The sequence below is a fragment of the Leptopilina heterotoma genome, unplaced genomic scaffold (assembly GCF_015476425.1).
Source record: "Leptopilina heterotoma isolate Lh14 unplaced genomic scaffold, ASM1547642v1 Lhet_264, whole genome shotgun sequence".
Lineage (NCBI taxonomy): Eukaryota > Metazoa > Arthropoda > Insecta > Hymenoptera > Figitidae > Leptopilina > Leptopilina heterotoma.
Window position 1 is genome coordinate 188,297 of NW_025110974.1, and position 113,970 is coordinate 302,266.

Here is a 113,970-nt window from a genome sequence, read left to right on the forward strand (position 1 = left end):
TTTCCACTAATTTATTTTTTTTTTCTTTTTCCAGTGAATGAAAATGTTGACAAAAAAAAATAAAAATTTATAATTTATGCAATTGTTTTTAATCAATTTATTAATGATTGAATTATATATATAAAATAATAACTATTATTAATTTAATTAATTAGGGTAGTGAAATTTTCCAAGTTTTAAAAATAAAATACAAATTTTTTTTTTTTTTTTAATTTTATTTTATTTAATTTTTATAAATAAAGTAAACACGTTTATTATTCGGAGCATTTCGGAGACTAATATTTTTGTTTTTTGTAATTAACTGAATTATAATTTAATTTATAAATTTAATTTATAATTAAATAATAATTAATTAATATTTAAATAATTCTTATGATTTAAATAATTATTAATTTAATTAATTTGATGAACATTTAATAAATTCCTTAAAAATTGCATATTTTTCGTAGCTATACTACAAATCATCCTATAAATTTTGTTCGACCAATGGAAATTTTACGCGGGAATATTTGAAATTAAATAAATGTTCATTTAAAATAGAAACTTTTTTTTTAATAAATAAATGTTAATTTAATTAGTTAATTTAACATTTAATAATTTCCTTAAAAATTGCATTGTTTTTTCGCAGCTATTAAAAATTTTATTCGACCAATGAAAATTTTACGCTGGAATATTTGAAATTAACTGAAAGTTCATTTTTTTATAAAATTTTTACTAAAGAAATAGAGGGGGAAATAAATTTCAATTTTTTAAACATAAATTTTTTTATTTTTATTACATAAAATACATTTTTAAACTACTCGTATTTTTCCCTAAAACAAAAATCTATACAATCATAATGATGTGAAAATTTTTTTTTGTACACTAATAAAATCCCTGAATAAAAATTATTATATATTCAATTCTAAAATTTTAACATTTTCAATTCCGCAAATTTAACGTATACGTAGGTATTTTATTTTCTTTTTGTAAACATATTTTTTTTCGTTTAATTTGTATTTAAAAAAAATTCTATTTTCGTTTTTTATTGTTCTTTTGTCAATTTTTTCATTTTTGTTTTTATTTTTTATATACCGGGTGTTGAAAAAAAGAAAATTATTTTAACACTTATTTTTTTCTTCAAAAATCCTAATATTTATTTCGCTTTTTAAAATACTTTTTATAACATCCGGTATATTGAAAATAAAAATTGTGAAAATTTGATTTCGGTATAAAAATTGTATTTTTTATTGTAAATGTAAAATTTTATTGAACAATAATTAAAAAATTATTTTTAAATTCATCAGAAGTTTGAGTGTGCGTAATGCGCGTTGTTTTTCATTCGACCAGTGAAAATTAAGCGCGGGAAAATTAAATTTGTTTTGATTTTGAAAATTGAGTAATTAAATTTTTATTAATTTCATAAATAAATAAATTCATAAATTATTATTATTAAAAAAATAATTATAATATAATGTCAATAATACCTAATAGTAATAATAACAGAATGTTAATAATAATATAATAAACAGGATTACGCACACTCAACAATTACGTATTAATTGTAACATTAAAAATATTAATTTTTCTATATCACCTTTAAAAAAAAAAAATTCTTAAAATTTTTATATTTTAATTTTTTAAGTAAATAAAATTTTAGTAATCGAACAATCTGAATCACGGTATGAATTATATTTGTAAAACATTCGATGTCATTGTGAATACAACAGTCTTAATTTATCCAATATTATATATAATATTATATAAGAAAAAAAAGAAATATAAAAAAATTTTGTTTAATGAGAAAATTTCTTTTTTTTTAATAAACACTCACACATATAATAAAGAAAAAAAATTCCACTTGTGTCAATTATTATAAGTACTTTTTAATAAATGCTACAGTGTGTAAAAAATTAGTTCTTTTTTCTTGTTTTTTCTCAATAAATATTTTAATTAAAATGTATGTATATATTTATAATATATTTTTTTTGTTCTCTTTGTTTTTTAAAAAAAAAGAAAAATATTTACTTATCGAGTTTAATCACAAATGCTTCTCCAGGTGGGATACTGAGTTGTTTGAAATAAACATTTTCACCAAATTTGTGCTTTGGACCAATAACCATATGTCCACCATAATAGAGATTCGATAAATCTTTCATTTGTGATATTTTACCCAAGTTTGCTACAAAAACGTATGAATTTCGTCGTCGATATCTTCTTTCAATCACGATTAATTCGTCTTTTGTGTATCTGGAGAATTTTTTTTTTCAATTAATATTATGAATATCGTTAAAATAAATTTTTAATGTAATTTAAATTTGTTATTACATAGAAAAAAAAATTTTTAATGATGATTAGTCATTAGTTTAGTTTTAGGGGGTATTAGAAAAGTACTGCGCAAGTTTAGAGTCTAATGGACACTACTGCGCAGCTCTAGAGTGTATTTAAAGTTAGTGCGCATGTTTAGAGTTCACCAGAAACTACTGCGCAGGTCTAGAGTTGATTCAAAGCTACTGCGCAGGTTTAGAGTTCAATGCAAGTTATTGCGCAGATTTAAGGTTTAGTGAGAACTACTGCGCAGGTTCAGAGTTCATCAGTAGCTACTGCGCACGTATAGACTTCAATAGAAGCCTCTACGTAGTTTTTGGAGTCAATTAGAAGCTTCTGCGCAGGTTTAGAGTCTATCATAATTTACTGCGCACGTGTAAAGTTCAATAGGGTCTAGAACGCATGTTTAGAGTCAAATAATAGCTTCTGCGCAGATTTAGAGACTATTAGGAGCTACTGCGCAAGCCTAGAGTAAATTAAAAGTTACTGCGCAGGTTTAGAGAACAGAAGAAACCACTACGTCAGTTTTAGAATCCAAAAAATTCTACTGCGCAGGTCCAGAACTTAATAGAAGGTAGTGCGCATCAATAAAAGCAATTTTTGACATTATTTCTCAGATTTAGCTTGCAATGCGCAGTAGCTGAGATCGCTCTAAACTTCTGCGCAGTGAGTGCAGATATATTCATAAACTAATTACAGATAATTTCCCCACAAGAATTATCACCCAGCCTGATAAACAATATCGAACAATTCCAAAAAAGTAGAAAACACTTACCGAACATCACAATTCGCCTTTGGTTTATTATTATTGATCACAGACTTAACGTAAATAGTCGGCGTTTCTTTTCTGATACTGGTCATATTTGAAATCGCATCCCGTAGATTCGTTTCAATTGGATCGTTACTTTTCGACAACCATGGAATTTGATAAGAGGAAAATTTCTCATTAGCTCCACTATTAATGGCATCACTTTTATCCCAGTGCATTGGTGTTAAATTATGAACGTGCTCCAAGTCTGCATGTTCAGGACAATCACACTCGAGGATTCCTTTCTGCAAAAAGAAAAAAAAATGTACCTTTCAATTTCCCCGGAGCATTTTAAAGCCGATTCACACCCGTGCGCAGAAATATTTTCACCCTTCAACTTCTGCGCAGGTGCTGCGCAGTAAGTTTCCAGTGGATAAATTTCTGCGCACTCATTACCTCGTCACCGTAAAAGATACTGGGAGTGCCTGGCAGCATCATCGTCATGAGAACAACAGCGACACTCGCATTATTCACATTTAATGTCGATGTCACACGTTTTGTGTCAACATTACCAATGCTCCAATGTACCCAAGGATAGCCGGATTTTTCAAATAAAATTCCATCAAGAATATTATTAATTTGATCACGAATATTATTTGTTCCATTCGCCACGCTAATGTGAACGTCAATTAAATCAATTCTATTCAAAATTGCATTCTTCGCCAAAACACTTGTTGCATCTGTCAGTGTTTTAATGCTACAAATTAAAATTCTCCCCATTCCGAGAATTGACTTCCAATAGCGTAATTTGTTGGGAAAACTCTTTTCATTCACAAAATTCTCAAGACCCTTTAAATAAAAGCCGTCGACGCCTTTTTTGCTCCAAAATCTAATAGCAGAGGAGATATCATCATTTTCTTCAATTTCCGTTTCAAAATTAGTCGTCGTTGGTAAAATACCGCCCACCATCTAAAAAAAATTATTTATAGTTAAGAAAAAAGGTGATATGTGAGAAGTTTTCAAAAGCAAAGTTGACATAACCTCTAAAGATGATGGTGTCATTGTAGGTAGAAGCTCACTTAGAATTTCTCTTCGTTGTTTAAGAATTTGGCTAGTATCGTTATTAATGTTTGCTAAGTCAAGATTTTTAACGAACGGATAGAGTGGAATATCGAGAATAAGTGTCATATTTCGTTTGTGAATTTCTTGAATTAGTTCGTCAAAGTCATTCATTTGTCCAAGAATTGGATTCACGTCCATTAGACTAGTGACATTGTAGTAATATTCCGGATAATGATCGGCGGGGAATATTGAATTTAATCTCACGCCTTTAACTCCAAGTTTTTGTAGATAATCGAGTCGTTTTGTGATTCCCGGTAGATCACCAATACCATCGTTGATTGCCATTCCGTCCTGATAGGAACCGGGAAATATTTCGTAAAACAAACTTCCTTGCCACCATTCCACCTCAGGATCGCATCTAAAATTATTGAAATTAGGTTAATTTTGATTGAATTTGACGGGAAAAATGTGTCTGCGCATGTTTACGGTTCATCAGAAGCTACTGCGCATGTTTAGAGTTTAATAGGAGCTACTGCGCATGTTTAGAGTTCATCAGAAGCTAGTGAGCATGTTTAGAGTTTGGTACGAACTACTGCGCATGTTTAGAGTTCACAAGAAGCTACTGCGCATGTTTAGGGTTTAATAGGAGCTACTGCGCATGTTTAGAGTTCACCAGAAGCTACTGCGCATGTTTAGGGTTCATCAGAAGCTACTGCGCATGTTTAGAGTTTAATAGGAACTACTGTGCATGTTTAGAGTTCACCAGAAGCTACTGCGCATGTTTAGAGTTCACCAGAAGCTACTGCGCATGTTTAGGGTTCATCAGAAGCTACTGCGCATGTTTAGAGTTCATCAGAAGCTACTGCGCATGTTTAGAGTTAATTAGCAGCTACTGCGCATGTTTAGAGTCCATCAGAACCTACTGCGCATTTTAGCGTCTAATAGAAACTTCTTTTACAATCATACAATTCAATAGAAACTATAGCAAGACAGTATATTCACTTCATTGCAGTTTTAGAGTCGAAAAGCAATTGTCTAGAGTGGAATTAAAAATACTGCACACTTTTAGAGTGCAATTGACGCTATTACACCGTTTTGTAGTGTCACAAATGCTACCACTCTGCTGCAGAGTCCACTAAAAACTACAAAACGACTTTAAAAATACTTTTCAACACACTATACAAATTTTAGAGTGGGTTTAAAGTAACTCCGCATTTAGACAGTATATTAGAATTTACTGCGCAGTTTTAGCGTCTTGAAGAAACTACTGCGCAGTTTCTTTTACCCCTGCGCAGTAGTTCTGTACACATTATATCGATGCGCAGTAAGTGCAAATCAATTCTACACCTGTAGAATAATATTTTTCGTAGTTACTGGGCAGATGGAGAGTTTATTAAAATTTACTGCGCAGTTTTAGCTTCTTGTAGAAACTACTGCGCAGGCAAAATTTATTAAAAAGTATTTCCTAGTTGCGTAATTCAGAAAAAAGTGTTTAGAATTAATAGAAAAGTATACGAAGTAATAAATAGACCATTTTCCGAATGATGCGCAGTAGTATTCCATTTAGAAAATGTCTGCGCAGTTTCTTTTATCCCTGCGCAGTAGGTCTGTGCACATTCTATCGCTGCGCAGTAAGTGCAAATCGATTCTACAAGTATGGAACAATATTTTTCAGTTACTGGGCAGATGGAGAGTTTATTAAAATTTACTGCGCAGTTTTAGTGTTCTGTGTGAATTTCTGCGCAGATTTAGCGTCTTTTAGAAACTACTGCGCAGGCAAAATTTAGTAAAAAGTATTTCTCATTTGTGTAATTGAGAAAAAAATGTTTAGAATTAAAAAAAAGTATACGATGTCAAAAATAGACCATTTTCCAAACGATGCGCAGTAGTATTTCGTTTAATTAGCGTCTGCGCAGTTTATTTTACCCCTGCGCAATAGGTCTGCGCACATTCTATCGCTGCGCAGTAAGTGTAAATCGATTTTACAACTGTGGAATAATATTTTTCACAGTTACTGGGCAGATGGAGAGTTTATTAGAATTGACTGCGCAGATTTAGAGACTTTTAGAAACTACTGCGCAGGTAGAATTTAGTAAAAAGTATTTTCCAGTTGCGTAATTCAGAAAAAAGTGTTTAGAATTAATAGAAAAGTATATGAAGTAAAGAATAGACCATTTTCCGAACGACGCGCAGCAGTATTCCATTTAGAAAGCGTCCGCGCAGTTTGTTTTACCCCTGCGCAGTAGGTCTGTGCGTATTCTATCGCTGCGCAGTAAGTGCAAATTGATTTTACAAGTGTGGAATAATATTTTTCACTAATTGAATATTTTTTCAAAAATTAATATTTGCTAAAAAAAACAATAAATTCTTTTTATTATTACCTTCTTGGCATTGTTATGATAACGCCAATGACGAGTGCTACACAACCAATGAATATTGATATCATTGACCAGAAACATGTTTTTCTTATTAAGGGCCAATTCCATTTGGTGAAAATATAATTTTTTGGTGGCTTAGGAACGACCAATTGTATTCCAACTAATGGCGGTTTTCCTCCGTTCTCCTGATTGTAAAACTAAAGAGTTATAGTGTGAGTCGAAAAAATTGTTACAAAGCAACATGGTAGTAGTCGATTAGTGTTATTAATTACAGCGTCCACAAATTAAGAACAGCATCCGATTATTGATGGGTAAATATTTTAATCAGTATTTACATAACAGAATGAGAATTATTTTTTTTTTTGTGAAAAATTACAATATTATGTGACATTTTACTAGAATTTTGATATGCAATTTTTATCAAGTATTGCAACAATTTTATAACAAAATTTTCATTGACGAAAATAATAAAAAATATTAGTGTAATGTTGCTGTAACAATCAAAATTAGTTTTGTTACAATGTTGTAACAATCAAAATTTGTTTTGTTATAATTTTATAACAATCAGAATTATTTTTGTTATATTTTTGTAACAATTTAGTAAAAATCAAAAATGGTTTTGTTACAATTTTGTAACAATTTAGTAACAGTTAATATTATGTCAAAAATTTTGAAACAATTTTTTAACCAATCAAAATTAGTTTTGTTACTGTTTTGTAACAATTTTGTAAAAATCAAATTTTTGTTTTGTTACAAACTTGAAACAATTTTTAAACTTCAAACTTAGTTTTGTTACAGTTATATAACTAAAAAAAAATTACTTTTGTTGCAGTTTTTTAACAATTGTGTAACTATCAATTATTTGTTTTGTTGAATATAAAAAATGAAAATTAGTTTTGTTACAATTTTATAACAATTTTTGTAACAATCAAAATTATTTTCGTTACAGTTTTGTAACAATTTAGTAAAAATAAAATGTTAGTTTTGCTACAATTTTGAAACAAGTTTTTAACCAAAAAAATTAGTTTTGTTACAATTTTGTAACCATTTTTTAAAAATTAAATTTTTGCTTTGTTACAAACAATCAAATTTCTATTTTTTTACACTTTTGTAACAATCAAAATTAGTTTTATTACAGTTTTGTAATAATTTTGTAATAATTTTGTAAAATTTTTGTAAGAATATAATAATTGTTTAATGCAAATTTGCAACAATCAGATATTAATTTTGTTACAATAACAACATCACATTTTAGTAAAAATTTTGTTATAATTAAATGTTTGTTTCGTAAAAATGTTGTAACAATAAAATATTATTTTTGTTTTAATTATGTAACAATCAAATACTACTTTTGTTACAATAAAAGTGTCACATAATTTTTTTTAATGATTTTTTTTTTAATAATCTTATCACAAACAATATAACAATTATTATTTAACAATTAAAACTGTGAATATAATTATAAAACACGTATAAATAATTAAAAAAATGCTATCACTGTAGTAACAATAAATTATTACATTTTTTTGAACGTAAGGACTTGATTGGATTGTAATATTATTCTCATTATGTAATTGATTAATTTCAAAAAAGTGCGTGTCCCTCATGAATGAAACACTGAAGCACGTGATTGTAAACGAAGAACAAAAAAAAACAGTCAACACGCGAATTTATCAAAATCACTTATAAAGCGAGTCAAAGTTATAATTGTTAACGAGTTTATTTTATTTGTTGTTGAGTTGCCATGAAATATTTCACTCCGTGCCAAGGTAATTTGTTCATCAATAATAAAATTCAATGACAACTGTCAAAAGTAATTTTTTTTAAAACAATTTTTCTAAAATTTAAAATTATTTTATTAATTAAAAAATTACTTTTAGGTGAAAAAAATTAATTAATGGAATTAATTAATTAATTAATTAAATAAAATTTAAAAAATGAAAATCAATAAACAGATTAGTTGTTTAAATAATTAAATAATTAATTAAACAAGTAATTAACTTTTTGTTCATTAAAATTTAATATTATAAACAAATTATAATTAGCTTTGTAATTAATAAAATTAATTCCTAAAAAAAGTAATTTGTTTATTTATTTTTATTTTTTCAATTTTATTCATTAATTTTTTTAATTAATACTAAATTAATTAATAAACTTAAATTAAGTAATTAACAAACTTATTTACTGATTTTCATTTTTTAAATAATTTATTTAATTAACTAATATTAACATATATTACAAATAAAATTCGAAATTAATTTAACAACTTAGTTAATTGTTGCAATATTTTTTTTTAGTTTATCAACAATTAATTAGAAAATGTATTTTACGAAAAAAATTAATTATTAAATCAATAAGTTAATTAAAAACACTTTTAAAAACAATTTCTTTATTAATAAACAATTAGTATTTTTTAATAAAAAAAATTATTTTTTTCTTAGTAAAAATATGATTATTAGTAAATTTTTTTTTATTTCTTTAGTTATTTTTTTGTCACTTTTAACAATTGTATTAGTATTAATTCTTACAATTAACACTTGACTCTGTCAAAGTTTCAAAAAAAGCAAAATGAAACCGTAACCGACAAATATGAATACAAATATTATTTTTAAAAATGAATGGCTTTTTTACATACGTTTAAAATTAAATTTTGCTAAATGTAAAAAAAAGAAATATTTGTAATTTAAAGAAAAAAAATTATTTTTTAAAAATATTTTGTTAATAAAAAATTTTTACCAGTGCCTGTGCGTCTGGTGCCAAATGTTGATAAGCTTCATTTAATTGTGTGAGCAATTGTGTACAAACTGGTTCATTTTTGATACTGCTATTGCTACTGCTACTCGTTGATTCCACCATTGGATCACGAGAACTCGGTTCTGTAAATTTCGTAAATTTTTTTGTTTATTAATATATTCAAGACAACAACAATAACAACAATAGTAAATAATAATAAAAATTATAATAAAAAATAATAATAAAAGTAACAATAAAATGAAACAACAATAACAACAATACAAATGTCAATAATTATAATAACAACAATAAAAACAATAATTTTTTTGTTTATTAATATAATTAAAACAACAACAATAGTAAATAATAATAAAAATTATATTAAAAAATAATAAAAGTAAAAATAAAATAAAATAGCAACAACAACAATACAAATGTCATTAATTATAATAACAACAACAATAATAATACAATTAACAAAACAGAAAAAACAACATAAAAATCAACAAGAAAAATTGAAATAATAAAAAGAATTACAAGAATAAGAAACAAAAACAATAAAAATAACTGTAACAATAGCAATAATAATATGCCAAAGACAATATAAAATAAGGAAAAATTTTAAAAATGTTAATAACAACAAAAATGCAGAAACAATTATAGCAACTGGTACAATAGCAATAGCAAAAACAATTTTTAAAATAACAGGAAAAATTATAACAATGTCAATAACAAAAGCAATATCAAAATACAGAAACAATAATAATAACTTTATCAATAGCAACAGTTTTTGTATTTTTTCTGATGTATGCTGTTATTATTGTTGTTTATTGCTTTTTTTGTTGTTGCTGTTTTTAGTTTTTCTTAGTTTTAAGTTTAGTTATTGTTTCTATTGATTTTTTGCTTTTTTGTTTGTGTTCGTTGCTATTCTTACTTATGTTATTGTTCTTGTTCTTTTGTCTGTTCTTGCGCAGCATTTATTTTTGCTATTGTTTATTGCTTTTGTAATTTTGTAATTAAATTTGTTTCTGTTTAATATGTCATTCTTTATTCTTTTTATATAAAAATTGCTATTATTGTTCTTGTTTTTGATATCGATAATGTTATAATTTTCTTATATATTGTTATTGTTTTTGTTGCTGCATAGTTTGTGTTTTGCCTTCGTCTTTGCTATTTTAGCGCCATTTTCTCTGCTGACCGTAACAAATAGCTTGACCCCCCCTCCCCCCTAAAGCGTTACGTATTTTTTGAACGGCCCCTTTCTGTTGTTATTAACAATTTTTTAATTTTTCCTGTTTTTATATTTTCTTTGATATTTTATTATTGCCATTGTCACAGTTATTTTTATTGTTTTTGTTCTTTATTCTCATAATCTTTTATTATTATAATTTTTCTTGTTGATTTTTATATTGTTTTTGCAGTTTTGTTGTTTGTATTGTTATTGTTATTGTTATTGTTATTGTTATTGTTATTGTTATTGTTATTGTTATTGTTATTGTTATTGTTATTGTTATTGTTATTGTTATTGTTATTGTTATTGTTATTGTTATTGTTATTGTTATTGTTATTGTTATTGTTATTGTTATTGTTATTGTTATTGTTATTGTTATTGTTATTGTTATTGTTATTGTTATCGTTATTGTTATTGACATTTTTTTGTATTTTGTTATTGTAGTTGTTATTGTTATTGTTAAATTTTTTCATCTTGTTTTTTGTATTATTGTTATTCTATTAATTGCATTTCTCCCCTTTCGATATTATTATGGTTAAAAAATTTTTCTTTGTGCTTTAATTTAAATGTGATATTAAATTTAAATAAATGAATTATTGATGAATCAACGTATAGATTAGAATGTATGAAGCTTTATTCTTGTCAATATTAATATTAAGTGGAACTAATTTAAGTGAAATTTGTGAAATGAACAGTTGACGAACTTAAATTGAAAGAATTTCAATCACTGTCAAAAATGTTTATCAACTATTTTTTATTGAATTTCAGTTTGTTTATGAAAAAAATGTAATTGTTAAATTTATGTAATTAATCAAAAAGTCAAATTTTGATCCTGATTCAATTTAATTTGTATTTTAATTTAATTTCAATAACAATTTCATTTGTTTAGTAATTGATAATAAATTTAAATCAATTACAAATTAAAATTGAAAGACGTTAACAATTTTTTTTTTTTTTTTTTAATTACAAATTATAGTTATTTTATTATAAAATTTTATTAATAATTTCTTTTTTTTTTAGGTTTTTTTTCATTAATAGCAAAATAAATTAATATTATTTGTTAAATAAATAAATAAATGTGTCATTAAATAAAAAGGGGGGAGGGTGTGTGGTTTAATTAGTAGAATACTATTGTTACAATGAGCGTTTTATGTTACAATCGATAAAAAAATGTTTGCTATCGCAGAACTCAATACCTTCTTCAACAATCTTCACTGGTTCCATTTTTGAATATTTTTATATATAAATCACAATTCACATTTATTATAAAGAATCTAAAGTTTAAAAGTGAAATTTTTTTTAAAATTTTAAATAATTAATTAAAATACAATAAAAAAAATTATTTCTAAAAATCTTTTTTTTCCTCTTTCTCTTTTATTATCCTCACATTATTTTACACTAAATTAAACACACTTTTTGAACAATAGTAAAATTTTTATTTTCATTAATTTTTTATTTTTCATAAATTTTTCAATTCTGGCTTTTTTCATTTATTTGAAATTTATTAAATTACACTCAAAAACAATTTGAAAGAAATAGAAAAAAAATTTTGATTTAATTTGAAGAAAAAATTTTTCATTTAAAAAATTATTAATTAATTAATGTTTTTCAATTCTGTAAACATAATTTTTTTTTTTTAAAGAAAAGCTTGTGCATTTATTTATTTAGTTGTAAAACTGTTAGTTTTGTAAATAAAAAAAAGAAAAATTAATTAATGCAATTGTTTAATTAATTGTTAATTAAGGAAATTTTTTTATTTCACTTATGTTAATAAAACTTTTTTTTCCATTCAAAACAATGTTCACTGGTAATTTTCTGTTTTTGAAAACTGTGGACAAGAGGACAAAAAAATGACACACGTAAATTTATTTTCTATTCTTTCGCGTGGGCAAAAATGAATTGTGATGGAATTGTTAAATGCGGGGAGCACGAGCTTCGCAAAGTGATCACGTGACTCTGACGAAACACTTTTTAAGAGCAATAAAAGAATGACCATGAAGTATACGGTCCTATTTCCATTTTTTATGGTAAAGGTAAAATTATAATTTTCCCCTAATTGTGTAATTGAATTAATTTTTCTTGTAAACAATTTGTTTATTTATCTTGAGAGAAGAAATTAATGGAAATAAATTAATTAAGAAATTAATTACAAAAAAAACAAAACTTTTTTTAACTAAAGAATACTTTTTTAATCAATTAAAATTTTTTTTAACCAAAAGAATATTTTTTTGATAAAAAAAAAATTTTTTTCTAACTAAAAGATATTTTTTATTTAAAAAAATTAAATTTGTAAACTAAAGAATACTTTTTTAATCAACAAACATTTTTTAATAATTACAGAATATATTTTAATATAGAAGAAAAATTATTTTATATTCAAAGAATATTATTTTTTGTAACTAAGAAATATTTTTTTTTATAAGAAACAAAATTGTTGGTTAACTAAAGAGAATACTTTTTTAATCAACGAAAAAATTTTTTTAAATAAAGAATACATTTTAATAAAGAAGAAAAATTATTTTATGTTGGAGAACATTTTCTTAAAGAAATGAAATTTTTGATAATTACAGAATACTTTTTTTGATAAATTAAAATTTGTTGTTAACTGAAGAATACTTTTTTAATAAATAAAATTTTTTTTTGTAACTAAGTAATATTTTTTTATAAAAAACAAAAGTATTGGTTAACTGTAGAGAATACTTTTTTAATCAACAAAAGAAATTATTTTAATGAAGAATACATTTTAGTAATGAAGATAAATAATTTTAAGCTGAAGATAATTTTTTTAAAGAAACTAATTTTTTTGTAACTAAAGAATATCATTTGTTATATAAAAAACAAAATTTTTTGTTAAATAAAGAATACTTTTTCAATCAACAAAAATTTTTTTGTAACTAAAAAATATATTTCAATAAAGAAAGAAAATTATTTTAGACACTAAAGAATACTTTTTAATCAACAACAATTTTTTATAACTAAAGAATATTTTTTTGGATAAATTAAATTTGTTAACTGAAGAATACTTTTTTAATAAAAAATTTTTTTTTTGTAACTAAGAAATATTTTTTTTATAAAAAACGAATTTTTTTTTAATTAAAGAGAATATTTTTTTAGTCAAAAAATAATTTTTTTGATAATACTGAATACATATTAATAAAGAAGAAAATTATTTTATGTTGAAGAACATTTTTTTAAAGAAACAAAATTTTTGATAACTACAGAATACTTTTTTAATAAATTAAAATTTGTTGTTAACTGAAAAAAACTTTTTTTGTAACTAAGGAATATTTTTTTATAAAAAACAAAATTTTTGATTAACTAAAGAGAATAGGTATTTTTTGTCAACAAATAATTTTTTTTAAATTAAGAATACATTTTAGTAAAGAAGATAAATTATTTTATGCTGAAGAACATTTTTTTTAAAGAAAGAAAATTTTGTGCAACTAAAGAATATTGTTTGTTATAAGAAACGAAATTTGTTGTTAAATAAAGAATACTTTTTCAATCAAAAAAAATATTTTTGGAACTTATAAATATATTTTAATAAAGGAAAATTATTTTAGACACTAAAGAATGCTTTTTTAATCAACAACAATTTATTATAACTAAAGAATATTTTTTTGATAAATTAAAATTTGTTTTTAGCTGAAGAATACTTTTTAAATAAAAAAACTTTTTTTTGTAACTAAGGAATATCTTTTTACAAAAAACGAAATTGTTTTTTAATTAAAGAGAATACTTTTTTAATCAACAAACAATTTTTTAAAACTAAGGAATATATTTTAATAAAGAAGAAAAATTATTTTATACTGAAGAGTATTTTTTTTATAAAAACAAAATTTTTCTTAATTAAATAAACAAGAAACAAGAAATAATTTATCTAATACAAAAATGTGTTTTTTAACTTCAGAAAAAATTTTAAAAATTGTAATAATAAATTTTTTATATTAAAACAAAAAAATTGAATAAAAAAAAGTTTACTTTTTGTTTCAAAAAAAGTTTTTTTTTAAATTAAAAACAAATTTATTTTGAGTTATAATTTTTAAATTAGAAAATATTTTCCAAAAAAATAATTTTCAAATTGAATACATATTTTCCAAAAGAACATAATTTTGAAATTAAAAAATATTTTCTAAAAAAAAATAATTTTTTTATAAAAAAAAATATTTTGAAATTAAAAACGAAAAAAGTGTTTCCTTTTTTTTATATTTACCATCGTGAAGTGGTTTACTCGAACTGTTAACAATATTCATAAAAACATTTAGTCCATCTTCAGAATTAATATTTTCCGAACTTGGAGATGCTGGAATTTCCAAAGGACTTTCGATATGATTAAAAACTGGAATCATTTCCGGTATTTTTCTCACCACACGAATTGTGGGACTTGGTGTCAATAGAGGACAATCCGACGTTTCTTCGTCCTTAAAAAAAAATTGTTCATTTAATTCTGTTATTTTCTTTCAAAATTAATAATAATAATTGCTATTATTAATACTAATTAATTATAATAAATTAAAATATTTTTTAACAAGCTTTTCGTTATTACTAATAATAATAAAATAATTTGTTCATAATAAAAATAAATTGTTATTAGCATTAATAATTATTTGTTATTAATAATAAATTATTAATTATTATATTAATAATTATATTAATAATATATTAATAAGAATTAATAAATTTTTATTAACTAATTAATAATAACTTGTAATTAACTAATTAATTGTTATTAACAATTAACAAACTTCCTTAACAAAAAATTGTTTTTAATAATTAACTACTTCACTGTTATGAAAAACAATAAATTAATTGTTATTAATATTTTCAATAACTAATCAGTTTTTGTTATTAAAAAGTTAAATAAACAAATTTTTTTGTTATAAATAATTATCTAATTAATTGCTAACAGTTAAAATAATATTAAATTTTTAATAACTTATCATATAATTAGAATTATTAGTCATCGATTTTTTATTTAATCACAAGGGAGATTTTTTTTTATTTAATTAATTTAAAAAATAAACCTTCATACCTGTGGTTGTTGACTATTGATTAAATTTTTTGAACTTTGTGAATTTGAAAATTCCTGAGGTAGTACAACTGACATAAGACTCTCATTTTTTTGTTTATTATTCATTTTTGTAACTGAAAATATTGAAATCAATGAAAAAGAAAATATTTAGAAATCAAATAAATAAAAAAATTATTTAATAAATAAATAAACAAATGAAAATGTAATTAGAAAAAAAGTTTAATTAAAGAAATTAGGTTTTAATTATAATTTAAAAAATTGAAAATTTTAAGATGATGTAATATTTAATTATTAGCATTTTTTTTTTGTTTTTTTACTGACTTTTTTTTCATTTTTAAACTTGAATTTTACTGTTTGCTAAATTATTTTTTTTACTGTAATAATTAATAAATAAAATAAATAACTAAATAAAATAAATTAATAGATAGAATAAATAAATAAATAAATGAAAATAAATAAATAAAAAATAATAGTAAATTTAATTAATAAATAATTGTTTATTAATTGAATGTTTTACAATTTTATTTCTAATAAACTCTGAGAAAAATTGAACAAAAAAATTGCAAATTCCTAATTACATTTTTTTCATGTAAATAAATAAAAATTGCACTTACCAAAAAATAATCCAATTACTTCAATTGGTAGGAAAAATATATCAACAATTTTTCATAATTTTTCTTCTTTGATTAAAAAAATCAATTATTCCAGTAAAAGTATCAATTTTTTTTTTATCACACTGACACAATATTAATTTGTAATAATTTAAAAAATAACAACTTGTATATTTCGTTATTAATAAATAGAAAAAAAAACTTAATATTTTTTCACTCCAAAAAATTATTGTCGATCAATTTTTTAATTTTTCAAAAATTTTTTCACCATTTTCTATTTTATTAATTCGTCGTTTCGATGAAATTTTTCTTAATGCGTAAAATACTTGCAATTATAGATATATATTTACATATACATATATATGTATGTATGTATATATATATATAAAATAGAAAAAAAATCACAGAATTTTATGCCAAAAAAAAATTAGAAATTTTGTTCAAGAAAGAAAAAAAAAATTTTTTTCTATAATTTTAAATTAATGATGATGAAAAAAATTGTAAATTTTTGCACAGATGAAAAAATTTATATGAACAAAACTGGTCGTTGATGATATTTTAGAAATTTTACTGTGTGAATCAACATTTTGTGACTCTCTCTCTCGCGGTTATAATATATTTTTAGTAATACATTTCCGTGTGTATCGAAGCACAGCAGCTGACGACGTTTCATTTGCGTCGATTCTGCGCCCCAGAATTCACCCTTCGTCAGGGACGTCAATGATAGTCGAAAAACGCAGAAAAGAAAAAATTTTTTTTTCAAATTTCATTTTTATAAAAATTATTTTAAAAAAATTTTGTTAAAATAAAAATCCTCCCCCCCTACGTTTAGTTAAAAAAAATTTTTTTAGGAAAGTTTACTGTTTAAATTTACTTTTTTTAAACTTAATTTATTTTTATTTTCAATTTTTCAAATAATTTAATTTTTATAATTATCATATTATTATTATATATTTTAAAAACTTTATAATATATTATAACTATTATATTTTATTTAACATTAATTTATTATTATTAACATTATGGTTGTTATTTTTATTATTATTATTATTATTATTATTTTTAAATTTAAATTAGTAAAAATGGTAACTAATTTGAATTAGTGACTAACTTTTTCCTTTGGAATTTGTAAATTTTACTAATGAATTAGTAGAATTAGTATTTTTTTATTACTATTTTTTTTATTATTACTAATTCAAATTTAGAAAGTTATTATTATTAACAATATGGTTGTTATTTTTATCAATATTATTATTATTATTATTATTATTATTATTAAATATTGTAAGAATTTTTATTATTATTTATTTATTTACAAAAGTAAATTCTTCAGAATTAAAAGTATATTTTTACAAGAGGTTCAAGAAAAAAGAAACTATGTAATAATGAGTTCGTTCGTTGATTGGTCTAGGAAGTAAGGAAAAAGTTTAGAGATGAAAAAAAAAATATTTGCAAAAAGCATTATAAAGAAATGAAGAAAAAGAAGAAGTATAAATTGTTATTTATAATTTTTTGAAACTAGTTTTTGCCATTTCTGTTAAAACTTTAGCCATTTCTGGACCAGTTTGTTGAACCATTTCGTAGAATAGACCTGTCCCTCTGTTCAACAATTTGTAGGGGTGATCCATTTCCTTAAATTAGAATAAGAAAAAAATAAATTTGATTAGAAAAAAATTTGGTCAACAAGTATTGGAATTAAATGCAGCAAAATAATAAAAAATTAGATCAAGAAGATATTGCAGTAACAGAAATATTTGTTGTATCAAAAAAAGTAGTTGCATCAGCAAAAGTAGATGTTGCAGCAAAAGAAATAATTGCAGGAGCAGAAGAAGAAGCAGTTGCAATAAAAAAAAATTTTATAAGCAGAACGAACAGTTTTATTATCAGAAATTGTTGCACTAGTACAACAATGAGTAGTTGCAGAAGCAGAAGATGTTGCAATAAAAAAGTAATTGCAATAGTAGAAGAAACTTTTGTAATAACAAAAATATTTGCACATTTGCAGAAGAAGTAGTTACAGCAGCAAAAATTGGTGTAATAGGAGAAAAAACTGTTGCAGTAACAGAAATATTTGTTGTAGCAAAAAAGTAGAAGAAACATTTACAGTAACAAAAATATTTAAAGTAGCAGAAGAAGTAGTTACAGCAGCAAAAATTGTTGCAGCAGTAGAAGTAGCTGTAACAGCAGAGGAAATGTTTGCAGCAGAAGAAATTGTTGCTGCAATAACAGAAATATTAGACATAGTAGAAGAACTAATTGCAACAGCAGAAGATGTTGTAACATCAGAAGTTGTTGCAACACTAAAACTAGTTACAGCATCAGAAATAATTGCACCTTTAGAAAAAGTTCTTGCAACAACAGAAATACAACAATCCAAAAATACCAGCTTACCTCTAAGAATCCAGAGTCCAAAACAATAATTTTATCACAATCCATAATAGTATTCAATCGATGTGCAATAATAAGAACAGTACAATCCATAAATCGTTTCCTAATTGTCTTCTGTATTAAATCATCCGTTCTTGGATCGACATTAGCCGTTGCCTCATCCAAAATTAAAATTCTATTCTTCCTAAGAATCGCCCTCGCCAAACAAAGAAGCTGTCTTTCTCCCACACTAAAATTAGAACCACCATCCGAAACTCTCATTCCCAATCCAGCATCCATTTTCACAATCATCTCCTTCAATTCCACATCATTCAATGCACTCCACAAATCCTCATCATTAAATTCATCAAACGGATCTAAATTCATCCTTAGACTTCCAACAAAAAGAAATGGTTCCTGTGGAATAATACTCAATCTCGATCTCAAATCATCAAGTCTCAATTTACTTGTCGCCACTCTATCGATATAAATTTCACCCTCCAAGTGCGCCAATCGAAATAATGCTGTAATCAACGACGATTTTCCAGCTCCAGTTCTACCGACAATTCCCACCTTCTCACGTGATTCAATAATAAAATTAAAATCCTTCAATACCGGCTTCTTTGTTGGATTATAACGTAACGTAACATTTTTGAATTCAATTATCCCCTGTTTTGGCCATTCATTACTGACACTATTATCATAGTCACAATTCATGTTCTCTTCCTCCTCAACTTTAGTGTATTCAACGATACGTTCGACTGATGTCATTTGATTCTCCAAATTTGCTGCCTCAATAATACCCCAATGAATCATTCCAGAGAGAAATATACATTGCGATATAACGAGGCCAATTGTAGCTGTACTTTGTCCAAAATCAATGAGAAGAAATAAATAGATGACAATTGCTATGTAGATGACTGATAAAATTTCAAGATAATAGGTAAATGCGTGAGAGCACGATAATGATAGGTAGAGAGCCGTTGAATGTAAATCTTGATGATTGTCAAATTCTTTCACTAAACTTTCTTCAGCATTAAATGTACGAATTGTCGTAAGTCCTTGTAGTGTTGCAATAAGATGATTGAAAACTGGCGATGACGCTGAAATTGAATAGATAATAAGCATAATAATGTAATAATTGTACTAACTAGATAAAATGCTGATTAGATAATAATAATGTTGATCATGATAATAGTTAAGATGATGATGCTAATGATGATGAAGTTGCAAATTATAATAATGTTAATGCTGATGATAGCGATGACGACAATTATGACAATAATGGTAATGATGCTGATATTAATAATAATGCTGTTAGTATTGGTGATAATGATGATGATAGTGATATTAATGTTGACGATAATGGTAATGCTGCTGCTGATGATAATAATAATGATAATGTTAGTAATAAGAATGCTGCTTACAATTATGCTTACAATTATATGATAATGATAATAATAAGGATGCTGCTGATGATAATGATAATTACGATGATGATGATGGTAATGATGATGATGATGATGATAATGCAGAAGATAATTACTTATTCCCTCCAGACGTTTGATGTCTCGTGTTGTTTTCAGATAAACTCTTTTAAGAGCATAAAATATCCAGGCAAGTACAACAATTGGAATCAATAGCCAGGGATTTGAAATGGTGCAGATTATACTCACTGCCAATATTAATAATCCAACTTTAGTTACTTCTACTAAACTGGCTGGCAAAAATCTGTCAACTGTTCCCATATCTCTAGAGAATCTGAAAGAAGATAATTCATTAGTTTCTCCACTGTTTTTTTCGTTGATGATGATAATTTTAAAGCTAATACTCCAACGGGGGTTTTTTGTGATGGTAATAATTCAGTAGTAGCTGGAAAGGTAGCCGAGTAAGTAGATAAAATATCAATAGAAATATTTGCAACAGCAGAAGTTGTTGTAGCAATAGAAGAAGTTGTTGCAATAACAGAAATATTTGTAGTAGCTTAACAATGAGTAGTTGCAAAAGCAGAAATTGTTTCAATGACCAAAGTAATTGCAGTAGCAGATGAACCATCATCAAAAAGAGCATAAGAGTAAATATCAGCAAAAGAGTAGTATAGTAGAAGTAGCATTAGTAACAAGAGAAGAAACATCAGTCACAGGAGAAAAAGCATCAGAAACAGTAAAAGAAGCATTATAAACAGCAAGAGCATCAGCAACTGGAGAAGAAGCTGCAGCTGCATAAAAAGAAGCATCAAAAATAAATGAAGGAACATCATCTACAGTAAAAGATACATTAGCAACAGAAAAATGAACACCGACCATAGAAAATAGAGAAGCAGAAAAATATAACTCACCTATTCATAATTCTACCGGAATGGTTATTGTGAAAGAATGACATTGTCGCCCTGATAATTCTAGAAAACATAAAATCGTGCAGCCTCCTCGATGCTCTCGAAAACATTTCAAAGAATGTTATCAGTTCCATATAAATCATAATAATCGTCAATGTAATAAATGCACTATAGATCTCAATGTACCAATTTCTATCCAATTCCTCCTCATTCCTTTCAATATCCATTCCTTTAAATTCAACATCCTTCTTGAAATTCTCCTCATCATTCACCCAAATAGCTACAAAGTAATCTCCGCCACTCGATATAATTTGATTTAGAATACTAATGCTGATCATTAGACAAACAAAACTCCAACTACCAACGGCTTTAAAATAGGAGAAATAGACCTTTCCTGATACTTTGCCGATGCTACGATGTTCAGCTTCCTCTTCGGTCTCCTCGTCTTGTACTTTATCTTCATTTGATTGCGTTAATTGGGTGTCATAATTGCTCGTATCGTCGGCTAAATAGTCATCATTATCAAGTGTTGTCTTTAACATGTCTAATTGTTTGTTCTTTAGTTCTTGAAATGTTCCGGAGGCTTTGATTGCTCCATTGTCGAGGACGAATATATTTGAGAATTTTTTTAAATATTGGAAGTGATGGGTGATTAGAATTCTTGTTGTACCTTGGAGATATTCAGTGATACAATGTTGGAAAATGAGTCTCCCGACTCGTGTATCGACTGCTGATAGGGGATCATCGAGGAGGTAGATATCGGCTTCTGCGTACACAGCCCTGGCCAAGTTGATTCTTGCTCTTTGTCCTCCACTTAGAGTCATACCTTGAATGGTAAAATTATCATTGAGGTGGTGAAAAATTTTTTTTGTTGATTAGAAAAATTAATTTAGATGATGAACTTATTGGAATATGAGGGAAGATAGTGGAGAAGGAATTAGGATACGAAGAATCAAGTGAATGTTCTTCCCTGAGCGTTCGTCGAATAAACTATCCCTTCCCATATCACCTTTTCTCACTCTTTTCCTTCCTCTATTTCCTTTATCAACCTCCTCCTCCTCCTACTCATGTTCCTTTTACTCCTTTTCTCCTCTTTCTAATCCTTCCTCTCCTTCCCTATTTATTTCTTTTACTTTCCCCTTCCTACTCCCTCTTCATCACTTGTTTCGTTAATATTTTTCTCCTATTCATGTCCTTTTTACCTTTCCTTTCCTCCATCAACTTTCCTCCAACTGTCCCTTCCCACATTACCTTTTCTCACTCTTTCCCTTCCTCTATTTCCTTTATCAACCTGCTCCTCCTACTCATGTTCTTTTTACTCCTTTTCTCCTTCTTCTAATCCTTCCCCTCCTCCCCTATTTCTTCATTTACTTTCCCCTTCCTATTCCCTCTTCACCACTTGCTTCGTTAATATCCTTCTCCTATTCATGCCTTTTTTACCTTTTCTCTCCTCCTTCAACTTTTGTTCCTCCTTCTAATATTCTACTTCTTCCATCTCCTTTGTTAATTTACACTTCCTACTCTTGTCCGTTTTATATTTTCTTTCCTGCCCTCCTTCTCTTACTATTCCTCCAATTTTCTCTTTCTTTCCTCATCCCCTCCATCACTTCCTTTATTAATCACCCCATTCTACTCATGTCCTTATCCTTTTTCTCTCCTTCTTCTACTCTTCTACTTCTTTTCTTCTACCTCCTACATTTCCTTTACAAAACTTCTCCTTCTACTAATGTCCTTTTCCCTATCTCTCTCCTCCTCTTTTTCCTTCCCCTAATTTTCTACTCTTATACCTCCTCTCTTTTTCCTTCTTCATACCCAGTCACCCTTCTACTCATTCCTCTCTTAATTTTTCCCTTCTCCTTCTACTCTTATTTCTCTTAATTTTTTCCCTTCTTTACTTCCTTTCTTCTCCTTCTATTCCTCTACTTTCCTTTTCCCACTCTCCTTTCTCACTACAACTTATGCCCTTGTTACTATTTCCCGCTTCTTCCAAGTTCCTAATGTTCTCTTCCTTTTTTCTATTTTCTTTTCTCCTTGTGCTCACGAGAGTGGAGCGTAAAAGGATGAAGAAGAATAGAAGAACAAGAATATATTGTAAGAGGGAATGGAGTAGAAAAAATAACAGAAGATGACAACGAGATAAAGGAGAGAAAATGATTGGAAAAGACTAAGAAAAGGAATAATTTTATAAGGAGGTGAACCACGAGAGAAAAGAATAGAAGGGAGATGACCAGAGCGATTAGGAGAGGAATAAAACTCCAATATTCCCTAAGTAGTGGGTTCCTCCACTACTGAATATTGGAATATTAGAGTAAGTACAAGAAGAAGAAAAAAGGGTAGGAGTGGAACTAGAATTGGTGTATAAGTAAATGTAGGGGTAAGGAAAGGGATGGGAAAGAGGGGTACGAATAGAATTAGGAGTAAGGGTTAACCTGAAAGTAGAAGTGGAATAAAAGCAGGGTTAAACTTAGGGATAGGAGTGCCAGGAGAAAAGGGTAGAACTAGAGGAAAAAAAGGAATGAAAAAGAGAAGCAGGAATAGGATTAGGAGAAGGAAAGGAGTGAGAAGAGGAGTAAGAATATGATTAAGAGAGATGGAAATACAAGGAAATAAGATAGGAAGGAGTGGAATAAGAAAGGGGGTAGGAGTAGTACTTCCCCTCCCATTATTGTTTCTTTTTCCTTTCTCCGCCCTCCTCTTTTTCCTTCCCCTAATTTTCCACTCTTATACCTTTTCTACCTACTCCTTCCCCCTTCTACTCATTTCTTTCTCACTTTGTCCCTATTCCTTCTACTCTTATTTCTCTTAATTATTTCCACTCTTTACTTCTTTTCTTCTTTGACTATTCTTCTACTTCCCCTCCTTTGTGGAATAAATTCTCATGTTGATTGGAGGAAGAAAATAGGAGAGGAGGTGGAAGACTAGTAGAAGAAGAATATCCGTAGCGCGAAGAGTAAAAGAAGAAGTAGAAAAGAAGGAGGGAGACGTAAAGTGACAAAAAAAGATGGGGAAGTATAAAAAGAAAGAACGTATTGAAAGAAGAGTTAAAGGAGGAGGAGAATTTGGACAGTAGAAAGGATGAGAAAATCTAAGAAGAGTAAAAGAGGAAGAGGAGGAGATAGGTATAATATAATACAGAAGGAAATAATTGAAGTTTGAGGATTAATGGTAACACGGATGAACTTTAAGGATTGGGAGTTGGATATAAGGGGAAGAAGGAAGAGGAGAAGGAAAAAACACAAAAGTATAGAGGAGAAGATTGAAGAGTAGAAGAGCAAGATGCTTAGGGAACAAGGAAAGAAAAGTATCAGGAATAGCAGATATTGTAAAAGAGGAAGAGGTAGAAAACATTTACAGAAGATTATAAAGAGGATGAAGAAGTGGAGAAGAAGGAAGAAGAGAAGTAATAGGTGTAATTTTATAATGGGGTAACCATGAGAAATAAGAGAGGAAAGAAGAACACCATAGAGTCGTTCAGGAAGGAAGAATATAGAAGTAGAACAATAGAGTTGAAATATGGATAGGAGTGGCAGTAGTGGTGGAATAGGAGTAGGTCTAAAGAAGAGTAGTAGATGAAGTATAGTTTGGAGGAGAACAAGAAATTTTGGAAACTGCGTAAAAAGAATACCAGGAGTATCAAAAATATTGTAAGAGGGACGAAGTAGAAAGAAATTATGAAGAGCAACAAAGGAAAAGAGTATCAGGAGTAGCAGATATCGTAAGAGGGGATGGAGTAGAAAAAATAACAGAAGTAGTGGGTTCCTCTACTACTCCACTATTGGAGTAGTAAAGGGAAAAGAAAAAAGGTTGTGGAGTGGAACTAGATTTGTTGTAAGAGTAAATGTAGGGGAAGGAAAGCGATGAGAAAGAAGGGTACTAATAGGATCAGGAGTAGGGGTTAAACAAAAAGAAGAAGTGGAACAGCAGTAGAGGTAGGAGTAAAAGGAGAAAGGACGGTAAAAGTAGGGGAAGCGAAGGGATGAGAAAGGGGGGTACGAACAGGATCAGAAGTGGGGGTTAAACTAAAAGTAGAGGTAGGGAGTGAGAGGGGAAAAGAGAGTAGAAGTAGGAGTAAGGGAAGAAAATAGATAAGAAAGAGAGGCAGGAATAAGGTTAGGAGTGGGGGGAAAACTGAAACTAGAAATGGAGTAGAAATAGGGTAAATGTAACATGAGGAAAAGAAAAGTGATGAGACAGGGATACGAATAGGATTAGGATTGGAAACGTAAGAATAGGAGAGGGGGAAAGTAGGGGTAGGAGTGAGAGGGGGAAAGAGAGTTTAAGTAGGAGTAGGGGAAGGAAAGAGATAAGAAAGAGGGGCAGGAATATTATTAGGAGTGGGGGAAAACTAAAACTAGAAATGGAGTAGAAATAGGGGTAGCAGTGAGAAGAAAAAAAAGGTAAATGTAATATGAGGGAAAGAAAAGTGATGAGACAGGGATACGAATAGGATTAGGATTGGGGGAAAGACTCAGATAAAGTAGAGAAGGAGTAGAGAAAGATAGGAGTAGAAGTAGCATTCGTAGGAGTACAGTCATCCCCCGCAACCTGCACAAATTTGATAATTTTCCCCTTCTCTTAAATTCGCTACCTGACCATCGAAAAAATAGCCACCCCACCACTTCACGTCACAGTTTTCAGGGCTGTACAGGGCAATAAGAGAATGCAAGACATACAGTTTCCAGAAAAATTTGGCACAGTACACTACGTACATCACTGTTTCGCGTAGAGAGGGAAGTCAAGTAGCGAGGCACGTTGACGCCCCACTACTCGTCAGGTTACGAGGATATGCAAGTTGCGAATTATGCAGGTTGCGGGGGATGACTGTAATTGTAGAGGAAGGAGAGGAATGAGAATGAGTAGTACAAATGGGATCAGGAGTGGGGGTAAAAATAAAATTAGAAGAGAAATCAAAGTAGGAGAAGGAGTGAGAGGAAAATGGAGGGTAGAATTAGGGGAAGAAGAGGGACGAGAAAGAAAGGTAAGAATAGGATTAGGAGAGGGGGAAGGACTAAAAGTTGAAGTAGGGAAGGAGTGGGAGGAAAAAGAAGAGTAGGAAGAGAAGTAGAAATGGGGTAGGAGTAGAAGGAGGGGAAGAAAAGGAAGCAGAAATAGGGTACGAGTAAGATTAGAAGTGGTGGGCAAGAAAAAAAGGAGAAGTATGAGTGGTAAAAGTAGGGGTAGAAATGTCAGTAGAAGTCGGAAACGTAGTGCGAGGGGGAAAAAGTTAAGCATTAGAAGTAAAACTGGAGGTAGAAGTCGACCAAGAAAAGGTATAAATAAAATTAAAAAACCTTTTTCTCCAATCAGCGTCTGATCTCTATCAGGAAACATTGCAATATCATGATCCAATTGACAAACATTAATGACAGTCTCATAGCGTTTCTTTTCCATTGGTCTGCCAAATAGAATATTTTGCCTAATACTTGAGGCAAATATCCATGCGTCCTGACTCACATAAGCAATTTTTCCCGATACTTTTAATTGTCCTTCACTAAGTGGCAATTCACCAAGTATTGCATGAAAAATACTCGATTTCCCTGAACCAACTGGACCAATAATTGCAGTTAATGATTCATTTAATGCTTGAAAATTAATATTACTCAATGTATTTGTCATTGAATTTTGTGATGGCCATTTTGCTGATGCATTTTTTAATTCAATACGATAACTATTCACATTTGTTGTATTATTATCTTTATTCTCATTTAATAAATTAATAATTTTACTTTTTTCATCCGATGTATTTAAAAATTCTTCAATTCTATGTAATGTTGCCAGTGCTCTACCAATGTTTTGTACTCCTAAAAATTGAAATAATTTTATTTTTTTTATTGATAATAAAAATTATTTTTTATTAAAGAAACTGAATGGAAAAAATTTCATTAATATTCTCACCTAATTGTAATAACAAATTTACAGTATATCTCATAATATTGTAATATGCAGTTATGGCAAAAACCATTTGAGCGGACAATGCATTTCCTGACAGGGCATAACTTACAAATGTTACAAAAAGACAAACACGTGGAATATAAGTATCGTATGTACATTGTATAGCGTCAATTAATAAACTCTTTTTAATTGCTTTAATTTCATTTCTAAAAAACCAAAAATTTTTGCTCGGTAAAATTGTAGTTGTTTAAATCGAAATTTTTAATTTTAACTTATAACAATTTTTAACTCAAAAAAATATATTTAAAAAAGTTTCCTATTAGTCAAATATGGGTTAAAAAATAACTTCTAAAATAATTGTTTAAACAGAGACAATTGTTTTTGACAAGCAAAATAATTCCAAAAAATTTATTTTGTTAGAACATTATTTTTAATTTCAAATATACTCACTTTCTGGTTTGTTTAATTATAAATGAAAATGGTTTTTCCCAAGCATACATTTTAATGACTTGTATTCCCGCAAGTATTTCATTCATAAGTCGTAGTCTTTCATCAGTTTTGATGCAAGCATTTAATGTTATATTTGGAACGAACGATCCAACCGACACTAAATTTTACAAGAAAAATGGTAAAAAATGCTAATTAAACAATTTTAATGATAAATGGGTAAAAATAATAATTTTATTAAAAATTTGTCAATTAATTAATCGGTTAATTAATTAATTCGTAAATTAATTAATTAGTCAGTTAATTATGTAATTAATGAATTAGTTAGTTGCTTATGTAATTAATAAATTAAATAGTAAATTATATAATTATTGAATTTATTAAGTAATTAGACAATTAATTAAATTATTAACTAATTGTATAATTAATTAATTATTATTAACTTCAATTAAAATCATATAATTATTTATTAATTAGTTAACTAACTAATTTCTGAATTAGTTAATAAATAATTAATTAATGATTAATGAATTAATTAATAAGAAATTAATTAGTCAATTAATAATAAATTAATTTTTTAATTAATAATAAATTAGTTAGTTAATTAATAATAAAAAATGGATTAATTAATGATAAATAAACTAGTAAGTTGTTGATTAATTAATTAGTTAATTAATGACTAAATAATTACTTAATTAAAAATTTTTTTTTAATTTTCTTTTTTTATAAATAAATTTCTTACTTAGGAGTATTATGTTAAGAAAGAGAACTAATATTCCATAAATTGCTGACATTTTCACTTCACAATACATGAGGTAAACAATAATAGCTGCTTGAAGAGGAGCAATCCAAAAATTATGTAAATAAACTAATGATGTATCCAAATTATTAATGTCATTGCTCAGTATATTTACAATCTAAAAGTAAAATTCAAATTTATTACTTTATTTATTACTTTAGTCATGTCTTAATTATTTTGTTATTAATTATAGTTTATGAAAAAACAAGTTTATTCTACAGTTTAATTTGTTTATAAAATAAATTTATTAAAATTTGTTTATTAGTTTGCTTCAAGTATTTGTTTATAAAATAAATTTATTCATTTGTTTATTAGTTTGTTAACAGTATAATAAAAATAAAATATATTATAAATAAAATATACATATAGTATAATATAAATAAAATACATAACATTTTAATTAGTTAACAAATAAATTCATTTGTTCAATTATAACTTAATTTTTTTTAAATTACCTGACCGGTTGTTGTGTCCTCGTGGAATGAAGTTTTGGACATTCTTAAAATTTTTCTATACATTAAACTTCCACAAGCGATTCTCACTTTAAGGCCCAAATGATGTAATCCATAGAGACAAAGATTGTGAAGAATACTATGAGTTAATAAACAACAAATAAGAGCCCCTGCATAATAGAAACTGTCGTTGTTTAAAAACACATCTCCTGTCTCAAAGTGATGCAATAATTTCGAGAGAAAAATTGGTTGATAAATTCTGTAAAAATAATATTAATATTGAAGAAAAGCAATTATTTAGCATTATTTAATAATATATTTATTTATATTTTATTTATTTTTATTTACATTTATTTATATTAATAAATACATATATTTTTATTTCCACATATTTATTAATGAAATATTGTTTAAATAAAATAATAAAAATATATAATTAATAAATATTTAGAAAAATTTTTTTTCTTTTTTTTTTATTGAAACAAAAAAAAAATTCAATTTTTAATTTAAGCAAACAAAAATAATTATAATTTATTTTTGCCTTTTTTTCTAAACAAACCTTACGACAAGTTCTATAAAACCTTGAATGCAGCCAATAAATATAAACTGCTTCCAAAAACAACGAACTAATGCTCGTATTAAGTTTGGCTTTAATTTTCCATTTTTTTCACGTTTTTTCTCCTCATTCCAAAATGTTGACAATTTATCAGACAATTTTTTACTTGTATGCTCTTTTAATGGCGAATAAAGATCCGTTACCTCCAAGTCTTTTTTATTACCAAGGAGAAAAATTTTTAATAACCATCTACAAAGAAAGGAAATAAACATTTTTTTTTTATTTTCATAATCGAATGGTAAAAGTAGGAAAAACAAACATTATTAAAATTAACTAGTTGGCAGTTAATTTTAATTAAATTTAGTTAATTTTAATTTTTTTTTTTTTTTTTTTTTTTTTTTTTTTTTTTAATAACTAGTAATTAATAACTTATTTATGAAAATTATTAAAATTAACTAGTTGGCAGTTAGTTTTAGCTAATAATTAATTAAATAATTTACTGATTAGTAGTGAATGTTAAAGAATAATTATTTAATTAACTAATTGGTAGTTAAAAAAAACTAATTGGTAGTTAATATTACTTAATAAATTAATTAGATAACTAATTAGTAGTTAATGTTAAATTACAATTAATTAGTTAACTAGCTGGTAGTTATTGTTACATCATAATTAATTAATTAACAAAAATTTTAAAAAATAAAATAAAAAAATAAAAAAATTTTTTTTTTTAATAAAAATAAAATTTATTGCAAATTAATAAATTAGTTAATTAATTAACTAATTACCTCCTTTGTAGTTGATGTGAGTTTATAATAAATCAATAAAAAATAATTAATTAACTATTTGGCAGTTAATGATACTTAATAGTTAATTAATTAATTTTCTAATTTTAGTAGTGAATGTTAAATAATAATTAATTAATTAATAAATAATTGGTACTTAATGTCACTTAATAAATAAATAAATTAATTAATTAACTAATTATTAGTTAATGTTAAATTATAAGCAATTAATTAACTAGATGAATGATAGTTATTTTAAGTTCAATTGGTATTCAATGTAAGTTAGTAAATTATTTAACTAATTTAACTAATTGGTAGTTAATGCCAGTTAATAAATTATTTAATTAATTTACTAATTAGTAGTTGATGTTAGTTAATAATAATTTAATTAATTCAGATATAATAATAATAAGAAGCAGTAATTAAAAAAATGAAAATTTGAAAATGAAAAAATGAAAAAAAATGAAAATTTTTATTAAAATATTTGAAAATACATACGCAAAGGAAAGTACTGAGAAAATATTTGCATTTTCCCTTGGATTTTTGACTTCCCTTTTCTCATTTCTATCCATGCCTAAAAAATTTTTCGAATCATCACTTTAGTTTTTTTTTGGTTACAAGTTTCTCTTTTTCTAGCCTTGTGATGAATGTGTGTACAAGTTAAAATTTATCAAATGGTATGTTTCCAAGGGTTTGGAAATTTTCCGCTTTCCTCGTAAAAAATACAAGTTTATGAATAAACAAAACAATAAATACTTACCGGAATAATGTTTTATTATATTTTGCTTCCAGTTTTTTTTAAGCTTTGTGAACAAGTTTTAAAAAAATAAGTAATTTATGAATTTTGTGGTAAACCGGTAATTTATGTAAGAGTTAAAAAAATATGTATTTTATTATATTATCTTATTCTTTTTTGTTCATAATTTTTTTTTTTTGTCAATTAGATAAATATTTTACATTATTTATTATTATAGAACTATTTATGTCTTTATTTTTACTTGTTTTTAAATTTTTCTTTTTATTTAACACAATTTTTTAAACTAAAATTTTGTTTCACTTGTTTTCCTCTTTTAATGTAAGTAAATTATTTTTAATTATGAAATGTTTTTATTAGGAAAATTTCTTAATAAAAAGAAAAAAAACAACAAACGGAATTTAGATAAGATTATCTGTATAAATAATTATTATTATTTTGTTTCCTTTTCTATTTTCACTGCGGAGAAAGAAATAGAGAAAAATGTAGCAAAATGAATTTTTTCCTTGTCATGAAAAATATAAAAAGAGTAACTCAGCAATTATCGTTAAATAGCGATTAAATAATATACGAAGTAGTAGAATTGTTTTTATTTTGAATGAATATTTTTCTGTAAATTTATTTATTGACGTCTTTATATACTGACGTCTGTATATATTGACGTCAAAGTTATTTAAATAATATAATAAATATATAATTATATATTATATTAATAAATATAAATTAAGGCAAATTGAACGAAAACATTCGGACAATGAATAAAATATTTATTTACTCCAACGTTTCGAAATCTTAATGATTTCCTCTTCAGGGAGACTATAAAAAAAATATACAAAATTAAACAACAATAAAAATTAAATACATAATTAAAATAATAAAAAATAATTTAACAATTAATAAATAAAATAAAAATTAATGTATAATTATCTTACCAAAAAAATAATAATTAAAATATACGAAGACTTAAATTTTTATATGCCCTGACGATGGAGTAAAGTCTGGAGTCAGAAAATTATAAAGGAACTTAATATTCATAAAATAAATTTAATTTAAAAAAAAAATAATAATTGAAAAAAATTTTTTTAAAAAAATTTTCATTGATGAAAATGATGAAAAAAAATTCATTTTCTTTTTAAAACTTTTTAAGTATGTAAGTTTAATATTAATGTTATTTTTTATTATAATAATTATAATAATTCAAAAACAAACATTATTCTACTGAAAAATACACGTGGAAGTATTTTTACACGCGTAGTACTCACACGGGTAATTGTACATTTAATTATAATCATTAAGTAGATTATGTTCGCTCTTTGTAATTTTATTTTTGAGTCGCTGATTACGAATCTAGTCAGATTTTCAAAATTTTTAAAATTCAAAATGGCGGATCCAATATGGCGGACATTTTTTTTTAAATTGCTCAAATTTGCATAATTAGTATTTATTACTATTAACTAGGTATTTTTAATATTTAATTGTTTATCACTAATTTTAGTTACTAAATTATTAACTAAATGATTATTAAATTTCATCATATTGAAATAAACAATTAATTTTACTAATTTAAGTGAAATTAGTATTGCGTCTTTAATTAAAAAAAAATTTTACGTTTCACAATGTTAAAATTGAGTTAGTAGTTTAATAAAAACTTAAGTTCTAAATAGAATATTATTTAAACAATTAAATAATTAAATTTTACTAATTTTAGTAATTAGTAATTTATATCATAAAATGATAAAACAGGCAATCATAATTGACCGCAGAAAAAATACAAAATTAGGCGGAGTTTATTTTATTTAAAAAAATTTTAAAATATTTTTTATTTATTTATTTATTTTTTTTATTTTACTTTATATTTGTTTATAATAATTGTTGCTATTTTAAACAAATTATAAACAAAATCTAACAAATATTGTTTGTTCGAAAGTATGATTATTGTATATTGTAATCTATTTGTTATAAATTATTTATTAACTTATTATTAATTAATTATTTAATGTTTTTAATTAATTTATGTTAGTAATTTATTATTAAGTAATCAATTATTGTTAGTAAATAGTTATATTTATCAATTAATTAATTATTATAATTTATGAGTGATTATTTTATTAGTAATTTGTCATTTCTATTATTATATCGTTGATTATTGTATTAGTAATTAATTTGATAATAATTTGTTATTAATTAATAATTATTATTAATTTTGTTTTTGTTATTTTTGTTATTATTAAATTAATTAATCTGCAATAAATTTGCAAACAAATAAATTTTTATAAAAACTTTTATTTATACATGTGAATATGTATATTTACATTGACACAAATTTTTCCATAATATTAGAAAAAAATCTATCATTAGTTTTAACTAATTCTATAGGATGACCAAAGTCCTGGAAAAAATGTAAAATATATTTAATGCTTAATATTTTTTTATTAATAAAATTATAATTTGATTTAATTTTTTTTTTCATTTTAATTCTTTCATTGTATAAATTATAGAATTTATTATTTTATTTAATTATAATTAAAATGAAAAAAAAAATTTATAATAAAAAGTTGTAAAAAAGATAAAATAAAAAAATGAAATAATTATTAAAAAATGAGTAAAAACGTATAAAAATAACGTTTTTGTTAGATAATATAAATGTTGAGAAATAAAAAATAATTATAGTGTAAAATAAAAACATTATTTTTATACTGCAAAATAAAAAAATTTTTTTTTTATACTAACCACGGTTTCTCCATTATTGAGAACAATAATTTTATCACAATTCATCAAAGTATTTAAACTATTAACAACAATGATAATTGTACTTTTGGTAAATTTTTCAAATATCCTTTGAAATAGTGGATTAATTATTATTTCATCATTGATAATTAAAATTTTATTTCTTCTAATAAATGCCCGTGCCAATGATATCAATAGTCTTCGTTGATGATTAAAATTTCTGCCATTAATTGTCACAATTTTTGTCTCTAATCCATTAATATATAATCCAACTGTATTTAATGCCTGTAAAATATCATTGTTTGAATATTCTCCATTTGGATCGATATTATCACGTAATGTTCCTAAAATAAAATTTTCCTCCTCCAATTGAATAATACTGATTTTTGAACGTAATTTTTCTAATTTAATTTCACTTGTCGGTGAATTATCAATAAAAATTTCACCCTCAATTTCACCGAGACGAAATAATGCTGCAATCAATGAATATTTATCACTTGGACAATTACCAACTATTCCAATTTTCTCACCTGGATTAATAATAAAATTGGCATTATTCAATATAATTGGATGATTCATTGTATAGCGAAATTTAACATTTAAAAATTGTATTTTTCCCATTTGGGGAAAATTTGATTTTTCATCTTCTTTGGTGGGGATTTTCTTTATTGATTTTTCTGATATGATATTTTTACTGTAATCGATAATACGTGAAATTGATGATATTTCATTAGGAAATTGTGTTAATTGATAGAGACCCAATTTAAGAATGGCGACTATTGATAATGTTTGAGTGAGAATAAAACCAATGTCACTGATTGTTGTACTTGCTTTGGTGAGAATAAAAATGGAGATCATAATTGTAAGATAAAGGATGAAAATAATGTCGATGTAGTAGCAGTAACAGTGGGACATTTGACTTAAAAGTGTGTCAAATTTTGTTCCCTTATTCTGATGATTATGAAATAATTGTATGAGAAATTGTTCGGCTTTTAGGGATTGGATTGATGATAGTCCGTTGAGAGTGTCCTTTACTGTTTGCTGAAGAGATAATTCTGCTAGAGAATGGAAGAAAAAGAATATTTTTCATTAATTTTTGTAAATTATTTTTAATGTTTTTCAATTATTCCAATGATTTTTAATGTTTTTGAATTATTCTAATGATTTAAAATTGAAAAATTAATGTTTTTCTAATGATTCTTACACTTTGATGGTACGTAAAGAATCACTAGGATTTATTAGAAGTTGTTAGTCATTAGCATTTACTAACATTTATCAGAAGTAATTAGCAATTAGCAACATTCATCAGCAATTAAAATAAATCATTAGGTCTCATTAGCAATTACTGGAATGACTAAAAGCTGTTAGCAGTTGCAAGTATAGATTAGAAATTACCAGCAACCAATAGAAGTCGTTGGCAATTACTAGCAATCATTGAGAGCATTTAGTAATTACTAGTATTTACCAGAAGTTATTATCAATAACAAGCAAATATTATTAGGATCTTTAAGCAGTAACCAATACCGACTAAAAACCTCTTTTTGATTCCCCTGGGTTTCGAACCTTCTATCCACCTACGGAACTACCTTTTGGTTTTAGACTTCGCAGATAAATAGTCCCATTGATGATCCATGACACCTATGCTTCCAATAGCCTTAGTGACCTCACCGGTGAAAGCGTCCTTGTTGGAGTCTCCTCTGAACTTAATCAGAAGTCTCCCTTCTTTACAGCTTTTGCTGCTACTATTCTCGTATGGAAGACGTCCGGGTTGACCTCTTTGCGAAGTTTACCCAGAACGTCAGCATATGATAATCCTTGGCCGACTCGGATCAGCACAGCGGATCCTTTTGTCCCTGTTATTTCCAATCGAGGAATCTCTGGCTTCAATACTTCCGTTTCCATTGAAGAGGCGCTTTCTCCTCTTTCCTCTTACCGGTTTGAGTTCGAGTCTCTTCTGGACTGTCAAACTCTCTCCTCCGTTTCTGAGCATCTCTTATGACGCTTTTGAGATTGCATCTATATCATCGGCCGCGGTATGCTTCACTTTTGCCTCTTTCAGCAGGACTTCGATTACGTTGGGCCAATCTTTTACCGTCCTATTTACGTTCTTCTGAATGTCGCAAGACTTCATTATCTTTGCGACCTCCAACTCAATTTTGTCAAGGCAAGTCGCCTCCTCCTTTATGAGCCTTAAGCATATCTCGCGAGTCTCTTCTATCGCGTCGTCGTCTACTTCTGAGTCGATAGGGCTACGTATGGTATTTTCGCTACTACAGCTTGACACACTCAGAAGGCTCGACGCGCTTCTTTTTCTCATTCTTTCTCCTTCCACGATGTTCTGTGGATCTAACCTTTCCACGATCACCTGTGGCACTGCAAGAAATTGTGCGCCCTTATAATCCACGTGTACTTGAGAATGAGTCCTGGGACTAACAATTGTTCACAATTCATAATAAGTAAACAGAGCCGATAATCAAATTTTGTCTTCTGTTCCCTAAGAGATGTTAGTACAAAAATTGTTTGCTGGTCCCAAACTATTGTTAGAATGATTCCAATTAATATCTGCGTCATCTGAATTAATTTAATTCACAATTCATAAAAAGTAACCACAGCCGACAATCAGCAGAAGATGAAAAATTATTTTTTGAGCGAATTTTATGTTGTTTTCTAACAATTGTTAGTATAAAAATTGTTTACTGGTCCCAAACTATTGCTTCAACAATTCCAATTAATATCTGGGTTATCAAAGTTAATTTAATTTTCAATTCAAAAAAAGTAACCACAGCCGATAATCAGCAGAAGATGAAAATTTATTTTTTGAGCGAACTTTGTCTTCTGTCCATTAAGAGTTGTTAGAACAAAAATTGTTTGCTGGTCCCAAACTATTGGTAGAACAATTCCAATTATTGTCTGGGTCATCAAAGTTAATTTAATTCACAATTCACAAAAAGTAACCACAGCCGATAATCGGGAGAAGATGAAAAATTTTTTTTTGAGTTCTGCCCTTTTCCCTTGATTATAATTGGAAATCTGGGCCTCCAGTTATAACCAATGATTTTATAATGAATACAAACAGTTGCTGATGACACTTTCTGATTGCTTGTAATTTCTAATGAATATTGTGACGAAGTGTTTCGTTACTTACTCTTTCTAATTTGCCATGGGTAGAAAAAGAATTTTCAGAGTTTAGAGAGTCGTTTTTTTGTCTCTTTCTTATCACAGGTCTATCTCGTTTGTTGTCAAGTCTCTTGTATATTTATTTCGCATCAGAGTGTGAGGAGCTGTGGTTTTCGTGAAATCAGAATTTAAATGATTTTGCGCATAATTAATTGTCAGTATACGTTACATGGTCAGCGACCGTTCCCTAGTCTCTTTCAGGTGCCGTTCCGTGGGGATAAAGAAGAAGGGTTCTTTCAAAAATTGCGAAGGAAAAACAAGGAAACGATTTGATAATGAGGAAGCCTACTGGGGACAATCAGATGGTACGACACTTACTTACGGGTTTTCGAGAAGTCATGACGCGGTTTTTGACGAGTGTCATAATCGAAAATTATTTGAGTTTTATTAATTATTTTGTATAGTTTGTTAATTCGTTTTATTAATAAAAATAATAAATAGTTGTTTTCGTTAATTATGTGTTTTATTGTGTTTTTCGTTCATTGAGGGCCGGAGGAGAGTACCAGAGAGTAGAGAATATTGGTAGCGTCTCAACGGTCAAATTCGGAAAGTTTGGTTGTTCGTTGTTCAGAGGACCGTTTTGCATCACGACATCGGCTTGGCAGAATTCCCCGATAAGATTGTGTGGATTTTAAGAAAAGCAGTAGTTGCGAGTAGCAGAGTATTTCTTGGACGGGATTCGATGCGAATGATTCGGATTGAATATTTAAATATATTAATTTGTTTCATCAGTAATCATAACGTCACAATATAAGTAATTGTTAATGACTCTTAGCGATTGTTTGTAATTTCTAATAAATCCTAATGATTGATAGTAATTGCTGCTGACTACTAATGATTACTATTAAATGTAGATTACTTTTAATCATTGGTAGTGATTGGTAATGACTTATAAGTTGCTAGTCTTATGTAATGAATACAGTTCATTGATAATAATTCCTAATGCTTGCTAGTAAGTGCAAATAATGATTACTAGTGATTGCTAATGATTTCTTATCATTGCTAACAATTGTTAATGAATACTAGTAATTAGAATACTAGTGATTGAATACTAGTGATTGAATACTAGTGATTTCTAATGATTGGTGGTAATTGTTGCTAGCTATTGTTAATGAATATTTATAATCGATAATGAATGCTAGTAATTTCTAATGGTTTCTAACAACTTTTTATGATTTTTAATGATGTCTTAGATTTTTTTTGAATTAATCAATTACTTGAAGTGTTTAGTTGATGCAGTGTTGAGCTAGCTTTAATGTACATCGTTGTTAAAAAATACAGCAAAAGTCCACTAATTATGATTGGTATCATCAGCCAATAATTGACAAGCATTGTTAGACTAATCAATGACAGCAGCACAAAAAACATGAAAAAAATATCGTGCACTGTTTGTGGAAGATTTTTATCCATTATTTTCACGTCCTTGGAGAACCTAAAACAAAATGAGTACATTTTCTTATAATCCAAATCACTGCATGCTTCAAAGTTGTCGCAATATTTTTTTTTAATTATTTTTAAAAACTTTATAAAAATAACTAATTTTTTGAAGTTCTTTTTGTCTAAATTGCATTGATTTTAATTCATTTCTATTTATTAATTAGATTAGAATTTAAATTTCTTTATTTTGTTCCAAGAAACCATGAGAACAACCATAAAAATATAATAAATTCAAAGATATACATTCCTTGTACAGTTCAATTGAGAGTTCTTTAACTATAATTAAAGTTGAAATATAAAATACCTTTTTAAAATATTCTCCAATGTATTCTCATAGAAAAATTTCATTCCTCCCTTCACCATTGATCTCAACATATTGTTTTGCAATTTTTCAGAAATATTTTTCCAAATATTTGCAAATAATAAAATTTTCACCAGTGTCACAATAATTCCAATTGTCATCAATCCACTAAAAGTGGAAATATATATCCAATTATTATTCTCCATGCAAATTCTCGAATAACTCACTCTATCGTCAACAATAATTTCACTATCAAATTCATCATGACATATCCCCTCATCAGTCGACGAATAGACAATAAAATAATTTCCAGCACTTATTGCAATTTGACTCGTGAAAAATAGAATAAACAAAAATCCAATTGACCACCAATTTAATAATTTCAATATTTCCAATAATTGAAATTTTATTTTTTCCCCTGGTATCTGATTTGAAATTTTTCTTTTTGTTTTCTCACATTTTCGAATGATATTTTCCATATTTTCAATCAATGATGTTTCTTTAAAATTATCATTTACTGTTGCTGGTAAATTAATTTTCTCCAATGTATCATGTAATTGTTTATAATTACCATGATTTAGTATTTTCCCTTCAGCGAGATGATAAATTATATCGACATACTCCAAATGATTTCGATCATTAGTGATCAAAATTCTTGTTTTATTTTGCAGAAATTTCGACAAAACTTCATTGAATAGAATATGACGAATTTCTTTATTAATTATTGGAAATATATCGTCCAGAAGATAAATATCAGCGTCGAAATAAATCATTCTTGCCAGTGCTATTCTTATTTTTTGACACTCAGTCAAATTGGTGACAATATTATTGTTATTGTCATCATCATTATTATTATAATTACAATTGCCACAATTACAATTATTATAATTGTAATCACTGTCATCATTATTACTGTTGTTTTCTTTGTTGTTGTTGTTATTGTTGCTATTATTAGCATTATTGTTGTTTTTGTTGTTGTTACTATTGCTGTTGTTACTATTATTATTGTTGTTGCTATTATTATCATTATTGTTGTTGCTATTATTATCATTATTGTTGTTTTTGTTGTTGATACTATTATTACTATTGTTATTGTTGTTACTATTGTTGTTGTTGTTGTTGGTACTATTATTACTATTGTTATTGTTGTTACTGTTGTTGTTGTTGTTGTTGTTGTTGTTGTTGTTGTTGTTGTTGTTGTTGTTGTTGTTGTTGTTGTTGTTGTCATAATTAGCAATTTTGGTGTTGTCGCCATTTGGAAATCGTGCGAAATCTTTTTCCAATTGACAAGCATTGATCACTTTTTCATAACGTTCGCGAATCATTGGTCGATTGAGAATAATATTTTCTCGTAGAGTTGCGGAAAAAATTAATGGACTTTGATTATTAATGTAGACAACACTTCCGGTAGTGGAAATTTTTTCCTCATTTCCAGCCAATTGTCCAAGAATTTTTCGGAGAAAATTTGATTTATCCAATTTTTGTTCACCGACAATTCCAACAAATGATGAGGATTCTATTGTTAAATTTTTATTTTTTGTTCCTGGTAAATTTTCTATAATTATTGTACCGGATTTTTGCCCATTATCATTATTATCATTATTATTATTATTATTGTTATTAATATTAGTTTTTGTTTCAGTGAAATTTATAAATTCTTGTATACGTCTGAGTGAAAAAAATCCATTTGTCATTTTTTCGTATCCTGTAGGAAAAAAAAATTAAAAGAGGTGGGAATTTTTTTTTTTTGTAAAAGAAAAAATTTTGAACTTTTGAAGAAAAAATAATTTTTTTTTTTTTGAAGAACAAGAAAAATATTGTTTATTTGTTTTATAATTTTGCTTTGTAAGTAAAGAAAAAAATTGTTTTAAAATTTTTCTTTAAAATAATTTTTGTTTAAAAATTTTTTTGTTCAAAATTTTCTTTTTGAAAATTTAGGAAAAAAAATTTTTTTTTTTTGGAAAAAACTTACCAAGTGGTAAATAATAGTTGAGAAGATGTTGTAATTCGATGTAATAGAGTAAGAGAAGAAAAAAAGTTTCATTTTGCATGTTACGTTGAAATAAGACGAAAAATACGAGAGTTATGATGAGAGATATTTGTGAAATGTTAAAAAATAATGATGATGATATTAATCTCGTTAGATTAAATTTGTAGATATATTTTGCTTCTTTCCTGGAGAGAAATAAAATTTTTTGTTATATTCTTTTAATTATATAAAGAAAAGAATTTTTTGAATTTCATTAACAATTCTTGGAAAGATTATTTTCCTATACTAAATGGAATTTCCGATAAAATTTCATTTGAATTTCATATAAAATTTTTGGATTTCTATTAAAACTCGAGATTTGAAATTTTTTATTTAAATTAAAATTTTGATAAAATTTCCGATTATAGAAGAAATTTTGAGAAATTTTCCGATGACATTTCCGATTTCCTATAAATTTCAAGAGGATTTTGTTATTTCCGTTGGAATTTGTAGGAAATTTCTTATTAAATTAGAAATTTTGATAAAATTTTCGATTATGAGAAGAAATTTTCAGTAAATTTCCGACTAATTTCGAACTTAAGATAAAATTTCAGAATTATTAGAAATTATTCCTCAGAATTTTAAGATGTCATTAAAATTTCAGAGTTTTCCGTTTGCAATCGAAATTCGAACCGTGATTTCTCGGAATTGAATCGTGAATTCTCTGAATGTTCTAAGTAATAATAAAAATTCCAAGAAATTTCAAAGAAATTTGAGGAAAATTTCTTGAAAGTCGATCAAAAACATGATCGGAAAATATTTTTACAAGAAATTTTTTTTTTAATTTTTATGATTATTGTCCCCAGTGAAAATTATTTCGTATATTATTAATTTGAAAATATAGATCCACGTGTCTCCATAAAGAAAAATTATTACTTGCATAATAATTTGTCCTTGTGTATTGACACGTGCGATAATTTTGACTCGTGTGCTACACATTTTTATTTACATAAATAAATGTATACTTGATTATTTTCATAAAGGGTGAACCAACTTTTGAACATTTTTGACAATTTTAATGAATATTTCCTCCCAAACAAACATTTTGATAGTTTGAATAGAACGGATAATGTGTTTTATTAATTCGAGTCTCTCGTCACTTTTCAATGATGCTTTCAGCCATAAGCGTGATGTCAATTTAGCCAAAAATCCTGCAACGAAAATTTTAAAGAAAACTCTTTAGTTTAGTTCTTTTAAAAATGATTGACGATTATTTTTGGAAAAGATATTTAATGATACGTTTTTGTTAATTTAGTTTATTTACCTTGTAATGTAATAAAGAGGAAAAAGAACGAAACACCGGAAATTACAATGAGACCAACGTGAGTGTAAATAATGTAGACGATGAGGATACCTTGGAGTGGCGCCATCCAAACGTAGTGTAGATACATTACTGACGATTCTATTGTTTTTGCATCATTTGTTAGGAGATCCAGTATCTAATGTGTCTCGAAATAGAGATTATTTGATCATTTCCCGATTCTTTGAGTTTTTTTTTATTTTTTTCGAATTATAGTGATTGATTGTTAGTAATAGTAATAGTGATAGTAGTTAATGTGAAGGAGGACAGGATTTTTGATCAGATTGTGAGGAGAGTACTCCAACGGAATTGGGAGACTTTTGCAGACAAACGGAATGATGGTTTTTAGAAAAAATTCGTCTGGATAAAAGATAGTGCTAGAATTGGAGGCTTGGGCAGTTCTTTAGGAAACCTAAAAATCCTTAAAAATCATCCTGATAATTTCAAAAATACGCAAAACTGCTTTGATGATTCTGTAATAAACTGAGAAAATTTGGTGATTTCCTTAAGAACCTAGAAATCTTTGGGTTTGCCTCAGAGCATTAAAAGCCTTCGAAAGTTCTCGCTAACAACCTAGAAATCTTCAGGTTGTGCCTTAGGAGACTAAAGAACTTTCAAAAATTTGTGTAATGACATAGAAATCTTTGGGGTTTGCCTAGAAACAACTGAAAACCTTCGGAAGTTTTCGCTAACAACCCAGAAATCTTTAGGGTTTGGCTTAAAAGACTAAAAAGCTTCTGAAGTTTCGTCTAATAAACTGAAAAACTTTGGTGATTTCCTTAAGAACCTAGAAATCTTTGGGGGTTTGCCTTAGGAGACTAAAAAGCTTCTAAAGTTACCTCTAACAAACTGGAAAAATTTGGTGATTTCCATAAGAACCTAGAAATCTTTAAGGTTTGCTTAAAAACAACTGAAAATCTTTGTAAGTTTTCGCTAACAACTCAGAAATCTTCTCGTAGAAATTTTTCTACTTTCTTTGTCCCAAAAGCAAATTATGAACACAAAAAAATATTTTCAAAGTAATAAGAGTATATAAGTACCTTCTCAATAGTGAAACTTTCGTCAAGTGATATTGTGGACATTTTTAAAATCTTGTCATAAATTAAAGTGCAATAAGCAATTCTTATTTTCACTCCCAGCAATGTCATTCTATTTAGCAAGTGATGAAGAAAATGAATTTTTAACAATGAACAAATAATGTATGCCATTGCCCAGAAAAATGCATCTCTCTCTGTCATTGTGTTATTGTTAACATCGAAATATCTTAAAAATTTAATTATCAATAGCGGCTGAAATGCTCTGAAAATGAAATAAAATTAGTTTAAATATTTACTTAAATATATTTATATATTTATTATTATTTGTTATAAATTTTTTAGTAATTTCATCTTTACTCGAATTTATTATTCAATTGTATAAATGGTTTTATTAATTTTCGTTTGTAATTATTTTTGTCCATTTAAACAAAAATAGAAATTTCCAAATAAAAAATAAAATTTAATTTAAATAACAAATTTTAAATATAATTTTAGTTGAAAAATAAAATAAATTTCAATATAGAAAATTAAGTTTAAATTGTATAAAAATAATTTTAATAAAAGTCAAAAATGAACAACATTAAAAAGTACAAGTGATATTGAAAATTATAAATTAAATTTAAAATTACAAAGTAAAATTATAAACCAATTAAATTATAAATTCAAATTAAAAAAAAATTTTAATTTCATATTAAAAATTATATTCTAAAAAAATCCTAATACAAATTCCTTTTTTTATCAGTTTGTTTTATAATTAAAATCAATCATATTTAGTTGATATGAAATAAAAAATTAAAAGAAGCAACGTAAAATTAAAAAAAATGTAGAAAAAACTAAAAAAAAATGAAATTAAAAAATATATAATTTCTTCTTAATTTTCGTACCTAGTGAATGACTCAGTCAGCAACTGAATTAAACCAATAAACAAAATATCAACCCCAAAAATATTCATTATCACTTGTTTCAATGAAATTCTGGATTTTGACTTCAACTTTCCCTTAACAACTTCAGTATTCCATGATTCTTGAATTTTCTCATGCAAATAATTAGATGTCATTTTTTTCGGTACTTGACAATCATCAAATTTCAATGTATTACTTCGGAGATTTTTGAAAAATAATTTTAATATCCATCTGGAATAAAACACAATTTATTTATTTACATGAATTCATTTTGTTTCAAAAGATTTATTTGGAAAATAAAATAATAATAATGTTCCGTTTATTAATAAATAAATAAAAAATAATAATAGAAAAATAAAATAATAAGAGAAAATCATCAAATGAATTACATTTAAAAAAAATATTTTGTAAAATAAAAAAAAATGTTTTAATCAAAAAGAATTTTGCTTTTTAATAATAAGAGAAAAAAAGTTTTTTTTATTCTTACGCAAATGTGAGTTGCGATAATATATTTCCAGGAGAATACCAGCTTTTCATTTTTATTTATAAAATCTATAATCAAGCACTTTATATTCACTTCTAATTCAAATTGAAATGTAAATAAATTTTTTTTGTTTCTTTTTTATTTGCTTTGAGTAATAATAATAATGAATAATTATTCCAAACGTTTGACTGAATAAAAAGAAAGAAAAATGATAGATATTTGGTAACAAGTTTAATAGAATCAATTGTTTAGTTTTAAACATTTTTTAAATGAAAAATTATTACATAATTTAGTTAAAATATTATATATCTATGTATATAAAATAAAACACATTTATTTAAAATATTTCGCTGGTCACTTTGTTCATTATCATAAACTATGTAAGAGGTTTGTCGTTAACTGTCGATAAAGACTCAGTTTACAATCGTTTTTATGAAGAAAAAAATGTTACTATATTGCTGATGACTCTACTCATGCACGTGGAAAAATATATTCTTTTTTAGTTCTTAAAAGAGTTTTTTAAAAAAGAAAATTTTTAAAAATAATCTAATAAAACAGTAAAACATTTTTTTGTACTTCAAACTTTTTTTTAATTAGAACAAAATATAAAATTTATTTATTTAATGACGAGATAAAAATAAAAAAGAAATTAAATTTATTTTTGATTATAAAATTGATCTTGAAAAATGTGATTAATAAAATTAAATATAATTAACAATAAATTAAAATATTGATTCTAATTTTCTATTCTAGAAATGTATATATTTACTTATTTAAATTAGTAATTTTTATTTTATTATAAACTTTAAATAACAGAAAATTTAAATATAACGATTATATAAGAAATGATAAAAATTATTTTAAAATATAGTAACAATTAAAAAAAAATATTAATTCTAAAAATTATCAAGAAAAAATGTTATTAGAATATTTTTTCAATGAAAAATATTTATGAAAATAAAATTTTTAAATGAATTTAAATGTAAATAAATAATTATTTCCCAATATTTACTTACAATTTTTTCGATGTCAATAAAGTCATTTGATGAGATAAATTGTCTTTTCAGTATTTCTAACAAAACTTTTTTTTTAAAAAAAGCAGTATGGTAAACTAGGTAAACTGTTAATTTTAATATTTTTTTATTAACTTTCACTTTGTAACAATTAAAAAAATATCATTTAGCCATTATTTTTACACATTCTATTAAATAGACTTTTATATCTTACAAAAATAACTTATTTTACTAAAAGAAATTTGTTGCTTCAAATACTGTTTATATTATTTGCGTTTTGCTCTCTATCTTCTTCTTCATCTTCTTCATCATCTACTTTCCAAATAATTCTAAAAATAAATTTTTTTAAATTTAATTAATTATTTAATAATTAATTAGTTTTTAATTACTAAATTTTAATTCAATTTTTGGTTTTAATTTCTAATTTTATTCTTTCTTTGACTTACTTTTTCTGACATTCTTGTTAGTATTTGTGCCATTTCAGGTCCAGTTTGTTGAACCATTTCGTACAAGTGCCCCTCCTTTTTCTCCAGTAACCTGAAGGGATGATCAATTTCCTAAAAACAAAAAAATATTAAATTATTTTTTCAATTATTTTTCTTTTATTTTTGAAAGTTAATAATATTGCAAGAATTATGTTGAGGACATTAACCTAAAAACACTATTATTATTCCTGTTTCAGAATGCGGAAAATCGGTAAATATCAACAGTCGATAAGTAAGATTTCCAATGGTAACTTACCGACACGGGACAAGTTAGATTTTTATTGTCCCTTTAATTTTCGTTTATAATAATACTTTCTATTTAAAATTAATTTTTCCGAAAAAAGTAACTTTTAAAATGTATTTACACTTACCATAATAGAACCAGCTTCCATGACAATGAATTTATCACAATCCATAACGGTATTAAGTCGATGAGCAATAATCAAAACGGTGCAATCCTTGAAACGTCTCCTAATAGTCTTTTGAATAAGATCATCAGTCTGTGGATCAACATTGGCTGTTGCTTCGTCCAAAACTAAAATTCTCGACTTTCTCACAATCGCCCTCGCCAAGCATAAAAGCTGCCTCTGTCCAACACTAAAATTTCCACCGCCATCAGCAACTCTCGCCTGCAAACCAGCCTCCATTTTTACAATTGTCTCCTTTAGTTCCACCTCAGTCAGCGCCCTCCAAAGATCCTCGTCCCTAAACTCATCAAACGGATCCAAATTCATTCGGAGACTCCCGGCAAAAAGCAGAGGCTCCTGTGGAATAATACTCAATTTCGAGCGTAAATCGTGAAGTCCCATTTTACTTGTCGCCAGTCCATCGATATAAATTTCACCCTCCAAGTGCGCCAATCGAAACAAAGAAGTGATTAGCGATGATTTCCCCGCACCAGTTCGGCCCACAATTCCCACCTTCTCCTTTGGATGAATTAGAAAATTGAGATTCTTCAGTACCGGATCTTTTTTTGGATTGTAACGCAATGAGACGTTACGGAATTCAATTTGTCCTTCTGCTGGCCAACCGTCTTGGATTTTATTTCCTGGACCACTTTCCAAGCATTTCTCCTCTTCGATCTTCGTGTACTCGACGATTCTTTCGACTGATGTCATTTGATTTTCCATGTCTGCCGTTTGCATGATGCCCCACTGCAACATTCCGGATAGGAGGATACATTGCGAGACGACGAGTCCGATATTTCCGGTGTTCTCCCCAAGATCGACCAGAAGAAATGAGTAGACAACAATGCCGACGTAAATGGCGCAGAGGAATTCGAGATAGTAGCCAAAAATTCTTGTGCATGAGAAGAAGATGTACCAGGATGATGAATGAAGATCTTGGTGATTGTCGAATTCCTTAGTGAGGATTCTTTCTGCACCGAATGCTCTGATTGTTGTTAGGCCATTCAGCGTTGCACTCAGATGATTGACAACTGGCGAACGAGCTGGAAGATAAAAAGAATCATTTTTCTTCCTTTTAGAAAAGGAAAATTGATCAGGATACCAAGAAAGGAAAGAAGCAATATCAAAAACATTCACTTACTTATTCCTTCTAGACGTTTGACACTACGACTCGTCTTGATGAAGATCTCCTTGAATACGTAGAAGATAAAGCCCATCACAATCGTTGGAATCAACAGCCATTGATTGACACTCGTTGTGATGATGATGACAGCCACCAGGAGCAGACCAATTGTCAGAACGTCCAGCATGCTGATTGGTAGCAGCCTATCCACTGCTCCAATGTCCTTTGAGAATCTACAACGAAAGGAAACAGTTTTCATCTCGCCAAACCTCAAAACACTTCAGAAGTTTAGTGGAATAGAGTTGATTAGGTAAAGAAAGTAAGGTTTTTTAATTTCCGTTTGTAATAACTTCGAAAATCTTTTCCCAGAACTAATCATGGGAACCAAAAATAACCCTAAGACCCAGAGGAAAAATGTTTAAAACTTAAAATAATTCACCAACCTGTTTAGAATCCGTCCGGAGGGGTTAGTATGAAAAAAGTGCATCGTTCCACGAATGATTCTCGAAAACATAGAAGCGTGTAGCCTCTGCGACGCCCTCATGCACATCTCATAGAACACAAATACCTGCACATAGACCATGATAATTGTCAGCAGAATCAAAATTCCGTAAATCTCTATATACCAATACCGATCGAACTCATCACTCCTATCACCGAGAATAACCGTCCGGTTCAATTTTTCCTCAACGTTCACCCAAATAGCCACGAAGAAATCGCCACCACTGGCTACCACTTGATTAAGAATACTAACGACGAACATCATGATCACAAAACACCAACTATTCACCGCCTTGAAATAGGAGAAGTAGACTTTTCCAGCAATACGACCAAAACTACGATGTTCTCCCAATTCCTCTGCCTCTTGCTCCTGGATCTGCCCTTCTGATGATTCGATGCGGGGGAGATCAGTAGTGGTCGTTTCCTCAGCTATTTGATCGTCTAGGTCACAAGTCGCCTGACGAACGTTCATAAGGTCCAGATCTTTATTCTGAAGTTCTTGAAAATTGCCGGAAGCTTCAATAGAACCGTTATTGAGGACAGTAATATTTGAGACGTTCTTCAGATACTGGAATTGGTGGGTTACCAAGATTCTCGTTGTACCACGAAGGTACTCACTGATGCACTGCTGGAAGATGAGTCTTCCAACTTTTGTATCCACTGCCGATAGGGGATCATCAAGGAGGTAGATATCGGCTTCTGAATAAACAGCTCGAGCTAGGTTGATTCTTGCTCTCTGTCCTCCGCTAAGCGTTATCCCTTTGAAATTGTAAAGAAAGGTTATTGCAATTTCTAATGATAAGATACCACTTCTGAATATAAAGGAAGTGATTTTAAGTTCATGATTCTTGTTAATAGGAAGGAATTACCACGAGATGTCAGTTAGGCATGTTACCTAACATCAGAGGGACGCTGGACCTACCGGGGAAGCCACTTCTATTGGGCCCCTACTTGTCTAATACAGGAGTTAAAAATTAAATCAATAATAACAATCGGACCCCGAAAACATTAAATGTATGACGTAGTATCCCTTTAAAAGAGGCGCCACCGTTGACGAATTAGTCAGTCCAGGAAACGCCTTCAAGTTAGTTAGTCCAGAAGCGACCACCGAATAAACTTCGCGTCTTCTTTGTATCAGTCCAGCAACCGCGACCAAGTTAACTAGTTGCGTACTGTCATCGAATTTATTCTTTGACTCCAGTCCAGAAAATTTTTTCGAGTCCTAGTCTTTTTTTGACGTCTTAGTCAAATTCATTTAAGGAGATAATTTCTACTACGAAGCACATTTCTATTTTTCTAAGGGCTGCATTACCTCGACATCAAATCAATAATTCGGCCACTCCTAGGCTGAGGGGTTTTTTTTATCTAATTTACATCGACACTTGGACTCCGGACCTTTCAGTTTGGTTGTCCCGAAAACAATTTTAGGGAAATATACTGCATTATCTGTTTCCGCTAGGAGGTTTCGTTTGTTGGGTCTACGACTCTAAGAATAATTTTAAAAGGTTAGCAACTAATAGTTTTAAAGTCCCCATTTAAATTCTCAATCAATTCTACAAACATCTAATGTTGTTTCATTGTGCCTGAAGACATCTGAATCTACTCTTTCTTTCTGATTCTAATTGTAAAGGATTGAAATAAAAACTTTAATAATTTAATTTCAATTAAACAGTTATATAATTTAGGATATGTTGGTTTCATTCTGAGACATAACAATACGAAGCACATCTCTGGGAAGTAAAAAATTTCAATGATTTTATCCCTTGGGTATAAAGTGATAATATCATCAACGAATCTATAATAAAATATTGGTTTAAAAGAAAGTTTTACATTACAAGAAGTTTGTAAATCATATATTACTATGTCAGCAAACAATCCAGAAATGGATGAACCTTTAGGGGTTCATCATTCACCATAAATTTGTCTATAATATTTATTATTGAATTTAAAAAAGTGTCTAAAATAAATTGCCAAGATTGAAGTAAATCGATCAAGGAGATGTTTGAACTATGCCAAATTTTTGAATAACGTTTAATGAGTGAATGACTCACGTGTTCAGAACCAACATTTGTAAACATAGAAACAACATCAAAACTAATTAAAATCTGATCATCAGGAATAGAAAAATATTGAATTAAGATTTTGTTTTGTCTTCAGAATCATCAGGTAATGTAAATAATTGTTTAGATAAAAAATATGTTGGTGAGCAAATGTAGTAAAAGCGACAGGTCTTAGAGGATTGTTATTTTTCTGAATTTAAGGGCAAACCGTAAAATTAATTCCAAAAGTATTATTAACATTTGAAATTAAAATGTAGATGTAAGCTTTCATATCTGAAATTTAAATTCGAAAATTAAAAATGTAAATTGAAAATAAAAATTTTAAATGCAAAATTCATTGACAAAAAAATTTACACCTCAGGAATGAATTGATTGGTGAAAAAAAAATAATTACTGACCTTTCTCGCCAATAATAGTTTGATCCTTATCGGGAAACATGGCAAGATCATGATCCAATTGACAAACGTTAATGACAGCCTCGTAACGTTTGCGATCCATTGGCCTACCGAATAGAATATTTTGCCTGATACTTGAGGCAAAAATCCATGCCTCCTGACTTACGTAGGCAATTTTTCCCGATACTCGTAATTTTCCCTCAGTGAGTGGCAATTCACGAAGAATTGCATGAAGAAGGCTAGATTTCCCTGAACCCACTTGACCAATAATGGCCGTTATTGAACCACTTGTTACATTCAAATTAATTTTACTCAAAGTATCTCTTTTGCATGCAAGAGACCACTTTGCTGACGCTCCTTCAATTTCAATAACATTTTTCTCATTAGTTGGCGTTTCATTTATTGGATTTTCCATTTCTGAGGAATTTAAAAAATTTTCTAGTCGATTTACAGCAGCCACAGCTTTTGCTATTCTTTGCACACCTGCAAAGCGTGGAAAAATAATTACAGTTTAACTCAATTTTAGTATTATTTCATTAATTATTACCCTAATTAATTAAGTACTTATTAATCTAATTAATTAAGTACTTATTAATATAATTAATTAATTAACTAATTAATCATTAATTTAATTAATAATTACTCTAATTAATTAAGTACTTATTAATCTAATCAATTAATTAATCATTCATTAATTTAATTAATTAATTACTAACTATGAAATAGTCACTTTCAAAATATTGAATGATTACATAATTACTAAATATTAACTAATTAACTACTAATTCTTATCTTTTTATAATACTATTCACTAACTAATTAACTGCTAATTTCTAACTGATTAACTACTAATTAGTATCTCCGTATCATAGTATTCACTAACTTATTAACTGCTAATTTATAACTAATTAACAACAAAGTAACATACAATTATTAATAAATAATTAACCTACATTTACTAACTAATTAATTACTAATTAGACAGTAATTCTTTTATAATTATTAACTACTTAACTACTAAATTTTTCACTAAATAACAAGAATAATTAAGTAATCAACTACTAATTTTTAACAAATTAACTGCTAATAAGCTTAAAATCATTTACTATTTAAATTTTTATTATTAACTAATTAACTACTAATTATCAACAAATTAGCATGTATTACAATTAACTAATTAACTGCTAATTAGCAAGTATTATAATTATAATAATTAGGCACTTAATTACTAATTAGCAACTAATTAAAAACTAAATAACTTATAATTACTAAAAAATGAATTACTAATTAGCTTATAATTACTAACTAATTAAATACTAATTAGCTTATAATTACTAATTAATTATCTACTAATAAGCTAACAATCATTGACTAATTAAATACTGAATATTAACTAAGTAACTTCTAATTATCAACAAATTACCATGTATCACTATTAACTCATTAAACTAATTAGCAAGTATTATAATTATAATGACTAGGCACCTAATTAATAATTAGCAACTAATTAAAAACTAAATAACATGTAATTAGCTTATAATTACTAACTAATTAACTACTAATTACTAACTAATAAACAACTAATTACTGACTAATTAACTACTAACTACTAATTAATTAACTAATAATTACAAACTAATTAACTACTAATTATCAACAAATTAGCGGCATGTATTACTATTAACTAATTAACTGCTAATTAGCAAGTATTATAATTATAATAATTAGGCACTTAATTACTAATTAGCAACTAATTAAAAACTAAATAACTTGTAATTAGCTTATAATTACTAACTAATTAACTACTAATTACTAACTAATTAACTACTAATTACTAACTAATTAACTACTAATTACTAAATAATAAACTACTAATTACTGACTAATTAACTACTAACTACTAATTAATTAACTAATAATTACAAACTAATTAACTACTAATTATCAACAAATTAGCGGCATGTATTACTATTAACTAATTAACTGCTAATTAGCAAGTATTATAATTATAATAATTAGGCACTTAATTACTAATTAGCAACTAATTAAAAACTAAATAACTTGTAATTAGCTTATAATTACTAACTAATTAACTACTAATTACTAACTAATTAACTACTAATTACTAACTAATTAACTACTAATTACTAACTAATTAACTACTAATTACTAACTAATAAACTACTAATTACTGACTAATTAACTACTAACCTACTAATTAATTAACTACTAATTACAAACAAATAAACTACTAATTACTAATTAACTACTAATTATCAACAAATTAGCGGCATGTATTACTATTAACTAATTAACTACTGATTAGCAAGTATTATAATTATTATAATTATGATGATTAACTACTTAATTACTAATTAGCAATCAATTAAATACTCACTAACTTATAATTTCTAACTAATTTATTACTAATTAGCTTATAATTACTAAGTAATTAACTACTACTTAAAAACAAAATAGAATATTACTTTTAACAAATTAACTACTTCTTTGCAGGTATTATAATAATTATAATTAATTACTAATTAACAAATAATTTTTCATATCATTTTTAACTAATTAATAAATAATTAGCCTATATTTATTGATTAACGAATGACTAATTAAATAGCAAATTAGTTAACTTTGCTAATAATTTTTCATTAATTAATGACTAATTTTTAACTAAATATTCACTTATTTGGAATTATTTAACTAATAATTAGCAAGCTAATTAACTGCTAATTAGAAACTAATTATCTACTAATTAGAAACTAATTAACTACTAATTAGAAAATAATTAACTACTATTTAGAAAATATTTAAGTATTAATTAGCAAGCTAATTAACTACTAACTAGAAACTACTTAACAGCTAATTAGCAACAAGTTAAATACTAATTAGAACTTACTTAACTAATAATTAGCAAGCTAATTAATTATTAATAGAAACTATTTAACTGATAATTAAATAGTAATTAACTACTAATTAGCATTTAGCAGTTAATAACTATTTATTAGCAAATAATTAACTACTATTTGGTAAACTAATTAACTACTAATTACTTAACTACTAATAAGCAAGCTATTATCTACTATTAGAAACTTTTTAACTGCTAATTAGATACTAATTTAGTATTAATTAGCATACTAATTAAATACTAATTAGCAAACTGATTAACTACTAATTAGGAATTACTAAACTACTAATTAGCAAGCTAAAAACTACTTATAGAAAGTACTTGACTTCTAATTAGAAACTAATTGACTACTAATTAATAACTAATTAACTACTAATTAGAAACTAATTAACTACTAATTATAAACTAATTAACTACTGATTGTCAATTAGTAGTTAATAACTACTAATTAGCAAATAATCCACTACTAGTTGTCAAACTAATTAACTATTAATTAGACATTAATTAACTACTAATTAGCAAGCTATTTACTACTATTAGAAACTACTTAACTTCTAATTAGAAACTAATTAACTATTAATCAACTACTAATTAATAACTAATTAACTACTAAGTAGAAACTAATTAGCAAGTTAATTAACTCTTTATTAGAAACTAGTTAACTTCTAATTAGCAACTAGTTAAGTACTATATAGCAAATAATTAACTACTAATTAGCAAATAATTAACTACTAATTTTTCACAATTGACTACTAATTTTTTGCTAATTAATAGTTAAATTTAATTTAAAATTTAAAAAAACGCAATTCTTACTGAATTGTAGGCAAATATTGACAGAATATCGCATATTGTTGTAGTACGATGTTATAATATAGACAGTGTGTGCAGATAAAGGATTTCCCATCAAGGCATAAGTTATAATTGTAACAAATAGACATACACGAGGGATGTATGAGTCGAAGGACATTTGTACGGCGTCGACAAATGAACATTTTCTAATTGCACTTATTTCCTTCCTGTCGCAGATAAGAAACAAAGAAAGAGAAAAAATTCATATTATTAAAGTAAAACTACAACACTATTTCTGATGAAATAATTATTACTATTGAAACAACTATATTTTAAAAAACCAGTCAAGCTGATCATTAATAATATTCATTCAATCATTTAATAGACGATTTATTTACTTTTACGAGAAATGAGAAAAAAATTTTTTTGCTTTATTTATTTTTTTTTTGCTTTTATATACTCATGTATCGAAGATAATTAATTAAATAAACCTTAAGAATACGATTAGTGAAATTTATTCAAATTTACATACTCAAACAATTTCCTTAATAAATCATTAGAAAATGAGAACAAAAATTTATACTATTATTAAATTACAATTAAAAATTATTAGAATTGAAAAAAAATTAAGAGACAATATAATAAATAATTATTAGCGTTCAGCAAAATAAAAAGTAATTAATTAACAATTAATCTATTTGAAATTAAATAATAATTACTATGAAATTATATAATAATTACTTTGTAATTATTAATGACTTTCTAATTAATTTAATAGAAAATTATTTCTAATTATTAGTTAAAAATTCATGAGGTGTTTATTACTACATAAATTCTTAGTAATTTTTCACTAATTAATTGCTTATTAAATTAAATAGTAAATAAATAATTACAAATGTATAGCTAGATAATTTGCTAATAATTAATTACTAACTAATTTCTTAATAATTATTTATTAAATAATTTGCGAATAATTGTTTATGTACCTACTAATTAATTTGTTGATAACATTTTATTAATCAATTTGTAGATAATTATTTACTAATTAATTGGTAGGTAATTATTTACTAATTAATTTTGGAATAATTATTAACTAATTAATGAACAATAAATTAACAATTAATTTGTAGATAATTATTTACTAATTAATGAACAATTAATTATCAATTAAGTTGTAGATAATTATTTAATAATTAATGAACAATTAATTTATAGATAATTATTTACTAATTAATGAACAATTAATTTATAGATAATTATTTACTAATTAATGAACAATTAATTAACAATTTATTTGTGAATAATTAATTAAAAATTTAATTTATAAATAATTAATTACTAGTTATTTTGTAAATAATTAATTACCAATTATTTTGTAAATAATTAATATTATACAATTTATTTTGTAAATAATTAATTATACAAATTATTTTGTAAATAATTAATTATTAATAAATTTGTTTATTAATTACTAATTAATTACAAATGAAGTTGTAAATAATTGATTACTTTTTGAATTAAATTGTAAAAAATAATTACTAATAATTAATTTGTGAGTAATAACTTAGCTATTAACTAAATACTGATATTATTTAATTAACAATTAACTTTTAAGAATGTTTTGATATTTAAATATTTTTTCAGTTTATTTTAAGGGCATTTGAAACTTGATGACGTCACACATGCTTTGCACAAACTGAAACGTCATCAAGGTTCAAATGCCCTTAATGAAATCAGTTTAAAATTGTTATTTTAATAACGACGAATAATAATTTATATAAAAAGAGAGACTTACGCCCTTATTTGATCCACAAGATATGAAAAAGGTTTTTCCCAGGCATACATTTTTATTACTTGTACTCCACTAATTATTTCATTCATTAATCGAAGCCTATCGTCAGTCTTAAATGAGGATTTTATTGTTATCTTAGGAACATGTAATCCAATAAAAACTGCAAAAATAATACAAGAAAATTAATGAATTATACTAATTAATAAATTTGATATTTATTAAATATTAATAATTAATTAATTAATTCATAATTAATGAATAAATACCAATTTATTAACAAATGAAGTACTAATTAATAAATGAATATTTTTAATATTAATTAACAATTAATTAACTAGTTAATTTAGAATTACTTAGAAATATTTATTAATTTTAATTTTTTAAATAAATAATTTAGTTTGAATTTTATTTTTTTATTAATTATAAATACCTAAAAGTGGAATTAGAAGAAATAATATTAAAATTCCATAAATTGCAGCGGATTGCACTTCAATGTACATAATGTATGCAACAATAATTGCTTGAATTGGAGATATCCAAAAATAATGTAAATCATTTAAAGCATAATCCAAACTATGAACGTCATTACTTAATAAATTAATAATCTGTAATTAAAAACAAATTTTTAATTAACATTATTTTTTAATTATAACTTTTATTTTTTTATTTGTTTTTTATTATTTATATTATTATTCATAATATTATTATGATTATTATATTTTTTACTTTTATTATTTTTATTTATTTTTATTATTAATCATAATAGACATTATTTGTTTATAACTACAAAAAAAATAAGAAAAAAAAATTGTCTAAATAGAAGAATTTATTATTATTATTATTATTATTATTATTATTATAAATAGTTTTTTTATATTTGAAAAAAAGGTTTTCTACTCACTTGACCAACAGTTGTTTCCTCGTCAATGGTACATTTGGTTAATTTTAAAATTTTTCTATAAACCAATGTACAACAACCAACGCGAATTTTCATTCCCATGTGAGTCATTCCGTGTAGAGCGAGATTAAAGATAATGCAATGAATAATTAAACATAAAACAAGTCCTGCCGCCCAATAAAAAACTTCAGGATTCGTGAATGCATCGCCAGTGTGGAAAAATGTTAATAATTTCGCTAGAAATACAGGCTGACATATTCTAAAATTAATTAAACAAAAAAAATAAATTAAAAAATAAATTAAAAAATAAATTATAAAAAATAAACTAAAAAATAAAAATAATTTAATAAATAAATTGGAAAATAAATATAAATTAATAAATAGATTGAAAAATAAAAATGAATTATAATAAATAAATTTATAAATAAATTGAAAAATAAAAATAAAAAAAAATTAATAAATAAATTGAAAAATAAAAATAAATTAGTAAATAAATTAGAAAACAAATATAAATTAATAAATAAATTATAGAAAATAAACTAAAAAATAAAAATAATTTAATAAATAAATTGAAAAACAAATATAAATTAATAAATAAATTAAAAAATAAAAATAAATTAGTAAATAAATTAGAAAACAAATATAAATTAATAAATAAATTGAAAAATAAAACAAATTAATAAATAAATTAAAAAATAAAAATAAATTAGTAAATAAATAAAGAAACGAAAACAAATAAAAATTAGTTTGAAAAATAAAAATGAATTTTGGAAAATTAAAATAGAAGTTGAAAAATCAAAAGTAAAATTAAAAAGTAAACGAAAATATAAATTGAAAAAAAAGATTCCTTGCAATTATTTAAATAATTAAAATAAAATTTTTTTTTTGCAAACCTGACGACAAGTTCGGTGAAAGCTTGAAAGCAACCGATGAATAATATTCTCATTCCAAAACATCGAGCCAATACTTTAATTAAATTTGGTTTTGTTTTTCCATTTTTCTCACACTTACTCTCCTCGTCCTTCCATATTTTCAATAATTTATCACCCAATCGATGACTAGAATGCTCCTTAAGAGGTGAATAAAGATCCGTTACCTCCAATTCCTTCTTATTTCCCAGAAAAAAAATTTTGTACAACCATCTAAATAGTAAAATAGTAAAAAAAAATTATTTTTTCCATTAAAAAATCAAACGAACGTCTAGATTGAGAGAAGCGCTCCCCCACTTTTTTAAAGAATTGGGCTGGGACTTGAGGAGAAGGGGAAAGCGTTCACAGCGGTGGGGCGACGCTTCACCATGGCTCGTACTCACTAAATTGTTTACTTTTCCATTTTTGGCCTTAATTATTGTAAAAAAAATTAATAAAAATTATTTTTTACACTTTTTCTACTTTCGTATTCACTTATTCACTTTTCGATTATGGCTTTTAAATATTTGTAACCAAAGAAAATTAATTATATTTTACACTTTTTCTACTTTCGTATTCACTTATTCACTTTTCGATTATGGCTTTTAAATATTTGTAACAAAAAAAAATTAATAATTATTTTTATTACACTTTTTTTACTTCCGTAGTCGCACTTATTATTCACTTTTCCATTTCTGCTTTTAATAAAATTATTGTTAAATAAAAATTAATAACAATTATTTTTTACTTACGTAAAGCTGAGAACTGAAAAAATATTTGCATTTTCTCTTGGATGTTTAACTTCTTTTTTCTCATTTTTATCCATTTCTAGAAAAAAAAGATTCACATCACTATCACTAAATTCTGAAATAATATTTATTTCATTAATTAGACATTTTTAAAAAATACTTTCTTAGAAGTAGGTTTTATTTAAAAAATAGATTTTTTAAGAATCAAATTTTTTTAAAACATTTTTTCAAAATATATTTTTTAAAATACTTTTTTCAAAATACTTTTTCAAAAATACGTTTTTAAAAATACATTCTTTGAAATACTTTTTTAAAAACTCTTTTTTATAAAAATATAAATAGATTAGATTTAGATTTTGTGAAATAAATAAAAATACTTTTCTAAAAATACTTCTTTTAAAAATACTTCTTCAAAATCTCTTTTTTAAAAATACTTTTTGAAAAACTTTTTTTTTAAAATACTTCTTGAAAATCTCTTTTTTAAAAATACTTTTTGAAAAACTCTTTTTTAAAAATACTTTTCTAAAAATACTTTTCTAAAAATACTTTTTAAAAAAAGATTTTTTTTTTTGGTTGAAAAAACAGTTTGTTTAAAATAAAAATTTTCTTTATTGAAAAATAGAATGAAGATGAACACACTATATCAACAACTCAAGCGAAAACTAAACATTCAAGTGATCAAATTGCATCTGTGATATAAGATCAATTGAAAATTACATGAATAAATTTTTTTCATCGCATGGAATTTTATTTCTTTAAATTATTAATGAGATTCACGTTTTATAAATAATTTATCAATCGATCAATTTTCGAAAAAAAATAGGAAGGGGAATATAATTGTTTTGATTTTTTCAATTTTCTCGTTAGAAAGAAATTTTGCTTTATTGAGTTTAATTAGAAAAAAAAACAAAATACATTTGAAAAAATAAATTAAATTAAAAATGATAAAATAAATTGAAAGTAATAAAATAAATTTGAAAATATAATAAATTAAAAATGATAAAATATAAATTTGAAAAAATAAATTAAAAATAATAAAATAAATTTGAAAAAATAAATTAAAAAATAAATGCATGAAATAAATTATACTAAAAAATAATTATAAAAAACAAGAATAATTATAAACAATAATAGTAATAATAAGATAAAATAATAATAATGAAAATAATAATAAAAATTACACTAATAATAAGAAAAAAAATAAAAAAAATACTTAAAGTAACAATGACAATATTAATTTAAAAACAGTAATAATAAAAAAATATTAAATTTTATTTATTTAATAAAATATATAAAATAAATAATAATAATAATAAATAATGAAAAGAGTAAAATATAAATAGTAATAAATTTTTTTGTTTTTAATTTTTTTTTAATTTGATAAATATTATTATTATATTATAACTAAATTACAATAATAATGAAAAAATACTAAAAGTAACAATATTAATAATTATTCAAAAATAGTAATAATTTTTTCTTATTTATTTAATAAAATATACGATAAACAATATTAATAAAAAATTATTTATTTATTTACAGTTAATTACTTAAGCATTAAATTAATTTAGTTAATAAAAAAATAAAGAAGCTTTCTCCACGAGGAAACAAAAAAAAAATAAACAAATAAAGAGTTCAATATTACTATTAAAAAATAATAAAAAAATAATAAAAAAATAATAAAAATAAATAAAAAAATAGAAAAATAATAAAGAAATAATAAAAAAAATTAAAATAAAATTAATAGTTTAAATAATTATTTTATAAAAAAAACTAACGAAATGATGATGAAAATAAACAATTAATTTCGTAGACATTGCAAAAATGGTCTGATTATTTTCTAAAGTCTTACCAAGACGAAGTGTAGACAAGGAATAAAATCCACTAATTATATCATCGCGATTTGAATAAATTTATTGTATTTTTTTGCTTCCTAGGAAAAAGAAAAACCAGTTTATTGAAATGAGACGCTTTTATATTAATATTATTATTATCATCATATATGTCGCTTGTCTTGTGGAGAAGGGAAGATCCGCTAAGAATGTAGATCAAGAATTTCCCTTTCATTGTATATATTTAAATTTTAAATACATACATACATATACGTAGCTATTGGCGCAAAATCCGATTTAATTCAATAATAATAATTAATTCTTTTTTTTAAAATATTATCTTCAGTTTACCTTGAATTTAAAATTTTTCAAATATAAAATTAAAATTTTGTGTGTAATTTTAGTTTTTAGAGAAAAATATTTTTTTACAAAAATAATTATATTATTATAAACTTATAAATTTACTATTTAAATATATTTATTTATTATGTATTTGTAATTATTATAACATATGAAAATTATATTTTTTTATAATTTATAATTCGGTATATATTACAATTATTATATTTAAAATTTTGTTTCAGTTTTAAAGCAGAAAAACATTTTGATTTATACATATTTTTTTCCCTTCAATTTTCAATGTAGGGTAAATAAGAAATACTAATTATTAATAATAATAAATATTTAATTCAAATTTTAAAACATTTTACAAATATTAATTGTTAATTGACAAAATTTTAATTTACGTCACATTACAAAAATTAAAGGAAGGAAAAAATTTATAAAAAATTAATTAAATTTGTAGAAAATTAATTTTCTATAATTTTTATCAATTTTGATAATCTATCGTCTATTTTTTTATCTCTTTTCAAAGAATGAAAAATTAAAATGTTATAAATTAAAGTTCAAAAAAATGAATTAACTTTATAAACAATGAATTATGAAAAATTAATTAAGTTAAAAACAAATTTAATATCGCAACGAAAGTATTAAATTTCGTGCTTAAAAATGAAAATACATTGACTTGGAAAATTTCAAATCAAATAGAATTAATAGTACAGTTAATAATTTTAAAAACGACGATACAGAAAATGATATTGTTAGTAAATTAAAAAAATATTCAAACCACACTTCCTGAACAGTAGCATCATAACCAATTGCATCCAAATTTCTCCTCAACATTTCTTCACGTTCTCTGGCTAATCTATTGACAAAAATTGTAAAATTTTCCCCCGCTTCTTTGATTAATTTAAAATTTCTTTTCTCAAATTTTTCATTAGCAGATAAACCCAATTGTTGACGAAATCTCTCATTACCAAATTCGGATATTAATTTTATATCGTCATTAGTACGAATTAGTGCAAAGTAGACAATTTTACCACTAGGGAAATAGTGGAATTTCAGTAGATCGTCTGAATTTCGTAATTGTTGGACTTTAATAAAATCAAATGGTCTACCAGTACAATAGGTTTTGAAGAATCCTTGGGAAATTTCCACAGATTCGTTATTTAGTGTTTCAATGAATTTGTCACCGAATAATTTTTCTATTACATATTTTTCATAGTGGAAATAATTTTTTGCGATTAATTCATTTTGTTGGTGAAATAAACCGTTTAGATTTGGAAGAAATTCGGTGGTGGTTGTATTATTAGGAGATGGTGGCAATTTGTTGATTTTTCTTGTAACCAAATTGAGGAATATTCGACTAATTTTTCCGTTATTTAGAATTGGGGAAATTTTTTTTATGTTTTGGGTTCTAAGATCCATCAGCAAATTGCTAATGTTTCGGATTTTAAAGTCCAGCAGCAATTTGATGATGTTTATGTTGTTCAGGTCCAGCAGTAATTCGCTAATGTTTCCGTTGTTTAAGTTCTGCAACAATCCGCTAATGTTTCGGTTGTTAAAATCCAACAGCAAATTGCTAATGTTTCCGTTGTTAAGATCCAGCAGCAAATAGCTAATGTTTTCGTTGTTTAAGTTCTGCAACAATCCGCTAATGTTTTGGTTCTTAAACTTCAGCAGGAACTCACTAATGTTTAGGTTATTGAAATTCAACAGCAAATTGCTAATGTTTCCGTTATTAAGGTCCAGCAGCAATTTGATAATGTTTCTGTTGTTTAGGTCCAGCAATAATTCGCTAATGTTTCTGTTGTTTGAGTTCTGCAATAACCCGCTAATGCTTCGGTTGATAAAATCCAACAGCAAATTGCTAATGTTTTCGTTATTAAGATCTAACAGCAGATTGTTAATGTTTTCTGTATTTAGATTTAGCAACAATTCTATAATGTTTCCGTTGTTAAACTCCAGTAGCAGATTGATAACTTTTTCTGTATTTAGGTTCAGTAATAATCCGCTAATGTTTCCACTGCTTAGAATCAGCAGCAGTTCGCTGATGTTTCCGTTGTTTAGATCCAGAAGCAAATTGCTAATGTTTCCGTTGTTAAGATCCAGCAGCAGATTGCTAACGTTTTGTGTATTTAGATTGAGTATTAATCCGCTAATGTTTCCACTGCTTAGAATCAGCAGCAGTTCGCCAATGTTTCTTTTGTTAAGATCCAACAGCAAATTGGTAACGTTTCCGTTATTAAGGTCCAGCAGCAGATTGTTAATATTTTCTGTATTTAGGTTCAGAATTAATTCGCTAATATTTCCACTGCTTAGAATTAGCAGCAGTTCGCTAATGTTTCGATTGTTAAGATCCAGCAGTAACTCACTAATGTTCCCGTCATTAAGATCCAGCAGCAAATTGCTAATGTTTCCATTGTTAAGATCAAGCAGCAAATTGCTAACGTTTCCGTTGATAAGATCCAACAGTAATCTATTAACATTTCCATTGTCAACATCCTGCAGCATTTCGCTAACATTTCCCTTAGTAAAACCCAAAAATTCTTCACTGCCTCCATTGTACAAAAAACTCCACAATTCATAACTTCTCCAATTATCAAGACTCGCCAACAATTCACCTCTTTTTCTACCATCACAACTAAAAGTCCCAGGATTATTCTTGTACCTAGTGACCTCATCATCTATTTTTATGCCATTTGTCAGTAAACACCGTCTCCCAATTAAATTCCTAGCAATTTCTGTACGACTTTGATGAAACGCCATTCCCAATTGATGTTGATAAAGTAAATTTTTTTCCTCAACTATTATTCTTTGACTATCGGTTTCTTCGTTCAAATAGAAGAACAATTGTTCCAGTGCTTTTCTAACATGTTCTGCATTTGTGACAATATCTGCTGTCGTTTCATTTACAAGTTTCTCTCTATTATTCCAGACGTAGTAAATTAATGCTGGCAGGGTGAATATTCGAATAAATTCAATGTCAATTTTGTTTGCATTCAACAGTTGTTTCATTGCGAAAGCCAAATGTAAATATTCATGGAAAATTTTTGATGAACCAGTTGAAGTGAGGAATTTATTCATTTCCGGATGTGATGAACTCGAGAGGAGAAATATTGCTCCCGCTTGGGAGTAAAGAAATTCCATGGATGTTAAGTTTACTGATGCTTCTGGTAATGATGTTGTTGTTGCTTCCACTGACGACGTTAATTCTGCTTTTGATAATGATTCTGCTAATTTTGCTGTAAATTCTTCTGCTTCTGTTACTGATGATGGTTCGACCACTGCTGCTTCTACTGATGATGCTAATTTTGCGTTTGACAATGATTCTGCTAATGCTGCTGTAAATGCTTCTGATACTAATGATGGTTCGACAACTGCTGCTTCTACTGATGATGCTAATTCTGTTGTTGCTTCTGATAATGATTTTACTAATGTTGCTATAACTGGTTCTGATGATTCTGCTAATTCTGCTGTAAATGCTTCTGCTTCAGTTACTGATGATGATTCTGCCACTGCTGCTTCTACTGATGATGCCAATTTTGTTGTTACTCCTTTTGCTGCTTCTGTTAATGATTCTGCTAACGCTACTGCTTCTGTTACTAATAATGATTCTGCTAACGCTGCTTTTGCTTTTGCCTTTCCTCCTGCTGATGGCGATTCTAAATTTTGTACCGGTTGGGGAAACATTGGCAGAATATAGTCATTAAATACTCGTTCAAAAACCAAACCAGGTAATGTTTGATTTAATTCTTCCCTAATTTTGTCCAGTAATTTTCCAACATCTCCCACTTTTGAATTACGAATTACCTTAATGATAAATCCGTAAATATTCGTTTCGTCATTGAAAACAATGGAAATGATGATTCTTCTAAATAATTCATTGACAAATATTGCATTTGGATTTTCCTTTTCTTCATCACTGTAAATATCACTTTCTCTAATTGCTTCCTTTATTAAAATTCTCTTCCTTTCTTGAATTCCAATTGGTGGTGTATCATCCTCAATGTAACGATAAATTCCATTTGCAACCGCTAACAATTGACATTTCTCCTCTTCATCTATAAACGATTTTGAAAATAGAAAATCACTCAATGTGTTCATGTAATTAAACATTGACACTAAATGAACCGTCTCTTGAATTGTTATGCCAGCAAAAACATCCATTTTTCAATTTTAATTTCTAATTCTTGTAATGAATCCTCTTCGATACTGAAAGTTTTGAAAACAATAAGTTATTGATAAAAATAATACTGATAAAATATTAATTAAATTAAACAGTTGGAAAGTTGAGCTGTAAGCTTGCTGCAAGCTTCTTACAGATCATCGTGATAAATTAAAAAAATTTTTAAACAGTTTAAACATTTGTAAATATTTAATAAAAAATACAAAACTCACAAGTGTTTGTTGTACTTCTCCTTTTTCTTTTTATTCCAAAAAAATATTTTCATACTATGTCAAACACTGATGAATATATAATTGTTAATATATATTAACAATAATAAAATTTTGAAATTGCTATTTTTTAAATTCCTTTCTATTGTTTTCCTTTTATTTCTATTGCGTTTTCCTTTTATTTCTTTTATTTTCATTCATTTCTATAATTTTTATTAATTTTTAGAAATTTAAAAAAATTTTTATAAACAATAATTATTATTTAATGCGCAAAAAATTTTTGACCGTTATATAAAAATATTGTGCAACACGTTTTCAGTTCGACAAAGACTAAAGAAATAATTTCTCCGGACCATGAATACATAAAGGTATATTTAGATAAAAAAAGGAAAGAAATTCTAAGTTGTCTATGTAATAAAAAATTTAATAGCTGCCCTGATGATAAAATGTAACTTTTTTTATTATCACCATTTCAGAGTACACACTGGTTTCTTTTCTTCGAAATGATAGTAAATTTTCAATTCATGCAGGTTCTGTGGTTATGTATTTTTTTAAAAAAAATTTATCACTTATAAAGAATATTTTTATTTTAATTAATTAATTATTATTATTACAGTTTATAACAAAAAAAAAATATAAATTATTATTAACAGCAAAAAAATTTTTTTAATTTTAAAACATAAATTATATTAGAAATGAAAATGTTAATCTTACAATTTACTACAATATTTATTAATTAGTAATATTAGTAATATTAGTAATATTAGTAATATTTTTTTAATTTATTACAATTTTCATAGTTTATTACAATTAATTACAAATAATTTTCCAATTTATTGCAATTGGATACTTTTATTTGTTTATAGTATTTATTATAATTTTTATTATTAATGACAATTAATAGTTGAAATTATTACAATTAATAGTTTAAATTATTACAATTATAATAGTTTAAATTATTACAATTAATGGTTTCAATTTCTCTAATTTATTATAATTGATAACAATTAATTTTTTTGTTGATTACATTTAATAACAAATCATTTTCTGTTTCAATTAATTTTTTAATTTATTATAATTACTTTTATTTTTTTAATATATTAGAATTAATTAGGCACCCTTTGTTTTATAATTTTTTACATTTTTTATAATTTTTTATAATTAATTACAATTAATTACAATCAATTCTCTAAATAATTAGGTACATGAAATACAAAACTAATTTTCTAATTTATTACAATTTTTATTACTAATGGCAATTAATTGTTTAAATTATTATAATTGAGAGCAAATATTTTCTTATTTACCATGAGTAATAATAATTAATTTTTTAATATATTACATTCTTTAAATAAATTATACATAATTATTTGATTTATATTACAAAGTTTCATTTTTAGAAATAGATCACGATAAGAATCGATTAAATTTATCTTAAAAGTCTGTTCACTAAAAGTTTGCACTGATAAGAATGACGACTGGAGATTTTAAGCCAAAATTAGGAGTTACAGTTGGCTAACTATCGACCCGAATATCTGAAGTGTGAGAGTAGTTGTGGCTTCTGAGATACCTGCACATTAGTACAAAATTCATGAATGTTCGAATTCCATCAAGATCAGTTGATTTAGTAAACTTTTTAAATTTGTTGTGATAATAGCTTTCAAGGTGCTAGAGTCTGTGTTTGGAGTTTTATCTTCAGGAAGATTAAAAAAAACTATATTACACTTTCTTTCCGACCTACTGACGACGCTAATTCTGCTGTTTCTGCTTTTGATAATGATTCTGTAAATGCTCCTTTTTCTGATGATATTCCTGATAATGATTCTGCTAATGCTGCTGTAAATGCTTCTGATTTTGTTATTGATGATAGTTCGACTACTGCTGCTTCTACTGATGATGCCAATTCTGCTGTTGCTGCTACTGCTTTTGATAATACTTCTGCTAATGCTGCTATAAATGCTTCTGCTTTTGTTACTGATGATGGTTCGACCATTGCTGCTTCTACTGATGATGCCAATTCAGCTGTTGCTCCTTTTGCTGCTGCTTCTGATAATGATTCTGCTAATGCTGCTGAAATGCTTCTGCTTCTCTTACTAATGATGATGCCAATTCTGCTGTTGCTGCTTCTGATAATGATTCAGCTGATGCTGCCGTAAATACTTCTGATACTGATGATGGTTCGGCTACTGCTGCTTCTACTGATGCTGCTAATTCTGCCGTTAATCCTTTTTCTGCTTCTGATAATGATTCTGCTGATGCTTCTGTAAATACTTCTGTTTTTGTTACTGATGATGGTTCTACCACTGCTGCTTTTACTGATGATGCTAATTCTGCTGTTGCTCCTTTTGCTGCTGCTGCTTCTGATAATGATTCTGCTAATGCTGCTGTAAATGGTTCTGTTACTGATGATGGTTTGACCACTGCTGATTCTACTGATGATGTTAATCCTACTTTTAGTCCTTTTGATGCTTCTGATAATGATTCTGCTGATGCTTCTGTAAATACTTCTGTTTTCGTTACTGATGATGGTTCTACCACTGCTGCTTTTACTGATGATGCTAATTCTGCTGTTGCTCCTTTTGCTGCTGCTGCTGCTTCTGATAATGATTCTGCTAATGCTGCTGTAAATGGTTCTGTTACTGATGATGGTTTGACCACTGCTGATTCTACTGATGATGTTAATCCTACTTTTAGTCCTTTTGCTGCTTCTGATAATGATTCTGTAAATGCTTCTGTTACTGATGATGGTTTGACCACTGCTGCTTCTACTGATGATGTCAATTCTGTTGTTGCTCCTTTTGCTGCTGCTGCTTCTGATAATGATTCTGCTAATGCTGTTGTAAATACTTCTGTTTCTGTTACTGATGATGGTTCGACCACTGCTACTTCTACTGATGATGCCAATTCTACTATTGCTGCTGCTAATGATTCTGCTATAGCTGATGAAACTTCTTCTGTTACTGACAAGCGGCACATCAACTTTTATTGATTTAACAATTCAAGTCGTAAACTACTGTCAACAATGTCATCTGAAGGGTTTAATAGTTTCCTTTCTTGCTCTAAATAATATAAGTTATCCGTTATTTTCTTAAGAATTCTTGCTTTCGTTAATTTTTGATCTAATGATAATTCAACAAGTTTCACCTTTTCATCACCAAGAACATAATCAGAAACATTGTCAATTCTAAATTTTGTTCCAGGCAATAAAATAGTTTCTTCAATATTATTCTTAAAAACATTATTAATACGTGCACTTGAATAAAAATTGTTATTCATTCTAAATTGATAAAGTACTTTAACATAATTATTACCCATTATATGAACATATTCCATAGCCGATAATAAATTTGTCGTTGTTGTTATAAATTCTGGTAGCAAATATTGTTTTTCATTCCATAAAAATGTATTTTCAAAATCATTAAATTCCCTTAATTCAGTGGCAAAATAAACTTTACTAATTCCCTTAAATTCAAGATCACTTTGTCTTATAGCTAAACGATAAATTGCTTGTTTCATCAGTAATGCTTCATTTGTACTGTAACTTAATTTACGTGAACCACGATGTAAATAATTACCAATTGAATAAAAATCAATAAATGACATTGATTCATAGGCACGATATTGTAAAAATTCATTATGTATTTGATTTATTGGTTTAAATAATTCAATTGACTTTCGATCATTTTTATTATATGTTGTTGCTATCAATTGATTTGCCTCCCATTCACTTAAATAGGGATTGTCGAGATAATTCCAATATAATAGTGCATGAAATTCTTGGGGATTCCTAAGTTTTTTTGAACTCCATTTGTACAATGGTAATTTACCTTCTTTAATCCAATCGAGAATAAAATTTATCTCATTGTTTGTATTTGTGTATAAATAACTATTTAATATATCGTTGATATTATCAGGAAGGGGAAATTTTAATCTCCTGGCAGTCTTTAAAGCCTCTTTTTGTGCTTCTTCACGTTTTAATAGTGACATTAGACGTTTACAAAAGAATTCGGGTGATCTCCTTTGTCTTCTGGTTCGTAAGCAATTGGTTTTAAGTTCCTCAGGGAGTTTGAATTTTACCTCTGAATTTTCCACTCTCTCGTGTGGAAAACGATTTTGAAGATGGTATTCACTTTTTGTATGTCCGGTATAAGGATTTATTTCTTTGTAAATTTTTTCATTGTTCTTACCTTTTAGGAGAACGAGATAAATTTCCTCCTCTCGTTTAGTGACGAATCGTAATTGTCCAGAGGGATTTTCGAAAAATTTGTAACCATAACCATAAGTACTGTGATCGTTGATTGTTTTAACGTAGAGATTTTTACCGTAAATTGTATTTAGTTTCCTATATGTTCCTTTTGTCATTTGATTCAAAAAGTTGTAAATCTTTGTGAAAAGAGGAAAGTTTGTTTGTAATCTGGAACTTAGTTTGGTGGTCAATTGCCATATGGCACTTAAACTAAATTTACTGATTTTGAAAAGATGTTCCACACCAGGATCTAGAAAACGAATAACAGTTGTTGCGATACCACGAAACATTTCTTTTCTCAAACCAAATGCCACATTTTTCAAAGTTTTCTCACTAATTTCCGTTATACTTTCACGTAGCATTAGTGTTGTGAACTTTATTTCTGCTCTCGCTATTGCTAATCTTGTGGATTGCATTAAAAATTTGTCAACAACTTGTGCAATATCGGCAAAAACACTCAGAACCATTAGACCGTCTATTGTACAAGATGGTACACCGATATGTTCATCACGTTCCTGAAATGCTTTCCAGCATGTATAGAATGGTATTAAATTGAGACCAAAATCCTTCCACCATTCTTTTCGGGTTATATCGTAACCCTCGGCTTTTAAATTCTTCAGCATACTCTTTCTTCTATCATCCGCAATTCTATTGATTAGAGTTGTAAACATTTCGTTTGATTTCTTAATTATCTTGAAATCTCTGTCGTTGAATTTCTCCCAAACTGAGAGACCTAGTTGTTCACGAAATTTATCATTATCAGCTTCGGCGATTAATTCGATAGTATTGTTTTTACGTACAAGTGCATAGTAGACTATTTCACCGGAATTGTACCGGAATTTTAGTAGATCAACCTGGGGACTGAGTGCTTGACGTTCAGCCCCACCGGCAATTCCTTCACCGGCATAAAACGCCTTGTAGAGTCCTTGGGAGATTTCGACACCTTTACCATTTTGGATCTCGATGAAAGTGTCACCAAAAACTTCGGCTAGTGCGTCCTTTTCATAGTGATGGTATTTTTCCGAAATTTTCTCATTTTGTTGATTGAATAATTCATTGATGTTTGGTAATAATTCCTTACTATGTTGATAGAGATTTGTTTGGTATGTTTTCAGAACTGTTTGATACAATTGATGAGTAATGTTGTTTTCCCTATTAAGATAGGGCAGCAAATTGAGTATATTTCCGCTACCCAAAATTTGTTGTATCTGGTTTTTATTAGGATCCTCTAGATTAATGTTTCCATTCTTCCGAATTGGGAGCATTTCGTTAATGTTTCCGTTATTTAGGTCCAGGAGGAATTCGCCAATGTTTCGATTGTTTAGATCCATCAGCAGTTGTCTAATGTTTCCGTTAGTCAGAATCGGAAGTAATTCGTCAACGTTTTTGTTCATCGGAATTAGCACGAACCCATTGGTGTCTTCTTTCGTCAGTGGTAGCAAAAATCCGCTAATATTACCATTGTTTAAAATTAGGAGCATTCCTTTAGTGCTTTCATTCGTTAGGTCCAGCAGGAGATTGCTGATGTAATTTTGAGATTCTGGAAGGAATTCGTTAATATTGTTATCATGGTTTATTTTCTCCAGTACTTCGCTAATGTTTTCCTTCTTTGGTCCAAGCAGCACTTCGTTAATGTCCCTCCTTTTTGACAGTAGCAGTAGTTCGGAAATGCTCCCATTGTGCAAATCCACCAGGACATGGTAAATATTCCCATTCTCCAAAATCGGTAGCAATTCCCCAACATTTTTCGTATCTAAATTCAGCAAAAATCCGCTGGATCCGTTATTCAAAATCCGGATAATTTCACTAATTCGTTTGCTACTGCAACTAAATGTCTCGTAATTGTTCTTGTACCTAATAATTTCGTCATTGACATTTGTTCCATTGGGAAGGAAGCATTTCTCCTCGATTAGTTCCCTGGCAATTACGGTTCGATTTTTATAATCTGACATAGCTAACAAAAATTGATAACGTGTATCATTGTTCCTAGTTGATATAATTCCATCAATTGTTTCGTTCAAATAGGTGAACAATTGCTCCAAAGCATTTTGGACATGTTCCGGATTTGTGACAATGTTTGCTGTTGTTTCGTCAACAAGTTTTTCTCTATCATTCCTGACATAGTAGAGCATAGCCGGTAGGGTGAATATCCAAACAAATTCACCATCAACCTTTTCATCAAAGATTAGATTTTCGATTATGTGAGCCAAATGTAGACATTCGTGAAAATTGTCTTGTTTCTTATTTGTATGAAGGAATTCTTCAATTTCCGGATTCGATGTACCCGAAAGTAAAAACATTGCTCCAGCTTGGGCGTAAATAAATTCGACGGATGTTAAATTAATTGATGATGCTACTGATGATGATGTTAAATTTTGTTCCGGTTGGGGAAACAGCGGTAAAATATAATCATTAAATACTCGTTCAAAAACTAAACTAGGTAAAGTTCGATTCAATGTATCCCTCATTTTGTCAATCAGTATCCCAACATCGGTCGTACTCGAATTACGAACTTCATTGAGAATGAATCCATAAATATTTGTATCGTTATTAAAAACGATAGAAGTGATGATTCTTTTGAATAATTCATTGACAAATATTGGATCGGGTATTTCGTCTTTCTTACCACCGTAAATATCACTACCATTAATTACCTCCTTAATTAAAATTCTCTTCTTTTCTTGAATTCCAATTGGTGGTGTATCATCCTCTAGGTAACGATAAATTCCATTAGCGACTGGTAGCAATTGGTATTTTTCATTTTCAGCTATCAACGATTTTGAGAATAGAAAATCACTCAGTGTGTTCATGTAACTGAACATGGAGACCAGGTGGACCGTCTCCTGAATTGTGTTTATCGAAAAACCATCCATTTTCGATTCTTATCTTCAAACAATCAGTCTGCTGGCTTCAAACATTCAGTGCTGAAATAAAAATAAAATATTTTGTTAATATTTTCCTTCCTCTGCTTAAATGATGATGAAAATCAAATTATTTAGTGGGTTAATTAATTAATTAATCAAATTCCATTGATTCCGATCGTTAAGCGCTCAGAAAAGGGAAAAGTGGGAAAAAATAGCAGGAATCTGTAACGACATTTACCGACTTTCGGATTTTTGAATTAAAAACCGCCAAAATCGTTGTTAAATTATTTTTTGTAGCAAAAAAAAAAAATAGAAACTATAAAAAGAAAAACTAACAGGAATCTGTACCGACAAAATGATCAAAATCGATTTTAAATTATTTTTCTGCAATAAAAAAAAGATAGAAACGAGGGAAAACATTTTTTACAGAAATCTGTACCGACAATCACCGACATCAACAGCCAGGTCCAGACTTACGATTGGCGGGTAATTTAAAAAAAATCAATTATTTTTCAATTAACTAAGTAATATTCAGATTAGTTTATTTATTAATTAGTTAATAGTACTTAATATTTAATTAATTAATTATAATTATTTATTAATTTAATTATTAGTAGTAGTACTTCTCAAATTTTATGCAAATTTCCCCCTATATTTGTAAATACAAATACAAATAAATAAAAATAATAAAATTACAATAGTAAAAAATAATATTAATAATATTTACTGTATTAACAAATAGTAATAGTATCTATAATTAATTTCAAATTTATTTTTACTAATAAATAAATAATCAAAATAATTTCTAAATTTTACTTACCATTAAACAATTAATGACGAATAATTTGCTTCTGCTTGAAAAAATGATAATTTGTTCATTTAATATTCATTTATAATGACAATTGAAAACTATAAATGCTATTTTATCTTTCGTTCTTATCAATCTGAACTTTAGTAATGAATTAAATGTTGTTTGATTTTTTTTCTTTATATATTGAGAGATTATGGTAATTATAATGAACTTTAATATATTATTTTTTTGCCATTACTAAGTAAATAATAAATTTTTAATCTTGACACATATTAAAATTCATGTAATTCAGTTCACTCTTTGTGTACATAAATTTAAACACGTGTTTTATTTAAATTTGTTATCAAATTATTGAACTTAAATTGAGTAATATTATATTTAATTTTAATGAAACGTGCCATAGTAAAATTCAAATGTATACTTACTCTTTCAGTAAAATAAATTTTCTTTTCATTTTCGATGAAGAAGAAATTAACAAAGGAAATTTGAAATAAAAAATTTGTTTAAATATTTGGCTTTAAACAAAAAAAAAAAAAATTAAAAAAAAAATTTTACAATAATAGGGTTAAAAGCTTTTCTATTTAAACAAAATTTTTTTGCCTCTTTTCTCCAAGAAAAGGACGAATTTTACTTTAGTGAATTATTAATTATTTTTTTATTACTAGTATTTAATTATTTAATTTGAAATGTGCCTGGTCGACAACGATTAATATTAACTTGTTTATAGTTTAATATTTCTAGTCAAAAAAAGATTCAGATGAATAGAAAAATATTTTATAATTATATTTTTATAATTATACCTTTATAATTATAATTTTATAATTATATCTTTATAATTATATCTTTATATTCAAAATAACTTTGAATAATTTGGAAAGTAATTTTCACGTGGAATTATAAAACCTTCAAATATGTAAATAAAGTTCCATTTGCCTAAACATAATAATCTATATTAGACTATAAAATACATAATAGTTTTATTTGCCTTTCTTGTTAAATAGCAAACTTTAATTTTTAAGTAAAAATTTTTCCCACCAGTCTCATTTTTTGTTTGTTTATTATAATTGTCAAAAATAAATGTACTGCATTAATTATTCTTTTTTTGTAAAACAAGTTTTTTTTAGACTGAAAATTATATAAATTTAATTAATAATTTTCTATAAATCGAAAAGTAGAAATTATATTCGTAATTTTTTTTTTTAGAATAATTAATACAAGAACAAAAATTTAAGGACCTAATTAGGAAATTTTAAGGTTTAAAAAAGTGTATATATAGTAATAAAATTTATTACAAATAAAATTTAATCTAATATAGAAGAGATTCATAATATTCATATTTATATTAATTCATAATAATTTAAATTAAAATAGGAAAAGAAAATTCATTTATATGTACAAATTATATTTTTTCACGTCCAGTTTGTTGCACCATATCAAAAAATAGTCCATCTTCTTTTTCCATTAAACTTGAGGGAGAATCGAATTCCTAGAAAGAGAATATTTTTTTAATTTTGAGAAAAAAATTTTATTATCGATCGTTTTGTATGTCGGTAACATACCGACCTGCACAGTCGATAACTTATCGATTACCGACCATACTTTATAGATAAGTTACCGACTTACTCATTTGATAACTTTTAAATTAATGATTCTTTACTTTGTGGGTAATGTGCCTTACAAAGCAGTCGGTAATTTACCAACGTTTACATAAATTACAATCAGGTTTAATAATTTAAACATTCAACAATTTATAGAAGTTTTTATGGATAAGTTACCGACCTAACCTATAGGCTAGTTACCGACCTTAATTAACGTTAATTTATGAATCTAATTTGTCGGTAAGTTACCGACCTAAATGTTCGATAACATTTATCTTATATACAGGTAAGTTACCGACCTAAATTGTTTTTAATATAGCTATTTAGTCTGTAAATAAGTAATTCACTGAAATTTGTATTTAATCATTTGTAAATATATCTTATTTGTAGATAAGTTACCGACTTAAATGGTTGGTAACTCATTAATCTACTCTGTAGGTAAACTGCCTACCTAAATTTTCTGTACTTAAGCTAACGAATTTGTTGGTAAATTACCGACCCATTTGTCGGTAAGTTACCGACCTTCTTTGCCTGTAATTTTACTATCTTGTGTCGATAATTTCCTAACGTTAAACTGCTTCCTTAAATGAACTCCCCTTTAACATAATTAATTTAGAATTAAAGAAAATGAATTACCACAATTTTTCCAGCATCTAAAACCATAATCCTATCACAGTCCATAATGGTATTTAGTCGATGGGCTATAATTAGAACAGTACAATTTTCAAATCTCCTTCGTATTGTTTTTTGTATGAGAAAATCGGTTTCCGTGTCGACATTCGCCGTTGCCTCGTCGAGAATTAGTATTTTATTATTCCTAACTATTGCACGAGCCAAACAGAGTAATTGTCGTTGACCCATGCTAAAATTTGCACCACCATCCGAAACATGACTTTCCAAACCGCCACTAATAGCAGCAATTGTCGTCTTAAGTTCAACCTCTTCCAAAGCCTGCCAAAGAATATCGTCTGAAAATTCATCAAAAGGATCTAAATTTCTCCTGAGAGTGCCAGCGAATAATAGAGGCTGCTGAGGAATAATACTGATCTTCGATCTGAGATCGTGTAAACCCAGACTACTCGTTGGCACACCATCAATATAAATTTCACCCTCGAGATGCGACATTCGAAATAGAGCAGCAATTAATGATGATTTCCCCGCTCCGGTACGTCCTACGATACCAATTTTCTCCTCTGGTTTAATAGTGAAACTCATATTCCTAAGGACCTCGGTTCCATTCTCATGATAACGAAGTGAGAGATTTTGAAATTCAACACTACACTTATTGGGCCAAGTATCAGGTGGTTTTTTATCATCAGCACTCTCCAATGGTGGTTCCTGCTCGATATTACTGTACTCCAATACACGTTCCACTGATGTCATCAAAGTTTCCGTTTCGGTTGTATTAAATATCGACCATGCTATTGTATCAGCCAGGATGATTATTTGTGTGATGATTAGACCGACATTGCCTATTGTATTCTCGTGATTCATCAGGAGAAAAATAAATGCTACCGATGCAATATAGATGCCGAAAATTAATTCCACATAGAGTTGAAGACATTGGGCGCATCCGAGAAATATTGATGAACTTGATGTATTGAGATCTAAATGTTTCTCGAATTCCTTGGTGAGAAGTTCCTCGGCGCCAAAGGCACGAACTGATTCTAAACCCTGGAGTGTGTCGGATAGATGTCTGATCACTGGTGATTGTGCTGAAAACAATGATAATTGATTAGTAATCTTTAAACAAAAATGTTTCTGGATGAACCCAAAAGTCCTCGTTCTGTTTTGGTTCCGTGAGTGACGTAAGGGTCCATATGAACACAGGGAATGGGAGATCAAGACAACTCTACGTTAATCTAGATAATTGTGTCAGCTACGGGATTTTGAATAGATTTTAGACTTTGTAGGTAAAGTCTCCCTTTCATCACTAATGCAAAACTTTAATTTCGCTTTTGTTCCGTAGGTGACATAAGGGTCCAGATGAATCCAGGGAATGGGATTTTAGAATTAGTTGGTAAGCTCTCCCCTTAAATCGCTAATATAAAACTTTTATTCCGCTTTTGTTCCAAAAGGTGACATAAGTGTCCAGATAAACCCAGAGAATGGGATACATAGGGAACTCAACATTAATCTAGTTAATTATGTCAGGAGGATTTTCGAATAGATTTTAGACTTAGTGGGTAAAGTCTCTCATTCATCTCCGAGGCAAGAAGCTTTCGCAAACTTTTCAATTCCTCCTAAACTCAAACCCCCTTCTGACAGTCTTCGGATTATCATTTTTATCAGACCTAAAAAAATCCCCAAACTGATTTAGATCAAATCAACTTACTGATTCCATCCAGTCGTTTGACATTCCTGCTCGTCTTGATGTAGACATTCAGTACCAGATACATAACCAAACTGGCCACAATTGTCGGTATCACTAACCAGTAATTCAGCGCAACTGTCATTCCTGTTATTACCAATACCTGCATCCAGGATATTTTTGTAAAATAAACTCGTATTGGTAGTTCCTTATCAATGACTCCCATATCTTTGGAGAATCTACAAAACAAAATATGTCCTCATTAAACCAAATGTCATCGATTTAACAACAAGTCCTCCTAAGCGGAAAGAGATTAGGACGAATTAGAGGATGAATCTTACCGATTCAATATCCTCCCGGACGAATGATGATAGAAGAAGGACATTCTAGCTCGAACGATACTATCAAAAAGGTTGAAATGCATCTTTTGGGAGGAGCGTTTACACATTTTGGCGAAACTAAAAATGTAGGCGTAAACGATAAATATCAGTAGGAGTGTTAGTGCTCCATAGATACCGATGTAGGGAACATTATCACTGAATGTCGCTCCGCAGATGAATGTATATCGTGTCGTATCTGCTGAACAGGATTGTTGTGCTTCGGCCCAAAGGGAAATGTAGTAGTCACCAGCGGAGCTGATCACCTGACGAAATATCGCCAGGAGGAATACGGTAATTACCAAGCAGGTGGATTGACTGGCCTTAAAATACGAAATGTAGGAGATTTTCGATACTTTTCCGATTGTCCGATGTTCCGCAACTTCCTCCTCCTGCTTTTCGGACATGAGTCCAGTGAATTCTGCCTCTTTGACAGTATCAGCAGTCTGGGAATCAAAGTTCTCATCATTAGGGAATTGGAAGACTTTTCTTGATTGTAGATCCTTACTGGTACCTTCAGACTGAACGCGTCCGTTATCAAGAATGTAAACGTAATCCACCTGATTGAGATACTGCAATTGATGGGTGACCAGAATTCGGGTTTTTCCCTTCAGGAAAGTACGAATACAGTCATTGAAGATGAGTCGCCCGACCCGGGCGTCCACGGCTGATAGTGGATCATCCAAAAGGTAGATGTCCGCATCAGCATAAATTGCTCGAGCTAGAGCAACTCTTGCCCGTTGACCACCACTCAAATTTATCCCCTTCTCACCAACAATTGTCTGATCCTTGTGGGGAAATTGATCAAAATCTCTCTCTAGTTGGCAGACCTTGATCACTTGCTCGTAACGCTCCTTGTCCATTGGTTTGGCGAAGATTATATTCTGTCTGATGCTGGACGAGAAGATCCATGGATCTTGACTGACGTAGGCAATTCGTCCCGAGGTGGTGACAACTCCCTTCAGCACTGGCAATTCTTCCAGAATCACTTGCAGTAAACTTGTCTTGCCGGAACCAACTTGACCAACAATTGCAACTAGACTATCACATTTCGCGGAAAAATTAATATTGTCCAGATTGTTTTCACTGCTTTTCGACGACCACTTTGCGGAGACATTTTGCAATCTAACGCTGTCCTGGGAATTTCCATGTTGATTATGTTGATTTTTTTCATTACTCACATTGTGAGGGTGATGTGAATCTTTTTGATCGAGGAACTTTTGTATTCTCTTCATTGAAGCTAACCACATGCCTCCTCGTTGTAGACCTGTGGAATAATAAACGATTTTCAGATTATTTTCTCTGAAAAACGTTGTGAATGAGACTTAATGTTTTTTATTTCATGGTGTAAAGACTGTAAAAGCAATATGAATGAACCTTTATGTATTTTACTCTATGGATTAAAGATTTCCAAAAAAACTGTTGTGAATGATGTTACATATTTCCCAGTTCGTAACAGAGAGTCTCGCACTGTTGTGCGTGACCCTTAATATTTTTTACTCTATGGTTTAAAAATAATTAACTAAATTTACTTGACTCTAATTGTAAATGAACAATAATACATTTCACTTCATGGTGATTAATGGCCATAACCAAAAAGTATTTTCTTATAATAGAAAACTTTCGCCATAGAGTAAAAAACTGTTAAGGTACAATCACAACTTAAGTGGATTACTAATACGCTTAATACGAATGTAAAATTATTATTTATTTACATTACATCTGATTCACTGCGAAAAGCTATATTCTATAGTAAATTTTTTACTATAAAATATTAATTTTTTACTAAAAATTATTACAATAGAATAAAAAATATTAAGGTTCATTCACAATGAAAACTAGAGTACAAAATGTAAGGTTCCATTCACAGCTGTACTGTCGTAAATAAAGGATCAAGTTCCTTCAGATAAAACTCAAATTATCAATAAAGGGGTTGACCATAAATCTAAAAATATTAAGGGTGATTCACAATGAAGACTAAAAGAGTAGAAAAAATTAAGGACCATTCACAACTGAACGGTAGTAAATAAATGACAAAATTCCTTGCCATAAAACAAGGAAATTGTCAATAAAGGGTTTGACCATGAATTAAAAAATATTAAGGGTGATTCACAATGGAGACTAAAAGAGTTGAAAAATTAAGGATCATTCACAACTGAACGGGAGAGAAAATATTCTATTAAATATTATCAAATTAAATGATATCAGATATTAAATGATATCAAATTCTCAATAAACTTTTTAACCATAAAATAAAAAAATTTAAGGTTCATTCACATTCTAAACACTAGAGAGTAAAAAACGTTAAGGGTCATTCACAACTGAATTATGAGAAACAAATACAATAATCAAAGTCGAAAATGAAGTAAACTAATAAAAAAATTACGAATATAAATTTTTTAAAATAATTCACCATAGAATAATAAAATATAAAGGTTCATTCACAACATTTTTTTCTTTGTCACAACTTACCGAACGGAAACATTGCATTCATATTATGTTGAATAGTATCAAAATACATGGTGAGAATAAAAACACTTTCAGCTGATAAATTTCTATCAAATAAAACACACAATATTAAACTGACAAAAAGTGAGATTCTCGAATTGAAAATATAACACGATATTGCTGCAAACTTTGCTAACATTATTTTCGTTATTTCCGTCATTTCTTTCCTGTAAAGAGAAGAAGAAAAAAATTATTAATATTTACATTCATTTTTCCTCAAGTGCAATTATTATTTTGCAAGATGTACTTTTTATAATCTACCCTCATCAATTTAATAAATTAGAGATTGTAGAATATTCAATAAAATCTAAAATTAAAATTGTTTCATAAAAAAAATTCCTTCCTGACAAAAATTTTTTTTTTATTGTATTTAAACAAACGTTAAACATTATGATGACGATAAAAGAATGTAAACTCTTACGCTCTTACGGTGTCAACAAGACTGAGGAAAGATTTTTCCCAGGCAAACATTTTAATTACTTGTATTCCGCTAACAGTTTCATTTGTCAATGATAGTCTTTCATCTGTTTGTGCAGCTGCTTTTAGAGAGAGTCGTGGCACAATTTTTGCCAAATAGCCTAAAGTTGTTTAATTTATTAGTTATCTATTAGTTATTTACTAAATAATTATTTAAATAATTAGTTTATTTATTAATTTATAAATTAAATAAAGCATTAAGTAACTAATTTGTTTATTTATTAATATATTAAATAATTGATTTGTTTATTAATTAATTAAATAATTAACTAATTAGTTTATTTATTAATTTACTAATTAATTAAATTGCTCATTAATTAATATTCAAATGAACTAATTTGTTTATTTTTTAATGCATTAGCTAAATAAATAATTTATTTATTAAGATAGAAAATTAACTAATTTATTTATTTAATTAGTAATTAAGTCATTTGTATATTTATTAAATTATAAATTAACTGAAATGTTTAATAAACAATTTAATAACGAATTTGTTTATTTATAAATAATAACAAATAAATAATTTACGAATTAACTAATTAACTAATATTTAAATTAACTCATTTATATATTTATTAATTTATAAATTAACTAAAATTCTTAATAAATAATAAACTAATCAATTTGTTTATTTATAAATATATAAAGTAACTAATTTGTACATTTATCAATTTACAAATCAACTAAATTGTTCATTAATTAATATTTTAATAAGCTAATTTATTTTTCTGTTATTGTATTAGTTAAAGAATTAGTTTATTTATTAGAATAGTAAATTAACTAAATTTGTTATTTATTAATTTAGTAATTAATTAATTTGTTTATGAAAAAATTGATTAGTTACCTAATTAATAAATGAACTTCTTTAATATATTAATAATAAATAAACAAGAAATAATAAATAAATAAATTATTATTAATATAATTCATATTAATTTTGTTTATTTATAAATGTTTATTCATAAATATATTAATTACCTAAATAATTACAAATCTTGCAACTATTTAATTATTTAACTTGTAAATTACAAATACTTTTATTCAACTCATTAATTAACTAATGAGGTATTTAGTTATTAAGAAATTAATTAGCTAACAAATTGATAAACTAATTAGAACATTAATTAATTAGTAATTAGCTAACGAGTAAGTAAATAGGTCAATAGTTAATTAGTAACTAATTAAAAAGTTATTTGTTCAACAGTTTTAAAAAACAAATTTACTAATTTATTAATTAATTAGTTATCTAATAATTTCAACAATTAATTTACTAATTCACTAATTAATTAGTTATCTAATAGTTTTAAAAATTAATTTACTAATTAACAAATAAATTTTGTTAATTTATTAATTATTAAATTAATAAAATAATTATTTTAATTTACTAATTACATAATTAAAAATTATGTTATTAATTAATTAATTTAATTTGCTGTATTTACTTATTTTGTCCTTACCTTGTATTGGAATTGTTATGAAAAAAACGGCAATTCCTGCAACAGCAGTGAGACTGACATTTTTATAAATAAAAAATGCAATTAATAATGTTTGTAATGGAGAAATCCATATATAATTAATGCAGGCAAGAACCTCGGTTATGCATTTTGTGTCATTGTTCAAGTGATTTATAATCTGCAACATATTTAATTTAATTTGTCAATAAAAAAAAAATCATTATTATTATATATTTTTTTTCAATTAAGAAAATAATGATAATTAAGAAAATAATTTGCATTTACCTGTCCCACTGACGTTTCTGATTCGAATGCAATTTTCGAAAGTCTCAATACTTTATTATAAATTAATGTCGAACACGCGACACGTATTTTAATCTCCAAATACATCATATTTGTCCAAATTTGTGTTTCAAAGAATGCTTGCATTAAAAGATTTAAAATAAGTCCCGCTATCCAAAAATAAATGTCATTGCCGGAAACTTCAATTTTTCCATTAAAATAACTTAAAACGTTACCAAGAATAATTGGTTTGACTATTCTGAAAATATTAATTAGTTAATGATTTAAATATTATAACAAATTAATTACTAATAAGTAATAAATGATAACAAAATAAATATTGTCAATTCATTATTACAAAATGTATATAAATTTATTATAGCAAACTAATTGTTAATTAATTGTTAAAACAAATTAATTGTTAATTAACAATTGTAACAAAATAAATGTAAATTAATTATTATAACAAACTAAATGTTAATTAATTATTATAACAAGTGAATCGACAATTAATCATTATAACAAATTAATTTTCAATGGATATTATAACAAATTAATTGTTAATTAATTGTAACAAATTAATTGTTTATTAATTATAACAAATTAATTGTCCATTAATTCTAACAAATTAATTGTCAATTAATTATAACAAATTAGTTGTCAATTATTTATAACAAATTAATTGCCAATTCATTATAACAAATTAATTGTCAATTAATTATAACAAATCAATTGTCAATTAATTGTAACAAATCAATTGTCAATTAATAATATTAAAATAAATGTAAATTAATTATAGCAAATTATTTGATAATAACTCATTTAAATATCAATTAATTATAATTTAAACGAATGAATTGTCAATTATTTATAAGAATTTAATAGTCAAAGAATAATAAAAAAAAAAAATTTTCAATTAACAATAACAAATTAATTATTAATTAATAATTACAACAAATTGATTGTCAATTAACAATAACAATGTAATTGTTAATTAGTAATTACAACAAATTGATTGTCAATTAATTATTATAACAAATTAATTGTTGGTTAATAATTATAACAAACTGAAAGTTAATTCATTATTATAACAAATGAATAGACAATTAATCATTATAACAAATTAATTGTCAATTGATTGTTACAAATCCAAAGTCAATTAATCATTATAACAAATTATTTGTCAATTAATTATAATAAATTAAATGTAAATTAACTATAAGAAATTAACTGATAATAATTGCCAATTAAATATCAATTAATTATAACAAAATATTTGTTATTTGATTATTATAACAAATTAATTATCAATTAACTATAACAAAATAATTGACAATTAAGTATAAAAAGTAAATTGTTAATTAAAAATCGTAAAAAATTGATTGTCAATTAACAATTATAATAAATTATTCGCCAATTAATTATGTACATTTAATAGTCAATTACTTACAACAAAATAATTAATTATGTAAGCAATTAAAAATTTTATTTTAGTAAATAATTAATTGTATAACAAATGTAAAAAATTAATTTTTATAAATTTTAATTACTTCAGTATAAATTCCTTTAGAACTTGAATAAATGTCCAAAATAAAAATTGTGGCAAAAAACATTTTAAGAGAACGGTAAATAAAATTGGTCCACTTTTTCCTTTTTTCTTGCACTTAATTTTTTCATCATTCCAAGATTTTGTCACTTTCTTTGTAATTAAATGTGATGAATGCTCCATAAGTGGCGAGGGAAGATCTGTTTCATCCAATTCTTTATGATAACCTCTAATAAATGTTTTAAAAAGCCAACTAAAACAAAAAAAAAGTATTTGTAAAAAAAATTATTTAAAAAAAAATTTTGTTTGGAAAAATTTTCATTTGCAATTTATTTATTTATTTATTTGCTGAATAATCATTTAATCACTTATTATCATTTAATCCTCTTATTTATCATTTATTCAATGTTTCATTTGTTTATTCATTTATTTATATATTTTAATTGTTAATTTATTCCTTTTTTTATTTGTTTATTTTTTCTTTTATTTATTGTTTATTCTGTTATTTATTTGCTTATTCAATTGTTTATAAATGAACTAAAACGTTTATCAAATAATATATTAATTAACTAATTTATTCATTCATTCCTTTATTTTTATTTGTTTTATTTATTATTTATTTAATTAGTTTATTTATTAATGTAGTAAATTAATTAATCAATTTATTCATTCCTTTATTTATTTATTGTTTTATTTATAATTTATTTAGATCTTTATTTGTTTATTCATTTATTTATAAATTAACTAATTTGTTTATTTATTTTATTCTTTATTTGTTTATTCATTCATTCATTTATTAATTTATTTATTAATTATACAATTCTTTATTATTTGTTTATAAATTAACTAAAAATGTTTATTAAATAATATATTAATTAACTAATTTGTTTATTTATTAATGCCTTAGTTAACTCATTTATTTATTTTTTTAAAGTATTTGTTAACCAATCAGTTTATTTATTAATTTACAAATAAACTAAGTAGTTTATTAACTATTATTTTAATCAACTAATTTTTCTATTTATTTATTTATTTCTTCTTTGATTTATTATTTATTCAATCCTTTATTTATTTGTTTATTATTTATTCAATTGTTCATTTGTTTATTCTTTTATTTTTTTAATTAATTTTTTATTTATTTATTTTTTATATATTTATTATTTATTTATTTTTTTATTAAATTGTTATTTTGTTTATTTAAATATTTACTTAATAAAGTAATTAATTTGTAATGCATAAAATTTTTTAATTTTTACACTTACCCAAAAAAAAGTTTTGATAGTAAATTAGGATTTTTTCGTATCTTCTTAAATTCTTTTGTATTTTGTTGATCCATTTTTCAATTAATCTTTTTTTTTTATGGTTTTCAAAAATGTCACAATCGATTGAATTAATGGAAAAAATGAATTTAAAAAAAAATTAAGTAATGAGAGAATTAATTACGATTTACAAAGTAAAAGGACAAAGAACGAAAAAAAAATACTGAACTGGTACGTGGCGAATGCAATTCTTAATTGACAACTTTTTTAACATTGCCAGTGTACATTATCCTTTTATCTTTTCTCCAAAGTTAATTCCAATTAAATTTCAATTGTGATAAGATAAAGAATTTTCACATTCCTCCTTTTTAAATTAATTTACAATCTTCCTCTAAAGATGACAAGGAAAAGGGAAACAAAAATTAATTTTTACTCAACAATAATAATAAGAAAAGAGTGCATCAAATTTCGAATGGATAAGAATTTCTCCTTTTTATTTCTTTTAAAATTAATTTTCTTTATTTTCAAATTAAAAAATTTTTTTTTCTTAATACATTTTGAATTTTTAATTCTACAATCAGTTTCTTACAATTATTATTATAATTACAATTTGTTTATAAAATAAAAAAATGATTTCTAGTATATTATACATGTAGTGGCAAATTAATTGTTAAATGTGTAAAATTGTATATGTCTATGTTTCATTTATATCACAATGGTTTTCACATAAAAAGTAAGAGTATAAAAAAATGGATTTTTTTTTAATGTACATTTTTGTATTAAAATTGACTATTTTTTTTTAAATATTCCATTACCCTTACAACAGTAAGGTACATTTTGAGATTTATGAAAAAACATGCTATTTTTATCTTTAAAAGATTTAATCTCCGTTTTTGGTATATGTTTAGAGAAAATAGATATTGTTTCTTATTAAATCTACTTTTAAGAAAATAAAATTAATAGGTATATAAATCACTTTTCTTTAGAGAAAAAAAAGTTATTTAAAAAAAAAAATTAAAAATTATGACTTATTTAAGTTTTATTGTATTGTAAGAAGCTTCGGCCATTTTTGTGAGTACTGCTGCCATTTCGGGTCCGGTTTGTTGCACCATATCGTGGAGATAGCCTTTTTCTTGTTTAAGAAGTAGATAGGGATGATTAAATTCCTGAAAATTGAAAAAATCAGTCAATAATGTTTCCATTATTGCCCTAGAGCAATAATTGGCACTTTACAATGGTCAATAAAATGTCCATAATTGACTTAGGGTAATAATGGGTAAGTAATTGTCCTTGGGCAATAATGGACTTTGATTTAAATACCGAGGACAACCATTAAAAATACAGTAATTAATAAAATAAATATCGTATAAAGTTAAATAAAGCCATATACCTCTCATCAAGACAAAAAAAGACTTTGATTTACAAATTATCACAGCAACTTACATATACAGATGACATACCATTCAAGATACACTCTATATACTCTATACATCCAACGAAAATAAATATTTATACAATTTTAGTTTAAATGTTTTTGGACTTTCAATATTTGTCATAGAACGAGGAAGAGAGTTCTATAAATTTATGGCAGTTACTATGAACGAGTTTTTATATTTTTCTGTTTTACATTGTGGAGCCCTAAGAATGCAAGGAGATCTTAACTCTCTAGTGCTAATTTTCTCTCTAAAAACAAACTTTTCATACAAGTACGAAGGTTTTTTATTGTTTAAAATTACATGTGTAAGACAGCCGATGTACCAAAGTCGTCTGTTACTAACACTAAGCCAACCTAGCTGTAACCTATATGGAGTTACATGTTCATCTTTCTTTAAATCAAATATAAATCTTATATATGAATTTAGGAGTTTCTCAAGTTTATAGTTTAATTCTTCAGTTATATCATTATATACAACACAACAGTAATCAAAATGAGGGAAAACCAATGACGTAACAAGTTTCGTCTTCAATTCAACAGTAAGGGCTTTCTTATTTGCTTTGAATTGTGACAAGGTGGCATAGACGCTCTTGCACATTTTGCCAACCTGCTTATCCCAAGAAAGAGTTGGCGTAAAGACATCACCCAAATTTTTAACTAAATCAACAAAAGGGATGATATTATCATTAATTTTTATTACAGAGCAGTCACTCAAATTTATTTTGTTTAAATACCAAGTAGAGCCAATTATCATGGAGTAAGTCATATTAAAATTTATTTTAAGAATATTTACTTTCGCCCAATGAAATACAGCCTTGACATCCTCATTTATTAATCTTATATTATTCTGCAAGTCTTCCAAACTAGAGTGTATATAGATCTGCAGATCATCCACAAAATACGTATGCTTAGAATACTTGAAAACACCCCTAAAGTCATTAGTATAAAGTAGGAACAATAGAGGGCCCAGCACTGATCCCTGAGGAACTCCAGTTCCAATATGTCCCCACTCAGATAACTCTCCATCTGGTCCCACAACAGCCTGGGTTCTACCTGACAAGTACGAAGCAAACCATCTTATGACTGATCCCGACGAACCTATGGCTTTAAGTTTCGATAGCAAGATATAGTATGAGGTACCGAGTCAAAAGCTTTACTAAAATCAAAGAACAATCCATCCAGTCAATAAATAAAGTAAAAAATTACGAAAAAACAGACCTCAACAGTCAAAATCACTGTACATTACCATTCTAAAATCAATGGAGGAGGAAATTAAAAGATGGAAGAAAGGATCAAAACTAGAAAATCAAAAGATGTCTAAGTTTTTCAATGGAGGGGCAAGGAGGACAAGGATAAAAATGTATTAAGTCTAAAGAAAAAGAAATGGGGAAAGAAGACATGGGAAAAGTATAAGGTATGAAGAAAACCAAAGAAAACACCAAGCAAAAAAAATATTGAAACAAGAAGTAGTGAAATATACTCACCACCATGTGACCCGCGTCCATGACAATAAATTTATCACAGTCCATGACAGTATTAAGTCTATGAGCAATAATAAAAACGGTGCAATTCTCAAATCTCTTTCTAATCGTCTTCTGAATCAGCGCATCCGTCTGTGGATCAACATTAGCCGTCGCTTCATCGAGTACCAAAATTTTATTCTTCCTCACGATTGCCCTCGCCAAGCAGAGTAATTGCCTCTGTCCAACGCTGAAATTCGCCCCACCGTCCGATACCTTTCCATATAATCCCGATGCTGCAACAGCCTCCTTCAATTCCACCTCATCCAATGATTCCCAAAGTTCATCATCCGTATACTCCTCAAATGGATCAATATTCTCCCTCAATGTGCCGGCAAATAAAAGTGGTTCCTGCGGTATAATACTTATTTTCGATCTCAAATCGTGCAGGCCCAATTTACTTGTGCCAATTCCGTCGATATAAATTTCACCCTCCAAGAATGATAGACGAAACAGTGCACTAATTAATGACGATTTACCAGCGCCAGTACGTCCAACGATGCCAATTTTCTCCGTCGGCTTCACGACAAAACTCAAATGTTTAAGTACAAAATCACCACCTTGAGTGTAACTTAAACAAACATTACGAAATTCGACGCGTCCCTTATCGGGCCAATTAGCAGCCGGTTTATTTTCACTTGAACTCTCGAGAGGTGGTTCCCTTTGGATATTAGTGTACTCCAAGATTCTCTCGACGGCTGTCATTTGATTTTCAAGTTCGGATGCTCGAACAATACCAAATTGTATATAACCGGCGAGCATTGTTGTTTGGGTTATTATCAGACCAACATTACCAACTGAATCATTACTGGAAACTAACAGAAATGAGTAAATGACAATTATAACGTAAATGTTGCAAAATATTTCCAAATAGTAGCCGAATGCTCTTGAACATGAGAAGAAGAGATAATAGGTTGCTGAATGTACATCTTGATGATTGTCGAATTCTTTTGTTAGTAAATCTTGTGCCCTGAATGCTCGAATTGTTGATAGGCCATTTAATGTTGCGCTTAGATGACTGAAGACTGGAGATCGAGCTGAAAGAGTATTTAGAAATTAATTTAGAATTTAGAACACAATTAGAAATTAATTTTAATTTCAATTGTATTTTAATTGTAGAAATTAGTATAGTTACTTATTCCTTCTAGACGTCTAATGCTTCTGCTTGTTTTGATGTAAATAGTTTTTAAAATGTACAAAATAATTCCAACAATAAATGACGGAATTATCAGATAGTAATTGACGCTGAATGTCATAGCCAAGACTATAATCGTAAAGAATAAGTTATCCAAAACCCCATAAAGACAGTTGGGTAAGTACCTATCCACTAGACCAATGTCCTTTGAAAATCTGCAGACATGCCATCAGAATTCTTAGGTTTATCAACAAATTTCTCACATTTTTAGGGTCATTATTTCTTTTTACAAATAAGATATAAAATAAAAATATATAATATTTAATATAAAATCTTGAATCAAAATTAGAAACTTCACCTTAACCTTAACCAAATTAGCGTCTCCAGAAGCACTTTAATGTTTGCAAAACTATCTAGAGTTGTAAATTAAATTTTAGCATCGTCAAAGCAAAATGTTTATGTAGGAAAATTTATCATGATCAAGAAGAAAATCTTCTGCAGACAAATTATTCGTATTGTTAGAAGCAAAAACTTCAATGACGAAATCATAAGCATCATTAAAAGGAAATTTTTCACTAACCAAAGTATTAGCATTATCATCCCCTCTTGATATACGTTCCTTCATTAATTTTTTTACTTTCCTGTATTGTTGTTGTTGCATGAGTGTACGATCCAGAGAGAGAGAGAGAGAGAGACGATTATGAACCTGTAATTTAATTCCCAAATGAATATAAATAATTCCATCTAGGTTCAAATCCTTATTAAAAATCCTTAAAAATCCTTTAATCTTGTCAGTATCCGAATTATAATGGAATGGAATCTTGAGTTATATTAAATTCAGGAAAATTAAATAAGATCAAATTATTCTTACGTGCTTCTCGAGCAGCTTCTTCCATGCAGAGATCAACGTTACTTAGTGCTGAGTTAGATGCGGTTTGAGTGTCAATGTCAAGGTTATTACAAAAAGTTTCAACAGTATTCATACGATCTTCTATATTATCCACACGTGTTACTAAGACTGTAAATTTGTTTGTCATTCTGTCCACTTTGATTGATAGGTTTTTAACAGATTCCTTACCTTTTTAAAGTTATTCTTAATGTTAGCTTTAACTTCCTGAATAGAAGAATCTAATTAACGTCTCATAACTTGATCAAACATATTTTGAAGTTTGGTTAACAATCGTCCAACCTTTTCCACTCAATTTCAGACAAAAAGACTTAGGTTTTGTTTCCTCGAAATCTTTCAAAATTCCTTGGTATTTATCAACATCATAATAATATCCAATGTGGAATTCCAACAAGTAGGTACATTTAATATTGTCTTTTTATTAACACCGTATCTTTTTAGTGCTTTCAAGCAAGTATCTGTACGTAAAACTTTGACAGAATTACGAGAATTTAAATTTAAATATTAAGATCAATCAAATAAGTTATTTTTTAATTCTTTTAAATTTAATTGATTCGAAATAATAACAATGTTTTTAAAAAGCTTTTATTTATTCAGATTCCGATTCTATTTCATCATTCTTCTCTTCTTCTTTAGCGTTTGAAGATTGAGTAGTAAAAGCAGCTTCTTGGTCTCCTCGTAAAAGTGATGACAATTTAAACATGTTAATCCCATATTGACAGATGTTGAGGAGTAAAGCTTTTCCAATTTAATATTATATTCCCGTGTGGAAATTGAATCTGGGCGCTAGGCATGCTATGTCCGGGGAGCCCCACTACAAGCTAGCCCCTGACCAGAAACCTAACTTTGTCATGGCTAACTCGGGCTATTTCCACACGGGTTTTTCTTTTAGAAAATTTAAAATTTTATTTCAATAATAATCGAGCGCAAATTGTTAGCTGTGTGAGTACCTTGGAGTTCTTTCACAAACAATGTTTTCCGATGCAGAATTACATCACGGATAAACTGAACATTTACTCTCAAAATGATCTATTAAGTCGCAAAGCAATATCAATTTTAATGCTGGTAAGTTCAACCTGTAATTTGCTTATAAATGAATACCTTAAATTATTGAATGTAACTTTTTAAATTATAAATTATACGTTATAGTATCGATCCCTGCTTTAAATGGTGCTAACGCAACTATCGGAGCTTCTAATTCCATTCATCTTCTTTCTAATTCTATATTTCTAGTTTTTTCAAGTTTAATTTTGATTCTAGATTCTAATTTGGATTCTAGATCTTAATTTCAATTCTAGTGTCTAATTTTGATTCACAGAAAGAACAACAGATTATTATTTCAAAAATGAAATTATGAATACAAAAACTCACCTATTTATAATTCTTCCCGACGGATTAGAATGAAAGAACAACATCGAAGCACGAATAATATTATAGAACATATTTGAATGTAAATTTATCGACGATCTCAGGCACATATCATAGTAGCAAAAGTATTTTATGTAAATTATTATAGCCGCACAACAAATTAAGGCACTGTATATATAAATATACAAATTTCTCTTACTCTCTGTTAATTTCGTAATCGTATTTCCATCATCAACACCAACATTATTCTCAGCGTCAACCCATTTTGATAAAAGAACATCAGTACTACTGAGAAATCCTTGACATATAATGAGCATTAGAAAAACAAGTGCAACGTACCAATAATTTCCTACTGCCTTAAAATAAGCGGTATAAACTTTATGGGATATTTTACCAAACGAACGATGTTCGGCAACTTCGGCACGCTCCTCCTCTGATGTAACATCCTCAGCAATTGTATCATTCATAATTGACTGATCCTTATCGTCTTTCTCCTTAACCTCCTCCTCAGACGCTTGTAGAACAGACAAAAAATCCAAACCCGATTTTTTCAGCTCCTGAAATGTTCCTCTACTTTGTACACCACCATTATTTAGGACATAAATTTGATCCGCTGAATTGATAAACTGCAATTGATGTGTGACGAGAATTCTTGTTTTTCCCTTTAGATATTTGCAGATACATTTTTCGTACAACGAACGCCCAACGTGTGTATCAACAGCCGACAGTGGATCATCCAATAGATAAATATCAGCCTCGGCATAAATTGCACGCGCTAAATTTATCCTCGCTCTCTGTCCACCACTCAAATTTATACCCTTCTCGCCAATAATTGTCTGATCCTTGTGTGGAAACATCATGAAATCAGTTTCCAATTGACAAACACGAATCACCTTATCGTAACGTTGTTTATTCATTGTTGCGCCGAATAAAATATTTTGACGTATACTCGAGGCGAAAATCCATGGTTCCTGACTGACGTAGACAACTCTTCCGCTAACATGAAGATTTCCAGTTATTAATGGCAGTTCCTTTAGGATTGCGTGAAATAGACTTGTCTTTCCTGAGCCAACTTGGCCAACGACGGCTGTTAATTCGCCGCGTTTAGCTGTGAAATTAATTGACTTTAAATTATAATCCGTTGATGATTTCTCCCATTTTGCAGTGGCGTTTTGTAAAATTACAACAGATTGAAGTTCTGAATTGACAATTCCATTTTCCGTTAATAAATCATTTTTGGCGTCTGATTTATTGTCAGTTAAATTATTATCGTCTAAATTTAAAACAATGTTGTTGCTACTTGATAGATCCTCGAGAAATGATTCTTGAATTTCTTCCAAATCCATAAATTCTTCGATTCTGTTTAATGACGCTAAGGCCTTTGCCAAACGTTGAATTCAGGCTGGTTGAATTCCTGAAGAAAGAAAAATTAGTAGATACGATATATGTTTCAAATCTTATGCTTCTTAAATCTTTTTCTTTAATTATAAACCTAATGCTTAATTTTTAAATCTTATGCTACAGTTGTAAGCCTTTTTTTATAGTTACAACATTGAGGAAAATGGAGATGATCAAAAATATTCTTAAGGAATAAAGTCCCTCAAAAAAAAAGAAGAAAAAAACTTACCCACTGGAAATGCAATGCCCATGGAATATCGCAGTATATTATAAAATGCAGCAATCATAAATACTTTTTCTGCAATAATAGGATTGCCAAGTAAAGCATATGTTATAATTGTAACAAAAATACAAAGTCTTGATGCGAATGATTCAAAGGCCAATACTACTGTATCAATAATATAATTTTTTCTAATAGCACTTACTTCTTTCCTGAAAATAGAAACAACAGATAAAAAATTATCTCCAAATATTCAGAAAAACATTTTTTTAAATCAAAGTAAAAGAATTGAATTTCCTTTTTTTTTCTTTTCTTTTGTTACTTACAATCTCGCTTTGTCAACAAGTTTGGAAAATGGTTTTTCCCACGCATACATTTTTATCACTTGTACACCACCAATAATTTCATTCATTAATTGAAGTCTTTTGTCAGTACAACAGGCATTTTGCTTTGCTAATTTTGGTGAAAATTTTCCCAAAACTCCTAAAACAACAAATTAAAATAGTATTTTTTTATTTATTAAAAATTGTTTTATTTTATTTATAACAATAATAACTTTACACATATAGCAATATTACGTGTTATGTGTGTAGTAATAAAATAATAATTATTATAGAGGTAAAATAATAATAATAATAAAAATAATAATAATAATAATAGAGGTAAAATTAATAAAGAAATAAAGAAATTATTTACCTTGCAATGGAATGATAATAATGTACAATGCTATGCCAGACAAGGCTGATAATTCAGTTTGTATAAAAGTAATGTAAGCAATAAGAATTAAAATAATCGGCGACATCCAAATGTAATTGAAGAAAGGCATTGCATAATCCAGAGAATTTACATCATTCGTAAGTAAATTTAGTATCTAGAGAAAAAAACATGTAAATTAATTATTAGTTAATATGGTTAAAGTATAGAGCACTATGAGAAGAAGAAAATAAAATTTTTTTCCTTGCTTCGCCATATTTGCTCACAGTTTCAAAATATACAAAAACTAATTTTTTCTTTTCCTCAAAGTTCGACATTTTTTACCCATTCTTCCATTTTCTATAAAATTTAAAAAAGTATTCTTTTTCTTACCTTACCAGCACTTGAAGAAGCCTCAGCTGATTTGGAAGTTCTAAGTACTTTCCTGTAAATTAAAGAGCAACATGATACTCTTATTTGCATACCCAAATGAAACATGGAATGAACTGAGAGATGAAAAAATGAACTCCTAAGAACGAATAAAATGATAAAAAGTCCAGCCCAGTAATATGCCTCTGTCTTGGTCATTGAACTGGTGCCATTAAAATATTGTAAAATTTTACTTATTATTATTGGTTGTGGTAATCTAAAACAAAAAAAAAGTAGAGAATTATAAATTTATTTTTGTCAATTTTTAATTTTTGTTTTATTTTACTCTTCAATTGTTTTTTTTTACATAAGTCTTCTATTAAATGTAAAAGCCAAGAAATATTTTTTTTTCAACTTACGTTAAAATAAATTCTAATATAAATTGTACTATTCCAACTAATGCGATATTTGTTCCAAAACATTTGGCTAAAGCTTTCCATAATTTTGGTCTGCCTTTTTTCTTTTTACAATTATTCGTTTCAATTTTCCATTGTTTTTCCAATTTATCGCCAATAATTTGACTCGCATGTGAATCAAGTGGTGAAAATAAATCCGAGTGCTCCAATTCCCTCTTATAACCGGTTCGAAAAATTTTCCAAAGCCATCTGTTAAAGAATTAAACTATTTATTAATAAATTCATAGGATTTTACCTTCATTTTATAAAAAATAATAATAATATTTTTGTATAAAATTGTAATTTTCAAATTTGCAAAAATTCAGTCAATGTTTTTCTCTCACCCAAAAAAAATAACTGACAATGGATTTGCACCGTCTCGTGGATTTTTTGCTTCTCTTTTTTCATTTTTATCCATTTTTTTCAGTTTTCGTTGTTTTTTTGTTTTATGTTTCGTCTCTGGAAAATAATTATTGTAGAAATAAAATTTACATTTATTTTGCAAATTTTTTTCCACACTCAAAAAATAACAGAATTTTGCACTCACTGTTGAATAAAATACACTGAAACAACATTTATTTCATTCAAATAACAGATTAATTGACTAAATTATCAATTAAATATTTAATTGAATCAAATAATATTTATTGGAGTCTATTAAGTGGTATTTGCTTGGAATATTGAAATTACCATTTAATTCAATTAATCGGTTATTTTAATCAAATAAATATTTGATATTATAGTAATAATATATTTTCTGTGTAAAATATATATAATGAACTTTATATAACGAGAAATTTTAAGGAAAGTTTTATAAAATAAATTAGCTTAAATTTTAAAAGTTATTTTTTGTTAAAATAATAAGTTCGATTTTTTCGTCACTCTTGAATTATATTTTATTAGTAAAAACTCCATGATAATATTTGCTTTCTTATAGAGAAATTGTTTAAAAAGTATTTGTAGACTTTATGGTAAAAATTGTAAACTTGACATAAGATAGAAAAGGACAGATATTGTTTCTATCACTTCCTCTCTGATGTTAATATTATGATTAACGTTTTACGATTTTAATAAATTTGAAACTATTGAAAATTAATGATTATGATAATAATTATGAAATATAATCTCGTCGAGTTAGCGTAATATCATACTTATTCGACAAACAAGGCAAGAACGTGCTTATATTCAGAATATAAAGTAAAAGCAAACGAATTCGCAAATTAACCTTTTATAGTCAGATTTTAAATTACCAAGAATATTAAAATTTTATTTCAATAATACTTTTCATATTAGAAAAACAAAATATTAAAAAAATTATTCTCAATGAAACAAAATGACAGTTATTATTCGTGAAACAATTGTACAGTAGTGTATTTTTAATTTAAAATCTGACTAAAAAAGAAAGTTGGATTTACCACTGGAAACGCTGGCTCTTTGCCAGCGAAAGAATCTGCCGGTCGGCGTCTATTAGGAGCATCTATATTCCTATAGCAAGAGCAACGCGGTTTTGTGGTCGTCTGCTCTGTCAGCATCGTGAATTGGCGCAACGACTGGTCATATATCGCACGATCGATTAATTATCGAATTACAAATAATGCGGGAAGTAACTGAGATTGAAAATTAAGTCGATTCGTTACAACGACTAAAATTTAATGTAATAATATTTTCATATTTTACAAGCTAGTACTCTGAAAGCAGTAGTCAAATGAAAAACTATCACATTAATACATAGTTTTTTCAACATATTTATACTTAAGTAATAATTATTTAATTATTATTTAAATTAAAATTTAATTAATTAAAAATTTTAATACTTTGAGAATTAATTTTTTTCTAAAAAAATCTCGATTTTTAATTTTTATTAAACTTTTTTATAAGAGAAGTTTTAAGTTGTTAGATTCCAAAATGTAAATACGCCATTTTGAATTTTAAAATCTGACTTCATATTCGTAATCAGCGACTACGAAAACCCCCTGATATAAAGTTTCATGAGAATTGAATTATTTTCTTAATTTGATGTCTGCCATATTGAATCCGCCATTTTTAATTTTTTAAATCTGACTTCATATTTGTATTCATATTAGTAGGCCCACTGTGCCCTGCAATAAAATGCTTATTCAAAATAATTTCTATTACATATGAGAGGATATTTATTTAAAGCTTCTTATAAATATTTGTGTTTTGAATTTCAACAAAACACGTATTGTTTGCGGAGCCGATACACGGCATCCTTATGAGAGACGTGTTTGATATCTACTGGTTAACTCAACGCTATGTGATTATTAAATATATAGAATATAAAAATATATATGTAATTAAAATGTAAATAGTCATAGAATAAAAAAACAAAGAGTAAGTAACTTTACTAATACTGTATTTTGAACATATTAAGTATCTATTCCTGCCTCTTTTAGTACGGATCGGACCCAACCAGCAATCATTGTTTTCGTAGCTGACTTGACTGGACCAGAAAGGGAAATGAACAGATCATCTAATGATTCTTTGCTTTTTCTTCTGTCTTCTGACTTCTTTAGCATGGCTCTAATCATTGTGATAGGACACAGCCATTTATTTGGGTGATGAGAAAGTCTCCAGCCGGATTGGCGAAAAGAAGATCGGTCTGTTTTTGAACCGAAAACAGGCCACAAAATGATTTCATTACCAAGATTAATTAAGTAATTCGGGGAGATTTTTAAAAGAGTAAGATCGTGAATTCTTCTGCCTGAAGCTAAGAGTAATAAGGTAGCTGATCTTCTTGATAATTCGAATGGAGAGAGGTTTGAAGTGCCCTTGGAAAGCCAGTTAATTAGTAATTGAGAATCCCAAATCGGGGATTTAATCTCTTTCGGGTTTGCAATAGAAATAGATTTTAAAATTTGACGAACTAAGAAATTTGATGAAAGATTTTCATTTACAGGGTTACCAGCACAGAAGGTTGAGATTGCAGACTTGTGGAGTAGGATAGTCTTATAGGCAAATCGCCTTTGGATAGAAAAAGATCTGCAAGAAATTTAGCTAATTCGGGACCAGATGGTAATTTTGGATTAATATTTTTTTCCGTGCACCAAAAAATCCATCTTTTAATCGGAGTTTTATATGTAAGTAAGGTTGAAGATCTCCAACTATTTTGAAGTAAGTTCTTTTCTTGAGGAGACCAGTCTTTCACTAGGTCCTTCCACACCCAATCTTCCAAACTTGTAGGTTGAGTGATTCCACCTGTGTGGGGGGAAGACCAGTTGTTAAATCCACTAATACCTTGTCTAGATTCTGGATTTCTATCGGTGGTTCTAAGCTCCTGTTGGACAGGTCTGCCATCCAAAATGTTTGATTCCATTTGGGAGCAACAACTAGGAATTGACCTCTGCAATAATTTAGATGGGCCAGGACACGAGGCATTAGATTGGGCGGAGGAAAGATCCAGCCTAGGGTGCAATTCCAAGGACAGCTGAAGGCATCCGTGAACAATGCTTGGTGATCCTTCATGTCTCGGGAAACGTAACAAGGGACTACTCTTGATTTCTTTGAGGCAAAATAATCTACTTTGGGTGTTCCCAGCTTGTTGAAGATCTGTTTGGTTGCAGATGGAAGAAGGTGCCATTCCGGGAGAGGGCGTTGACGAGATAATCGATCCGCTATTCCGTTGTAACATCCAGGAAGATAGGCTGCTGTTAGAGTAATTTCCAGATCGTCTATCAGTTGGAGTAGGTTGTATGTTAAATTCAGCAGAGGTAAGGATTTGGTCCCTCCTTCCTTCCGGATGTATGCGACCAAAGTTCGGTTGTCCGTTTGAAGAAGAATGTGTAATTGTCGAAGGTAATTGTTCATTTTTTCGATTACAGCATAAACTGCAAACATCTCCTTCAGGTTTGAGTGCCAACTTTTTTGTTCTTGAGTCCAAGTTCCTGAAAGGTGATAATTGTCGAGTTGAGCACCCCATCCTACATCTGCAGCATCCGTCGTCAGGAAGTTCGAGATTCTCTTGGGATGTAGAGAAATCAAGGAATTTGTTGCTGTGAGCCACCAATTTAGTTCCTCTTTGACTCTTGGAGGGATAATACGTTTTTGTCGAAGTCTCGATTGATTGAAACAAGATAGGAACCTCTGAAGGTAACGGCAGTGTAAAGATAGATCGAGATAGACGACCAATCTTATGCCACGTGAACGAAGGATGTCAGCGATCCAATTTGAAATGGCTGCAAAATTTTGAGGTGCAGATGAAAGGCCAAAGGGCAAGCATGTCATTTGCAAAAGTTCCTTGTCATAGACGAGACGAAGGAAGGGGCGATGTGCCTGGGCTATAGGTACATGACAGTAAGCCAACGATAGATCGATTTTGGTTAGCCAGTCACCTTTCTGTAAAAATTCTGGCATTTTAAAATAAGAGAATAAATGAATTTTTTTTACCCCAATGTGTCTGTTTAGGCCGCGCAGGTCAAAAATTGGGCGAATTCCTCAATCACTTTTTGGAATTAGAAACATCTTAGATATGAAGCTTGATTTTGAATCTGTAGGCTTTTCCAAAATTTTTTGTTCCTTTAAAAGATTAATTTGTAAAGATAACTCTGGGGAAACAGTGGTGTGAAAACGAGAACATTTCCAATTTGCGATCATTGGTGGTTTTGAAATTAAAGGAATTCTACATCCAGAAATAAGTTTTAAAATTGTTGCAGGAGCTCCTAGAGATATCCATTTGTCTTTATGGGAAATAAGTTGACCTCCGAAGAATGGGATATTACATGTTGGATTTTTTACAAAAGGAATCATCAGATTTTGGTCTTGGTTGGTCCTTTTTGAATCCTCCTCTGGGCTTAAAATTTCCTCGACGTGGAGTGATTGGATATTTAAAATTTTGAGGTTTTGTTTGAAAATTCTGGTTGCTATATGATGTTGAAGGGACAGGATCTCTTTTTGTCGGAATCTTTTTTACTGCAGCATAGGAAGGGGTGTTGAGCCATACTTGAGAACCTCCTAAAGAACTCATTAGAGAAGATAAGTTTTCTTTAGCAAAAAGGTAGTCAACACTCGGGGGAATTTTTCTTAAAGCAGATTGGACGTTTTTGTTAGGGAGTTCCGCAAGTACACGATCTCTTCTATTCTCAATACAATCAGCTCTTTTCCCACAAATTAGCTGCATAATTTGATCAAAATTTTTTTGTAGTTGCGATCCGAACGCGAAGGAATTTGAAAGTTGAATGAAAAGATTATCAGGAGTTAATTCAGATGGACTTGAATAAGCCCAATTAGCAATACCCTGAGTCAGGTCACGAATAAGGTCTTTTTGAATGAGCATGGCGTTAGATAGCGCAGCAAGTACTCTTTCTGTAGAAATAAAAGGGTCTTTCCTTTTATCGAGGTGACAGAGTTCCTCATTTACTTTAAGATCTACAAAACCCGGGGTAACAGAAAAATTTTTTAAGGCATTAGAAAACCTTACCTCTTTCCAATCAGGGGAGTTAAATCTTTGTAAATTCGAGAGTGCTTTTAGATGATCTGCAGAAGCTGCACAAAAGGTTCTTTTTTCATCTACTTCAGTGTGCAAATCCGAGAAGTTAAGAGTTCGGAAGTCTGTATTGGTCTGCAAAAGATTTGGAATGTCTGGATCTGATGGACGAGGGATGTAGGGAATATTTGTCACCATTTCCGTTAGTATATTAATTTGGTTTTGAAGAAATTGCAATTGATTCTCTTGATTGTCATTACACATCCTCTTAGAGTTAGGAATTATTGCAGGATCAGGAATATGAGAACCATTCTCTTCATCAGTAGGATTTGGAATGTGAGAACCATTTTCTTCATCGGTAGGACTTGGAATATGAGAACCATTCTCGTTATCGATGTGAGAAGCATCTTCGTCATCGTTGGTATCTTAAATAAGAGAATTATCCACATTATCGTTATTATGCAAAATATCGGAATCATCTCTCATACGTTTATTGGATCCTTTTCCAGTCAAAGCTTCGATTTGCGACATAATTAACTTTTAAAATAGAAAACTACTGAATTAAATCGCGAAATTTGAAAGAAATTTGGACAGATTTTTCAAATGCGACTTGACCAAGGCGCAGTTCTCAACGCTATGACAAAAGACGTACCAACTGTCTAACTGTTTAATCACTATAGCAACTAAGAAAGAGATAAAAGACAAAAGAAAGAAAGAGATAGAAAATCCTAAAGGCGCATTCTAATCGCTTCTCTCATAAGGATGCCGTGTATCGGCCTTAGCATACAACAATAGATATCCACTGAAATTATTAGATAAATAAGTTCTGTCAATGGCAATTGTTTTGGACACAATTTTGAATAAGACTTTTATTGCACGGAAAATCTACTAAGAATTATCTTTTGCACCAAAAACTGAATAAGAATGATCTTGCATTTGTTTTTCTATAAGCATTATATGAACAGAAGGCGTAGAAATGATCTCTTTTCTTTCTTTTAAAATTAATTCTTTTTATTTTCAAATTAAAAAAATGTTCTTCTCAATACATTTTGAATTTTAAATTTTACAATCATTTATTACAATTATTATATAATACAATTTGTTTATAAAATAAAAAAACCGATTTCTAATATATTATACATGTAGTGGCAAATTAATTGTTAAATGTGTAAAATTGTATAATTCTATGTTTCATTTATATCACAATGGTTTTCATATGAAAAGTAAGAGTATAGAAAAAAATGGATTTTTTTTAATGTACATTTTTATATTAAAATTGACTTTTTTTTTTAATATTCCATTACCCTTACAACAGTAAGGCACATTTTGAGACTTATGAAAAAACATGCTATTTTCGTCTTTAAAAGATTTAATCTCAGTTTTTGGTATATTTGGAGGAAATAGAAATTGTTTCTTATCAAATCTACTTTAAAAAAAAATAAAATTAATGTATAAAGTACTTTTCTTTAGAGAAAAAAAATTATTTTAAAAAATAATTAAAAATTTTAATTTATCTAAGTTTTATTGTATTGTAAGAAGCTTCGGCCATTTTTGTGAGTACTACTGCCATTTCAGGTCCGGTTTGTTGCACCATATCGTAGAGATAGCCTTGTTCTTGTTGAAGAAGTAGATAGGGATGATTAAATTCCTGAAAATTGAAAAAAATCAGTCAATAATGTTTCCATTATTGCCCTAGGGCAATAATTGGCACTTTATAATGGTCAATAAAGTGTCCATTATTGACCTAGGGTAATAATGGGTAATTAATTGTCCTTGGGCTATAATGGACTTTGTTTTAAATAAAAAATTAGTGGAGAAGAATCAACCGAGTAAATTGTCAGTAAAGAGTAATGAAGAGAAGAGAAAATTGATGAAGTGAAGAACAGTAAAGAAAATGGATAAAGAAGTAGTAATCAATGGAGAAAGAAAAAAATTGCCATTCTAAAATCAATGGAGGAGGAAATTAAAGGGTGGAAGAAAGGAACAAAACTAGAAAATCAAAAGATGTCTAAGTTTTTCAATAGAGGGGGAAGGAGGACAAGGATAAAAATGTATTAAGTCTAAAGAAAACGAAATGGGGAAAGAAGACATGGGAAAAGTATAAGGTATGAAGAAAACCAAAGAAAACACCAAGCAAAAAAAATATTGAAACAAGAAGTAGTGAAATATACTCACCACCATGTGACCGGCGTCCATGACAATAAATTTATCACAGTCCATGACAGTATTAAGTCTATGAGCAATAATAAAAACTGTGCAATTCTCAAATCTCTTTCTAATCGTCTTCTGAATCAGTGCATCAGTCTGTGGATCAACATTAGCCGTCGCTTCATCAAGCACCAAAATTTTATTCTTCCTCACGATTGCCCTCGCCAAGCAGAGTAATTGCCTCTGTCCAACGCTGAAATTCGCCCCACCGTCCGATACCTTTCCATATAATCCCGATGCTGCAACAGCCTCCTTCAATTCCACCTCATCCAATGATTCCCAAAGTTCATCGTCCGTATACTCCTCAAATGGATCAATATTCTCCCTCAATGTGCCGGCAAATAAAAGTGGTTCCTGCGGTATAATACTTATTTTCGATCTCAAATCGTGCAGGCCCAATTTACTTGTGCCAGTTCCATCGATATAAATTTCACCCTCCAAAAATGATAGACGAAATAGTGCACTAATTAATGACGATTTACCGGCGCCAGTGCGTCCAACGATGCCAATTTTCTCCGTTGGCTTCACGACAAAACTCAAATGTTTAAGTACAAAATCACCACCTTGAGTATAACTTAAACAAACATTACGAAATTCGACGCGTCCCTTATCGGGCCAATTAGCAGCCGGTTTATTTTCACTTGAACTCTCGAGAGGTGGTTCCTTTTGGATATTAGTGTACTCCATGATTCTCTCGACGGCTGTCATTTGATTCTCAAGTTCGGATGCTTGAACAATTCCCCATTGAAGATAACCAGCGAGCATTGTTGTTTGGGTTATGATCAGACCAACATTACCAACTGAATCACTACTGGAGACTAACAGAAATGAGTAGATGACAATTCCAACGTAAATGTTGCAAAATAATTCCAAATAGTAGCCGAATGCTCTTGAGCATGAGAAGAAGAGATACCAGGTTGCTGAATGTACATCTTGATGATTGTCGAATTCCTTTGTAAGTAAGACTTGTGCCCTGAATGCTCGAATTGTTGATAGGCCATTTAATGTTGCGCTTAGATGACTGAAGACTGGAGATCGAGCTGGAAAAGAATTAAGCAATTAATTTACAATCTAGAACATAATTTAGAAATTAATTTTCTGATTTCAATTGTATTTTAATTGTAGAATTTAGTATAGTTACTTATTCCTTCTAGACGTTTAATGCTTCTGCTTGTTTTGATGTAGACAGTTTTCAAAGTGTATAAAATAATTCCAACAATAAATGACGGAATTATCAGATAGTAATTGACGCTGAATGTCATAGCCAAGACTATAATCATAAAGAATAAGTTATCCAAAACATCATAAAGACTGAAGGGTAAGTACTTATCCACTTGGCCAATGTCCTTTGAAAATCTGCAGAAATTACATCAGAATTGTTATGTTTATCGACCTCGTATAAATCCGTACAAAGGATTATCATTTCAAAAATCAAGAGACTTAAACTAAATCGAATACAATAACTCACCTGTTTATAATTCTTCCCGATGGATTAGTATGAAAGAACAACATCGAAGCACGAATAATGTTATAGAACATATTCGAATGTAAATTTCTCGACGATCTCAGGCACATATCATAGTAGCAAATGGATTTTAAATAAACCATTATAACCGCACCACAAATTAAGGCACTGTATATATAAATATACAAATTTCTCTCACCCTCTGGCAATTTGGTAATCGTTGTATTTCCATAATCATCAACAACAACATTATTCTCAGCGTCGACCCATTTTGATAGATGAAAATCAGAACCGCAGAGAAGTAATTGACACATCATGAGCATTAGAAAAACAAGTGCAACGTACCAATAATTCCCCACTGCCTTGAAATAAGCGGTATAAACTTTATGGGATATTTTACCAAACGAACGATGTTCGGCAACTTCGGCACGCTCCTCCTCTGATGTAACATCCTCAGCAATTGTATCATTCATAATTGACTGATCCTTATCGTCTTTCTCCTTAACCTCCTCCTCAGTCGCTTGTAGAACAGACAAAAAATCCAAACCCGATTTTTTCAGCTCCTGAAATGTTCCACTACTTTGTACACCACCATTATTTAGGACATAAATTTGATCCGCTGAATTGATAAACTGCAATTGATGTGTGACGAGAATTCTTGTTTTTCCCTTTAGATATTTGCAGATACATTTTTCGTACAACGAACGTCCTACGTGTGTATCAACAGCCGACAATGGATCATCCAAAAGATAAATATCAGCCTCGGCATAAATTGCACGCGCTAAATTTATCCTCGCTCTCTGTCCACCACTCAAATTTATACCCTTCTCGCCAATAATTGTCTGATCCTTGTGTGGAAACATCATGAAATCAGTTTCCAATTGACAAACACGGATCACCTTATCGTAACGTTGTTTATTCATTGTTGCGCCGAATAAAATATTTTGACGTATACTCGAGGCGAAAATCCATGGTTCCTGACTGACGTAGACAACTTTTCCGCTAACATGAAGATTTCCAGTTATTAATGGCAGTTCCTTTAGGATTGCGTGAAATAGACTTGTTTTTCCTGAGCCAACTTGGCCAACGACGGCTGTTAATTCGCCGCGTTTAGCTGTGAAATTAATTGACTTTAAATTATAATCCGTTGATGATTTCTCCCATTTGGCGGTGGCATTTTGTAAAATTACAACAGATTGTTGCTGTGAATTGACAATTCCATTTTTTATTGATAAACTATTGTTTTTATTTGCTTCTGATTTATTGTCGGTTAAATTATTAACGTCTAAATTTAAAACAATGTCCTTATTATTAACTAGATGACCATTATTATTGTTGCTATTTGATAGATCCTCGAGAAGTGATTCTTGAATTTCTTCCAGGTCCATGAATTCTTCGATTCGCTTTATTGACGCTAAGGCCTTTGCCAAACGTTGAATTCCTGAAGAAAGAAAAATTAGTGCATGTTGAAAAATGACTGGATACAAACATTCAATTCTTTTTAAACATTTTAATAAAATTTTTTGCAGCAGTTTAATTATTTTCATAAATAATAAAATTCTTCACAGCAATTCAATTATTTACAAAGTATTGGAATAATTTTTCACAGAAATGCAATTATTTTAAAATATTTTATTAAAATTGTTAAAAAAAATCAATTATTTTAAATATTATAAAAATCTAAAAGAATAATTGAATTATTTCAAAAAAATTTAATTAAAACTGTATACACTTTTAATTAAATTCTTTTTTAAATTAAATAATTAAATAATTAAATTCAATTATTCTTTTAGATTTTTATAAAATTCTTCCCAGGAATTCAAATAATTAGTTGAATAATTCTTCGAGAGAATTCAATTATTTCGATAAATAACAAAATTATTCCCGAAAATTCAATTATTTTAAAAACTATTCTAATAAAATCCTTTTCAAGAATTCAATTATTTTCATAAATAGTAAAATGCTTTTTAAAAATTCATTTATTTTTGAGGCTTTTAATAAAATTTTTTGCAAAATTAAATTATTTTTATAAAAAAACAATATTCATTATAAGAATTGAATTAACTTTAAAAGTAATAATTTATTTCTTGGAAATTCAATTATTTTAAAAAATTCTAATAAAATTCAATTATTCTTAAAAATATTAATAGAATTATTTGTAAAATTTAATTATTTTTAAAAACTTTTCGCAATTCAATGATTTTCAGTGTCTACTATTTTAATAACATTTTTCAAAAGAATTCAATTATTTAAAACAATGTTTTTAAGATTCTTATGAAGAATTCAATTATTTTCATAAATAATAAAATTCTTCTCAGTAATTTAATTTTATTATTTTTGAAAATTATAATAAAATTCTTTGCAACTATTCAATTATTTTCATAAATAATAAAATTCATTGCAGGATTTCAATTATATTTAATACAATTTTACAGGAATTGCTAAAAAAATAGTTTTTTAAATTCTTTTGATGAATTCAACTATTTATAAAAATATTAGAATTTTTCACAGGAATTAAATTATTTTCAAATATTTTAATAAAACTGTTCGAAAGAAATCAATTATTTTAAATACAATTTTAATTAATTTTTTTTGAAATAATTCAATTATTGTTTTAGATTTTAATAAAATTCTTCCTAAAAATTCAATTATTTACATAAATAATTTTTCGAAAGAATTCAATTATGTCAATAATTAACAAAATTATTCACGAAAATTCAATCATTTGGAGGCATTTTCATAAAATTCTTTGCAAAATTCAATTATTATCATAAATAACAATATTAGTTATAAAAATTCAGTTATTTTTGAAAGTAATAAATTTTTGCTTGGAAATTCAATTATTTTTAAAAATTCGAATAAAATCGATTAGTAAGAATTATTTTCATTATAAATTATTTTCATAAATAATAAAATGTTTTTTAGGAATTCAATTATTTTCAAAAAAATTTAATAAAATGATACACAGACATTCAATTATTCTCAAATATTTTAATAGAATTCTTTGTAAAATTTAATTATTTTTAAAAACTTTTCGCAATTCAATGATTTTGAATATTTACTATTTTCATAAAATTTCCAAAGAGAATTCAATTATTTAAAAAAAAATTTGTATAAATCTTCTTAAGAATACAATTCTTTTCATGAATAATAAAATTTTTTCCTGAATTCAATTATTTAAATTAGAATTTGCATAAAATTGGTCGAAAGAAATCAATTATTTAAAATTTTTTATAAAATTCTTCTCAAGAATTGAATAATTTTTATAAATATTTAAATAGAATGGAATTTTTGTCACTTTTGTCAAGTATCTAAAACGAGTTTTTTTTTTGGTCGTCATGTTTAATTTTTCGATAGCTACTTTTTTACTACTTTTTTTTATTTTTAAAGCTACTTTTTCCTACTTTTTTAAAATTAATTATCGAGTGGGAAATCTGCTAATTTTTAAATCCTATATGCTACAATTGTAAGCCTTTTTTCTAATTACACGACATGAGGATAATGAAGATGATCAAAAATATTTTTGAGGAATAAAATCCCTCAAAAAAAAAGTAAAAAAAAAACTCACCCAATGGAAATGCAATGCCCATGGAATATCGCATTTCATTATAAAATGCAGCAATCATAAATACTTTTTCTGCAATAATAGGATTGCCAAGCAAAGCATATGTTATAATTGTCACAAAAATACAAAGTCTCGATGCGTATGCTTCAAAGGCCATTGCTGCTGCATCAATAAAATAATTTTTTCTAATAGCACTCACTTCTTTCCTGAAAATAGAAACAATAAATAAAAAATTATCTCCAAATGTTTAGAAAAACGAATATTTTTTTTTTTTTTGAATGAACGTAAAATAGTTGTATTCCTTTTACTTTTTTTTTTTCTTTTTTTACTTACAATCTCGCTTTGTCAACAAGTTTGGAAAATGGTTTTTCCCACGCATACATCTTTATCACTTGCACACCACCAATAATTTCATTCATTAATCGAAGTCTCTTGTCAGTACGATAGGCAGATTGCATTGATAATTTTGGTACAAATTTTCCCAAAATTCCTAAAACAAAAAATTAAAATAGTATTTTTTTGTTTATTAAAAATTAGTTTTATTTCATTCATAACAATAATAATTTTACACAGATAGCAAGATTACGTGTTAGCTGTGTAATAATAAAATAATATTAATAATAAATTTATTTTTTTTTTTTTGTTCATTTAATAATAATTATTGTGTCAGATTAATTTTACGAGGCCTTTAAACGGATTTACAAAAAACGGAAAAAAATTAATTAGTAAAATTATTTGAACAATAATAATTATTATTATCATTATATTAATAATAATAATTATTATTGATAATAGTATTTAGAGGCCTTTTAAGGTTAAAAAAAAGCCTCTAAATACTATTATTAATATTATTAAAAAACGGTTCTTAAATAAATTTATTAATAATAATAATAATAATAATTATTATTATTATTATTATTATTATTATTAAATATTATTATTATTATCATTATATTAATAATAATGGTGGTAAAATAAAGAAAAATGTAAAGAAATTATTTACCTTGCAATGGAATGATAAGAACGTACAATGCTATGCCAGTCAAGGCTGATAATTCAATTTCTATAAAAATAATGTAAGCAATAAGTATTAAAATAATCGGCGACATCCAAATATAATTGAAGAAAGGCAATGCATAATCCAGAGAATTTACATCATTCGTGAGTAAATTTACTATCTAGAGAAAAAAAACATGTAAATTAATCAGTAGTTAATTACTAATTAATAATAATAATTAAAAAGCACATTTTTTTATAATAATTTAATAAAAAATTTTTTTTTTATTTTATTACCTGACCAGCACTTGAACAAGCTTCAGCTGATTTGGAAGTTCTAAGTACTTTCCTGTAAATTAAAGAGCAACATGATACTCTTATTTTCATACCCAAATGAACCATGGAATGAACTGAGAGATGAAAAAATGGACTTCTAAGAACGAATAAAACGATAAAAAGTCCAGCCCAGTAATATGCCTCTGTCTTGGTCATTGAATTGGTGCCATTAAAATATTGTAAAATTTTACTTAATATTATTGGTTGTGGTATTCTGAAACAAAAAAAAAGGTTGAGAATTACAAATTTATTTTTGTCACTTTTTAATTTTCAATTTTTGTTTTATTTTACTCTTAAATACATTAAATACTTTAAATACTTTATATACTTTGAATAGTTTAAATACTTTGAATACTTTAAATACTTTAAATACTTTAAATACTTTAAATACTTTGAATATTTTGAATATTTTAAATACTTTGAATATTTTAAATACTTTGAATACTTTAAATACTGTGAATACTTTAAATACTATGAATACTTTAAATGCTTTAAATACTTTAAATACTTAATTATTTCGAATTTTGTAAAAAATTTAAGTCTTATCTTTTATTCAAAGTAAAAACCAAGAAATACTTTTTTCAACTTACGTTAAAATAAATTCTAATATAAATTGTGCTATTCCAACTAATATGATATTTGTTCCAAAACATTTGGCTAAAGCTTTCCATAATTTTGGTTTGCCTTTTTTCTTTTTACAATTATTCGTTTCAATTCTCCATTGTTTCTCCAATTTATCGCCAATAATTTGACTCGCATGTGATTCAAGTGGTGAAAATAAATCCAAGTGCTCCAATTCCCTCTTGTAACCGATTCGAAAAAATTTCCAAAGCCATCTGTTGCAAAAATTACACTATTCATTAATAAATTTATTGGATTTTAAAAGTTAAAACCCTCCTTTTTGTGAAAACAATTTTTTTATCGTTTCAATTATTTTCAAAAATAACAAAATTTTTCACAGGAATTCAATTATTTTCAAATATTTCATTATAAATAAATTCTTTCTAACAATTCAATTATATACATAAACAATTCTTCGAAAGAATTCAATTATTAAAGATAAATAACAAAATTATTCAAGAAAATTCAATTATTTTGAGCTATTTTAATAAAATTCTTTGCAAAATAAATGATAAAACTCATCTCAAGATTTCAATTATTTATAATTTTAAATAAAAATGATTCAATTATAAAAATTTTTATTATTATATTATTATTTTATAATTCAATTATTTAAAAGAATTTGATGTAATTTGTTTCTTAAAGTGTAATAATTATTTTTTAAATTTATTTTTAATTATATTTTTTGAAAATGAATTTAATTATTATCAAAAATTTGTAATGCAATTCTTCGTAAAAAATCCAATTATTTTTAAAAATTCTCATAAAGTTCTTTATAAGAATTAAAATTTAAGAAATATTCAATTATTCAATAAATCATTTATTTTTGTATTTTTAAATAATTGAATTCTCGTAGAATTTTCTAATGAGAATTGATTCAGAATTGAATAAAATATAATTATTAAAATTTTGAATAATTTTATTTACAAAATTTCAACAGAAAAATGATTGAATTTTGAAAGAATTATCCTGTAGACAAAATAAATGGGTATTTAAATATTTATTTTAAAAAATTATTCGATTATTAAATGTAATTAAGAAATTATAAAAAAATTAAGTTGTCAAGTTTAATTTTTTGATAGATACTTTTAGATAAAACCATTTATTTTAATAATGTAAAAAAAGTAGAACATAAAGATCATTATCATTATTTTAGGTATTATTATTCACCTTAGCTCAGTGGGAAAAGCAATTAATCGTCAATTGATAGCTCCTGGGGTTCGATCCCCAACGGAGTTAGACCCCCATTTTTTCACAGTTTTTTAAAAATATTTCCCAACATTATGATCGTAATAATAATTATAATTAACTATAGTTGTTATTAAAAATGAATTTGAAAATTTTTGAATTTTTAGATTATTAATTTATTATTAAAATTTATGTATTACAAAAAATTTTATTTGAAAAATTTTTGCTAATTTTATTTTAAAAACTAAATTAGAAGTTGCTGTAATAGTAATAATTGGAATTGTAATATTTTTTTATCTAAAAATTATATAGGTTCGAAATAAATATAAATAGAAGAAAAAATATACATATATTTACATTTAAATACAAAATTTTCAAAAAAAAATTTTTTTTCGTTTTTTTTAATATTCTATAATTAGTAGATAATACAAACTAAAGGTAAAAGTATATTTTCTCCTGTGTAGATAGTGATAAAATACTTCTTTAAAGGTTAAAGATAATTGAGTTGAATGCCTGACATAATTAATGACTTCCAGTTATTGAGACTAAAGACAACAATTCTCTTTTTCTTCTTTTTTCTATGAATTAAATAAAATACATAAAACATTGATCAGACTCTTTATAAATAAATGCCAATTATTCTAAATTATTAATAAGAATGATAATTGGATTGAAATATAAAACAATACTGTATATATTATGTAATTAGAGAATTTTTTACTATTATTATTATTTTTACTTTTATTAATTATAAATTAATTAATTATTTTATTATTTTATTAATTATTTATTAAATTATTTATTAATTATAATTTTATTAATTATTAAACATTATAAATTAATTAATTCAATCAATTATTGTTAATTATTAATTAATAGTAGAATTTTAATTCTTAATTACTATTAATTATTAATGCCATTAATCATTAATAATAAAAACGTATTAATTATTATTACTTTAATAAATAATTTTATAAATAAATAATAAATGAATAAATAAATTAATTAATTAATAATTATTAAAATTAATATGAATTGTCTTATTAATTATTTACTTTTTAAATTAAAAAATTGCATAAAAATAAATGAATAAAATTAATCAAAAATTAATTAATTGATTCGAAAAAGGAATTATTAATAATCAAGCGCAGGTTGTTGTTCATAAGTTACAAATATGGGAGAAGAATGTAAACAAAAAAAAATTGTCACATTTCCTAATGAGAGATATTCATGACAAGAGAACAAATAAAACTATTTTGAATTTTATCAGTGACTTGTAAACATTAAATTTGTAAGTTTTCTCTATACAATTTACAATCTTGCTTTCAAAAAGTTTATTAAATTAAACAAACAATATTTTAATTTATTATTATTGTCAAAAAAAAAAAAAAAAAATCAATTTAATTAACATTTTTTCTATTTTTGAAAAATAATGTCAAACAAATCCAACAAAATAAATGTGAGAAAAACATAAAAAATATCGAAAAAAATTTTTTTAAAATTATTTATCGGTATTTTAATTTTTTTAAATTATTTTTTTGTAAAAAAATATTATTCTGTTCGTTTCTTTTGCTGTTTTCTTATACATTATATTTTTTCATATTCTTATATTTTTTCTATTGTTTTTTTTTATTCTACATTATTAACAATTTTTTTTTTTACTTTGAATTATATTTTCCATATAATTTTTATATTATAAATTATTTATATTATTATTAAAAATGTTGTTATTTATTTATAAAATTTAGAATGTTCAAAATTTATACTTTATTTAGAAAAACAAAAATTACGAATAAAATGTAAATGAAACAAAATTTCTAATAATGCACAAATTAAACTAATAATCGTATGACTATTATAGACAAGATAATAATTCTTGCAAAATGCCAGCTATTAATTTTTTTTTAAAAAAGCTTCTTGAAAATCTTATGCAAGCAACTTTAGAAAGACCTCTAAACAAAGCGAAAAATATTCACCAATAAAGTTATAAATAAACTTTTCCCTCTAAAAACAATGAGTACAACAAAATCGTCTTCGAAAAAAATAAAATAAATAAATAATTTAAAAGAATGTTAAACAAAAAAAAATTTTTTTTTTAAATTTTTGTAAGAAACATTTTTTCGAAAAATTTAAAAACAAAAAAAATGAAAATCTCAAATGAAAATAAATATAAAAATAAAAAATAAAATAAAATAAAAAAAAATTTTTTTTAATTTATTAAAAAAAATTAAAAAATAAATTTTTAAAATAGAAAAGAAAATACTTTGAAAATAAAATAATATATAAAAAAGAAAAGAAAAATATTTTTAAAAAAAGAAATATAAAAATAAAATTATTTGAAAAAATACGAAAATGTAATTTTCAAATTTGCAAAAATTCGGTTAATATTTGTTTTTTCTCACCCAAAAAAAAGAACCGACAATGGATTTGCTCCGTCTCGTGGATTTTTTGCTTCTCTTTTTTCATTTTTATCCATTTTATTTCAGTTTTCGTTGTTTCTTGTTTTATGTTTCGTCTCTGAAAAATAATCAAATTTCCACTAATTTTGCAAAAATTGTTTTTCACACTCAAAAAGTAACGGAATTTTTCACTCACTTAAATAAATATATATTGTATACTCGATAAATTATCATAAATTCTGGAATTAAATTTTTTCTTATATTGTATAATAGAAAAAAAAATCAAAAAATTATTATATTATTAAAATTATATCATTTTATCACTTTAGAATAATATAAAAATCGTGAACTGTTAGTAGCACCATTGTGTAATACTGTTTTCTATTCACATGTCTTCGATATAGAGGTACCTTTTCTCATGTCTCTTTTACTTATATATATACACACGAAACGAGAGAGAACAATGAAAAATCAATTCTCCTGTTATTTTTGTAAGAAGAAAAAGAATTTATAAAATTATTCCTTCATGAAAAATATTATCGATTAAATTGACAAAAAAAAAGGGAAAATAAAAATGTTTTTTTCATTAAAATTGTATTGTTTGTTGTTAATTTATTTTTTGTTTTTTTGAATTTTCTTTGTTTTGTCAGATGCCGGCTCTCGCGGCAATGTCGGTCGATATAATACTGTCGACTCACATAGAGAATTTTACGAAGTAAACCCTGCGAGGAGTCTAAAATCTAAATAACCGACAGTAGAAGCAGCAGCAGCAACAGCTGGATTAGCTTGCTTGCTGCTTGATAGTGTTATAAAAATATATAAAATTTCTCTCTATCCATTCGCTATTGCAAGGTTACACATTTTCTTGTACATTTAATAATCAGCGTTGTGTGAACAAATTAAATATAATATTTTTTAAACGAATGACAAATCAAATTTTTTAAATTTTACATTAATTTTTTTAAATAATGTAAAAAAAATATTTTTTTCCTTCTTATTTGAAAATATTATGTCAATTTTCATTGTTTATTTATAAATATTATCAAATTATTTTTAATTATTAAAAAAAAAAATTGTCTTTTCCATATTCCATTGTATTAACTATTTTTTTTTTTTACTAATTTTATTATTTTTAAACAATTTCTTTTACAATTTTTTACAATACATATTAAAATATGTATTTTAGTTGTTTTTGTTATTTTAACAATCTTTTTTTTATAATTTTTTATAATTTATATTTACAATTTTTTACAATTTATTTTTACAATTTTTTTAGAATTTTTCACAGTTTATATTTACAATTTTTTACAAATTATTTTTACATTTTTTTTTAGAATTTTTTACAGTTTATATTTACAATTTTTTACAATTTTCTTTTACAATTTATATTATTTACAATTTTTTACAATTTATTTTTACCATTTTTTTTAGAATTTTTTACAATTTATATTTACAGATTTTTACAATTTATTTTTACAATTTTTTTTACAATTTTTTACAATTTATATTTACAATTTATTATTTTACAATTTTTTACAATCTATATTTACAATTTTTTTTCAATTTATACCTTTTTACAATTTGTTTAACAATTTATTTATAACTTATTAACCATTTTTTTACAATATATTAATTAAAAATTTTTCTTAAATATTTATTCAAATTTTTTTTACAAATTTTATTTGCCATTTTTTACAAATTTTATTTACAATTTTTTAAAAATTATATATTTACAAGTTGCTTTACAATTAATTAATAAAATTTTAACCATTTTTTGTTTAATAATTATACACAATTTTTTTTATTTTATTAACAATCTTTCCATAATTTGTTTATTATTTTTTTCAACAACTTTTTTGTAACAATTAATTTATAAAAAAATTTATTTAAAAAATATTAATTTATAAATCTATAAATAATAATAATAATAATAATAATAATAAATAATAATTATTTTATTAACAATTTTTCTACAATTTGTTTAGGTATTTTTTTAAACACTTTTTTGTTAAAGGGACCATTCAAGTATTACG

At 26.7% G+C, this 113,970-nt stretch overlaps 12 protein-coding genes across 20 annotated transcripts; all 12 read right to left on the reverse strand.

The window, feature by feature from the left end:
• Positions 1-1,160: 1,160 nt before the first annotated feature.
• Positions 1,161-16,251, reverse strand: LOC122503568 (neutral and basic amino acid transport protein rBAT-like). 4 transcript variants are annotated; one of them, XM_043614151.1, is made up of 10 exons: positions 16,106-16,251; positions 15,492-15,604; positions 14,673-14,880; positions 9,232-9,371; positions 9,131-9,148; positions 6,499-6,680; positions 4,097-4,535; positions 3,512-4,024; positions 3,083-3,360; positions 1,161-2,229 (listed from the first exon to the last, which is right to left on the reverse strand). In XM_043614151.1, the coding sequence occupies exons 2-10, from the start codon at positions 15,594-15,596 to the stop codon at positions 2,004-2,006; spliced, it is 2,109 nt and encodes a 702-aa protein (XP_043470086.1). In that variant the 5' UTR covers positions 15,597-15,604; positions 16,106-16,251; the 3' UTR covers positions 1,161-2,003. The 4 variants fall into 4 exon arrangements, with proteins under 4 accessions (XP_043470086.1, XP_043470088.1, XP_043470087.1 ...); XM_043614153.1 differs by lacking the exon at positions 9,131-9,148; XM_043614152.1 differs by lacking the exon at positions 9,131-9,148 and having other exon boundaries at positions 6,499-6,692.
• A 1,151-nt stretch (positions 16,252-17,402) lies between these two features.
• On the reverse strand, positions 17,403-30,630 carry LOC122503566 (probable multidrug resistance-associated protein lethal(2)03659). 2 transcript variants are annotated; one of them, XM_043614146.1, is made up of 12 exons: positions 30,493-30,630; positions 30,231-30,306; positions 28,954-29,199; positions 28,398-28,653; positions 27,886-28,060; positions 27,147-27,303; positions 26,700-26,902; positions 26,096-26,605; positions 20,808-21,630; positions 20,016-20,230; positions 18,494-19,572; positions 17,403-17,733 (listed from the first exon to the last, which is right to left on the reverse strand). In XM_043614146.1, exons 2-12 carry the CDS (start codon positions 30,302-30,304, stop codon positions 17,605-17,607), a joined length of 3,867 nt encoding a protein of 1,288 aa, XP_043470081.1. In that variant the 5' UTR covers positions 30,305-30,306; positions 30,493-30,630; the 3' UTR covers positions 17,403-17,604. The 2 variants fall into 2 exon arrangements, with proteins under 2 accessions (XP_043470081.1, XP_043470082.1); XM_043614147.1 differs by lacking the exons at positions 26,700-26,902; positions 27,147-27,303; positions 30,493-30,630 and having other exon boundaries at positions 30,231-30,426.
• A 2,136-nt stretch (positions 30,631-32,766) lies between these two features.
• Positions 32,767-41,548, reverse strand: LOC122503540 (probable multidrug resistance-associated protein lethal(2)03659). The gene is made up of 6 exons (XM_043614116.1): positions 41,422-41,548; positions 41,200-41,308; positions 38,132-39,073; positions 37,608-37,822; positions 33,217-34,271; positions 32,767-32,875 (listed from the first exon to the last, which is right to left on the reverse strand). Exons 1-6 carry the CDS (start codon positions 41,546-41,548, stop codon positions 32,795-32,797), a joined length of 2,529 nt encoding a protein of 842 aa, XP_043470051.1. The 3' UTR covers positions 32,767-32,794.
• Positions 41,549-45,003: 3,455 nt separating this feature from the next.
• LOC122503569 (probable multidrug resistance-associated protein lethal(2)03659) lies at positions 45,004-60,056 on the reverse strand. 4 transcript variants are annotated; one of them, XM_043614156.1, is made up of 13 exons: positions 59,770-60,056; positions 57,921-57,996; positions 57,154-57,402; positions 56,264-56,519; positions 55,793-55,967; positions 55,366-55,522; positions 53,595-53,797; positions 49,868-50,347; positions 47,352-48,168; positions 46,927-47,141; positions 45,750-46,828; positions 45,340-45,450; positions 45,004-45,222 (listed from the first exon to the last, which is right to left on the reverse strand). In XM_043614156.1, exons 2-13 carry the CDS (start codon positions 57,992-57,994, stop codon positions 45,202-45,204), a joined length of 3,837 nt encoding a protein of 1,278 aa, XP_043470091.1. In that variant the 5' UTR covers positions 57,995-57,996; positions 59,770-60,056; the 3' UTR covers positions 45,004-45,201. The 4 variants fall into 4 exon arrangements, with proteins under 4 accessions (XP_043470091.1, XP_043470092.1, XP_043470090.1 ...); XM_043614157.1 differs by lacking the exon at positions 59,770-60,056 and adding an exon at positions 58,557-58,584; XM_043614155.1 differs by lacking the exon at positions 59,770-60,056 and adding an exon at positions 58,464-58,560 and having other exon boundaries at positions 57,921-58,032.
• Positions 60,057-60,728: 672 nt separating this feature from the next.
• LOC122503589 (putative uncharacterized protein DDB_G0277255) lies at positions 60,729-64,565 on the reverse strand. The gene is made up of 2 exons (XM_043614183.1): positions 64,490-64,565; positions 60,729-64,303 (listed from the first exon to the last, which is right to left on the reverse strand). Exon 2 carries the CDS (start codon positions 64,256-64,258, stop codon positions 60,752-60,754), a length of 3,507 nt encoding a protein of 1,168 aa, XP_043470118.1. The 5' UTR covers positions 64,259-64,303; positions 64,490-64,565; the 3' UTR covers positions 60,729-60,751.
• A 1,982-nt stretch (positions 64,566-66,547) lies between these two features.
• On the reverse strand, positions 66,548-67,462 carry LOC122503580 (hyphally regulated cell wall protein 3-like). The gene has a single exon (XM_043614175.1). The coding sequence runs from the start codon at positions 67,460-67,462 to the stop codon at positions 66,548-66,550; it is 915 nt and encodes a 304-aa protein (XP_043470110.1).
• A 6-nt stretch (positions 67,463-67,468) lies between these two features.
• Positions 67,469-72,545, reverse strand: LOC122503591. The gene is made up of 2 exons (XM_043614186.1): positions 72,417-72,545; positions 67,469-71,656 (listed from the first exon to the last, which is right to left on the reverse strand). The coding sequence occupies exon 2, from the start codon at positions 71,603-71,605 to the stop codon at positions 67,469-67,471; it is 4,137 nt and encodes a 1,378-aa protein (XP_043470121.1). The 5' UTR covers positions 71,606-71,656; positions 72,417-72,545.
• Positions 72,546-73,728: 1,183 nt separating this feature from the next.
• On the reverse strand, positions 73,729-84,294 carry LOC122503590 (probable multidrug resistance-associated protein lethal(2)03659). The gene is made up of 10 exons (XM_043614184.1): positions 84,223-84,294; positions 82,965-83,213; positions 81,418-81,673; positions 81,136-81,310; positions 79,623-79,779; positions 79,166-79,368; positions 76,658-77,960; positions 76,341-76,555; positions 74,642-75,720; positions 73,729-73,893 (listed from the first exon to the last, which is right to left on the reverse strand). The coding sequence occupies exons 2-10, from the start codon at positions 83,141-83,143 to the stop codon at positions 73,807-73,809; spliced, it is 3,654 nt and encodes a 1,217-aa protein (XP_043470119.1). The 5' UTR covers positions 83,144-83,213; positions 84,223-84,294; the 3' UTR covers positions 73,729-73,806.
• Positions 84,295-84,878: 584 nt separating this feature from the next.
• Positions 84,879-95,264, reverse strand: LOC122503593 (ATP-binding cassette subfamily C member 4-like). Its single transcript, XM_043614187.1, has 11 exons — positions 95,135-95,264; positions 94,064-94,178; positions 93,684-93,929; positions 93,289-93,541; positions 92,899-93,073; positions 92,529-92,685; positions 92,211-92,414; positions 90,588-91,982; positions 88,310-88,524; positions 87,139-88,211; positions 84,879-85,385 (listed from the first exon to the last, which is right to left on the reverse strand). The coding sequence occupies exons 2-11, from the start codon at positions 94,135-94,137 to the stop codon at positions 85,248-85,250; spliced, it is 3,930 nt and encodes a 1,309-aa protein (XP_043470122.1). The 5' UTR covers positions 94,138-94,178; positions 95,135-95,264; the 3' UTR covers positions 84,879-85,247.
• A 705-nt stretch (positions 95,265-95,969) lies between these two features.
• LOC122503581 lies at positions 95,970-96,730 on the reverse strand (the record flags this gene model as incomplete). Its single annotated transcript, XM_043614176.1, has 1 exon — positions 95,970-96,730. A coding segment is annotated over one exon (624 nt), but the record flags the coding sequence as incomplete, so codon positions are not given.
• Positions 96,731-96,884: 154 nt separating this feature from the next.
• Positions 96,885-98,090, reverse strand: LOC122503582. The gene has a single exon (XM_043614177.1). It carries the CDS (start codon positions 98,088-98,090, stop codon positions 96,885-96,887), a length of 1,206 nt encoding a protein of 401 aa, XP_043470112.1.
• A 2,123-nt stretch (positions 98,091-100,213) lies between these two features.
• On the reverse strand, positions 100,214-112,629 carry LOC122503594 (ATP-binding cassette subfamily C member 4-like). Of its 2 annotated transcripts, none has more exons than XM_043614189.1 (11): positions 112,348-112,629; positions 111,941-112,055; positions 108,320-108,565; positions 107,691-107,943; positions 107,401-107,575; positions 106,731-106,887; positions 106,401-106,603; positions 102,836-104,273; positions 102,509-102,723; positions 101,335-102,407; positions 100,214-100,807 (listed from the first exon to the last, which is right to left on the reverse strand). In XM_043614189.1, exons 2-11 carry the CDS (start codon positions 112,012-112,014, stop codon positions 100,670-100,672), a joined length of 3,972 nt encoding a protein of 1,323 aa, XP_043470124.1. In that variant the 5' UTR covers positions 112,015-112,055; positions 112,348-112,629; the 3' UTR covers positions 100,214-100,669. The 2 variants fall into 2 exon arrangements, with proteins under 2 accessions (XP_043470124.1, XP_043470123.1); XM_043614188.1 differs by having other exon boundaries at positions 112,134-112,629.
• Positions 112,630-113,970: the final 1,341 nt, after the last annotated feature.

What these genes read in the sequence shown, in the direction of transcription:
- LOC122503568 (XM_043614151.1), bottom strand. Translation starts at nt 15,596, where the DNA reads ATGAATAATAAACAAAAAAATGAGAGTCTTATGTCAGTTGTACTACCT. An exon ending in GTATCTTTTACGGTGACGAG is followed by an intron (nt 3,361 to 3,511) that starts GTAATGAGTGCG and finishes TTCTTTTTGCAG; the next exon opens with AAAGGAATCCTCGAGTGTGA. An exon ending in AAGGCGAATTGTGATGTTCG is followed by an intron (nt 2,230 to 3,082) that starts GTAAGTGTTTTC and finishes AAAATTCTCCAG; the next exon opens with ATACACAAAAGACGAATTAA.
- LOC122503566 (XM_043614146.1), bottom strand. Translation starts at nt 30,304, where the DNA reads ATGGATAGAAATGAGAAAAGGGAAGTCAAAAATCCAAGGGAAAATGCA. An exon ending in TTTATAGAACTTGTCGTAAG is followed by an intron (nt 28,654 to 28,953) that starts GTTTGTTTAGAA and finishes TTATTTTTACAG; the next exon opens with AATTTATCAACCAATTTTTC. An exon ending in GACGCTGATTGGAGAAAAAG is followed by an intron (nt 21,631 to 26,095) that starts GTTTTTTAATTT and finishes TTACCATTCAAG; the next exon opens with GTATGACTCTAAGTGGAGGA.
- LOC122503540 (XM_043614116.1), bottom strand. Translation starts at nt 41,548, where the DNA reads ATGTATCTACACTACGTTTGGATGGCGCCACTCCAAGGTATCCTCATC. An exon ending in TCTATTCAAACTATCAAAAT is followed by an intron (nt 39,074 to 41,199) that starts GTTTGTTTGGGA and finishes TGCTAATAATAG; the next exon opens with CAACAATAACAACAACAACA. An exon ending in TCAATAATGGAGAAACCGTG is followed by an intron (nt 32,876 to 33,216) that starts GTTAGTATAAAA and finishes CATTTTTTCCAG; the next exon opens with GACTTTGGTCATCCTATAGA.
- LOC122503569 (XM_043614156.1), bottom strand. Translation starts at nt 57,994, where the DNA reads ATGGATAAAAATGAGAAAAAAGAAGTTAAACATCCAAGAGAAAATGCA. An exon ending in TCCGGACGGATTCTAAACAG is followed by an intron (nt 47,142 to 47,351) that starts GTTGGTGAATTA and finishes CTTTCGTTGTAG; the next exon opens with ATTCTCAAAGGACATTGGAG. An exon ending in CAAACGTCTAGAAGGAATAA is followed by an intron (nt 46,829 to 46,926) that starts GTAAGTGAATGT and finishes TTTATCTTCCAG; the next exon opens with CTCGTTCGCCAGTTGTCAAT.
- LOC122503589 (XM_043614183.1), bottom strand. Translation starts at nt 64,258, where the DNA reads ATGGATGTTTTTGCTGGCATAACAATTCAAGAGACGGTTCATTTAGTG.
- LOC122503580 (XM_043614175.1), bottom strand. Translation starts at nt 67,462, where the DNA reads ATGTGCCGCTTGTCAGTAACAGAAGAAGTTTCATCAGCTATAGCAGAA.
- LOC122503591 (XM_043614186.1), bottom strand. Translation starts at nt 71,605, where the DNA reads ATGGATGGTTTTTCGATAAACACAATTCAGGAGACGGTCCACCTGGTC.
- LOC122503590 (XM_043614184.1), bottom strand. Translation starts at nt 83,143, where the DNA reads ATGGAGCATTCATCACATTTAATTACAAAGAAAGTGACAAAATCTTGG. An exon ending in TCCGGGAGGATATTGAATCG is followed by an intron (nt 76,556 to 76,657) that starts GTAAGATTCATC and finishes TTTGTTTTGTAG; the next exon opens with ATTCTCCAAAGATATGGGAG. An exon ending in CAAACGACTGGATGGAATCA is followed by an intron (nt 75,721 to 76,340) that starts GTAAGTTGATTT and finishes CATTGTTTTCAG; the next exon opens with CACAATCACCAGTGATCAGA.
- LOC122503593 (XM_043614187.1), bottom strand. Translation starts at nt 94,137, where the DNA reads ATGGATAAAAATGAAAAAAGAGAAGCAAAAAATCCACGAGACGGTGCA. An exon ending in TTGTCAGTTATTTTTTTTGG is followed by an intron (nt 93,930 to 94,063) that starts GTGAGAGAAAAA and finishes ATTCTTTAACAG; the next exon opens with ATGGCTTTGGAAAATTTTTC. An exon ending in ATATTAGAATTTATTTTAAC is followed by an intron (nt 93,542 to 93,683) that starts GTAAGTTGAAAA and finishes TTTTTGTTTTAG; the next exon opens with ATTACCACAACCAATAATAA.
- LOC122503582 (XM_043614177.1), bottom strand. Translation starts at nt 98,090, where the DNA reads ATGCCAGAATTTTTACAGAAAGGTGACTGGCTAACCAAAATCGATCTA.
- LOC122503594 (XM_043614189.1), bottom strand. Translation starts at nt 112,014, where the DNA reads ATGGATAAAAATGAAAAAAGAGAAGCAAAAAATCCACGAGACGGAGCA. An exon ending in ATATTAGAATTTATTTTAAC is followed by an intron (nt 107,944 to 108,319) that starts GTAAGTTGAAAA and finishes TTTTTGTTTCAG; the next exon opens with AATACCACAACCAATAATAT. An exon ending in CTTGTTGACAAAGCGAGATT is followed by an intron (nt 106,604 to 106,730) that starts GTAAGTAAAAAA and finishes TTCTATTTTCAG; the next exon opens with GAAAGAAGTGAGTGCTATTA.